At 41.8% G+C, this 144179-nt stretch overlaps 6 protein-coding genes across 17 annotated transcripts; 2 read left to right on the top strand and 4 right to left on the bottom strand.

The window, feature by feature from the left end:
* Window positions 1-4630: 4630 nt before the first annotated feature.
* rnf212 (ring finger protein 212) lies at window positions 4631-10052 on the bottom strand. 6 transcript variants are annotated; one of them, XM_020502148.2, is made up of 13 exons: window positions 9774-10049; window positions 8236-9454; window positions 7906-8023; window positions 7436-7497; window positions 7263-7337; window positions 7082-7138; window positions 6893-6951; window positions 6759-6818; window positions 6436-6570; window positions 5837-5879; window positions 5525-5588; window positions 5199-5268; window positions 4631-5093 (listed from the first exon to the last, which is right to left on the bottom strand). In XM_020502148.2, the coding sequence occupies exons 3-13, from the start codon at window positions 8012-8014 to the stop codon at window positions 4940-4942; spliced, it is 888 nt and encodes a 295-aa protein (XP_020357737.1). In that variant the 5' UTR covers window positions 8015-8023; window positions 8236-9454; window positions 9774-10049; the 3' UTR covers window positions 4631-4939. The 6 variants fall into 6 exon arrangements, with proteins under 6 accessions (XP_020357737.1, XP_020357736.1, XP_020357738.1 ...); XM_020502147.2 differs by having other exon boundaries at window positions 8310-9454; window positions 9774-10048; XM_020502149.2 differs by lacking the exon at window positions 6436-6570 and having other exon boundaries at window positions 8310-9454; window positions 9774-10052.
* Window positions 10053-11013: 961 nt separating this feature from the next.
* On the bottom strand, window positions 11014-19943 carry spon2b (spondin 2b, extracellular matrix protein). The gene is made up of 6 exons (XM_020503621.2): window positions 19765-19943; window positions 18875-19119; window positions 18114-18337; window positions 14224-14415; window positions 13907-14096; window positions 11014-12659 (listed from the first exon to the last, which is right to left on the bottom strand). The coding sequence occupies exons 2-6, from the start codon at window positions 19104-19106 to the stop codon at window positions 12478-12480; spliced, it is 1020 nt and encodes a 339-aa protein (XP_020359210.1). The 5' UTR covers window positions 19107-19119; window positions 19765-19943; the 3' UTR covers window positions 11014-12477.
* Window positions 19944-39046: 19103 nt separating this feature from the next.
* On the bottom strand, window positions 39047-56932 carry ctbp1 (C-terminal binding protein 1). 5 transcript variants are annotated; one of them, XM_031789826.1, is made up of 11 exons: window positions 56791-56892; window positions 53121-53212; window positions 52634-52827; window positions 46983-47137; window positions 44772-44916; window positions 42950-43156; window positions 41169-41383; window positions 40857-40987; window positions 40624-40751; window positions 40368-40482; window positions 39047-40231 (listed from the first exon to the last, which is right to left on the bottom strand). In XM_031789826.1, the coding sequence occupies exons 3-11, from the start codon at window positions 52638-52640 to the stop codon at window positions 40045-40047; spliced, it is 1290 nt and encodes a 429-aa protein (XP_031645686.1). In that variant the 5' UTR covers window positions 52641-52827; window positions 53121-53212; window positions 56791-56892; the 3' UTR covers window positions 39047-40044. The 5 variants fall into 5 exon arrangements, with proteins under 5 accessions (XP_031645686.1, XP_031645687.1, XP_031645688.1 ...); XM_031789827.1 differs by having other exon boundaries at window positions 53121-53152; window positions 56791-56871; XM_031789828.1 differs by lacking the exon at window positions 52634-52827 and having other exon boundaries at window positions 53121-53152; window positions 56791-56932.
* Window positions 55443-63957, top strand: LOC109905022 (macrophage erythroblast attacher, E3 ubiquitin ligase). The gene is made up of 9 exons (XM_020502145.2): window positions 55443-55571; window positions 60091-60273; window positions 60576-60779; window positions 60967-61089; window positions 61182-61258; window positions 61370-61478; window positions 61590-61723; window positions 61998-62193; window positions 62282-63957. The coding sequence occupies exons 1-9, from the start codon at window positions 55497-55499 to the stop codon at window positions 62375-62377; spliced, it is 1197 nt and encodes a 398-aa protein (XP_020357734.1). The 5' UTR covers window positions 55443-55496; the 3' UTR covers window positions 62378-63957.
* Window positions 63958-64326: 369 nt separating this feature from the next.
* uvssa (UV-stimulated scaffold protein A) lies at window positions 64327-114230 on the top strand. 3 transcript variants are annotated; one of them, XM_020502144.2, is made up of 14 exons: window positions 64327-64344; window positions 67455-67580; window positions 67683-68013; window positions 68118-68238; window positions 68383-68766; window positions 69286-69395; window positions 94094-94222; window positions 104114-104219; window positions 108291-108489; window positions 108642-108773; window positions 109090-109273; window positions 109456-109567; window positions 112807-112996; window positions 113352-114230. In XM_020502144.2, the coding sequence occupies exons 2-14, from the start codon at window positions 67471-67473 to the stop codon at window positions 113443-113445; spliced, it is 2202 nt and encodes a 733-aa protein (XP_020357733.1). In that variant the 5' UTR covers window positions 64327-64344; window positions 67455-67470; the 3' UTR covers window positions 113446-114230. The 3 variants fall into 3 exon arrangements, with proteins under 3 accessions (XP_020357733.1, XP_020357732.1, XP_020357731.1); XM_020502143.2 differs by lacking the exon at window positions 64327-64344 and adding an exon at window positions 67059-67243 and having other exon boundaries at window positions 94106-94222; XM_020502142.2 differs by lacking the exon at window positions 64327-64344 and adding an exon at window positions 67060-67243.
* A 1994-nt stretch (window positions 114231-116224) lies between these two features.
* Window positions 116225-121478, bottom strand: nkx1.2lb (NK1 transcription factor related 2-like,b). Its single transcript, XM_020503580.2, has 2 exons — window positions 120699-121478; window positions 116225-117712 (listed from the first exon to the last, which is right to left on the bottom strand). Exons 1-2 carry the CDS (start codon window positions 121138-121140, stop codon window positions 116991-116993), a joined length of 1164 nt encoding a protein of 387 aa, XP_020359169.1. The 5' UTR covers window positions 121141-121478; the 3' UTR covers window positions 116225-116990.
* Window positions 121479-144179: the final 22701 nt, after the last annotated feature.

Below are 144179 nucleotides of genomic sequence, written 5' to 3'. Positions count from 1 at the left end.
GACCTAAGACAACAACATAGCAAGGCAGCAACACATGACAACACAGCATGGTAGCAACACAACATGCCAACAACATGGTAGCAAAACAACATGGAACAACATGGTAGCAGCACAAAACATGGTACAAACATTATTGGGCACAGACAACAGCACAAAGGGCAAGAAGGTAGAGACAACAATACATCACGCAAAACAGCCACAACTGTCAGTAAGTGTAAGTGTCCATAATTGAGTCTTTGAATGAAGAGATTGAGATAAAACTGTCAAGTTTGAGTGCCTAATTGGTTTATTAATAACTTTTCAAGTTCATAACTGTGCACTCTCCTCAAACAATAGCATAGTACTGTTTCACTGTAATAGCTACTGTAAATTGGACAGTGCAGTTAGATTAACAAAAATTTAAGCTTTCTGCTAATATCAGACATGTCTATGCCCTGGGAAATGTTCTTGTTACTTACAACCTCATGCTAATCGTATTAGCCTACGTTAGCTCAACCGTCCCGTGGGGGACCCACCGATCCTGAAGAAGATTTAAATAAAAGTTGTGTTGAAATCAGAGGCTGTCCATGGGAGTCTAGTGGATTATAGTGCGAGCCACTGACCACTGGTTCACATCACAGGTAGCTGGTGTCAGGAAGACAACTGAGCCTAAAGCGTATTTACCTGACGACTCGTCCTGAATTAAGATTTACTGCTCTACTTATTTCTCTGTACATCATTGAGAAGAAACAGTGGGCTAGAGCAGTGTGGATGTGTAGCCAGGCAAGAACCATATCACTCATCCACAGAACTTGAGACAACGTATTCTGAACAGCAAGTGTGGGCAAGGAGAATCATTTATTTGTGAGATAAGTCTTTCTGTAATTATACCTGTCAACCACCTAAATTGTGGTTGACAAGAACAACATGCCTTGTGAGAATATCCGATTTAAGACTGGAGCATATTAAATGTAATTTCAATTTATCAAGCAGATGAATGCCTCTATGAGAGGACACACTGTGAGTGTTAAATAATTGTGCCCACCATTAGAAATGGTTTTCTTTTCCTTGGTGAAGTGGCACGACTCATTTGTAAGCCCTGCAGCCATCCAGGAGAGAGAAAGCACTGATTTACATTTCTCTCTCTGCCTCTCTTTGACACAATGACAGCTTGCCCCAGGGCTGAATTTCACTCTCACTGGACCCCAAACAGGAAATTATACCAAATCCCAGCACAGGAGTTCATGCACATTTCTTATATACAATAGCATCTGTTCACACCTGATTCCTTTTCAATTGTGGTCATTCACAACCATGAAAAGCTACCGAAACGGCACGTGTTGCTGTGGGCAACAGAGGAAACACAGATTATACAAAGATACCTGTCTGGACAGGCACATCACGACAAGATACGCAACTGGGTTCTCCTTTTTCTCTCAGTAATGATCACATGCTTACAGCTCTAATATTTATCTTTGTTATTTAACAGATTGGTCAAGTAAAATCTTGCAACTGTAGCCAGTGCTGTGGAAAAGAGGCAAGTTGGCAGTGTCATGAAGTGCTATGGGCTTATTGTGAGGTTTATGGAATGGCCTGAAAACTGTGACCAAATTAGACAGGTCCAGATGATGACTCTTGACAGTATTCATCTTGGAGTCAGAAATGCCACTACACAGGGTAATCCAACTCTGTGGTCTGACTTACACTCTTCGACACACTCGTTTTCAACTCCTCTTTGTTGCATGTCTCGTAATGAAGTGAATAATGTACTCTGTGCATCTGTACAACACAATTAAGGCATTGTTCAATCTCAGCTGAATATAAATGAAACACGTGTCCATGGGGGGGATTCAGTGATGGGCTCGTCAAGCTGTAGTAAGCCATGTGTAGGCCCTATGCCTACAGCCTTTACATTGACGGTTTTGCAATGAAACGCTCCGCCGTGCCTGCTGTGTGGGAGCACGTACATTCTGTTTCTGCCCTCGCTTGGCACAATGGAAAACTCTTTGACTAATTTAGATTTAAAGCCATATTAGGAGTTTACCCATGGTTTAAATCCACACAAATTTAGCCCAGAAGCAAGAGGGGATAGGGTTCTGCCTAACCCAACATGATAGCCTGTTTTCTACCTCTGAGTGAGCTAACGAGCACCAGGTGTGTGTGTGTGTGTGTGTGTGTGTGTGTGTGTGTGTGTGTGTGTGTGTGTGTGTGTGTGTGTGTGTGTGTGTGTGTGTGTGTGTGTGTGTGTGTGTGTGTGTGTGTGTGTGTATGCATGTGGTAGTGTGTGTAGGTGAAAGTATATCTGCCTGTGAGAATGCACATGTGTTGGGGAGGTCATATGTCCATGCAACACATGCATGTAATTATATGTGTTTATACAGTGCCTTCGGAAAGTATTCAGACCCCTTGACTTTTTCCAAATTTTGTTACGTTACAGCCTTAACCTAAAATATCCTCAGCAATCTGCACACAATACCCCATAATGACAAAGCAAAAACAGGGTTTTAGAAATTTTACCAAATTAAACAAAATGAGAAAACAGAAATTGAGCTCAGGTCCATCCTGTTTCCACTGATCATCCTTGAGATGTTTATGCAACTGGATTGGAGTCCACCTGTGGTAAATTCAATTGGACATGATGTGGAAAGGCACTCAACTGTCTATATAAGGTCCCACAGTTGACAGAGCATGTCACAGCAAAAACAAAGCCATGAGGTCGAAGGAATTGTCCATAGAGTTCCGAGACAGGATTGTGTTGAGGCACAAATCTGGGGAAGGGTACCAAAGAAATTCTGGAGCATTTAAGGTCACCAAGAACACCGTACCCTCCATCATTCTTAAATGGAGCAAGTTTGGAATCACAAAGACTCTTCCTAGAGCTGTACGCCCAGCCAAACTGAACAATCGGGGGAGAAGGGCCTTAGTCAGGAATTGGTGATGGTTCACCTTCCAACAGGACAACAACCCTAGGCACAGAGCCAAGACAACGCAGGAGTGGCTTCGGGACAAGATTTGAACCCGATCGAACATCTCTGGTGAGACCTGAAAATAGCTGTGCAGCAATGCTCCCCATCCAGCCTGACAGAGCTTGAGAGGATCTGCAGAGAAGAATGGGAGAAACTCCGTAAATACAGGTGAGCCAAGCTTGTAGCATCATACCCAAGAAGACTCCAGGCTGTAGTCACTGCCAAAGGTGCTTCAACAGAGTACTGAGTAAAGGGTCTGAATACTTACGTAAATGTGATATAAAAATAAAACATATGTACATGTGCTATTACATTTTTTTAAATGATAGATTAGCACAAATAAAATATAAAAAACTATTTTTGCTTTATTGTTATGGGGTATTATGTATAGATTGAGTATTTAATCAATTTTAGAATAAGGCTGTAATGTAACAAAATGTGGAAAAGGTCAAGGGGTCTGAATACTTTCTGAATGCACTGTATGTGTACGTGTCCAGTGCAGAACATCGCTTGTGGCTCCACTGCACTCATCACAGGGTGCACAACACACTGATTTAGCATGACTCATTTTGAGTGGAAAGTCAGCTGCAAATCAATGTGAATGGAATTTCCATTCCTTGAAATGTTATCAGAGTAGAATTACTTTTTGGGGGATTCCCTAATCATATTTCTCTATGTCCAAACTGAGAATAGGTGGTACTTTAAAATGTTCTGCCAAGGGACCTGTACATTAAAGTAATGTGCATTGGCAAATTCTAATAAGACAAACAAGGAGGGTCATTTTGGTTCATCGGCCCGCAGGAGACTTTGTTCTGCCAGGTCAGACCCATGTTCCCGCCATACTTCCTGTGTTTCATCATGCTTCATTTGCGGGCCCACAGCTGCCTGAGTTGACGTAAAATGAATGAACGGTCCTCATCTCCCACCACAGCTGTCTTCAGGGTGTCATCATTCCATGTCATCATGTCTGTTAAAAGCTTTAAGGAAACATTGAAACCACAGGAAATAATCATAGTGTGCTTCCAAGATCTCCTCTATCTTTGTCCTGAAAGGTAGCAGGTCACTGGTGGCAGATGGCTGATTCAGACGGGATTGGGAAGTGTAGCCTTCTGAGTCTAACTGCCATCTTACTAAGGTGTTCCAACACTCACCCTGCAATCTACTTTTGCACGCAAACCACCGCTTTTGCCCTGTGCAAGTCTGTAAATCCTTAAAGTAGTTATGACAGCCAAAACCTGTGCTTGTAAGAAGTAGTTTCCTGCCCTTGGGGCTCGGAGCAATCAAAAGGCCATGGAGGTTGTTCTAATCATGTGTCATATCTGCCATGTTAGACAAGCTATTTGAAGAAATAACACAATTATGTTGCCCACACCTCTTCACACGGTGCCTTTGTGATTAGTTGACCTTGAAAATGCCTCGGAGGGACAGGCAGGCAGCAGCAGGCCCCCCAGAGACAACAGAGAAGAGAGTAGAGCTGGTCCTGTCCTGGGTGAGTCATGCTGGAGGCCAATGGAACGCTTGGCATTGTCTGGGACTCTGTGGGTGTTAACTAATTGTACTGCAAATCACAACCTCTAAACATGCCTATCAGATGAGTGGTTCGTTAATGATTAATGACACAGAGGTTACTGTACTGGTTTTGTGATTTCAGTGTCTTATTGGTCAATTGATTACTGAGAGATCAATTTGATTGGTTTGTTAAATTTTATTTGTTACTGTGACAAGTAATACTGTATGTAATCCATTACAATGACAATATACACGCTACACTGCACACACAACCAACAGACCACAGCTTCCAAACTCTTCTTAACCCTGCGTGAAGGGGGCTCAATTTCTGAACAACACTTCCTATTCCACAGCTAATCTCTCCATGGTGGAGAGTTCAACCATTGCCAGGTGATTTGATACTCTAGCTAAGTCACTCGTGGAGGGCATAGAAGTGGATCAGAGACGTCTCCTTGTGCCATTGTGATGGCTGGCTCTTGGCAGTGTTACGGGGGAGGGCAGGTGACCCCCAGAGAGGACATGACCAGAGAAGACATGGAGGAGTGTCTGTAGGCTGACGGGGGCTTGAACACGGGCGTCTCCCACCCCGTGTTCCTACGATACGGCAGGTTAGGGGTCATCTGCAACTCCGCCAGGCGGCTGGGAGGACAGAAGGCAAGGCATCAAAGTTAATTTATTGTGTCATGGCACATTGGTGTATAAATGATTAAGTTATGATAATGATGTGATTATAACAAGTTAGACCTGACAGTGGCCGAGCGAGCTGAGTGGTTGACTAGGGTGTTCTGATTGGTCGATCGATGGGGGACGGTACCTAAAGATGCAATATTTAGAATTCACACACCACAAGTTCAGCAACACCCTAAATATTGTATGCTAAAACTCAGATATAGTGCTTCCAGACTCAAAGCCGAGTCTACAAACACAAGCAAGAACGAAAAACCTTATTCAGATACAACAGACAGAAGTTGAAACCATTGAAGCATTGTGCTGTTACGTAAGCAGTGAACAGCTCCACAGGTATCTATCTGGCTGTCTGTGAGTAGAGCAGAGTAGAGTAGCAGACGTACCCATCCGGCCGTCCTGTGGAGGGCTGATCAAGGACAACCTCTGGACACTTCCAGAGAGCTCCGGCTGTTCAGGGAGAAAAAAACATTTCCATTTGCACAAACATACGTCTCCATCATTAAAACCAGTTTCAGTCTGCCATAGAACTCATCACTGGTATTAAACATCAAAGAATGATTTGGAGTCAGGGTATACACGGCTAAAACTAAATAAGTATACTATTAATATGAACCGGAGACATATTTAGATACCATTTTTTTGATTATTTGTCTCTGATTTGAACCATATTTGGTCAAATGAAAAGGTTCACATACTTTCCTAAACAGACCTCTGTTATCCACCTCCATGTTTTCTGCCCTGAGGGGAAATCACATAACATGGCATGTCACATTTCATTCTCATAGAACCCGGGAAGAAAGATTATGGAAATGCTCACTCAGACATAATGTTCACAAGCCTGCCCAGCTTATTCAGGTGAGACTGGTGTGGTACTGCAGGGCAAAGCCAAACAGCAGCTAGGGTGAATGAAGTCAGGATATACACAGTTTACATTGGAGGATCCCCTTTCTCCCCTGCAGCTCAGGGCTGTTGTGATAGAGGTCTGGAGCAAAGGGCCCCACAGAGAGCCCAGTAGACAGACACATGCTCTGTCTGTCAGCTAGACTAGTCTACAGCATGCTGACTATAAATCAAACCGGGTCAGGACGACCGCAGAACGCAGCATGTCATGTCATATTTTATGTCAAACCATCAGAAAACAGTTACACAATACATTAGCTTGTTCCTGGATATATACTATGTATTGGCATCTATGTTCATTTAGGCTAAATATTTGTAACCTTCAACTTAAGGGTTCACATTTTCTTTATATATGTGTAGGCCTAATGCAGATTTCCTAAGATGTAATACTTACAGACTTGTAGTAGACGAGTAGCGAGAGAGGGACATGGGTGAGTTGAATGGTATCTGCATTTGATCTGATTTTATTTGATGTGAACGAGCATTGTGAGAACTACGGTTCAGCTGTGAAGTAGAAGCTGCTTTTGCACTGTACAGAGAGAGAGAGAGAGAGAGGAATGTGATTCCTCTCCAACCATGGTCATTAAGAGTTGGTCTGAATAAAAAATATGTTGATAACAAATGAGTCCCCTCCATAGTCTCGTGTTTAAAAAACAATGATGACAATAGTGACACCTGGTGAGTAGAAAGCAGTAACACCCATAAAGATATTGATACCTTTGCTGCTGACGAGTGCTCTCCAGCTTGGCAATATAGGCATCCTGCTCTGTCATTTTCCTGGTAAATATAAGAATGTTAAAGTCACACTAAGCAGTTGTTAATATGTGATGTCTAATGATTTACATTCTTACTTGGACATTTGCTGCATTTCTTGCTTCATCTTGAGTAAAACTTCTTCTAACTTTTCATTCTAAATGGGTTGAGAAATAAGGAGCACAGATGTTTCAAATTATAACACCAGAAGAGAGAGGCTACCATTAAAAACTCTTTGGTATTATTAAATAGTAGTAGAGATACAACTAAATGTCCCCCAGCCTCACCCTCTGCTGGGAATGTGCCAACAACCTCTTTTGGTGCCTTGCCTGGAATAGTAACACCTAATAGAGTGGATACATATGTTGTTTTTATACATGCAGTACAACCTTGAGGTGTTTCAAATTATCACTATAAATAGTCTAATATCTTATGTGCCTATCCTATTATGAGCATCAAGAGAAATACCTTGCTTATCTCTGTTAAGTGTTTGGTTGCTACAGAATTTATGTCAGAGAAGAGGGCCTTTACTTCTGCACTACTCTGTGAAAGTAAAGATTGTAAAGTTTAGGTTATCAAATATATTTATTTGTGAGCCTCGCCAGATAATCACATCTATAAGATACTGTATCACTGCTTACTTTGTCTGAGAGAGGAGTAACTTGACATTTTGCGTTACATATCATGCAGTCCCCTTGATTGGCTGAAAGAAAATGTACAATGTGGTTATTGGAATAAGCACACTATTTTATACAATACAATAGCATGCCATTACGATATAACACGGACTAGAATTATGCTTTCAAACTGCATGACGGTTTTTTGTGCGGCCAAATTGTTTCTGTAACATCAGACAACGACCAGCAGAGGTCCCTGTGTTCAAGTTTAGCCTGTGTATTCTAAAAAAAGACAGAACTGCTGCAAACCGAGAAGTAGGCTGAGCTTCATGGAGGAACATATCTCATATAGCATCATACGTAAGGTAGTATGATATGTTGAACATATCTCATATAGCATCATACGTAAGGTAGTATGATATGTTGAACTTAATTAATTGAAGGATACATAACAGGGTACATTGGTACAATTAAAGACATACAGAACTTGCTACCTTTCTGAAAACACACGTTGCAGATGACATGACCACAGGTAGTAACAGCTAGTTTGCGGTCAGGACCAGGGAGGTTGAAGCAGGAGTTACAGCAGATCCAGTAAGACATTTTCTATAGCTAAGAGATTAACGTTAGCCAATGTTAGATAGTTTTATGTTGTTTTTTTTATTACTAAGACATAGTTATAAATTCAGACAGTCTATCTTCTTGCTTTTAAGTCGCAGAGATCAGCCAAAATAGATGAATGGCTACCAATTTGGACTATAAAGACGAACTAGCTAGCTAACGTTAGCTTGCGTGTCAACGCTAGCTACAGTAACTTTTCTTACTTAGCTGCCCCCGAACAGGTGTCTACTAAAACGTAAATTATATTTTACTGAAGAAAGGTCCACATCTGACTTACACGATGGCCCTTTGTTCTCTATGGAACTAGTTAGTAAACTGTCACAAACCCTTCCGTGTCTGGCTTTAGCAACTGTAGCAATCAACTAGCCTGGCTACCTTCTGATTTTCGGTTTGTTTGCATGTCAGATCGCTTTCTGATTGGCTGGCTACGTCATTATTTACATTTTGGTGTGTTCATTGGAGAAAACAAATTGGGATAGTTGTGTAAAATTAAACAAACACATTTGATTAATTCATACATTGTCTCTAGAAGGATGTACAGTAAAATAGATGCCTCCTCAGCACTGATCTTCAAGTCTAGTTTGGAATAGCATTTGACTCTAGTGGCCACTGCATTGTACTGCCAGACATAATTCCTGCTCTAAAGTTTTTATCAAATCAACTTCTTTGCAATCAGGAAGTCTTTCAGTCTTTTGATTTGCCAAAATCCAACTGATAGTTGAATGGAAGTCTACACAACAGCCCACCACAAAACTTTCCCATTGGTTTCTTCACTGATCTGGCTGGCAAAAAGTCTCATCTAGTTCCTGTGAATATGAATAAAAGGGCTGGTAAATAGTTCATTCTAGACCGTTAATAGGACAGGCCTAGTAGCGCAACACAATATTTGTTGTTTTCATGTATTGTACTATAGGCCTAGTTCTGATCAAAATAATAGTCTGCTTTTTTCTGAAACTAGAATTTTGGAAAATGACCCTTTTCATAACAAAGTGTGTTTGATTATTTCCTTGTGGTGATGTTTTGCATCTGGTCTCTTAGGGGTTTCAGGTTGTACTCCATAGTCTGGGCCTTGTCTTTGTGCCTCAGCACTGGGGTCAACATCAAAATGAATCCTCTGCATTGGAAATATCAGAACAATATTCAAATATGGTTGTGGAGTAACACAGTCCAGCAGACTCAGTGCATGGAGGAACACACAAGCCTGTCACCGGCGAAAATGGAAAACCTTAGATTCGAGTTGGACTGCATGCACAACAATGTGGGCCAGATGCGTGGGATGTGACTTAGAATTTTCCAAATCTGTCATGTTTTTTTAATTAATATCTAGAAGAAAAATGACATGGTGGTCTGGATCACAGTGATAGTGAGGCCAAGAGGAGGGGAGTTAGGGTTATTTTTCCCAATACTCCAGACGAAAAGGACCTGAGAAAAACACAACACAGACAGACGATATTTATTACATCTAATGTGCTTAAAATTGCTTTGGAGTAAGCCATTATTACAGAAAAAGTTGAGATGATTTTGCAAATTAAGCGTGCAAATACTAATAGAATACTACTGACTTGCCTAGTTAAATAAAGGTTAAATTAAACATGTAATAGAATATCAAACAAATGCCATATGCCTCCTGGTTGACTTTATCATGATCTCTGCTAACTCATGTAACTTTTTAAATGGTTGACTTCATCATGATCTCTGCTAATCCATTGAACTTTTTAAACCACCTGCCCATAGAACTCACCTGTCAACCATGCAGAACAATGTCCTCCTCTCCACCTGCCCATAAAACTGACCTGTGATCATCATGTTACCTTGAATCTCCTTGATGAGGCACTTTTGCTAATGTTCACCCAGATCAAAGTACATAACAGCCATCAGTGCCAGGTAACACAGAACCTACATCCCAATGCCCCTCACATTCATTTTGACACACAGTATGTGACAAAGTTAAATGAGTGTAATGAGCCTTATGGTTGCTAGTGTGCAGGCGACAACTCTGGTGTGAGAAACTGACACCTGCTGTTGCTGCGACTGACCGTCCAAACTGTGCGTCTGAGTGGGTATCCAAGGTCAGCAGAGAAACTGATAAGCCTGACCAGTAGTAGAAGCCCACATGTACTGATAAAGAAACATGAAATTGTTCACTTATTAACTAGTGTGCACTGTACCATCATGAAACCTACACTCTTAGAAAAAAGGGTTCCAAAAGGGTTCTTCAGCTGTCCCCATAGGAAAACCCTTTAGGGTTCCATATAGAATCCTCTGTGAAAAGTCTTCTACATAGAACCAAAAAGGGTTCTACCTGGAACCAAATGGGTTCTACCTGGAACCAAAAGGAGCTCTTCAAAGTATTTCCCTATGGGGACAGCTGAAGAACCCTTTTAGGTTCTAGATAGCACCTTTTTCCCCTAAGATTGTACTCGCATAGTATCTGCAAAGACTGTCCTCCATCAAAAGCCAAGAATCTGTCTATTTTTCCTGTTACTTTTCCCAGTAATTTTCCATCATTTGTCATTGGTTTGAAATAAGACCAACACTTGAGAAACAAGCAGAAATATATGAAGCGGAAGGCACCAATGGCCCAGATGTAGGCTATGATTGCTATTTCTTGGAATTTTCCAGAGTCAGTCTATTTCTCAGGTTTTCTGTAGCTTAGGTAGCTTAGGGGGTTTCTAGGGAAGAGCTCATTTGTACTACTTTGAAAGACAGTTTGTCATATCTTGTCCTGTGACATGGAATGATGAAGTACGTCAGGTATGACTAATGAAAGCTTTGGCATAGATAGCAAACAACATCAATGAGTAACAAAGATTTTCATGACAGGGACACTCCTTTGAGATCGTTGTGTTTCGTAGGCCTATTTTATGCTGTGGTGTATGCAACAATATTTCATACAATCAACAAAATACATCATGATGTATTTTGTTGATTGTATGAACTATTGTTGCTTTACATCAATTAGAAATAAAATTGTAACCAACTTACATGTATTTACAGTTTATTGGACTTACAAAGAACATACATACAGACAGACAAACATCAACAAAATTCGATGTACTGTTTTTTAGGAGGTACATTTTCTCAGAAAAGTACGCATTTTGCCATTTCTCTCTGATTTTGACAATATCTCAATAGCACGATCGAGTGTGAGATTTCTACTGCTTGATACTGTACAGTACAGGTCCAAACCCTGTAAATAAATATATTCTCTGTAGTAGAGATCATCATGGAAAAGAGTGCTTTATCTGTAAACACATCTGGTCTATTGTAAGTAATGGAGCCTTCGATGAGGTTTGGGGGTTGACTGCCATATCGTCAGTGGTGTAAAGTACTTAAGTAAAATTACTTTAAAGTACTGGAGAAATTGTTGTTGAAATTGCTGTAGTTTTTTTGGGGTGTTTGTACTTTACTTAACAATTTTTTTTTGTTGACAGCTTTCACTTCACTTCCTAAAGAAAATATTGTACTTTTTATTCCATACATTTTCCCTGACAACCCAAAGTACTCCTTACATTTTGAATGCTTAGCAGAACAGGAAAATTGTGAAATTTACACACTTATCATGAGAACACGTGGTCATCCCTACTGCCTATGTTCTGGCAGACTCACTAAACACATGCATATTTTGTAAATAATGTCTGAGTGTTGGAGTTTTCCCATGGCTAAAAACAAGAACATGGTGCCGACTTTTACTCAAGTAAAATTTTACTAGGTGACTTTCACTTTTACTTAAATAACTTTCTATACTTTTACTCAAGTATGATGATTGGGTACTTTTTCCAACACTGCTGATTGTCTGTAAACAGGGGTAGTCAAATCTTACCCTGCAAGGTCTGAAGTATTGCTGTTTTTCTGTTCTACCTGATAATTAGTTGGCCGCACCCGGTGTCCCAGGTCTAAATCAGTCCTGGATTAGAGGGGAACAATGAAGAAGAAGAACAAAACAGTGGAACTGGCTTCCAGGTCCAGATTTGAATTTAAGAATTATTTTTCAGACTCATGGCTAGCTTACCTCAGAAAACCCAATGACGTAGGGAAACAGAAATCACAAGAACTAAGGGCAGAGTTTCTAGACAACCTCTTCACTCCTCAGGCCTCACAATAATTGCATGTCTGTGACCCATTTATAAATCTTTCTCAGTCAGTGGTGGCTGGTGCCTCTTTAAATTGAAGGACGGGCTCATAGTAATGGCTGGAATGGAATGGTATTACACTTGTTTCTAATGGTTAGATACTGTTCCATCTATTCCATTCCAGCCATTACTTTGAACCGTCCTCTCCTCACCAGCCTCCACTGTTCCCAGTGAATAGGCTAGGAAGCCCAGCGAGAAAAGGGTCAATTTCTACAGCTTGGGCTTCTCCAGTGGAGATGACAGACGCATCTTTCGTACTCTTTGTCGTCTTGCATGACCTCTTCTTTTCTGTTTCGTACTCTTGCCGGCCAGTCATAAGCAGTTATCAGGGATACATTTGTTCTCCTCTTCCAGTGAGGGGCAGACTACCCCATTGTTTGCTGGTTGTAGGTGGATGTAGCGAGTTCTGTGGCGCACGCCCGAGTCTCCGCATTTGCCTTTGCACAGGCCCCAGGGTGACCATGCAGACACCTCACAGTCTAGAGGGGTGGAATCTAGTGGAAAGGACACCAGATATATTCTGTTAGCAATATGCATTAAGACATTATTTTAGCAATCCATAGAACACTTGAATTGCAAGAGGCCAGAGACCGGTAACACTTGATTGAGCGTGCCGCATTAGGGGTTGATATGATTTCAGTGACCCTTTCTCTAGCCAGGCTCTAGGGCCCCTCTGTGTGTGTGTGTGTGTGTGTGTGTGTGTGTGTGTGTGTGTGTGTGTGTGTGTGTGTGTGTGTGTGTGTGTGTGTGTGTGTGTGTGTGTGTGTGTGTGTGTGTGTGTGTGTGTGTGTGTGTGTGTGTGTGTGTGTGTGGTCTGCTGGAGTTATAACATGCCACACAAGGATAAGCCTTCAGGCATAGATTAAAATGACTGATTTAGCTAAGCCACCCAACACCATTTCATACAAAAGGGGAAGACTTGATTTATTAACTGATACTAAACTTTTAGTTAATTTGCTCAATCAGAAATTTTTTTTATAGAATATTTCCAAGTGCTATGTCAAATATAGCTGTAATACTGTAGGAAACACGACTTTTTTTGATTGTATAGAATATACAGGGATACCAAATGTATGCCAAAGTAAATCACAATGTAAGGAAACTCTTTAAAATATATGCTTTTATATATCCTAAGCTTGTAGCTGTACATTCCTGGCTACGGTTGCTAAACCTGGATGAACTTTAATTGAATAATTAAATGACAGAAACTTGACTTTGTATTTTTTTAAATCATGTGGTTTGCCAAGGCCCCCCCCCCCTCACATGTTATGAGCCAGTAAAATGTTGATATCTATCACAGATTGAGGTAATTTTTTGGGAGAATTAGAGAAGCAGGAGGATGTAACGTGGAAATAAAAGCAAGGCTGGACTACTTGACATCAGTGCTGAGAGGCAGGAAATGTCCAATGCCTTTGACCTCCTTTATCCTGTGTGTTGCCTGGTTGCCATGGGCACAGAGGAACAGCTCTTGCTGACTCCAACTCATTGCTGGCGCACAACGGATCCGATTACCGCAAGGCTTTACTTTACTCTTTATGTTTTGCCAGATGGCCAGTGCCAATTCTTTGCTCTCTTCTTTCATTTTAATGGGGTTAAATTGAATACATCTTGGTTCATAAGATGATGATTAAGTTAAAAACCTAATTGATCAAGTTATTTTCTATCAGAGAGGTAGGATTGCAGGATAGCAAGCGATAAATATTAATTCACTGTATTTGTTTCTTAAATGTTTCTTGCTTACTTATGAGAGAGTCCTCAATCTCATTGCCAATCTCATTGCCAGTCTGGTTGAACTGGGTGGGCTCCATGGGTATGCTGAAGATCTGGTTGTTCTTGGTCTTTGTGAGGGTGACCTTGCCCATGGGTGGCAGATTCTTCAGACGGGGATAATAGAAAGAGTTGGCAGGATGGCTTGGAGATGATGACGTTATCTGGAAAGGACAAAATCAAGTTGTGTTGTCAACAACACTTCTGGTATTGATTACCGAAGTTGATATAGCATCATCAGTTACCTACAGTATGGACATGATGATGAACCATGGTTTCTTTTAGATTTACCTGTGTGACTTTGTCCTGAGGAATGGTCTCAAAGTTGGGAGAGGAGAAGGTGAAGCCACTGTCAGTGCCTGCGTCATAGGGGAACAGCTCCAGTGTGACGCTCTCCTTCCACTGGTCTCCCTCACACAGGTCAAAGCTGTCCACTCCCAGGAACCAGTCTGGGCTGGGAACTATCCGCACTATGAAGGATAGCTGTAGAGAGAGGGGGGGAAGTAGGATGGGTTATGTGTGGATGTTTCTAGGTGTCCGTCTAACAGTAAACTCAAATTTAGTGCAGACACTCAAAGGATCAGCGGTCTTAATCTGCTCTTCATTATTCCGTACTCTCATCTTTCCAGAGCTTTCCTCAACTACAGTTCCAACAGTAAGAATTATTTTTTGCTGACATCTTTTATTGGATACCCCGAGGCCAATAATAAGAAACTGATCCCAAATGCAGACTCTGAATATTGTGTAAAAACATATATGTACAATGCCGTTCAAAAGTTTGGGGTCACTTAGAAATGGTCTTGTTTTTGGGGGGGGAAAAACACTTTTTTTGTCCATTAAAATAACAACAAATTTATTAGAAAAACAGTGTAGACATTGTTAATGTTGTAAATGACTATTGTAGCTGCAAACGGCAGATTTTTAAAAATGGAATATCTACATAGGTGTACAGAGGCCCATTATCAGCAACCATCACTCCTGTGTTCCAATGGCATGTTGTATTAGCTAATCCAAGTTTATCATTTTAAAAGGCTAATTGATCATTAGAAAACCCTTTTGCAATTAGCTGAAAACTATTGTGCTGATTAAAGAAGCAATAAAACTGGCCTTCTTTAGACTAGTTGAGTATCTGGAGCATCAGCATTTGTGGGTTCGATTACAGGCTCAAAATGGCCAGAAACAAAACACTTTTTTTCTGAAACTCGTCAGTCTATTCTTGTTCTTAGAAATGAAGGCTATTCCATGCGAGAAATTGCCAAGAAACTGAAGATCGCATACAACACTGTGTACTACTCCCTTCACAGAACAGCTCAAACTGTCTCTAACCAGAATAGAAAAATTAGTAGGAGGCCCTGGTGCACAACTGAGCAAGAGGACAAGATGCTGGCCTTCCTCTCTCCAGTGTCTGTGTTCTTTGGTCCATCTTAATCTTTTATTTTTATTGGCCAGTCTGAGATATGGCTTTTTCTTTGCAACTCTGCCTAGAATGCCAGAATCCCGGAGTCGCCTCTTCACTGTTGACTTTGAGACTGGTGTTTTGCGGGTTCTATTTAATGAAGCTGCCAGTTGAGGAGTTGTGAGGCGTCTGTTTCTCAAACTAGACTAATGTACTTGTCCTCTTGCTCAGTTGTTCACCCTGGCCTTCCACACCTCTTTCTATTCTGGTTAGAGACCGTTTGTGCTGTTCTGTGAAGGGAGTAGTACACAGAGTTATACGAGATCTTCAGTTTTTTGGCAATTTCTCGCCTTCATTTCTCAGAACAAGAATAGACTGACGAGTTTCAGAAGAAAGTTATTTGTTTTTGGCCATTTTGAGCCTGTAATCGAACCCACAAATGCTGATGCTCCAGATACTCAACTAGTCTAAAGAAGGCCAGTTTAATTGCTCCTTTAATTAGCACAACCGTTTTCAGCTGTGCTAACATAATTGCAATAGGGTTTTCTAATAATCAAGTAGCCTTTTAAAATGATAAACTTGGATTAGCTAACACAACTAGCCATTGGAACACAGGAGTGATGGTTGCTGATAATGGGCCTCTGTACACCTAGGTTTCCAGCTACAATAGTCATTTACAACATGAACAATGTCTACACTGTATTTCTGATCAGGTTGATGTTATTTTAATGGACAAAAATGTGATTTTCTTTCAAAAACAAGGAAATTGCTAAGTGACCCCAAACTTTTTAACGGTCTTGTGTGTATATATACAGCGGGGCAAAAAAGTATTTAGTCAGCCACCAATTGTGCAAGTTCTCCCACTTAAAAAGATGAGAGAGGCCTGTAATTTTCATCACAGGTACACTTCAACTATGACAGACAAAATTAGAAAAAAAATCCAGAAAATCACATTGTAGGATTTTTTATGAATTTATTTGCAAATTATGGTGGAAAATAAGTATTTGGTCACCTACAAACAAGCAAGATTTCTGGCTCTCACAGACCTGTAACTTCTTATTTAAGAGGCTCCTCTGTCCTCCACTCGTTACCTGTATTAATGGCACCTGTTTGAACTTGTTATCAGTATAAAAGACACCTGTCCACAACCTCAAACAGTCACACTCCAAACTCCACTATGGCCAAGACCAAAGAGCTGTCAAAGGACACCAGAAACAAAATTGTAGACCTGCACCAGGCTGGGGAGACTGAATCTGCAATAGGTAAGCAGCTTGGTTTGAAGAAATCAACTGTGGGAGCAATTATTAGGAAATGGAAGAAATACAAGACCACTGATAATCTTCCTCGATCTGGGGCTCCACGCAAGATCTCACCCTGTGGGGTCAAAATGATCACAAGAACGGTGAGCAAAAATCCTAGAACCACACGGGGGGACCTAGTGAATGACCTGCAGAGAGCTGGGACCAAAGTAACAAAGCCTACCATCAGTAACACACTACGTCGCCAGGGACTCAAATCCTGCAGTGCCAGACGTGTCCCCCTGCTTAAGCCAGTACATGTCCAGGCCTGTCTGAAGTTTGCTAGAGAGCATTTGGATGATCCAGAAGAAGATTGGGAGAATGTCATATGGTCAGATGAAACCAAAATATAACTTTTTGGTAAAAACTCAACTCGTCGTGTTTGGAGGACAAAGAATGCTGAGTTGCATCCAAAGAACACCATACCTACTGTGAAGCATGGGGGTGGAAACATCATGCTTTGGGGCTGTTTTTCTGCAAAGGGACCAGGACGACTGATCCGTGTAAAGGAAAGAATGATTGGTGCCATGTATCGTGAGATTTGAAAACCTCCTTCCATCAGCAAGGGCATTGAAGATGAAATGTGGCTGGGTCTTTCAGCATGACAATGATCCCAAAGACACCGCCCGGGCAACGAAGGAGTGGCTTCGTAAGAAGCATTCCAAGGTCCTGGAGTTGCCTAGCCAGTCTCCAGATCTCAACCCCATAGAAAATCTTTGGAGGGAGTTGAAAGTCCGTGTTGCCCAGCAACAGCCCCAAAACATCACTGCTCTAGAGGAGATCTGCATGGAGGAATGGGCCAAAATACCAACAACAGTGTGTGAAAACCTTGTGAAGACTTACAGAAAACGTTTGACCTCTGTCATTGCCAACAAAGGGTATATAACAAAGTATTGAGATAAACTTTTGTTATTGACCAAATACTTATTTTCCACCATAATTTGCAAATAAATTCATTAAAAATCCTACAATGTGATTTTCTGGATTTCTTTTCCTCATTTTGTCTGTCATAGTTGAAGTGTACCTATGATGAAAATTACAGGCCTCTCTCATCTTTTTAAGTGGGAGAACTTGCACAATTGATGGCTGACTAAATACTTTTTTGCCCCACTGTATATATATATTTTTTTTTAAATTTTATTTAACGGTTTTTAGCTTTGGGCCATATAAATGAGAGTTGGCAACTGAACAGCAAATATATTAATCTACTAATCTATACCTACTGGGATACTCAAAAACCTTTTATGTTAAAAGTTGGTACAAGGTTTAGAATATGTGGTGTAGGTTTTACATAGTTATCTCTCCATGACAATATACTTGATTTCTGGCGTAGTCTCAAAAAGACATACCTTTTAGAAAGGTTCTTCAAGTAAATAGGTGCACATTCATAAGATAGATGGACATTCAGAGAGGTTATAAGATATACATAAATTGAGATATGTATTTTAGATAGATATTGAATGCTCTGTGAAGATTGAGAAACTTACGAAAGAGTGCCTTGCAAAGACCTCGAACTCTGAGGTCATCTGACCCGTTCCCCCAACCAAGGCTGGAGCAGAGAACAGCCCGTAGACACTCTGGATGCGTTCCCCAGCCGCCTCTACCTCCTTCATCAGAGTCCAGGCCTCGCCCTTCTCAGAGAACTCCCTCACCCCGTTGCTTGCAAACTCATTCCGCTGCCAGATATGATAGTCTGAACTGTGGGTCACCCCTGGAATGGAAGAATTACATGGATTGTTTCCCCCAGTTTGTGTAGCTCTTAACTAGCAGCTCAGAATGTGTTTAAAATGTCTGCTTTTCAGGCACACTGTAAACTAATAGTAATGGATTGGATGCATATACCGCTTTTCCAGGTGCTCAAAGAGTTTTTAATTATAGGGAAAATGTGGAAATCTGCAATGCATGGCTACATATACATATACCAGATGTCTATAGTATTCACCTGATGTCTATGTTTTATTCATGAATATAGGAATCTACAGTATATGTTTACTATTACAGTATAAACAAAGGGAGTCAGATCACAGGCTAATAACAGTACATTTTATTTTATATTTTTTTGTCATTAAGCAGACGCTTTTATCCAAAGTGACTTAAAATATCAATTAGGGTTAAATGCTTTACTCAAGGGCACATCGACAGATTTCTCACCTAGTCAGCTCGAGGATTTGAACCAGCGACCTTTTGGTTACTAGCCCAACGCTCTTAACTGCTAGGTTGCCTTCCGCCCAAAAAGTATTTAACTTACCAATGAGAGGGGACCACTGGGCAGGGGGGCGGTAGATTGGGTACTGCTTAGGGAAGGAGGTTTGGCTCCACATCCCTGTAAATGTCAGGCTGTACTTGGCAGTGGTGTCTGCCGTGCACACCGGGTCTATGGTCACAGGCATGGGGTGGACACTCCCAAGCAGGGTTAGGGTCAGGCTGGCTAGCCAGTGCACCACACTGCTAGTGCTGCTCACGTTCATGTCTCTTTCCATGCTTGTTACTGAGCTGGAAAAGAGATAGGGGAATGAGGGGCATTTCAGGTTCTGCGCCACTTGACTGGGCAACCAACCACATTCCTTCTGTGTTGGTTTAAAGTACGTGGTCCATATGACTGAGGAGGAAAGAATTTTGTCCTTAAAAACATTTCCACAGTTTCAGACTCAAACAGTCGCTTAGCCTAAACACAGTGCAACAATGAGTGTGAAAGTGAAATGGGAAACAGAAGCAGGTCAGATGCAGGCTTAACATCAACGTAGATGTTTATATTAATATCTGCACTGATAGAATTCCAAGGTGTTTACAGTCTATACAGGATAATATGTCTTCATTCATTATTATTGCGTTTGAAATGTACCTGTAGGCATTAGGCTACATGAGTATGAACATTCACAGCTAACCTACTGACAATGAAAGCCTAGGAATGTAACAGCGGCGACATTAAGTCTGACAATTCACGTGTACACATTCATGAATATAAATAAGCTTATGCCATTAGGAACATCATTTAGATGAGTGACAAATAGCTTTTGCTTTACACACATAACACCTACAGTACTCATTGCACGCATGTTTGTCAGATCCGCTCTACACAAAGGTCCACTTGACATTCATTAAGGCAGGGCTTGAGATGACAGAGGAGTGGGTACTTACTGAGTTTGCAGATACAGATGTGGTTATCGTTGAAGTTGAGGAGTGAAACCTGTGCCTGGGCTGTCTTGAGGAGGGACTGCGAGACCTGAGCGCTTCCTTCAGCTATTTATGCCTTCCAGAGGTCTCCTCAGTTAAACAATATCAATAACCCCTGCCCTGACCCCTCCCAGCTTCACTGATGCATGCTCCACATTAACGCTCTCTCCTTCCCTCCTTTTTTCCTTCCTTCCTTCCCTCCCTCTCCCCCTCCCTCCTAGTCCTCCCAGGGTGAGTTAATAGATCATAGTTGGAAACAAGGGCTTATAGTTTTTTCATAAAAGGGTCTAGTCTACAGTGTGAGTGGAGCTGGAGGAGGGACCACGCCTGCCTGTGCAGGGCCTCTTGATTTTTAGGCCAGCAGAGTTGTGGGGAAGTGGCTTGGCCGGCGGACAACTTGGCGATGGGATAGGGATGGAGAGACAGCCTGAGCCGGCACCCCTTCTAGCCCACATTCAGGCTAACAGCTCCAGCCTGCTGCTGTAATTGCTTTCACATGCTCATGTTTCACCTCCACTGCTCCTTCTGCCGCTGCTGCTGCCGCTGCTGGCCTCCCACTCCTTGCTCTTTAACGCCGAGACTAGGGTTATTTGTGAGATTATGTTGATTAAGTTCCAGAAGTTCAATCAGAAGTGCACATGCAGTATACATTCTGTCGTAAAATCTTGCAAGCAAGCAATTTATTTCACATCAATGTGATCGAGGTAAGTTAATTGATTATCAATGATCTAATTTAACTGATTATCAATATTCAATGTGTTGATATTTGATTGTACCATATGCACACTGTATTTAATGATGGTAAGGGCTCAAGGTAATGTGCATTGTCTGCTAAAACTCTGTAAAACTGATGAAACATCTGTAACCTTATTATGTTAGGACGTAATAAATACCAGGAGCATGACTGCAGGTGTAGGTCAGGAGCATGACTGCAGGTGTAGGTCAGGAGCATGACTGCAGGTGTAGGTCAGGAGCATGACTGCAGGTGTAGGTCAGGAGCATGACTGCAGGTGTAGGTCAGGAGCATGACTGCAGGTGTAGATCAGGAGCATGACGGCAGGTGTAGGTCAGGAGCATGACTGCAGGTGTAGATCAGGAGCATGACTGCAGGTGTAGGTCAGGAGCATGACTGCAGGTGTAGGTCAGGAGCATGACTGCAGGTGTAGGTCAGGAGCATGACTGCAGGTGTAGGTCAGGAGCATGACTGCAGGTGTAGATCAGGAGCATGACTGCAGGTGTAGGTCAGGAGCATGACTGCAGGTGTAGGTCAGGAGCATGACTGCAGGTGTAGGTCAGGAGCATGACTGCAGGTGTAGGTCAGGAGCATGACTGCAGGTGTAGGTCAGGAGCATGACTGCAGGTGTAGATCAGGAGCATGACTGCAGGTGTAGATCAGGAGCATGACTGCAGGTATAGGTCAGGATCATGACTGCAGGTGGAGGTCAGGAGCATGACTGCAGGTGGAGGTCAGGAGCATGACTGCAGGTGTAGGTCAGGAGCTTTACTGCAGGTATAGGTCAGGATCATGACTGCAGGTGTAGGTCAGGAGCATGACTGCAGGTGTAGGTCAGGAGCATGACTGCAGGTGTAGGTCAGGAGTGGCCGAGGCACATGAAATGTCTACTGAAAGAAAGGAGAGGAAACAAACAAAGTGTTGTTGCAGTCATAAACACGGTGCCTGACTGTGAGAGTGGTGGAGAAACGTTTAGAGGGGTCTCCCCACAACCACACCTGGACAAAATATTGTCTGACTTCTCTGGCACTTTTCTCATTTTCTCTACGGCACCAAACATTGCCCTTAGCGCTTGTTAGGCAATAATCACCTCCAATTTCCGAGTGTAATTTCCTTGTTATGTCACTTCCATCAAAATATCAAACCATAGCTTGACGATAATGGAAGCTGCAGACAGGCAGCAGGTGGGATATATGCCAATGTGGGGATATGCTATACATGTTGGACCCTTTTATCGGAGACATCTGCCAAAGTTGTAAAATCTTATACAACTTGCTTAATGAGACTCTCGACGTCTGTGAAAGCTCTACTGTGCCTACACATATTCTTTTCGATCTATGTTTGAATAAGCATCTGTTCCAGTGTTGCTCTGTGTATTTAGAACAGCAGTTATAAGATCAAGTTTGTCATTAAGTTTCTTCAAGCTTTTTGCATTAATTGAGCCAATGTCAAAGATTTATTAGGGTTAGGGATATAAAAGGGTTAGGGGAAGGGTTAGGGATATAAAAGGGTTAGGGGAAGGGTTAGATAACATGCTAAGTAGTTGCAAAGTAGTAAGTAGTTGAAAATGTGCAAATTAGCTAATATACTAAAGTTGGTCCTGATGAGATTCGACCTATGGGTTGCTAGATGTTTGCTTTATACACCTACCCTTCTACCCCGACCAACCACCCTCCTTTCAATTTGCCTTAATTCAATTTGCCTTAAGTAAACCTTCTGTCTTATGTAACCATACCAAACCTAACATATCGTACTAATTTGAGTGTACTGGATTGATGTTAACTATGTTGCGTTTAGTCTACGAGACCAGGCTAGAGAGAGACATACATCATGGGAGGATGAGAGGGGATTCTCACAGACGTACAAGTGGGAGAAGAATTAGAGATACATAGAGACAGGTCTGATATTCTGATTTTCATTCACCAACACATTTTATTTAGGAATAGAAATTAAGGTTATAATAATGTAGGATACTGAATACAAAGCTAGATCAGTGCCAAAACTCAATTAACTATTTAACCCAACACCTAACCTTAATCCTAAACCCTAGCCTAGCTAAAGTTTTCCAGCTAGCTAATCTTAGCATTAGTCACCTAGCTAACGTTAGCCACAACAAATTGGAATTCGTAACATATCGTACGTTTTGCAAATTAGTCAAATATTGTACATTTTGAAAATCCGCACTGAATGGAGTGGAATTATGCAAAATGCTCTGAGACCAGGTTGCTCTCTCAGGCTCTGTTTCTCCCGTTGAACACAGGTTCTCCTCTATTGACCCACTAAGTGAGAGCCCGCTGGTATTTCAATCATCCACCTCTCCCACCGTGGGAGTCGTCTGACCTCGGGCCGGAGGTATAAAGAACATGATTTACAGGGCCTCTCCAAAATAAGAGAGATTTGTTTTCCAGCATGGGTAGCGCTTTTTACAGGGAACTTCACCCTCTCAAATGTTAGTTTGATATGTAGGCCTTTGGCACTGACACAATGCGGTTAAATTTCATTTTGTGAAAGTGCAAAATCCATTTCCTCAGCAGGATTTGAAAACAGTAAACCCTATTTGGCGTAGTCACCTGTGTTTTGTTTACAGGCCACTTCCCAGATGGACCTGGACAATCTACAGAACCAGATGGCATGATCACATGTGGGAACCACATGCACCAAGCATGAAGTATGACTCAATGTAAAGGTACTGTAGTATTATAGACAGTAGTGAGATAGAACGTGATGCAGGCTAACATAGTCCTGTGGTGCTCAGATAACTCAGCTGATTACATTAGAGCTGTGACCTGGATTCAGTTAATAGATGCCTATCAGCTAGGGGGCCATGCAGATAGAAGGTAACAGTGGTTCCTTGCCAGACACATCGCCATGTCTGTTATACATTCATGTTTTTAATAGAAATAAATCAATAAAAATGATCCGTTTCAATTTGAGTGAGAGTTGCACTTACAGTGCATTCGGAAAATATTCAGACCCCTTGACTTTTTCCAGAATTTGTTACGTTACAGCCTTATTCTAAAATTAATTAAATCATTTTGTTCCATCATCAATCTACACACAATACCCCACAATGACAAAGACAAAACAGATGTTTGCTAATTTATTTAAAAAAATATATAAACTGAAATATTACATTTACATAAGTATTCACACCCTTTACTCAGTACTTTGTTGAAGCACAGGCTCTGGCTGGGCCACTCAAGGAAATTCAGAGACTTCTCCTGAAGCAACTGCTGCATTGTCCTGTTGGAAGGTGAACCTTCGCCCCAGTCTGAGGTCCTGAGCACTCTGGAGCAGGTTTTCATCAAGGATCTCGCTGTACTTTGCTCCGTTTCTTTCCCTTGATCCTGACTAGTCTCCTAGTCCCTGTCGCTGAAAAACATCCCCACAGCATGATGCTGTCACCGCCATGCTTTACCGTAGGGATGGTGCCAGGTTTCCTCCAGATGTGACACTTGGCAGTCAGGCCAAAGAGTTCAATCTTTTTTCCCCCCTTTTTCGTGGTATCCAATTGGTATCCAATTGGTAGTAGTTTGTCTCATCGCTGCTCCTTACGGACAAGGGAGAGGCAAAGGTTGAGAGCCATGCGTCCCCCGAAACACAACCCAACTTCTTAACACAACGCACATCCAACCCGGAAGCCAGCCGCACGAATGTGTCGGAGGAAACACCGTACACCTAGCGACCTGGTCAGCGTGCCCGGCCCGCCACAGGAGTCGCTAGTGAACGATGAGACAAGGATATCCCTGCCAGCCTAATCCGGACGACGCTGGGCCAATTGTGCGCCGCCCCACGGGTCGCGGCCGGCTGCGACAGAGCCTGGGCTCGAACCCAGAATCTCTAGTGGCACAACTAGCACTGCGATGCAGTGCCTTAGACTACTGCGCCACCCGGGAGGCCTCTAAAGGTTTCAATCTTGGTTCCATCAGACCAGAGAATCTGGTTTCTCATGGTCTGAGAGACTTTAGGTGCCTTTTGGCAAACTCCAAGCGGACTGTCATGTGCCTTTTACTGAGGAGTGGATTCTGTCTGGCCAATCTACCATAAAGGCTTAATTGGTGGAGTGCTGCAGAGATGGTTGTCCTTCTGGAAGGTTCTCCTATCTCAACAGAGGAACTGTAGAGCTCTATCAGAGTGACCATCGGGTTCTTGGTCACCTCCCTGACCAAGGCCCTTCTCCCCTGACTGCTCAGTTTGGCCTGCGGGCAGCTCTAGGATAAATCTTGGTGGTTCTAAACTTCTTCCAGTTAAGAATGATGGAGGCCACTGTGTTCTTGGGGACATTCAATGCTGCAGAAATGCTTTGGTACCCTTCCCCAAATCTGTGCCTTGACATAATCCTGTCTCGGAGCTCTACGGACAATTCCTTTCGACCTCATGGCTTGGTTTTTGCTCTGACATGCACTGTCAACTGTGGGACCTTATATAGACAGGTGTGTGCCTTTCCAAATCATGTCCAATCAATTGAATTTACCACAGGTGGACTCCAATCAAGTTCTAGAAACATCTCAAGGATGATCAATGGAAACAGGATGCACCTGAGATCAATTTCGAGTCTCATAGCAAGGGGTCTTATGAAGGTATTTCTGTTTTAAATTTTTTATACGTTTGCAAAAATACATTGTAAAAACCTATTTTCGCTTTGTCATTATTTGGTATTGTGTGTAGATTGCTGAGTATTTTAAAAAAAATAGAATAAGGCTGTAGCGTAACAAAATGTGGAAAAAGTAATGGGGTCTGAATACTTTCCAAATGCACTGTATGTGTTCTGATAGGTACCTGTGATTTTTGGCTGGCCCTCTAAGCCTGTTAGTTAAATCTCTGTCGACCGGCCTCCATAATGAAATACTCACATTGATACAGATTAGTTCATAGCCGTATGGAGAATGAGAGGTGGAAATTAAATGATGTAACAATATTTGGATAGAAAGATCTTCACTTGCCGCCGCGTTTCAGTCACATCCCACTTGGCTTATAATGGGAACCACTAAATTACATAGCGCCTGGTTAATGTGGGATTTACTTTCTACTGACTCTCCTCCCTGATTGGGTATAGTAATGGATGAGCCAATTTGCCAGGATATTAGTGGTTTGTTGACTGTTGGTCCTCCAGCAACCTGCTGTTTCCCCGAATGTGTTTCTACCTGTCCTTGCCTCCAGGTGTACAGATGTACACTGTCCTTAAGTCCAAAACTATTAGATAACAGGATATGGAGTCTATGGGATCTGTCTGTGTCGTTGTGTTCAGCATGATGGTGCTGGAGTTTGGTGTTGGGGTATTTCAGGAAGAAGGCTCTGCCACATTTCTCATCACACACCTTTAGAAGAACTACAGAGATGTATCTTTGCCTCCCAAAAAATATATTTTCCAATCTATAAAATTAAAACGTTCCCGTACATTTCGGAAATTATATTGGCTTTAAGAGAAAGGTTGACCTGGTTCACAAGCATACAGTATACCATTCACTAGCTAAACAAATACATTATACCATTCACTAGCTAAACAAATACATTATACCATTCACTAGCTAAACAAATACATTATACCATTCACTAGCTAAACACATACAGTATACCATTCACTAGCTAAACACATACAGTATACCATTCACTAGCTAAACAAATACATTATACCATTCACTAGCTAAACACATACAGTATACCATTCACTAGCTAAACAAATACATTATACCATTAACTAGCTAAACACATACAGTATACCATTCACTAGCTAAACACATACAGTATACCATTCACTAGCTAAACACATACAGTATACCATTCACTAGCTAAACACATACAGTATACCATTCACTAGCTAAACACATACAGTATACCATTCACTAGCTAAACACATACAGTATACCATTCACTAGCTAAACACATACAGTATACCATTCACTAGCTAAACACATACAGTATACCATTCACTAGCTAAACACATACAGTATACCATTCACTAGGTAAACACATACAGTATACCATTCACTAGCTAAACACATACAGTATACCATTCACTAGCTAAACACATACAGTATACCATTCACTAGCTAAACACATACATTATACCATTCACTAGCTAAACACATACAGTATACCATTCACTAGGTAAACACATACATTATACCATTCACTAGGTAAACACATACAGTATACCATTCACTAGGTAAACACATACAGTATACCATTCACTAGCTAAACACATACAGTATACCATTCACTAGGTAAACACATACATTATACCATTCACTAGGTAAACACATACAGTATACCATTCACTAGGTAAACACATACATTATACCATTCACTAGGTAAACACAGACAGCTTTCAGTGTGGTGTACTCTGACATGCAATGCTGGCAAGAATATGGGTCTTTTGGTGTGGTTTTTCAATGTCAGGTCCTTAAAGTCATTGCCCAAAACCCAAAGCTAGCTCTCTTCAAGGATCTTTGAAGCACTCTGTTTTTAGAGGGTAACTCTAAACTCTTTAGTGGGTAACTCTAAAAGGGGTTCATTTTGTTTTGATAGGTGCTAGCGTTTTACAAAACACTCTCAATGGACTACAATGCCTTGTTTTCTCACAGGTTATTACAATAGAGACAATTTCTCATTTGTTGACAGTGGAAGGGGCTTAGATGGTTGAGAAAGATGACTCTTGGTGTTTTCCGTGCTGTCAGTGCAGTCGCTGGCATTCTCAGGTCTAAATATTTATGAGAGCAGATGGAAAGATTATCATAGAGACAGTTTCATTGCCTTCCCTCATCGAGGCCAATCAACTAACAGTCTACAAAAGACGTTGAAATAGATCCTTATATAGGATGTTATTAAAGTATTGCAAAGGATTTTAAACCTTAATTTGAAACTGTTTGCCCTGAGCTTTGTGTGTGTAAACAAATGCCAATGAAATTAACAAACAATTAAGTTTGAGTTATAGCAGAGACATATTTCATCCTCAGGTCACTCAGAAAATTATGTTTTGTTTATGTTTAAAAAGTCTATCTAATGTAATATACGCAATAATAAAGTTAAGCCTGGTGTTTCCAATAGCATTACTGCATTTCCATTGGAAATTTCCATTTGAAGTCAATTTGACTAAAGTGTAAGGTCAATGGACTGGGAAGGAACATGTTGGGAAGGAGAACAATCGACTGACCATTGGTTGATGCCAAAGATTTCCACTCCACTTTGGTCATTAATGTTCATTTGTAAATGATGAAAGCAGCCACGTTGGGAATGGACAGCGAAGGCCCTGGTGGACTCGGGGGAACCTAGCTGTCATATTGAATCAAGACCTCAGTTCGTTGGACATTCAGCAGGTCCAAGTATGGACGGGAAAACTTTACTTATGTCAGAGAGGCAATGCATTGCTTTAGCATGTCTTCTGAAAGGCAAGGAAGGATGTGATTAAGCATCACTTCCCTTAGAGAGCAAGCAGAATAATCTGAGGATGCCCAGATTGTGTTTTAAGAAATACACTTGATGTTGGGGTCAAGGTGAGCCCAATTGCAGGCCTCCAGAAATCTTCTTCTGGTCAGGGGACTCACTGCAAACACAACTTCCCTCCACTCTGGAAGTCATATGCAGTCATGGAAGTGATGAAAGTCCTGGCCAAAATCCCCTTGGACCAAATAGTCGGAAAAATATCTGACATTAATATGTTTATGATGGATTAAAGCAAGTACAATCTGAATTTATTATTTTGTTATTGCTTGAAACTACTTTGATTTTCTCAAACAACACTGCTCTCCAGATGTTTGAATAGGTTCTTGGAATCATGAGTCAATTTTAAGGGGAAATAATGGTGTTTTTGCTTTGGAAAAGCTTGGGAATTGCAACTAGCCTACATGGGAATCGAAACAGTTAATTTAATACAAAAAGGCATGATTCACATGTAGTCTAGGTGCAAGCCCATCGGTGCTGACAAGTCATCATTCAGATTATAGCAAAGAAAATCTCAATTGAGTATTGTGAGGGCTAGAACTAAAAGAAAGGATGTTAGCAGGCATTTAAACTCTTCCGTCAATAAAAGACCAGTGTCTTTCTGAGGGAGTGTCTCAAACCATTTCTGGTTCTGATAAGCTCGTAAAGGTACCACCGAGGTCCTATTAGCCAAAATGTTGATGGAAACCACATGGCACACAAAAGCTCCCATTCAAATCACAGGTGGACAACAGAAAGTGGGTCAATCTCCTCTCACAGTCTCGTTTCTCAAAACGTGGCCGTTAACGATGACAAAAAAACGGCCTAAATGTTTGAATAGCCAAACCGGACTGTTCTTAATCGACACATAAAAGTCCTTCCTCTGTTTTAGTAGTCTTTTTAAAATCACATTTTATTGGTCACATACACATATTTAGCAGATGTTATTGTGGGTGTAGCGAAATGCTTGTGTTCCTAGCTCTAACAGTACAGTAGTAACCAACCATTTTTAGGCCCCATTCCCCTCCTTTCCAATGTTCAAATTGAACACTCTTTGACCAATTGTCTGTTTACCTTACATTCCAACGGTTGCTCAGTATTATATGGGTTTACAAAAACAATTGCACATAAAGTAATGATTGATGTAAGTGTTATAGAGCGAATTACCCAGTTATAAGCTTGTCTTGGTTAAAAAAAAATCAAAGCATTCAACCTTTTTAAGTTTAATTTAGTTCAAATGTAGACAATTGACTTCTGTAGACATTTTTGCTATGTAGGTGTTGAAACTAGGACAGTACCCTTCTTTTCAACGTGGAGCACAGTGGTTTTATTGTGAGCTGAGAGGCGGCATTCAAGTTGCCAAGGGTGTCATGCACCCAAAATATCTGAGGGGGCACAAAATAGGTTGGGAGGGTCTGTAAGCAGTGGTGGGAAAAGTTCTAAGTATATTTAAAACCAGATCGTTTTAGACTTTTACTCAAGTAGAATTTTACCCGGTGACTGTTACTTAAGTCATTTTCAAAGTTATCTTTACTTTTTTAATGTTTTTATTTCACCTTTATTTAACCAGGTAGGCTAGTTGAGAACATCTTTATTTAACCAGGTAGGCTAGTTGAGAACATCTTTATTTAACCAGGTAGGCTAGTTGAGAACATCTTTATTTAACCAGGTAGGCTAGTTGAGAACATCTTTATTTAACCAGGTAGGCTAGTTGAGAACACCTTTATTTAACCAGGTAGGCTAGTTGAGAACACCTTTATTTAACCAGGTAGGCTAGTTGAGAACACCTTTATTTAACCAGGTAGGCTAGTTGAGAACACCTTTATTTAACCAGGTAGGCTAGTTGAGAACACCTTTATTTAACCAGGTAGGCTAGTTGAGAACATCTTTATTTAACCAGGTAGGCTAGTTGAGAACATCTTTATTTAACCAGGTAGGCTAGTTGAGAACACCTTTATTTAACCAGGTAGGCTAGTTGAGAACACCTTTATTTAACCAGGTAGGCTAGTTGAGAACACCTTTATTTAACCAGGTAGGCTAGTTGAGAACATCTTTATTTAACCAGGTAGGCTAGTTGAGAACACCTTTATTTAACCAGGTAGGCTAGTTGAGAACACCTTTATTTAACCAGGTAGGCTAGTTGAGAACACCTTTATTTAACCAGGTAGGCTAGTTGAGAACACCTTTATTTAACCAGGTAGGCTAGTTGAGAACACCTTTATTTAACCAGGTAGGCTAGTTGAGAACACCTTTATTTAACCAGGTAGGCTAGTTGAGAACATCTTTATTTAACCAGGTAGGCTAGTTGAGAACATCTTTATTTAACCAGGTAGGCTAGTTGAGAACACCTTTATTTAACCAGGTAGGCTAGTTGAGAACATCTTTATTTAACCAGGTAGGCTAGTTGAGAACATCTTTATTTAACCAGGTAGGCTAGTTGAGAACACCTTTATTTAACCAGGTAGGCTAGTTGAGAACACCTTTATTTAACCAGGTAGGCTAGTTGAGAACATCTTTATTTAACCAGGTAGGCTAGTTGAGAACATCTTTATTTAACCAGGTAGGCTAGTTGAGAACACCTTTATTTAACCAGGTAGGCTAGTTGAGAACACCTTTATTTAACCAGGTAGGCTAGTTGAGAACACCTTTATTTAACCAGGTAGGCTAGTTGAGAACACCTTTATTTAACCAGGTAGGCTAGTTGAGAACACCTTTATTTAACCAGGTAGGCTAGTTGAGAACACCTTTATTTAACCAGGTAGGCTAGTTGAGAACACCTTTATTTAACCAGGTAGGCTAGTTGAGAACACCTTTATTTAACCAGGTAGGCTAGTTGAGAACACCTTTATTTAACCAGGTAGGCTAGTTGAGAACACCTTTATTTAACCAGGTAGGCTAGTTGAGAACACCTTTATTTAACCAGGTAGGCTAGTTGAGAACACCTTTATTTAACCAGGTAGGCTAGTTGAGAACACCTTTATTTAACCAGGTAGGCTAGTTGAGAACACCTTTATTTAACCAGGTAGGCTAGTTGAGAACACCTTTATTTAACCAGGTAGGCTAGTTGAGAACACCTTTATTTAACCAGGTAGGCTAGTTGAGAACACCTTTATTTAACCAGGTAGGCTAGTTGAGAACACCTTTATTTAACCAGGTAGGCTAGTTGAGAACACCTTTATTTAACCAGGTAGGCTAGTTGAGAACATCTTTATTTAACCAGGTAGGCTAGTTGAGAACACCTTTATTTAACCAGGTAGGCTAGTTGAGAACATCTTTATTTAACCAGGTAGGCTAGTTGAGAACATCTTTATTTAACCAGGTAGGCTAGTTGAGAACATCTTTATTTAACCAGGTAGGCTAGTTGAGAACATCTTTATTTAACCAGGTAGGCTAGTTGAGAACATCTTTATTTAACCAGGTAGGCTAGTTGAGAACACCTTTATTTAACCAGGTAGGCTAGTTGAGAACATCTTTATTTAACCAGGTAGGCTAGTTGAGAACATCTTTATTTAACCAGGTAGGCTAGTTGAGAACAAGTTCTCATTTGCAACTGCGACCTGGCCAAGATAAAGCATAGCAGTGTGAACAGACAACACAGAGTTACACATGGAGTAAACAATTAACAAGTCAATAACACAGTAGGAAAAAAAGGGGAGTCTATATACATTGTGTGCAAAAAGGCATGAGGAGGTAGGCGAATAATTACAATTTTGCAGATTAACACTGAGGTGATAAATGATCAGATGGTCATGTACAGGTAGAGATATTGGTGTGCAAAAGAGCAGAAAAGTAAATAAATAAAAACAGTATGGGGATGAGGTAGGTGAAAATGGGTGGGCTATTTACCAATAGACTATGTACAGCTGCAGCGATCGGTTAGCTGCTCAGATAGCAGATGTTTGAAGTTGGTGAGGGAGATAAAAGTCTCCAACTTCAGCGATTTTTGCAATTCGTTCCAGTCACAGGCAGCAGAGTACTGGAACGAAAGGCGGCCAAATGAGGTGTTGGTTTTAGGGATGATCAGTGAGATACACCTGCTGGAGCGCGTGCTACAGATGGGTGTTGCCATCGTGACCAGTGAACTGAGATAAGGCGGAGCTTTACCTAGCATGGACTTGTAGATGACCTGGAGCCAGTGGGTCTGGCGACGAATATGTAGCGAGGGCCAGCCGACTAGAGCATACAAGTCGCAGTGGTGGGTGGTATAAGGTGCTTTAGTGACAAAGCGGATGGCACTGTGATAAACTGCATCCAGTTTGCTGAGTAGAGTGTTGGAAGCAATTTTGTAGATGACGTCGCCAAAGTCGAGGATCGGTAGGATAGTCAGTTTTACTAGGGTAAGTTTGGCGGCGTGAGTGAAGGAGGCTTTGTTGCGGAATAGAAAGCCAACTCTTGATTTGATTTTCGATTGGAGATGTTTGATATGAGTCTGGAAGGAGAGTTTACAGTCTAGCCAGACACCTAGGTACTTATAGATGTCCACATATTCAAGGTCGGAACCATCCAGGGTGGTGATGCTAGTCGGGCATGCGGGTGCAGGCAGCGATCGGTTGAAAAGCATGCATTTGGTTTTACTAGCGTTTAAGAACAGTTGGAGGCCACGGAAGGAGTGTTGTATGGCATTGAAGCTCGTTTGGAGGTTAGATAGCACGGTGTCCAAGGACGGGCCGGAAGTATATAGAATGGTGTCGTCTGCGTAGAGGTGGATCTACGAAAATATGACATTACTTTGCAGGCTCTCTCTGCAGTAGACTGCAACTCCTCCCCCTTTGGCAGTTCTATCTTGACGGAAGATGTTATAGTTGGGTTTGGAAATCTCCGAATTTTTGGTGGCCTTCCTGAGCCAGGATTCAGACACGGCAAGGACATCAGGGTTAGCAGGGACATCAGGGTTAGCAGAGTGTGCTAAAGCAGTGAGTAAAACAAACTTGCAGTGAGTAAAACAAACTTGTCCACATATGTCCACAAAACAAACTTAGGGAGGAGGCTTCTGATGTTGACATGCATGAAACCAAGGCTTTTACTGGTACAGTGGTAGAAAAAGTACTCAAATGTCATAATGTTATTTGAGTAAAAGTACAATTAAATTCTAAACATCAAATTCCTTATATTCCTTATATTACACGATGGCACGATTGGGAGACCGGGAGCAGGCGTGACAGTACCCACATAGCAACGGACATGGAACAGGTCAGGACAGCTTCTGGACATGAACACATAATGACATTAATGCTGACACAGGGAACAAATGGGAGCAGACAGTTATAGACATGGCAATCAACAAAGGGAAGGAATCCAGGTGAGTCCAACGAGTGCTGCTGCGCGTAATGATGGTGACAGGTGTGCGTAATGAAGGACAGGAAAAATGTAGGGATTAAAAAGTACATATTTTATTTAGGAATGTAGTAAAGTAAAATGTGTCAGTAAAATATAAATAGGAAAGTAAAGATACCCCAAAAAACTACTTAAATAGTAATTTAAAGTATTTTTTACTTTACACCACTGTCCATAAGTTGGATAATTTTTCATTTTTCAAACACCTGAAAGACCTTTTTCCTGCAATCTAAAAACATAGTCGTTATGCTTAATTCTATGTAAAAAATATGTTTATTTTTCTGCCTATCTAAGCATACCTCTAACTGATGTTTCTTCTTATTTTTTAAGAAACTAAATATGCTTCTCTGCAACTCTGTTAAAATCTGGGTCAAAATTGAAAGGAATGTGAGTCTTATTCAGTACATTTAGATATTGCTTGCTTTTCAAAGTCTACCAACCTTACCATTAGCCGTGCCAGCTAAGACAGTTAGACAAGCTAGCTACTCTAACTTGATTGATAGCCTGAAATGGCTTCTTGGTATATGTGTAAATATTTGTATGAACATAACAAGATTCAACAACTGAGACATAAACTGAACAAGTTCCACAGACATGTGACTAACAGAAATGGAATAATGTGTCCCTGAACAAAGGGGGAGTCAAAATCAAAAGTAGCAGTCAGTATCTGCTGTGGCCACCAAGTACTGCAGTGCATCTCCCCCTCATGGACTGCACCAGAATTGCCAGTTCATGCTGTGAGATGTTACCCCACTCTTGCACCTGCAAGTTCCCGGACATTACTGGGGGGGAATGACCCTTGCCCTCACCCTCCGATCCAATAGGTCCCAGACATGCTCAATGGGATTGAGATCCGGGCTCTTCGCTGGCCATGGCAGAACACTGACACGTACAGAACGAGCAATATGGCTGGTGGCATTGTCATGCTGGAGGGTCATGTCAGAATGAGCCTGCAAGAAGGGTACCACATGAGGGATGAGCATGTCTTCCCTGTAACGTACAGCGTTGAGATTGCCTGCAATGACAACAAGTTCAGTCCCGATGATGCTGTGACACACCGCCCCAGACCATGACTTGGGGCTGACTTGTTGCACCATCTACAACTACTGTGATTAATATTATTTGACCATGCTGGTCATTTATGAACATTTGAACATCTTGGCCATGTTCTGTTATAATGTCTACCTGGCACAGCCAGAAAAGGACTAGCCACCCCTCATAGCCTGGTTCCTCTCTAGGTTTCTTCCTAGGTTTTGGCCTTTCTAGGGAGTTTTTCCTAGCCACCGTGCTTCTACGCCTGTATTGCTTGCTGTTTGGGGTTTTAGGCTGGGTTTCTGTACAGCACTTTGATATATCAGCTGATGTAAGGCTATATAAATACATTTGATTTGATGACGGACCTCCACCTCCAAATTGATCCCGCTCCAGAGTACAGGCCTCGGTGTAACACTCATTCCTTTGACGATAAACGTGAATCCGACCATCACCCCTGGTGAGACAAAACCGCAACTCGTCAGTGAAGAGCACTTTTTGCCAGTCCTGTCTGGTCCAGAGACGATGGGTTAGTGCCCATAGGCGATGTTGTTGCCAGTGATGTCTGGTGAAGACCTGCCTTACAACAGGCCTACAAGCCCTCAGTCCAGCCTCTCTCAGCCTATTCCGGACAGTCTAAGCACTGATGGAGGGATTGTGCGTTCCTGGTGTAACTCGGGCAGTTGTTGTTGCCATCCTGTACCTGTCCCACAGGTGTGACGTTCGGATGTACCGACCCTGCGCAGGTATTGTTACACGTGGTCTGCCACTGTGATGACGATCAGCTGTCCGTCCTGTATCCCTGTAGCGTGTCTTAGGCGTCTCACAGTACGGACATTGCAATTTATTACCCTGGCCACATCTGCAGTCCTCATGCCTCCTTGCAGCATGCCAAAGGAACGTTCACACAGATGAGCAGGGACCCTGGGCATCTTTCTTTTGGTGTTTTTCAGAGTCAGTAGAAAGGCCTCTTTCGTGTCCTAAGTTTTCATAACTGTGACCTTAATTTCCTTCCGTCTGTAAGCTGTTAGTGTCTTAACGACCGTTCCACAGGTGCATGTTCATTAATTGTTTATGGTTCATTGAACAAGCATGAGAAACAGTGTTTAAACCCTTTACAATGAAGATCTGTTAAGTTATTTGGAGTTTTACGAATTATCTTTGAAAGACAGGATCCAGAAATAGGGACGTTTTCTTGAGTTTAGTTGTGAGATTGGGAACCTATCTGGGCTGCTAAGGCCAACTTCATAAATTTGATAAGTGGACAACAAAAAAAGCAAAGACATTTTTTGGGGAAAAATGTTTACTGGACCAGTCTGAGGCGGCACGTGCCTCTGTTCCCCCTATGGGCTTGACGCCTCTGCAAGTGAGCATATTCTCCTGCTCCTGTACAATGTGCCGGCTAAACTAAACCACTTCTCACAATACTTTTGGTTATACTTGTAATAATGCCACAACCCACTTTGGCATGCAAAAACCCAACACTGCATATGGATCTATAACCCAGTGTGGAGAGAACACTTTCCATTTAATGTCTTGTATATTTCTCTTTCTCTCTGCCCCAACTCAACCAACTGCAGCTCTGCCCCAACTCAACCAACTGCAGCTCTGTTCAGAGAGAGCTGGGAGGAAGTCTGGGAATCCTGTCAGTCACCGCTTGAACTCATCTGTGAAGGCTGGGCCTACCACGCAGGCAGCTTCTCAGTCACTGCTGAACTCATCTGTGAAGTCTGGGCCTACCACGCAGGCAGCGTCTCAGTCACTGCTGAACTCATCTGTGAAGGCTGGGCCTACCATGCAGGCAGCGTCTCAGTCACCTCTGAACTCATCTGTGAAGGCTGGGCCTACCACGCAGGCAGCTTCTCAGTCACTGCTAATCCATCTGTGAAGGCTGGGCCTACCACTCAGGCAGCTTCTCAGTCACTGCTGAACTCATCTGTGAAGTCTGGGCCTACCACGCAGGCAGCGTCTCAGTCACCTCTGAACTCATCTGTGAAGGCTGGGCCTACCACGCAGGCAGCGTCTCAGTCACCTCTGAACTCATCTGTGAAGGCTGGGCCTACCACGCAGGCAGCGTCTCAGTCACCTCTGAACTCATCTGTGAAGGCTGGGCCTACCACGCAGGCAGCGAACACATCCATATGTTACAAGCACCATATAAATAACAAATTGTGATTTAAGTGTTGAGAGGAGCCAAATGTTTGTTGGACGGCTTGACATTAAAGAGGAAGAACGTCAAGGTAGGAAACCAATCAAGCCTGGACTCCATCTGCTTTTAATGCTCTGAGAGAAACATCTTCCAGCTGCTCTTCAGCCTTTTCCAGAGATTGTAATTTAGAGTGAAAAAAACACACAGCTCTTTCCGTTGTCCATGCCAGCAGCCCAACCCAAGTCTGTTGGGGGAGGGGGGGAATAATATAACTGGCATAATATAACTGGCAACTGTTGCCATGTCTTACAGAATATACCATGATTGTTAGTAGTGTAAATTGATAGCCATAAGTGAGAAATTTGTCAGATTTCTTTGTAATTTATATTGACATTCACATATAATTTGTGTTGCCTCAAAGAAAATCTAACAACTGAGTTGATTGAGTATGCTACTCAACATGCCTCTTATACACTGAACAAAAATATAACAACATGTAAACTGTTGGTGCCATGTTTCATGAGCTGAAATTAAAGATCCCAGAATTTTTACACACAAAAATATTATTTCTCTAAAAGGTTGTGCGCAAATGTGTTTTCATCCCTGTTAGTGATCATTTCTCTTTTGCCAAGATGATCCATCCACATGACAGGTGTGGCATATCAAGAAGCTGAATAAACAGCATAATCATTACACATGTGCAACTTGTGCTGCGGAGCAATAAAAGGCCATTCTAAAATGTTCCGTTTTGGCAAAACACAATGCCACAGATGTCTTAAGTTTTGAGGGAGTGTGCAATTGGCATGCTGACTGCAGGAATGTCCACCAGAACTTAATTTAAATTTCTCTATCATAAACTGTCTTCGTCATTTTAGAAAAATGTGCAGTCTGTCTTAACCAGCCTCACAACCGCAGACCATGTATATGGCGTTGTGTGGGCGAGAAGTTTGCTAATGTCAACGTTGTGAGCAGAGTGCCCCATGGTGGGGGTGTGGTTATGGTATGGGCTGTCATAAGCTACGGACAACGAACTCAATTGCATTTTACTGATTGCATTTTGAATGAACAGAGATACCGTGACGAGATCCTGAGGCCCATTGTCGTGCCATTCACCCGCCGCCATCATGTTTCAGCATGATAATGCACAGTCCCAAGTCGCCAGTGGTGGAAAAAGTATGCAATTGTCATACTTCAGTAAAAATAAAAATACCTTCACATAAAATGACTCAAGGAGAAGTGAGTCCCCCAGTAAAATACTACTGTGGTAAAGGCCTAAAATAATTTAGTTTTAAATATACTTAAGTATCAAAAGTAAATGTAATTCCTAAAATATATTTAAGTATCAAAAGTAAAAAGTATAAATCATTTCAAATTCCTTATATTAAGCAAAGCAGACAGCACCATTTTCTTGTTTTTGTTAATTTGCGGATAGCCAGGGGCACTCCAACATTTAGACATAATTTACAAATTAAGCATTTATGTTTAGTGAGTCCGCTAGATCAGAGGCAGAAGGGATGACCAGGGATGCTCTCTTGATAAGTATGTGAATTGGACCCTTGTCCTGTCCTGCTAAGCATTCAAAATGTATCCAGTACTTTTGGGTGTCACGGAAAATGTATGAAGTAAAAATTACATTATTTTCTTTAGGAATGTGGTGAAGTAAAAGTAAAAGTTGTCAAAAATATTAATAGTAAAGTATAGATTACAAAAAAAAATACTTCAGTAAAAATACTTTAAAGTACTACTTAAGTACTTTACACCACTGTCGCAAGAATCTGTACACAATTCCTGGAAGCTGAAAATGTCTCAGTTCTTCCATGGCCTGCATACTGCATACCAGACATGTCACCCATTGAGCAAGTTTGGGATGCTCTGGATCAACTTGTACAACAGCTTGTTCCAGTACCGGTCAATATCCAGCAACTTCGCACAGCCATTGAAGAGTGGGACAGCATTCCACAGACCACAATCAACAGCCTGATTAACTCTATGCCAAGGAGCTGTGGCGTGCCGCATGAGGCAAATGGTCACACCCCTACTTTTTTTTATGGTGTCTGTGACCAACAGATGCATATCTGTATTCCCAGTCATGTGAAATCAATAGATTAGCGCCTAATGAATGTATTTAAATTGACTGATTTCCAGATATGAACTGTAACTCAGTAAAGTCTGAAATTGTTGCGTTTCTACTTTTGTTCAATATAATTCAGTGCATATCTTTCTACGATCCAACAGATACACATGGAATTAATCAAGATCAGAGGTGTTCATGCAACATGGCTTTTTAAACAAGATGAATATGATTTTATTTCTGTATCCTTGAGACCAAATAAGTTTTTTGAAAATCTTAAGAATAATCCAGTGGAAATTCAGACAGTTACAATGGCCTTGAACCTTGCATCTATTGTCCCATCTAGTGGAGGTATTTGGTAATGAATCCATTTTCCTCCTATTTGAAAAAGCCTGTCATATCTAATTTTAGTAATCTAATCACACTGTATAGGAGAGCCTAGAAGCCTGGCACACAAGACTGATCATATCAGAACTTGGACAGGATGCCAACGGACAAAGACATCAAATTTGACCTTTCAACAGGGACTTTTATTTATTTTTTTAAATAATTCATACAAATGCATACAGTCACAAACATCTCTTTTTGGATATTGATTAACCAAAAATAATGATATTTTGTAATATATAGTATGTATACTGTATATTGCTAACCTACTACTTCACCAGAAGAGAGGCAATGTATGTCTGCTACTAATTGTGCAGCTGGGAGCTGCTTCTCTTCTCAGACACGTTACAATCAAGTCACACTGACACAGGCAAGCAGTACGTCAGGTATGCACAAGACAGGGGGGGTCTTCTCTCCCAAAATGCACAGTTTTAACATTTATACAGAGGCTGAAGACTACAGAACAACATGCCCCTTAAACTGAAAGAACAAATGGAACTTAAAGTATTTTTGCTAATATAGACCAGAGGCAGGCGGGTAGAAAAACAAAGCACTATGTGGTGTAGAAGAAAAAGAACTAGGGAAACTCCATTTCCTGAGAACCTGTGCAAAAGCTGCCTCTTTTGGGGCTTGTTGGGAAACATATAAAACAAATATTCTATTGTCTTTTTAAAATCGGTTGGTTAGTTTTCACCCTTGTTTTTCTTTTAGACTGCACTACAAATAATTGTTTTCATATTTCTAAAAACTGTACACAAACAGTTACAATCATGTTATAATCAACTACTTTTGCTTTAACAAGAACCCATAGGACACAAACAGACATTCGCCCACGTTACTTGGACAAACTATAGTCTAAACAGTAGGATTGGCTTTAAAGGATATTTTTCTCTTTTCGAATCCACAATATTATTCAGGTTTTTTTTCTACACAAAAAAAAGTTTCAAAAAGACGACCGACTCCACTATGGTTGGACCAGATGAACTGTAATGGACCTCTGTGAGTCTGTCTGTTTCATGGCAGCTGTTTAGAACCCATGATGCTTCAGTTCCATTCCTCTTTGGGGTGATGAAGACCAGGAGAGTTCTATGGTTGGACAGAGAGCTCTGTGGGGCGGGGCTACAACTGGTCGTTGGGGTGCTGATCCCTGTCCAACTCTGATTTGCCTGGCTGGCCCGGCGAGGGGGCGCGAGGGGGGTGGGCGGCACTGGACAGGCTGTGTGTGATGGGCACGGCACTAGGAACGATCCCCTCTACAGGCGGAGGGAGCCCCCCAGAGGCCAAACTCACAACACCAGGAGGGTATCTGGGAGGAGAGGATGCCCAGAAAATGAGTCACCAGCATCAACAAATAACACCCAACATTTTATTTTGGCCTGTGCAAAATATGCATACAGTGCCTGTATCTACATGTTATTCTGTACCAACAGTGGATGTATTACCTGTATGCCCCATTGACCTCAGGGTGACTGACAGCAGGGGTCATACTGGCCCAGTGACTAGTCTGGCTTAGGAACTCTTTATTCACACAGTTCTTCAGGCTGTCTGGAATACGACCTGGAAGCAGGAAACAGTCACTGATGAAGCACAATGTGCTTATTGGGGAGTTGTTATTGTGGCTTTGCTGTTGTTTATTAGTGAGAGGGGAGCCTGACAAGAATCCACCGAGAATACCCATGCTTAGTGTAATGGTGTTACCTGAAATGGCTCGGCGGATCTCCCTGGCTGCCTCCTCTCTCATCTCAATAGAAGCCTGTTCACTGTACCAGGCAGCGTGGGGAGTACAAATGAGGTTTGGAGCATCTTTCAGAGGGCCCTGGTTGAAACTGAGACAGAAGGAACATGGGAATTTATTGTTAATATCACTTCAACACAGTATCATATAAATATCAGTAGAATGAAGACAGTAGAAGAATTTAAAGTTAGCTCACCCGAAGGGCTCTGTCTCGTGGACGTCCAGGGCCGCTCCTCGGATCCTCCCCTCTTTCAGGGCCTGTGCCAGGGCTTTCTCCTCCACCAGCCCCCCTCGGGCCGTGTTAACCAGGAACGCACCCTGGCGCATCTACAACACACCATATAAAATATGTAGACCGTGCAGAACACAACTGTAAAGGACATGCTACATTGGTCTTCTTAGTAGATTTAAATCCCCCAGTGCAGTGACATGGATCCAGTAGTCTTCCGTGCGTGAGTGTCTATATATTCCTGTCTGTGTACGTGCATGTGCGTGTCACGGCCCCGACCTGTTTGATGGTAAAGTCGTTGATGAGGTGGTGGTTGTGCTCGTTGAGGCTGCAGTGGAGGGTGACACAGTCGCTGTGGAAGAGCAGGTCCTGGAGGGTGTTGACGCGCTGCAGGCCCAGGGCTCGCTCCACCCCGTCAGACAGGTACGGATCGTAGAATATCACATTAAATCCAAAGGCTTTGGCTCTCAGTGCTACAGCCTGGCCAACACGACCTGAGGACAGACAACAACATGGACATTTGAGTAATACCCAGACAAGTAAATAGTTACAACAAAGAGATACAATAAAGATGAATTCCTTACACATTCACTATGCATGTTTTGTAACACATCACAGCTCAAAATGGCATACAGAAAGGCCATCGAACTCTACTAAACAAGCCCATATTTAAAGAACCAATTTCTTATTCATTATACCGACCATGTTATCTTCAGCTAACAGCCAGTTGGGCAGTGTAATACAATGTACAGGTGCAGGATCTTAATTTGAGCCAGTTTACTACAGCAGGAAAATAATCCTGCAGCAACAAGAAATGTGAATTATTATGTGGATTATACACTGCTCAAAAAAATAAAGGGAACACTTAAACAACACAATGTAACTCCAAGTCAGTCACACTTCTGTGAAATCAAACTGTCCACTTAGGAAGCAACACTGATTGACAATAAATGTCCCATGCTGTTGTGCAAATGGAATAGACAACAGGTGGAAATTATAGGCAATTAGCAAGACACCCCCAATAAAGCAGTGGTTCTGCAGGTGGTGACCACAGACCACTTCTCAGTTCCTATGCTTCCTGGCTGATGTTTTGGTCACTTTTGAATGCTGGCGGTGCTTTCACTCTAGTGGTAGCATGAGACGGAGTCTACAACCCACACAAGTGGCTCAGGTAGTGCAGCTCATCCAGGATGGAACATCAATGCGAGCTGTGGCAAGAAGGTTCGCTGTGTCTGTCAGCGTAGTGTCCAGAGCATGGAGGCGCTACCAGGAGCTAGGCCAGTACATCAGGAGACGTGGAGGAGGCCGTAGGAGGGCAACAATCCACCAGCAGGACCCCACCTTTGTGCAAGGAGGAGCACTGCCAGAGCCCTGCAAAATGACCTCCAGCAGGCCACAAATGTGCATGTGTCTGCTCAAACCGTCAGAAACAGACTCCATGAGGGTGGTATGAGGGCCCGACGTCCACAGGTGGGGGTTGTGCTTACAGCCCAACACCGTGCAGGACGTTTGGCATTTGCCAGAGAACACCAAGATTGGCAAATTCGCCACTGGCGCCCTGTGCTCTTCACAGATGAAAGCAGGTTCACACTGAGTACATGTCAGACATGTGCACATTTTTACTTGTTTTACAGACATTACATCAATGTTGGATCAGCCTGTAGTGTGGTTTTCCACTTTAATTTTGAGTGTGACTCCAAATCCAGACCCTCCATGGGTTGATAAATTTGATGATTTGTGTGATTTTGTTGTCAGCACATTCAACTATGTAAAGAAAAAAGTATTTAATAAGAATATTTCATTTATTCAGATCTACCATGTGTTATTTTAGTGTTCCCTTTATTTTTTTGAGCAGTGTAATTAATGGAAATGTTTGTAGGGGTTGATACATTTTTCGTAAGGGAAAATCAAGTCTGAAATGTCAACATGGAAAGCCTTTTTAAACCTCAAATACACTTCAAGTTTGTCCTGCATTGGAGGAAAATTATCCTGCAACGGGGTGATCATATGAAGATCCTACATCTATAATATAACATTGTACTGTAATATCTCACACTAACCGAGGCCAATGATGCCAAGTGTCTCCCCACGGATCCGCGCCGCCCCAGACGCCACCTCCCTGATCTGCTCTACACTCTGGACCCGGGTGCCCTCGCGCAGTGCCTGGTGGAGCCACGTGGTCCGTCTGTACAGGTTAAGGATGTGACACAGTGTAGAGTCTGCTGTCTCCTCCACCGATGCTGCTGGCATGTTACACACTGCTATCCCTATTGGAGGACAGGACGAATGTAAACAGCTACAGTACCAGTCAAAGGTTACAACACACCTACTCATTCAAGTGTTTTTCTTTATTTTTACTAGTTTCTACACAGTAGAATAATAGTGAAGACATCAAAACTATGTAATAGCTGTAGTAACCCAAAACGTTTTTAAACAAATCAAAATATATTTATTTTATAAAGGGATTATAAAGAGCCACCCTTTGCCTTGATGACAGCTTTGCACTCTTGGCATTCTCTCAACCAGCAACACCTGGAATGCTTTTCCAACAGTCTTAAAGGAGTTCCCGCATATGCTGAACACTTGTTGGCTGCTTTTCCTTCACTCTGCGGTCCAACTCCTCCCAAACCATCTCAATTGGGTTGAGATTGGGTGATTGGGGAAGCCAGGTCATCTGATGCAGCACTCCATCACGGTAAATAGCCCTTACACAGCCTGGAGGTGTGTTTTGGGTCTGATAGTGGGACTAAGAACAAACCAGACGGGATGGCGTATCGCTGCAGAATGCTGTTGTAGCCATGCTGGTTAAGTGTGTCTTGAATTAATTCTAAACAAATCAGACAGTGTCACCAGCAAAGCACCATCACACCTCCTCCTCCATGCTTCACGGTGGGAACCACACATGCAGAGATCATCCGTTCACCTACTCTGCGTCTCACAAAGACACGGGGGTTGGAACCAAAAATCTCAAATTTGGACTCAGACCAAAAGGACACATTTCCACCGGTTTAATGTCCATTGTTCTTGTTTCTTGGTCCAAGCAAGTCTTCTTCTTATTGATGTCCTTTAGTAGTTGTTTCTTTTCAGTAATTCAACCATGAAGGCCTGATTCACACAGTCTCCTCTGAGCAGTTAATGTTGAGATGTGTCTGTTACTTGAACTCTGTGAAGCATTTATTTTGGCTGCAATTTCTGAGGCTGGTAGCTAATGAACTTATCCTCTGCAGCAGAGGTAACTCTGGGTCTTCCTGTCTTGTGGCGGTCCTCATGAGAGCCAGTTTCATCATAGCGCTTGATGGTTTTTGCAACTGCACTTGAAGCAACTTTCAAAGTACTTGAAATATTCCGGATTTACTGATCTTCATGCTGTTTCTCATTGCTTATTTGAGCTGTTCTTGCCATAATCTTCTGTATACCACCACTACCTTGTCACAACACAACTGATTGGCTCAAATGCATTAAGAAGGATAGAAATTACACAAATGCACTTTTAAAAAGGCACACCTGTTTACTGAAATCCATTCCAGGTGACTACCTCATGAAGCTGGTTGAGAGAATGCCAAGCATTTGCAAAGCTGTCATCAAGGCAGCTTCAATATTTTTTGGTTACTACATGATTTCATGTGTTATTTCATAGTTTTGATGTCTTCACTATTATTCTACAATGTAGAAACTAATACAAATAAAGAAAAACCCTTGAATGAGTATGTGTCCAAACTTTTGACTGGTACTTTTTATTATGCAGATCTGAGCAATTGCACTTTATTTAAATAGAATATCATAACTTGCAGAAAATAATAGATTTCACCTAGTGATCAGTTCACAGCCTGTAAGTCTTTAGGTGGACATCCATAGTTGAGAGAGAGTACAGCAGGATCTCACCTAAATCTCCAGCCGACTTGATATCGATGTTGTCGAAGCCGCTGCCTATGCGGACAATGATCCGCAGTGCCTTGAATTTGTCAAGGTCCTCCCTCATTAGTGTGATGGTGTGGTACACCAGAGCCCCTACAGCCTCGTTCAGTACCTGCCAACACAACGCTCTCAGGTTTAGTACATCAGAGCTCCTACAGCCTCGTTCAGTACCTGCCAACACAACGCTATGAGGTTTAGTACATCAGAGCTCCTACAGCCTCGTTCAGTACCTGCCAACACAACGCTATGAGGTTTAGTACATCAGAGCTCCTACAGCCTCGTTCAGTCCCTGCCAACACAACGCTATGAGGTTTAGTACATCAGAGCTCCTACAGCCTCGTTCAGTACCTGCCAACACAACGCTATGAGGTTTAGTACATCAGAGCTCCTACAGCCTCGTTCAGTACCTGCCAACACAACGCTATGAGGTTTAGTACATCAGAGCTCCTACAGCTTCGTTCAGTACCTGCCAACACAACGCTATGAGGTTTAGTACATCAGAGCTCCTACAGCCTCATTCAGTACCTGCAAACTCAATGCTCTCAAGTTTAGTACATCAGAGCTCCTACAGCCTCATTCAGTACCTGCAAACTCAACGCTCTCAAGTTTAGTACATCAGAGGACAGTTATACAGCACTCTTCAATAAGAGAAATAGAACTAAAGTAATGTGTCATCCGAATGCATAGCAATTCATTAACCATAGCGGTGTTGTTGTTCCATAGGCCCTACTATTATTTGACCATGCTGGTCATTTATGAACATTTGAACAGCTTGGCCATGTTCTGTTATAATATCCACCCGGAACAGCCAGAAGAGCCCAAACTACCTCTTTCCCTACTGTTTTTTATTTATTTTGCTCCTTTGCACCCCATTATTTTCCCATTATTTTTATTTCTACTTTGCACATTCTTCCATTCCAGTGTTTTACTTATTGTATTTACTTTGCCACCATGGTCTTTTTTTGCCTTTACCTCCCTTATCTCACCTCATTTGCTCACATCGTATATAGACTTGTTTATACTGTATTATTGACTGTATGTTTGTTTTACTCCATGTGTAACGCTGTGTCGTTGTATGTGTCGAACTGCTTTGCTTTATCTTGGCCAGGTCGCAATTGTAAATGAGAACTTGTTCTCAACTTGCCTACCTGGTTAAATAAAGGTGAATTAAAATAAAAAGAGGACTGGCCACCCCTCATAGCCTGGTTCCTCTCTAGATTTCTTCCTAGATTTTGGCCTTTCTAGGGAGTTTTTCCAGGCCACCGTGCTTCTACACCTGCATTGCTTGCCGTTTGGGGTTTTAGGCTGGTTTTCTGTACATCACTTTGATATATCAGCGGATGTAAGAAGGGCTATATAAATAAATTTGACTTGATTTGACATGGGCTCTCCATTGGGCTCTTGTAGTGGTAGCCCATCTATTCTCACCACGTTTGATGTTCCATTTCATGATCAGCCCAACTGCAGCTAGCACCATACGCTCTGCCACTTCTCCCTTTATACGCTGTGTAAAGCCACCATGTAGCTCAATTAAACTGAAAGGGGATATTTTAATTAGGCAAGGAGCTGGGTGGTTATGGGCCTGTGAAAGGGAATGAGGAGAGAATGTGGGTGCCATCTGTTTCTGCAGGGCCAGGGAGAGCTCAAAGATTCAGCCTGCCATACATTCAGAACCAGAGCAGGAGAAAACACACACTGGGAATCAGTACTACAGGAAGTATAGATGGCCAGTTTTCCTCTGATGTTTCATTTTGCTTTGTTGCACTGTGGGAAAAACACTGGATATAATCAAGTCTTATTATATTACTATTATTTTTCACCTTTATTTATCTAGGCAAGTCAATTAAGAACAAATTCTTATTTACAAATGGCTGCCTACCAAAAGGCAACATAAATTAAAATAAAAAAGATAAAGTCGATTGTACTGTTCTGTTAATTAGGAAGATTCTATTTATTTTAACTGAAAAATGTATACCTGTCAGGCTCATTTCTGTCATTGTTTTTAGGACATTGTTGATTACGGTGTTTGAACAAACTTGTTTAACAGCACAGGGTCTTGCATATAATATGGTAAACAAATGTTTAGGCCAGGGTGTCTTTTTTAAGTCCAATTAACTTGAAACTGGTAGCATGTAAATGAGGCTGAGCAGACAGATAACATGTAGAGCATGGCAGGACCTTCTCATGGATCTCCTGGGTGGATTGGGCATCACAGAAGGCCACAGTGGCCACGTCTTTCAGGATGGGCATCTCTATGGTGCAGTCACGCCCATCCAGCAGGGCCACCAGGGGCCGGGGGTGCATGGGCCCATTCATAATTGGGGGCCGGATGCCTGTAGACAGAGAGGATGGGTAAACAAACTATATTTGACATCATAGTCTACTGTAAAGGACCGCTCACAGACAGTAAGTCTGGAAAGAGGTATGTCTACAGTATGGGTTGTGATATGACATGGCAGTGTGGGAAAATTGCAGCTGTGTTTATGATCTTGCTTACTATTTTCCACCTAAAACCACAACAAATCCAGTAGTCAGTTGGTATGTTAATGATTCACATGCGAGTAAACAAAAATCCCAAAAAGGGGTCTCATACTTTATTTGGGTTTCAGAATTATTTGCAGTTTTTAATAAGTCAATATTGCATCCATGACTGGAAAGCCATTTAAAATGTCATAGGTCATCTTCATGCATGTTTTTGAAAAGCAGCTAGGAGCAGACGATCGCCTTTCATAGAAAATTAGTCACTAAATGAGAAACACCCCCTGATGGTGCAATTCATCAAATTAGCCATTCAAACTATGGTGAGAGTGGTAACTAAACTTTACATGACATTTAACCAACTGCCATGCTCGTATCAACTATAAAATGACTAAACGACTTCAGTGTGAAACCAATATAAAAGAGCAACTGTGTGGGTCAATTGCACTACGGTTCACGCACAGAATAATGCAACAGGAAATCCTCTGTGCATCAAATTGTTAGAATGTCACATTTTCTACACTGATGCTACTCATTGTCCCAAATAATCTGTGTTTTAACTGTACAGCCACTTGTTTTGGAAGAGAACAGTAACAAGGGGACTTGTTACTCTCCTACACAATTCAGTCTTCTGGATTAACACGGGTGTTAGTCCCAATATGAGCACCAGTTCTACATGGTATTCCACCTGCTCTAATGAGGGATTCATGTGAACACATCAACGGGGAGAAATAGATCCCCATCATCACTTTACTGACACATTTACAGACCCCATTCTAACTGGAAGGAAATAGCTTTCATTCCACTGGAGGATATGACCTTGTGAGAATCAGGAGGAACGACCCTTGGGTCCAATATTCTAAACACTGTCTCTCGTGGACCTAAGGGTTATCCCTCCTTCGTCTGCTACAGTGAACTGTCATCTATGCTCATACAGTCAAAGCTACTTCCTGAAAATAAGGTCAGCACCTCAGAAAGCCCCAGTTGTGTTCTACAAGGATATCAGAGCTGTCCTCTAACATGCACATGTGAAATGTTTCAAACATAGAGCTATTTTATTTATTAGACTAGTTTTTTTAGTGAGCATGCCAGGAATCAACCCATTCCATTTCAATACAGCATAATAACATCTATATTTGCATTCATATTAAATGTAGCATTGTAACTGTAACCACCATAGGGAGAGGGGAAATGGTGCACCTGTGAGCAGCTCGAGCTGTGTGATTTATGATCAGAGCCAATCTGGCAAACATGGCGTGACAGTCTCTACCCACTGTTGTTCCCACAGGCGATCTCCCTCCCAGATGAGCCAGGGGAGTGTAGACACACCCCTCTCCTTCAGCTCACTCCCTCATCAGCTACCAGTACACACACACACACACACACACACACACACACACACCTGCTCATACACCGATGCGCACGTGTGCGTACACACACACAGGCAAACTCTATCACACAAGCACTCTCTCACGTACACAGATCACTAAGCCCCGACACATTTTTCAGTCATGTTCTTCAAAGATGACAAAAATGCCCCCCCCCCCCCCCCCCCCCCCCCCAAAAAAAGAACAAACAATGCATGTTTTATCACCACTATCATGACAATCCATGGCCATAATGATATGTGAGCTTTGTATTGTGGTAATTCGGCCAATTTGAGCACCCCAGGGGTGAATTGGTGTGTCAATTTTAATGAGATAAGACACGATCCTTTGATCACAGAATCAAAGACCCCTACGAGCTCAGACATGAATAATCATACAAAGATCAATCATGAAGATCAAACAATACCTCCAATATAGACAATATGCTGCTGTTGTGAATACAAGTAAACAAAATGTCCAAGTAACAGACACCAGTATGAAAACATTTACAATAGCAGCATCAGTACTAAGCACCTACAAAGCTGTTATGTACTTCCTGAACCTGAAGTATTCCCCTAGTAGACTGTTCTAGAATCAAAGTTTCCTTCTCCCCTGAAAAGGAGAATGAGGAAGCAAGTCAAGGCCGGAACTGGAAATACCGTTCCCCACTGCACAATGAACAGGAAATATGTGCTGTGTGTGTCCTTGCCTCACATTTTTAGGGGGAAATAGTACTGTCCTTCATCCCACAGGAGGCTAATCGTTCCCTGGATCAACACAGAAAGGCTCTAACCCCTCACACACATCTCCTCTGACCAGGTCCAAAACAGCTAAACAGAAACATATTCGGGAGTGGAAAGCAAGTTATTACAGCATTGTAAGTGGCTGAATGGGAGATGAAAGATAATGGAGAGAAAAAGAGAGAGAGGGGAGGGAAGGAAGAGGGGGAGGGGAAGGTAGAATACTGTACAGCACACTGAACACACAGATCTGTGTCCACCCCACACAACGCAATCACAGTTAACATTTGGTCCCATGCACAAAAGGAAAGGTAAATGTTTACCTAAAGGCAAGCCTTTGTTCAGCAAATGCGAGCTTCCCATCTTTTTCCCCAAAAAAGGACATTCACTTCAGCAAGACATCATAAATCCACAGCATATGGCGGATACTTGAATGTTCTTCTTCCTTTTCCCCCTCAGTGACAAACATACATATGCTCCCCCTTTTTTTAACTTCCCTTATGCTCCCTCACTCTCCCTTCCTTCCTCACTTTCTATTTCGACTATCGCTCTCTGTCACACGCGCGTGCACACAGAATGCAAGTGTCACTGCATTTATGGGAGTGGGAGATCGAGAGAGAGAGAAAGCAGCCGCGTGAGTGAGGTGGCTGAAAGAAAATGAGAAAAGAAATGGGGTGGAGCTAAGGCCACACGAAATGTATCTTTTGTTTTCCGAAAGAAGGCCAAATGTAAAGTGTTATGCAATAACAGAAGATAGGCTATAGGCAACAGAAGAAAAACAAACGCCCTAAAATAAAACGTGCAACTTAAAATGTGATACATGATAACTTTGCTGAGTTTCAGTTTACAGTGATTGGTGTACATTTGCTGCATATCAACACAAATATGTGTAATAACATAATAATAACATGATTGACTTGTTTGTCTTTAAGATTTAAAACAAGCATTATAAAACCTACACATCTTTAATTATCAATTGTGATTACATATTTGAAATAAGTTACCATATGGTTTCTTAGTAAGTATGATTAAAACCATATATATCTTGACTCACTGTTAATGACTCTACTGTGTGTACAGTACATGGTGTACACAAGGTTTATTTGATAGCACATTCTATTATCAAACAAATACTGTGTCCCAAGGCTCTCTATGCTGGTTCACACCCTGGCCAGTGATAGTTCTTATGTTGCCATTTTTAAAGAGCTATTCACCTGGCCACTGCAAAGCAAGTGTTTTTTTCTGCACAACTTCTTACAAGCGAATGCTGGAAGGTAAACAGATCTCCACTTGTGCTTGAGTGGAAAAGACTTAAGTGGGAGACTTTTGTTTTGTGACTTCATTCCAGCAGATCTAGCACAGCATGTACTCTAACATGTGTCCCATCCAGGCTACATCGCTGTATCATAGGGATAGATAACTCATATGAGCTGAATTCAAATATGCCAGAAATGTTTCATACGCACAAATAGCTTGTTTCTATCAAAAGGTTGTGCACAAATTTGTTTACATCCCTGTCAGTAAGCATTTCTCCTTTGCCAAGATAATCCATCCACCTGACAGGTGTGGCATATCAAGAAGCTGAATAAACAGGATGATCATTACACAGTTGCAACTTGTGCTGGGGACAATAAAAAGGCCACTCTAAAATGGGCAGTTGTGTCACACAACACAATGCCACAGATGTCTCAAGTTTAGAGGGACTGCAGGAATGTACACCAGAGCTGTTGCCAGTAATTGAATGTTAATTTCTCTACCATATGCCGCCTCCAACATTGTTTTAGAGAATTTGGCAGTAGGTACTATGGGCCTCACAAACGCAGAGCACACGTAACCATGCCAGCCCAGGACCTCCACCTCCGGCTTCTTCAGTTGCAGGATCGTCTGATAGCAGCTACCCTGATGAAACTGATGGGTTTGCTGATGAAACTATAGGTTTGCACAACCAGTCTCTGGGAAGCTCTTCTTCGTGCTCGCCGTATGGTATCTGGGACCAACAGATGCATATCTGTATTCCCAGTCATGTGAAAAATGTACTAATTTCCTCATATGAACTGTAACTCAGTAAAGTCTTTGTAATTGTTGTGTTTCTATTTTAGTTCAGTGTACGGGCATGTTGGCACATTGCATCTGCCAATTAAAAAGCCCCAGATACAAATATTCCTTTTTGGATCATTTAGCAAAGTAACATCTAAACACGAGCAGAGCTGGGAGAGAATGGAACAACAACTGACTATAAACACAGAGTGTGATACAATCTGGAACCGCCACTTAACACATGAAACAGTGACTCATTGAACACGGAACATAGAAAACACAAACACAAATATCTTGGATGACAATATGGCATCCACTGTTATATCACAGAACTGTACATGAAATAAGACATGCAGTAGAGGGGAGAGAAGAAGATGTGAAGGGTAAAGAGAGAAGGACAGAGGAAAGAGGGGAGAGGAAGATGCCCCAGAGAAAGATTACGCTGTCTGAGCCAATGGACTGAGCACAGACTGCAGCCATCTCCTCAGCACTCACTGCAGCGTAGCTAATGGTTCTGCTCCTTCACATCGGATTCCACCAACAACCAGAGAGATGCACAGGCCAAACAAAGCACTGGCCACATTTAGTGTGATGACTGACAGCAAGTCCAATGTCAGCTTTTAAGTTGCAACGGACGTATTTTAATGTTATACTGTAAATAGCAGATGCTGGTTATATTTGTGGAACTAGCCAAATGTATAATTGGATTGGTTATGCTTTTCTGAGAGAGAGAGAGTCAATAAAGCCCTTTGAATTGGGGGGGTGGGGTCCAACAGACCTTTCTTTTCGATTAGGAGAATTTAAAGGTGTGTGGAAAATCAGAAACCTGTGGTGAAGGACTCAGTGTTGATTGCTTCAAAATTATTTGCTCCTTGTTCTTGAAAAAGCACAGGCGTATCAGTGTAAAATGCACTATTGACTCCTAGTAATAACACCGAAAAATCTCCCACACACACACATTATCTCTCAGTAAAGAGGGCTGGGAATGGCATCACAATACAGTTCACAGTATTAGACCACTGATAAACACACAAAAACACCATACTACAGTATCTACAACTTCTCATCTCCATACTGCCCCTCCCCTCTCCGTGCCACTCAGCATACTCCCCCTCGCTGAGTGAACACAACGCTGCCCTGTATCCTGACCTAGTGACCTACACACGGATACAAAGGAACCACAACATGGGGGTGGACGATCACAAACCTTGCATCACCCTCTTCTGTGTCTCAAATCCAGACTGTGCTTGAGCTTGCTAAAACATGCGGCAGAGCATTGGCCAATCATAGGCGCTATGTGACAGCCAATCAAGGTTGACTGCCTCTGGATAGTAGCCAATCACAATATGGCTCATTACTCAACTAGACAGGCTTGGGGAGGGCTCCTACAGGAAAATAAATCTGAGCATGCAGTGGAGAGAGGGGGAGGGGGAAAGAGAAAAGGGAGAGGGTGTATGGGGAACAAGAGTCAGTAATGGCTGAGTGAAATATTTTTCAAATGGCACGTTGGATCAGACAATAGAACCTTTTGCAGAAAGGAATTCTTCATGTTTTATGCATATTCAAAATAGAGATCATATACATAAAGAGGTGGTCTACTGTTAATTCTTATATCTTTAGACATTGACAGTGCACTGCTTAAAGTAATGTGTATCTTTGTAGATTTGCCATAAAAACCAATTACATATACTTACATGTTCAGGTAGATTTGGTCTTCTTTTTAGCTCTGGAAAATAAATCATTTCTGATCATCAGCATCTGTTGCCATTGTCATGTGATTGTATCACTGTGAAAGAATGGCATAGTAAAAACAAACTGAGTCTGAGTGGATTGTGATCATCATTGATAATAGGTTCTGAGAAGGACAGCTTGGAAAAATTGTCAAAAACTTCAGCCACCCAAGCCATAGACTGTTCCCTTTGCTCCCGCATGGCAAGCGGTACCAGTGCACCAAGTCTGCAACCAACAGGACCCTATATAGTTTCTACCCCCAAGCCATAAGACTAAATAGCTAATCAAATGGCCACTCTGGACTACCTGCATTGACGCTTTTTTAGACTAACTTTCATGCACATACACTACATTGGACTCTACCCAGACATACTTACAGTGCATTCAGAAAGTATTCAGACCGCTTGACTTTTTCCACATTTTGTTATGTTACAGCCTTATTCTAAAATTGGTTGTTTCTTCCCCCTTCATCAATCTACACACAAGACCCCATAATGACAAAGAAAAAATAGTTTTACATTTTTGAGGGGGCAAATGTATTTAAAGAAAAAAGAAAAAAAAAGAACTGAAATATTGCATTTACATACATTTTCAGACCCTTTACTCAGTACTTTGTTGAAGCACCTTCGGCAGCGATTACAGCCTCGAGTCTTCTTGGGTGTGACGCTTAAAGCTTGGCACACCTGTATTTGGGGAGTTTCTTCCATTCTTCTCTGCAGATCCTCTCAAACTCTTGTCAGGTTGGATAGGGAGCGGCGCTGCACAGCTATTTTCAGGTCTCTCCAGATATGTTCGATCGGGTTCAAGTCCGGGCTCTGTCTGGGCCACTCAAGGACATTCAGACACTTCTCCCCAAAGCCACTTCTGCGTTGTCTTGGCTGTGTGCTTAAGGTCGTTGTCCTGTTGGAAGGTGAACCTTCACCCCAGTCTGAGGTCCTGAGTGCACTGGAGCCGGTTTTCATCAAGGATCTTGCTCTACTTTGCTCCATTCATCTTTCCCTCAAACCTGACTAGTCTCTCAGTTCCTGCCACTGAAAAACATTCCCACAGCATGATGCTGCCACCACCATGCTTCACCATAGGGATGGTGCCAGGTTTCCTCCAGACATGACACTTGGCATTCAGGCCAAAGAGTTCAGTATTGATTTCATCAAACCAGAGAATCTTGCTTCTCATGGTCTGAAAGTCCTCTAGGTGCCTTTTGGCAAACTCCAAGCAGGCTGTCATGTGCCTTTTACTGGGGAGTGGCTTTCATCTGGCCACTCTCCCATAAAGGCCTGATTGGTGGTGCTGCAGAGATGGTTGTCCTTCTGGAATGTTCTCCCATCTCCACAGAGGAACTCTGGAGCTCTGTCAGGGTGACCATTGGGTTCTTGGTCACCTCCCTGACCAAGGCCTTTCTCCCCCGATTGCTCGGTTTGGCTGTGCGGCCAGCTCTAGGAAGAGTCTTGGTGGTTCCAAACTTAATCTGTTTTGTACCCTTCCCCTGATCTGTGGCTCCACACAATCCTGTCTCGGCGCTCTACGGACAATTTATTAAACCTCATGGCTTGTTTTTTTCTCTGACATGCACTGTCAACTGTGGGACCTTATATAGACTGGTGTGAGACTTTCCAAATAATTTCCAATCAATTGAATTTACCACAGATGGACTTACAATCAAGTTGTAGAAACATCTCAAGGATGATCAACGGAAACAGGATGCACCTGAGCTCAATTTCGAGTCTCATAGCAAAGAGTCTGAATACTTATGTAAATAAGGTGTTTCTGTTTTTTATTTTTAACTCTGCATTGTTGGAAAAGGACCTGTAAGTAAGCATTTCACTGTTAGTCTACACCTGTTGTTTACAAAGAATTTAAACTTTAGACAAATAACATTTGAGCTTCAGGTCATGACTTACAGGTCATGTAAAGTCCATTATTCAATAAAAAGATGACTTCACTTACTTAATACATCTTGAGCAACTTTAAAGGCATTTTTAAATGACCATTTAACATCAAGATATCTTACAGATTGTACCTACTAGGCTTGTGTTTTGTCAACAGTGTCATTCCTGTACGCCACGAACAGCTAGCTCTCTCACCTCTCGCTGACCTCTGTTGTTCGTAAAACCCCTGCCGCATGTACAACCACGTATTCGAAAATAAGTTTTAAAAATAAGCTTGCTTTGGCCCAATTTCATTAAACAGACTTTTTGGGATAGTATCACCCTCTATCAGACATTTTTCTACACACTATCCCCCTCAAAAATATTATTACTGACGACACCAGCACACTAGATGGCTGTAGTGAGCGTACGTATTTTTTGCACTGCAAGTAAAATCCTAGAAATTCACAAATGAAGATGGCGGTGCAAGAGACAGCTGCCCAACTATCCATGGCGCTGAAGGTTCAAGAGTATCCCACTTTGAAGGTTTGAAATGGTTTATTTGAATGAAAATCGAGACTAACCGATCGTGATGGAGGCATGAGTTTAAGATTTGACAAAATAGGCGCTAATTCCTATCATTTGGCTGGCCATTAGCTATAAAGCTAACTAACGTTAACGACGTCAGGCAGGGGCAAGTTGGTTCAAAACAACGGGGCAAATGTTAGATTGAGGTTATGAAAAGACTTGGTCAGATACAACATCCCAATCCACTAGTTGATTGTCAATTATCGAGAAGATTGGTGGTTATTCGCAAACGTGGTTAGGTAAAAATATACACATTTGCCACGTATCTTATGCTAGCTAGCCAGCTGATACTTGTCGTCTCGGCTAGCTAGCTTTAGCTGGTTCTCTGTCCATATTCCGTGGCGTGTGAAGTCAGCAATTCATCACACTGCACGTGATAACGTTAACATTACTTGGAATTGGATGGCCAGCTCGTGTGTAAATACGTTTCCTCTGTCACTGACGCAGATTTGAAAGCTAACACATTTCTAGCTTAGATCAATTTAACTAGTTATTCACGTTTGTTTCCAAATTCACCATAGCTAGCTGTTAGCTAGTATTGTGTCCCTATGAAATCAACATGCCATGACAAGGATGGTTCCTCACCAGCTGTGTGAAGTACAGCGCCACAAAAATATTCAAGTTAGTCGCAAATCCAAAGCGGCATGAATGCTAGTCAGTTGATCGTTTAGAAAACTGTATAACTGTGGTATTTACGGTCAGTTGACTAGTTCGTAGCTATTGCTAATGTTTTGTTTTTTTAACGCTAGCTTACAAGCGCAGTGTCCTCAAATTACTACCTCGACAATATGGCTGAGAAGATTCGAGTTTGCGGCAATATCACACTGCGACACTTATTGTTATGTGGCTGCTGCTAGACGGCTGTATGTTTGCTTTCTTAGTCGCCATTTTATCTGAATAGTCGTTTAATTACATTTGGATTGTAAGAGTACTTGTACACCATTTGAGTGGTTGTTACGTTAATTCGCATAATAGGACTGTGATGATTGATATTATCAGAGCTTAGTAGCTTTGGGACACACTGTCGGGAGTCTGTGTACTGGTTGGATTCCCTGAGTTGTGAATCATTCTGGTGGGTGGAAACGGAAAATAACCCTACCACAATATAACCGGTTTAGCCAAATAAACATTTCCTTTCAACAAAAGCATTTGTATAATCTCTTGGAACTCTACTTACCAGGTGAAATTTGACCCTTGCTATGAAATAAACGTCTGAATCCAACTTTTGTCCGACCCACGCCAGATTTAGCTGTAGGAAGTCTCGCGTGAAGTGCGTGGTCTAATGGCAGCCTTCTAACTCAACGGGAATATGGTGCTGTAAGGACAAAAGTTGGATTCAGACTTTTATTTAATAGCGAGGGACATATTTCACTTTACATCTGGCAAATAGAGGTCCTAGAGATTATACAAATGCTTTTGTTGAAAGGAAATGCTTCTTTGGTGAATCCGGCTATATTGTGGTAGGGTTATTTTCCATTGCCAGCCACCAGAACAATGCACAACTCAGGGAGTCAGTCCAACCAATATAGACTCCAGATGTCCCAAAACTAAGGCCTTAGGTGGTTGGTTGGAATCTGTTATGCAATATTAGGAAGGTGTTCTTAATGTATATCAGAACACCCTCAATTCGTCGGCGCATGGACTCTACAAGGTGTCAAGTGTTCCACATGGATGCTGGTCCATGTTGCCTTGGCTGGATGTCCTTTGGTTGGTGAACCATTCTTGATAAACACAGGAAACAGTTGAGTGGATTTAACAAGTGACATCAATAAGGGATCATACACTACATTACAAGAAGTATGTGGACACCTGCTTGTCGAACATCATTCTAAAACCACCATGGGCATTAATATGGAATTGGTCCCCCCTTTTCGGCTATAACAGCCTCCACTCTTCTGGGAAGGCTTTCCACTAGATGTTGGAACATTGCTGCGGGGACTTGCTTCCATTCAGCCACAAAGTATTAGTGAGATCGGGCACTGATGTTGGGCGATTAGGCCTGGCTCGCTGTCGGCGTACCAAGTCATCCCAAAGGTATTCGATGGGTATTCGACCGATCTTGACAAACCATTTCTGTATGGACCTCGCTTTGTGCACAGGGGCATTATCATGCTGAAAAAGGAAAGGGCCTTCCCCAAACTGTTGCCACAAAGTTGGAATCACAGAATTGTCTAAAATGTAATTGTATGCTGTAGCATTAAGATTTCCCTTCACTGAAACTAAGGGGCCTGACTCAAACCATGAAAAACAGCCCCAGACCTTTACAGTTGGCACTATTAGGGCTGTGGAGGTCACACAACTTCATCAGCCGGTGATTGTCAAGCAAATAACTGTCGGTCTCATGGTTATTGACCGTTAATTAACATAAACACATTTAGCATCTCCTGGCTTCCACACACGTCCTACAAGCCATTTTTTTAAGTCTGATAAATCCATGTAATATAGCCTACACCTTCATAATAAATCCATTATTTATTTTAGACAGGTCTAAAGACACATGATATGAAGAAAATTTTGTCTATTTCAGAAGAAACAGATAGCATACTCTGCGGGCCGGATTGCTGCGTTGTGCCCTTCTCCCTGAGTGTGCTGTGCAATCCGAAGCGTCTCTCACTCGCATGGCTTTCAGTCATGTGATCAGGTCTTTATCACAGGCTACAAGTGAAGACAGAAACATCAGGGCGCAACTGCGTGTGTCCTTATCCAATTCAGAGGTGCACATTGAAGATATTGGAAGAACTATCCACATTTACTTTATCAGCCAACAAGATGAGTAGGCCTAACAAACAGCAAAAGCACTAGCCTATGTCAATCTACTATCCCACATAATACTAAAGTCGACCTATTCTGTACAATAAATAAATATTCCGAACATAGGCTATTTCTTCACATGGTAGTAAGCGTGAATATTCCATAAGCTGAAAACACCATTATCAAAAGTGACCGCAAATACATTTATGCATGTAATGATTTTATTATAAAGGTGCATTTTTAATGGTGAAAATTATATTTCCCAAATTTGAAACTCACGCGCTGCTTATATATGCCAGTTAGGCAGTACACCCCTTGTAAAGCAGGTTAATGTGCTTAATTTTAAGTTATTTGGCCACTTTAGTTGTGATACAAACCTTATTAAAACATGAGGTGTGCGATTATGATTCGAACAAGTTGCAAAAAAAAGGCATTGTTCCTTATGCTGGGCATCATTCACAAGTGATAGGCTAATATTGTCACCCATTAGACTATTATTGATTTAATCTTGTCTTTACATATATAAATAATATATGTGACATTTGTTATGATTTAGAATGAACCCTTATTATTCACCTGTATCGAAACGGGCAGCGGGGAACAAAATACATGTCATCTATGCACTTAAATAGAGACTGGAGGATGCTTTTCCCCGTGGTTAATTTTCATGCCAGTGAGGTAGGCTATACTCCTGTTGTAAATATAAGCAATGTTCTTAATATTAGGAAAGTTGAGAAATAATATTAGCGGCCATCACTCTGTTTTCTCCCGCAATTGCATAGCTTATAGAAATGTTGCGCAAAAACGTTTTGATTCGATTTTCGAATACATTTGCATTGATGACGGGGAATTTAGAGGGGGAATTTAGAGGGACAATAGAGTGCTGAGTACCAGGCCGTTAGCAAGTTTGGTAGGCTACTAATGACCAGCAGCATCAGAGCTTGGAGAAGCCTAATTACCGTGACTAAATGGTCATGTGGAATTTGACTGCCTTTATGACTCGTGACCGCCAGTGTGGCTTTAATACGGTCAACGCAACAGACCTAGGCACTATGCATTTGGGCAGGTAGCTTTCTCCTGGCATCCGCCAAACTCAGATTTGTCTGTCGTACTGCCAGATGGTGAAGCTTGATTCATCACTCCAGAGAACACGTTTCCACTGCTCCAGAGTCCAATGGCGGCAAGCTTTACACCACTCCAGCTGATTCTTTGGCATTGCGCATGGTGATCTTAGGCTTGTGTGCGGCTGCTCGGCCATGGAAACACATTTATAACAGTACTTACAGTTGACCGGGGCAGCTCTAGCAGGGCAGGAATTTGATGAACTGACTTGTTTGAAAAGTGGTATCGTATGACTGCCACGTTGAATGTATGTCTGAAGATTGCATGGCTGTGTGCTCGACATTATACACCAGTCAGCAACGGGTGTGGCTGAGATAGCCGAATCCACTAATTCGAAGGGATGTACACATACTTCTGTATATATATATATATATATATATATATATATATATATATATATATATATATATAGTGTAGTTCTCATCTGGTCAATCTGTCAAGGAAAAAGCAGATGTTCAAAATGTTTTGTACACTCAACTAGAGGTTATGATCTCAGCAAGTTATGGATCAAATATTTGGAAACTTCAGCCAAATAATGAACCCTAAATGGTCAGAATGTTACTGAAACCACCTCATGTAGCTTTTGCATTGATCATATGTACAGGTACCATATGAAACTCTGAACAAGCGCTTCAGAGCTGCACAGAAGAACATTGACCGGGAGACGAGTCACGTAACCATGGTGGTGGCAGAGCTGGAGAAGACCCTCAGCAGTTTCCCAGTGGTGGATTCTGTGGTGTCCCTTCTGGATGGGGTGGTGGAGAAGCTCAGTGCCCTGAAGAGGAAGGTAGGTTCAAACAGTTGCCCTCTGAACAGTTAGCATTGAAATGTTGCTATGCAGAGATAAAAAAAAAAAAAATGTATTTACAGTATTCCTCGATCAACCCCAGATAGCTTAGCTACCAATATTTCAGCCAGCGTCACGTTTGCAAATTTCTTAAGCACTTGTTAAATCTTGTACATGTTTATTGAGCGATTTCAAAAACAATGATTTCTCAACATAAGTTAATCAAAGCAGTAAAATGAAGAGGATCCAGCAGAGCTCAAGTACTACATGCAGTAAGTATAGAACATGTGAATATTGGATAGGCTGCTGAATCCATCCAGGCGGAGGATGAGAGTGCTAAGCTGTGTAAGCGGAGGATTGAACACCTGAAGGAACACAGCAGTGACCAGCCAGTGGGTGTCAATGTCTGGAAGAAGAAACGAATGGACCGCATGATGGTAGAACACTTGCTGCGGTGTGGCTATTACAACACAGCGGTCAAACTGGCACGGCAAAGTGGCATTGAGGTGCGTCCCACTTCTCTTCGTCAATATGCATACAAGATTACGTGGCTACTACTTATAGTTTCTTATCCTTTACAGTAAAAGACTTTGGTAGTATCTCCAAGGGCTGCTAGTATTGTAATTGTTTAGAGAACTACATTTTCTGTGCTGTCTCTATTTCACATGACCCCTCTTTCTCCCTGTCCTTCAGGACCTGGTCAACATTGAGATGTTCCTCACAGCCAAAGAGGTGGAGGAGTCGCTAGAGCGACAGGAAACCGCCACCTGTTTGGCCTGGTGTCATGACAACAAATCACGCCTCCGCAAGATGAAGGTAAGGCAGGAGATTATGCCATGTCTGTTAGTAGATCATGATGTCTCGTACATTATATGTACATATTAACTCATTGATGCTTCTCCTTCCAGAGCTGTTTGGAGTTTAGTCTGCGAATCCAGGAATTTATCGAGCTCATCCGACAGAACAAGCGCATGGACGCCGTCAGGTAGGAAACCGTTTCTGCTGATATTGCATATCCTGTAATAAAATATTTAGGTTAACATTGAGACATATTTAAAGTTCAAATGGGAACAATCATGATACATGTTTTTCACAGACATGCGCGGAAGCACTTCAGCCAAGCAGAGGGGGGTCAGCTGGACGAGGTGCGGCAGGTGATGGGTATGCTGGCGTTCCCCTCAGACACCCATATCTCCCCTTATAAGGTAATACCATAGTAATGCCCTAGCCTGTAGTGTGCATATTCCTGTGTGTATGTCAAATAGTGTAGGCCTGTCATCAGGTCTGATCGTCTCTTTGTCTGTCAACCCTCGCAGGATCTCCTGGACCCTGCCCGCTGGAAAATGCTGATCCAACAGTTCAGATATGACAACTACAGATTACATCAGCTGGGCAACAACTCTGTGTTTACCATCACACTCCAGGCTGGCCTGTCTGCTATCAAAACTCCGTATCTTTTCTGGTCACCGCTCTGTGCTCCTTAGTTTAGCTGTTTCAACCAGTAACATGTGGTGCTCTGTCATCTGCTTGTTTTGGTGATGCACATTGTCTCCTTTTGGTTTTGATGGCCAGGTCTCTCTATAATTACTTATTTAAAACTGCACATCAAATTCAAGGTCTTCAAAATATTTGGCTCAATGTGTTCTGCCAAAGACCTCCAGCTGTTAAGTACTGGAATGTGGAGTGAAAGATCAAGTTTAAGCCCTTAACCTTTCTGCTTCCAGTCAGTGTTATAAGGAGGATGGCACCTCTAAAAACCCTGACTGCCCCGTGTGCAGCAAGTCCCTGAACAAACTGGCCCAGCCCCTGCCCATGGCACACTGTGCCAACTCCCGTCTGGTGTGCAAAATCTCTGGGGAGGTGATGAATGAGAACAACCCACCCATGATGCTGCCCAACGGCTATGTTTACGGATACAATGTGAGTCTCTACATCCCACACATTTCATCTTTACAATGGCAATGGAGTAATTGTTATTATTCATGTTAATCATTTCTCCTTCCTCTAGTCTCTTCTATCCATTCGTCAAGATGACAAGGTGATCTGCCCCAGAACCAAAGAAGTCTTCAGCTTCTCCCAAGCTGAGAAGGTGTACATCATGTGATGTGATGGATACACCTTGACTATGACCAGCGGGTCCAGTCTGAGTGCAGTGGATCCCCCAGCAGAACCTCTAGCCCCTGCCCCAATGGCAATGCTCCACCATGTGACTGAGCCGAAATCACCCCACAGCCCACCTACCGACCTCTCGACCTGCCCAAACTGCCTCTCACTATGGAGAACAGTCCCAAATCACCATGGGCAGATTTGTGAAATTAGACTAATTAACAAACTTTTGTTTTTAAAGTGTTGATGTTTTGACTTTTATTTTAACCTAGAGTCCAACCGGTAGTGTGGCACGTTAAAACTCTGTATTGCTCCAATATCATAACAGGAGCATCTGCCCTTTACCTTAGTTAAACCAGACTTACTTCAGATTTACAGGCTGACCACATTGGTGTTTGCGTCATAATGGCACTAATTTCATGATGCGCACAAGTTACATCATTTCTATGTAGCCATGTTGGGGGGGGGGAATAAATAGAAATACTTTGAAATTGGTCATCTTGTGTTTGTCCCCCTGTGAAATCTGTGATTGCAGATCTGGGACGATACACTCCATCTTGTAAATACTAGAGAATTGATCATTTGTGTATAGATTCAGGTCTCTCAAAATGTTAATGAGAAACATTTTAAGAACTCCATAGACCTTCCACTGATCAGGTGTGAACAAGCACACTGTTGTTGCTTCAGGTACTTCATGGCAACCTTGTACACTGACCTAAAGTATACTCTGTACACTTTTGAGGAGCATAGTGGATTTGTGTCTTGCAAGGGAACATGCCAGGTCTTCTCACCACCTGAAGAAGACTTGACAAGTGGTCCAACATAGAGCTTACAAAATACTTATCTTTTCCAGTGTTTTGTAATAACCAGTGGTCTTCCCAGTTTGTGTGTGTGAAGATTGGAGATGCATAATCATTTCCGCACCCACAAATGGATGGGTTAATTCATCACTTTTTATATTGATTTAGTTATACAACTGATATAGCCAATCAAAAATACTCAATTATTCTATCTTTAGTTTCATATTTTTCAATGATGAACATTGTGCATTGTAATTAAAGAGGATAATTATAATTTTTTTTGCTCTTCATTTTTTCTGATCTAGTGCTGATTTTTAAGACATTTTGTATGACTAACGCAAATTGCTGCAGATTTCACAAGGGGCTACAGTTGGTCCAAATTGTTCCTTGAGATTACAGAGGGTAATCTTACCATATGTTTCAGTACCTACCATCTATCCCACCTTTTTTTCATCTTGGCTGGTTGCTTCTGAACTGTTTAGTATTGTTATTGTGGAGAGACCGTTTAGAAACTGAGCATGCATGTTTATATTGGTAGGATAGATTGATTGATTGATTGTTCAAAAACGATTGCTGATAAAATAACTCGAATTGGTTCCGGTCTTTCTTTCCACCCAACACATCTCCATAAACATTGGTGTGCAACTTTATCAGACTGAATATGATGGTGATGAGTACGTTGTTTGATCCATGGAATGTATGTAGTCTGAGAATGGAACACGGACATTGATTGTCCTTATAGTATTAATATTCCTACTATTAAAGAATGGTCATTTATGACAATTGGGTTGACAGTTTGTTTAACGAACCACATGGAAACGTAATGTCAACGGGTTGAACCATTGAAAGTAAGACTGGAATGAACACATTAAGTTGCCAAAACGTTCTTGAACGTTGCAGATAGTAATGCCATAATTAGAGCCTACATGATTTCGTGTATAGAGGCATGTTTGCTATACATAATACATTTCCATCTGAACGTTCCAAAACGTGTTAGAGCTTCTAAACCCAGAGGCGCAACATCGCGAGACATCCGTGAACGCTTGCTAAACACACCCAAGCCAGAGTTTGGGGTTTGAGAAGTCAATGAGAGAAAGTGGAACATTCTTCCTTATTTGTCAATTTTCTCTCAATCTGAAGCAAAACCTAGATTCGAGCCAAAGTCGTAAGTAGTTGAACATTGTATTACTCCAACCACGTGAAAGTGACAAACTGACACGTTTTCATTTTCGTCAAATCAAGAATATCGAAGGAAGCTAACGTCGCCATCACATCGCATACAAGTGTGATCGGGGATATCTATTGGAAAAACAGTTTCTGCCTATCTTCATACCAAATAATTTGTATAACTAAACCAATGGGAACAAATTAGTCATAGAACAGAACAAGCAAGGTTGCCAGAGCCAAGCACGAGCTAGCGAGATCCTATTGGCGCGTTTTAGCCTATATCTGAATATTTCCGTTAGGGAACGCCTCCTTTGTCAAGGGCGCGTGTGCAATTCGCCTTTGTACTCCTAAACTTTTGCAAAGGGTAGAGTCAACAAAACTTACTACCACATGTGGTAGTGAGTGTAAACGCGAAGCCGATGCTTCACATTTATACTTCCGGTCAAATATCTGTCTCATTGTTCAATCTGTGTTCATACGTACTGTATTTGGGTGTGTCCTTCTTTTCTTCAATGATATTTTGTGGCGGATGGCATCCAATATGTTGCATTTTACCGCCACCAACTGGACTGGTGTATAAATCCATTATACTTTGTGACACAAAATGAGGAAGAAATGTACCCTACCCTTATTAAAAATCACCACCCTATTCCACTAATATTAACCCGTTATGGTCCTACACCAGGCAAACGGACACCACCACTCAACACACCCTGTAACTTCTGAAGTCAGAACTCCAGTCATTCCAATAAAAGTTATAAGATGATCTTCAAGAATAGGATTTGAGAATATGGAAGTATAGATTAGCCAAATTGTTTTACCTGAGCATGACCCCAAAACTACGGACTTATTAGCCAGCCCTACTCTGTTGTTTATGATTTTGTTGTCATAGACGACTGATTGGGCTCATTGATTCAAGTTGAAAAATCTATGCTGCGCTCATGGAATGGCATGTTTTGAGCACTACTGAAAAGTGCTATTTACATGTGTAAAATGAATGCCATATGCTACATTTGCTAGAGGCCTATTGTTTACCTAGAAGGACTGACCATCCATGATATCAGCATGATCATTTTAACCATGTTGTGAGGCTATACAGTGTTTATTACACTGTATAGTGTACATGCTTATATTTTGGGTTCTGGGAGTGTGACAGTTGAACTCAACTCATGAGGCATTTATAAGTTACATTCTTCAAGAATCAATGGATATATATATATATATATAATGTATACGTCCAAATATGGATGTAGCAACTACAGATTGTCCCTTTAAGTAAATCAAAAGTGTGCAAGTTTGAGCATGTGTCCATTAGGCCAATGGATTTTTTTTTTTTTTATCAGCATCAATTCAATAGGCTTGGGTCCACATTATTCAGCTGATGAAGAGGGCTTTTTAAAAAACAAAACAATGATTGATAGGCAGCTTAAACTTCTTGAAATGAACCATTGTTGGGTTCAAATACACATTTAGATTTGTGAACAGCCATCCACAACAACCACAATCTGTAAGGCGCTAATTGCTAAATGAGAGAGCAGCAGTGTGATTCGTATAAATTCGCTAAGTAGATATCAATAATAAGCAGTGGTGTAATGTACTTAAAAATACTTTAAAGTACTACTTAAGTAGTTTAGGAGGATATCTGTACTTTACTATTTATATTTTTGGAAACTTTTACTTCACTACATTCCTAAATAAAACTATGTACTTTCCACTCCATACATTTCCCTGACACCCAAAAGTACTCGTTACATTTTGACAGGAAAATGGTCCAATTCACACACTTATCAAGAGAACATCCCTGCTCATCCCTACTGCCTCTGATCTGGCGAACTCACTAAACACAAATGCTTTGTTTGTAAATTATGTTGGAATGTGCCCCTGGCTATCCGTAAATAAAATAAAAACAAGAAAATTGTTCCATCTGGCTTGTTTATGATAAGGAAGTTTAAATGATTTATACTTTTACTTTTGATACTTAAGTACATTTAAAACCAAATACTTTTAGACTTTTACAAAATTAGTATTTTACTGGGTGCACTTTTACTTGAGTCATTTTCTATTAAGGTATCTTTACTTTTACTCAAGTATGACAATTGAGTACTTTTCCCACCACTAATAATTTGTGATATCCGTATCGCCGAAGACTACACCACTGCTGTCATCCTTACCTCCAAACGTTTATTCAAATTTGATCGTCTTTGGAAGCCGACAGAAGTCGCAACATTGGAAGACCTAGCTAGGACTGTAGCCTACAAAAGCCTTATTGCTGCTCTTTTCCCGCGATCCATCAAATACATTTGGTGTGTCTGACTTGTGGTCAGACTCGCTCAGGTGGAACAAACTTAAATTTGCGCCCTTTTTCAATGTTGATTTGAATGTAATTGAGAAAACAAAGAAGTTTCAAAGATTGTTTTTCGCAAACATCCTCTCTGAATTTAAAAGTAATCCTCGAAGTAATGATCTAGTTTTTCAAAAGCATCTAATCTGATAACAATGTTTTTGCTCCACGTTCCATTACGTTCCATTCATGCAGTACAGTTGATAACCATTGTTATGAACGCTAAAACAACCTGAAGCATCTATCATAGGGATCCTCTCGGGATATTGTGTCCTACTGAAGGCGCAAAAAATTCCTGACCGGAAGTCACTGTGTTTTGTTTGAAGCAGCTGATTGGCTAGGGCTGGGCGACGCATGCTCAGCATGACAGGCATTCAGGAGGAACTAGCTAGCTGTCTTTGCTACAGACCTTGCTACAGTAGCTCGGAGACCAGATACTTTAGCAGCCAGCAATGTCTTTCATAAGCTCACAATTATGAATTATGATTAAATACGACTGTCGTGAATTCGTCATAAAATATTTTGAAAGGAAATCTATGTGGACGTACTGGAGTTAGTATGTGTCTCGCTCGTGAAGTAGTCTTTGTCTACGTATTTGCCAGCTAGCATATAGCTAGTTTGTTTTATCTAGTCTCTTTAAATGCCATTAGCTACCACTTTAATTCAAGTATATCCAGGGGTGTCACCGTTGGCTTTGTTAGCTACATTGCTTTTTACATTTGTGCTAATTTGCATACAACCGTTACTATTCGTGGTTTATTTCCCAGCACTAAAGGTAAAAGGATGGACCACGCACAACGAGATAAGTTGTCAGAGCTCGTGGAAGAGTTGACCACATCTGGGGAACCACAACTAAATCCAAATAAACTGAAGGAAGTGAAAAAGATATGCAAGTAGGACGTTCTTTCCTATAGCTAATTTACTTATTCTGCTTCAGCTTTACATAAAAATGAGTACAATTTTAATTCTGTCAAACACAACTGCTCCTCTAACAGAGTTTCCAACGACTACATTGAGCACTTCTACCACCTGACCATGACGCAGCTGGCCCAGGATCATGCCGAGATCCGCCTGTCAGCCTTCCAGATGGTCAGTGAACTCTTCACCCGCTCACACCACTTCAGGGTCCTGCTGGTGGACAACTTCCAGGAGTTTCTGGACCTGACAGTGGAGACGGACTCAGATGAGCCTCTGCCACCACCCAAAGAGGTGGCCCGAAAGCTGAAGACCATTGCCATCAAAACTGTGCAAGAATGGCAGGCCACTTATGGAGAAGCCTATAAGAAACTGGCCTTGGGGTACCACTTTCTCAAGCAGGTTAAAAAGGTAAGAAGGATGATTACCCGTATAATATCATTTTAAAGGTCACAGTAAAACAAGTAAATTAAGTGCTGTTTTGCAATAATCTTGTTTGTTTGTGTTCCTTTCAGGTGGACTTTCATGATGTTCAGGCCAGAACACTAGCTGAGAGGAAACGAGAGGAGGAGAGACAGAAAAGACTGGAGAGGATTTATAAAGACAAAGTTGAAAAGGCCACCAAGGAAATGGAAGGTGCACACCGTACATATTATTACTATTGTTTTTATTATCATTATAATAATTATATTGTATCACTTCCTTTATACACCAGGTTCAGGGTTTTCATGCACTAGTTAATGTATAACTTTTCTATGTGTTGTTGTTGCTTCTTCTCAGATGCCTCAGAAGAGATTGAAGAGTGTCTTACAGAGATAAACAACTGCATAAAGTTGCTTCTGCCTGCAGAGTTTGACCTCAGTGACCTAGATACCTTAACTCCAGCCAATAATTCAACCGTTTCTGTCTCTTCTGTGCCTAATGAGAAGGCTAGCACCTCCAGTGACCTAGACGAACAGCCCTGTTGTAGTAAAGACCTGGAGCTCCAGAGGGAACCCAAGAATCCAGAGACAAGTACAGCAACGAAAACCAATGAGGAGAAGGAGGAAGAGGATCCTAGTGATGAAGACAGCGATATAGAGGATGTTCTGGTAGAAGATGCATTCATACGCAACACAGGACTCATATCTCACAAATACAGCCTGGACCTGAACCTCTCCACAGGTGAGTAGTCACTCACACAGGACAGTTACATCTATAGGAACCCACGTAACCTTTAACCTCTCCACAGGTGAGTAGTCACTCACACAGGACAGTTACATCTATAGGAACCCACGTAACCTTTAACCTCTCCACAGGTGAGTAGTCACTCACACAGGACAGTTACATCTATAGGAACCCACGTAACCTTTAACCTCTCCACAGGTGAGTAGTCACTCACACAGGACAGTTACATCTATAGGAACCCACGTAACCTTTAACCTCTCCACAGGTGAGTAGTCACTCACACAGGACAGTTACATCTATAGGAACCCACGTAACCTTTAACCTCTCCACAGGTGAGTAGTCACTCACACAGGACAGTTAGACCTATAGGAACCCACGTAACCTTTAACATAATTCTCGAAAGAGTTATAATCAACACTTCCAAAAGACCACGCTGAATAAGAAGTGCTGTTTTTTTTAAATGTGCCAGACAGGGAAGGAATGTAACCTTTCAGTAGTTTTCCTCAATCCCCACAGATTTAAAGCTAAAGGAGACAGAGGAAAATGAAGCAGTGGTGAACACCATGAAGGACCTGCACAAACTGCTCAGCACTAAACACCTGCCTGTCGTCCAGTACTGGGTTCAGGTAGGGCTTCAAATTCAACTGATTTTCAAAAACAGTTGCCTGTGCCCATCATTCAAATCAAATTGTATTTGTCACATGCTTAGTAAACAACAGGTGTAGACTAACAGTGAAATGCTTACTTAAGAATCCGGGTTCGATCCCAGGCAGTTTCTCAGCCGGCCGCAACTGGGAGACCCATGAGGTGGCGCACAATTGGCCCAGCGTCGTCCAGGTTAGGGGAGGGTTTGGCTACTCTGGGATATACTTGTCCTATCGCGGTCTAGCGGCTCCTTGTGGCGGGCCGGGCGCATGCACGCTGACACAGTCGCCAGGTGTACAGTGTTTCCTCCGACACATTGGTGCGGCTGGCTTCCGGGTTAAGTGAGCAGTGTGTCAAGAAACATTGCGTATTGGCAGGGTCGTGTTTCGGGGGATGCATGGTTCTCGACCTTCGTCTCTCCTGAGTACGTACGGGAGTTGCAGCGATGGGACAAGACTATAACTACCAATTGGATATCACGGAATTGGGTAAAAAAAGGGCAATAAAAATAATCATAGTCACACGAGGAATAAATACCCAGTGAATAACAATACAGAGTAAAACTAACATGGCTATATACAAGGAGTACCAGGTAGTAACATGGCTATATACAAGGAGTACTAGGTAGTAACATGGCTATATACAAGGAGTACCAGGTAGTAACATGGCTATATACAAGGAGTAGTAGGTAGTAACATGGCTATATACAAGGAGTACCAGGTAGTAACATGGCTATATACAAGGAGTACCAGGTAGTAACATGGCTATATACAAGGAGTACTCGGTAGTAACATGGCAATATACAAGGAATACTAGGTAGTAACATGGCTATATACAACGAGTACTAGGTAGTAACATGGCTATACACAACGAGTACTAGGTAGTAACATGGCTATATAAAAGGAGTACCAGTTAGTAACATGGCTATATACAGGAAGAACTAGGTAGTAACTTTGCTATATACAATGAGTACCAGGTAGTAACATGGCTATACACAACGAGTACCAGGTAGTAACATGGCTATATACAAGGAGTACCAGGTAGTAACATGGCTATATACAAGGAGTACCAGGTAGTAACATGGCTATATACAAGGAGTACTCGGTAGTAACATGGCAATATACAAGGAATACTAGGTAGTAACATGGCTATATACAACGAGTACTAGGTAGTAACATGGCTATACACAACGAGTACTAGGTAGTAACATGGCTATATAAAAGGAGTACCAGGTAGTAACATGGCTATATACAGGAAGAACTAGGTAGTAACTTTGCTATATACAATGAGTACCAGGTAGTAACATGGCTATACACAACGAGTACCAGGTAGTAACATGGCTATATACAAGGAGTACCAGGTAGTAACATGGCTATATACAAGGAGTACCAGGTAGTAACATGGCTATATACAAGGAGTACTCGGTAGTAACATGGCAATATACAAGGAATACTAGGTAGTAACATGGCTATATACAACGAGTACTAGGTAGTAACATGGCTATACACAACGAGTACTAGGTAGTAACATGGCTATATAAAAGGAGTACCAGGTAGTAACATGGCTATATACCGGAAGAACTAGGTAGTAACTTTGCTATATACAATGAGTACCAGGTAGTAACATGGCTATACACAACGAGTACTAGGTAGTAACATGGCTATATAAAAGGAGTACCAGGTAGTAACATGGCTATATACAGGAAGAACTAGGTAGTAACATGGCTATATACAATGAGTACCAGGTAGTAATATGGCTATATACAGGGAGTACCAGGTATTAACATGGTTATATACAAGGATTACCAGGTAGGAACATGGCTATATACAAGGAGTTCTAGGTAGTAACATGGCTATATACAAGGAGTACCAGGTAGTAACATGGCTATATACAAGGAGTACTAGGTAGTAACATGGCTATATACAAGGAGTACCAGGTAGTAACATGGCTATATACAAGGAGTACCAGGTAGTAACATGGCTATATACAGGGAGTACTAGGTAGTAACATGGCTATATACAAGGAGTACCAGGTAGTAACATGGCTATATACAAGGAGTACCGGGTAGTAACATGGCTATATACAAGGAGTACCAGGTAGTAACATGGCTATATACAAGGAGTACCAGGTAGTAACATGGCTATAAACAAGGAGTACTAGGTAGTAACATGGCTATATACAGGGAGTACTAGGTAGTAACATGGCTATATACAAGGAGTACTAGGTAGTAACATGGCAATATACAAGGAATACTAGGTAGTAACATGGCTATATACAACGAGTACTAGGTAGTAACATGGCTATACACAACGAGTACTAGGTAGTAACATGGCTATATACAAGGAGTACTAGGTAGTAACATGGCTATATACAAGGAGTACCAGGTAGTAACATGGCTATATACAGGGAGTACTAGGTAGTAACATGGCTATATACAAGGAGTACCAGGTAGTAACATGGCTATATACAAGGAGTACCAGGTAGTAACATGGCTATATACAAGGAGTACCAGGTAGTAACATGGCTATATACAAGGAGTACTAGGTAGTAACATGGCTATATACAGGGAGTACCAGGTAGTAACATGGCTATATACAGGGAGTTCAAGGAAGTAACATGGATATATACAAGGAGTACTAGGTAGTAGCATGGCTATATACAAGGAGTACTAGGTAGTAACATGGCTATATACAAGGAGTACTAAGTAGTAACATGGCTATATACAAGGAGTACCAGGTAGTAACATGGCTATATACAGGAAGTACTAGGTAGTAACATGGCTATATACAAGGCGTACCAGGTAGTAACATGGCTATATACAGGGAGTTCAAGGGAGTAACACGGCTATATAAAGGGAGTACCGGGTAATAACTTGGCTATATACAGGGAGTACTAGGTAGTAACATGGCTATATACAAGGAGTACTAGGTAGTAACATGGCTATATACAAGGAGTACTAGGTAGTAACATGGCTATATACAAGGAGTACTAAGTAGTAACATGGCTATATACAAGGAGTACCAGGTAGTAACATGGCTATATACAGGAAGTACTAGGTAGTAACATGGCTATATACAAGGCGTACCAGGTAGTAACATGGCTATATACAGGGAGTACCAGGTAGTAACATGGCTATATACTGGGAGTACCAGGTAGTAACATGGCTATATACAAGGAGTACCAGGTAGGAACATGGCTATATACAAGGAGTACCGGGTAGTAACATGGCTATATACAAGGAGTACCGGGTAGTAACATGGCTATATACAGGGAGAACCGGGTAGTAACATGGCTATATACAAGGAGTACCGGGTAGTAACATGGCTATATACAAGGAGTACCGGGTAGTGACATGGCTATATACAAGGAGTACCGGGTAGTAACATGGCTATATACAAGGAGTACCGGGTAGTAACATTGCTATAAACAAGGAGTACCAGGTAGTAACATGGCTATATACAAGGAGTACCAGGTAGGAACATGGCTATATACAAGGAGTACCAGGTAGTAACATGGCTATATACAAGGAATACTAGGTAGTAACATGGCTATATACAACGAGTACTAGGTAGTAACATGGCTATACACAACGAGTACTAGGTAGTAACATGGCTATATAAAAGGAGTACCAGGTAGTAACATGGCTATATACAGGAAGAACTAGGTAGTAACTTTGCTATATACAATGAGTACCAGGTAGTAACATGGCTATACACAACGAGTACCAGGTAGTAACATGGCTATATACAAGGAGTACCAGGTAGTAACATGGCTATATACAAGGAGTACCAGGTAGTAACATGGCTATATACAAGGAGTACTCGGTACTAACATGGCAATATACAAGGAATACTAGGTAGTAACATGGCTATATACAACGAGTACTAGGTAGTAACATGGCTATACACAACGAGTACTAGGTAGTAACATGGCTATATAAAAGGAGTACCAGGTAGTAACATGGCTATATACAGGAAGAACTAGGTAGTAACTTTGCTATATACAATGAGTACCAGGTAGTAACATGGCTATACACAACGAGTACCAGGTAGTAACATGGCTATATACAAGGAGTACCAGGTAGTAACATGGCTATATACAAGGAGTACCAGGTAGTAACATGGCTATATACAAGGAGTACTCGGTAGTAACATGGCAATATACAAGGAATACTAGGTAGTAACATGGCTATATACCGGAAGAACTAGGTAGTAACTTTGCTATATACAATGAGTACCAGGTAGTAACATGGCTATACACAACGAGTACTAGGTAGTAACATGGCTATATAAAAGGAGTACCAGGTAGTAACATGGCTATATACAGGAAGAACTAGGTAGTAACATGGCTATATACAATGAGTACCAGGTAGTAATATGGCTATATACAGGGAGTACCAGGTATTAACATGGTTATATACAAGGATTACCAGGTAGGAACATGGCTATATACAAGGAGTTCTAGGTAGTAACATGGCTATATACAAGGAGTACCAGGTAGTAACATGGCTATATACAAGGAGTACTAGGTAGTAACATGGCTATATACAAGGAGTACTAGGTAGTAACATGGCTATATACAAGGAGTACCAGGTAGTAACATGGCTATATACAGGGAGTACTAGGTAGTAACATGGCTATATACAAGGAGTACCAGGTAGTAACATGGCTATATACAAGGAGTACCGGGTAGTAACATGGCTATATACAAGGAGTACCAGGTAGTAACATGGCTATAAACAAGGAGTACTAGGTAGTAACATGGCTATATACAGGGAGTACTAGGTAGTAACATGGCTATATACAGGGAGTACTAGGTAGTAACATGGCTATATACAAGGAGTACTAGGTAGTAACATGGCAATATACAAGGAATACTAGGTAGTAACATGGCTATACACAACGAGTACTAGGTAGTAACATGGCTATATACAAGGAGTACTAGGTAGTAACATGGCTATATACAAGGAGTACCAGGTAGTAACATGGCTATATACAGGGAGTACTAGGTAGTAACATGGCTATATACAAGGAGTACCAGGTAGTAACATGGCTATATACAAGGAGTACCAGGTAGTAACATGGCTATATACAAGGAGTACCAGGTAGTAACATGGCTATATACAAGGAGTACTAGGTAGTAACATGGCTATATACAGGGAGTACCAGGTAGTAACATGGCTATATACAGGGAGTTCAAGGAAGTAACACGGCTATATACAAGGAGTACCGGGTAATAACTTGGCTATATACAGGGAGTACTAGGTAGTAACATGGATATATACAAGGAGTACTAGGTAGTAGCATGGCTATATACAAGGAGTACTAGGTAGTAACATGGCTATATACAAGGAGTACTAAGTAGTAACATGGCTATATACAAGGAGTACCAGGTAGTAACATGGCTATATACAGGAAGTACTAGGTAGTAACATGGCTATATACAAGGCGTACCAGGTAGTAACATGGCTATATACAGGGAGTTCAAGGGAGTAACACGGCTATATACAAGGAGTACCGGGTAATAACTTGGCTATATACAGGGAGTACTAGGTAGTAACATGGCTATATACAAGGAGTACTAGGTAGTAACATGGCTATATACAAGGAGTACTAGGTAGTAACATGGCTATATACAAGGAGTACTAAGTAGTAACATGGCTATATACAAGGAGTACCAGGTAGTAACATGGCTATATACAGGAAGTACTAGGTAGTAACATGGCTATATACAAGGCGTACCAGGTAGTAACATGGCTATATACAGGGAGTACCAGGTAGGAACATGGCTATATACAAGGAGTACCAGGTAGTAACATGGCTATATACAAGGAATACTAGGTAGTAACATGGCTATATACAACGAGTACTAGGTAGTAACATGGCTATACACAACGAGTACTAGGTAGTAACATGGCTATATAAAAGGAGTACCAGGTAGTAACATGGCTATATACAGGAAGAACTAGGTAGTAACTTTGCTATATACAATGAGTACCAGGTAGTAACATGGCTATACACAACGAGTACCAGGTAGTAACATGGCTATATACAAGGAGTACCAGGTAGTAACATGGCTATATACAAGGAGTACCAGGTAGTAACATGGCTATATACAAGGAGTACTCGGTAGTAACATGGCAATATACAAGGAATACTAGGTAGTAACATGGCTATATACAACGAGTACTAGGTAGTAACATGGCTATACACAACGAGTACTAGGTAGTAACATGGCTATATAAAAGGAGTACCAGGTAGTAACATGGCTATATACAGGAAGAACTAGGTAGTAACTTTGCTATATACAATGAGTACCAGGTAGTAACATGGCTATACACAACGAGTACCAGGTAGTAACATGGCTATATACAAGGAGTACCAGGTAGTAACATGGCTATATACAAGGAGTACCAGGTAGTAACATGGCTATATACAAGGAGTACTCGGTAGTAACATGGCAATATACAAGGAATACTAGGTAGTAACATGGCTATATACCGGAAGAACTAGGTAGTAACTTTGCTATATACAATGAGTACCAGGTAGTAACATGGCTATACACAACGAGTACTAGGTAGTAACATGGCTATATAAAAGGAGTACCAGGTAGTAACATGGCTATATACAGGAAGAACTAGGTAGTAACATGGCTATATACAATGAGTACCATGTAGTAATATGGCTATATACAGGGAGTACCAGGTATTAACATGGTTATATACAAGGATTACCAGGTAGGAACATGGCTATATACAAGGAGTTCTAGGCAGTAACATGGCTATATACAAGGAGTACCAGGTAGTAACATGGCTATATACAAGGAGTACTAGGTAGTAACATGGCTATATACAAGGAGTACCAGGTAGTAACATGGCTATATACAGGGAGTACTAGGTAGTAACATGGCTATATACAAGGAGTACCAGGTAGTAACATGGCTATATACAAGGAGTACCGGGTAGTAACATGGCTATATACAAGGAGTACCAGGTAGTAACATGGCTATAAACAAGGAGTACTAGGTAGTAACATGGCTATATACAGGGAGTACTAGGTAGTAACATGGCTATATACAAGGAGTACTAGGTAGTAACATGGCAATATACAAGGAATACTAGGTAGTAACATGGCTATATACAACGAGTACTAGGTAGTAACATGGCTATACACAACGAGTACTAGGTAGTAACATGGCTATATACAAGGAGTACTAGGTAGTAACATGGCTATATACAAGGAGTACCAGGTAGTAACATGGCTATATACAGGGAGTACTAGGTAGTAACATGGCTATATACAAGGAGTACCAGGTAGTAACATGGCTATATACAAGGAGTACCAGGTAGTAACATGGCTATATACAAGGAGTACCAGGTAGTAACATGGCTATATACAAGGAGTACTAGGTAGTAACATGGCTATATACAGGGAGTACCAGGTAGTAACATGGCTATATACAGGGAGTTCAAGGAAGTAACACGGCTATATACAAGGAGTACCGGGTAATAACTTGGCTATATACAGGGAGTACTAGGTAGTAACATGGATATATACAAGGAGTACTAGGTAGTAGCATGGCTATATACAAGGAGTACTAGGTAGTAACATGGCTATATACAAGGAGTACTAAGTAGTAACATGGCTATATACAAGGAGTACCAGGTAGTAACATGGCTATATACAGGAAGTACTAGGTAGTAACATGTCTATATACAAGGCGTACCAGGTAGTAACATGGCTATATACAGGGAGTTCAAGGGAGTAACACGGCTATATACAAGGAGTACCGGGTAATAACTTGGCTATATACAGGGAGTACTAGGTAGTAACATGGCTATATACAAGGAGTACTAGGTAGTAACATGGCTATATACAAGGAGTACTAGGTAGTAACATGGCTATATACAAGGAGTACTAAGTAGTAACATGGCTATATACAAGGAGTACCAGGTAGTAACATGGCTATATACAGGAAGTACTAGGTAGTAACATGGCTATATACAAGGCGTACCAGGTAGTAACATGGCTATATACAGGGAGTACCAGGTAGTAACATGGCTATATACTGGGAGTACCAGGTAGTAACATGGCTATATACAAGGAGTACCAGGTAGGAACATGGCTATATACAAGGAGTACCGGGTAGTAACATGGCTATATACAAGGAGTACCGGGTAGTAACATGGCTATATACAGGGAGAACCGGGTAGTAACATGGCTATATACAAGGAGTACCGGGTAGTAACATGGCTATATACAAGGAGTACCGGGTAGTAACATGGCTATATACAAGGAGTACCGGGTAGTAACATTGCTATAAACAAGGAGTACCAGGTAGTAACATGGCTATATACAAGGAGTACCAGGTAGGAACATGGCTATATACAAGGAGTACCGGGTAGTAACATGGCTATATACAAGGAATACTAGGTAGTAACATGGCTATATACAACGAGTACTAGGTAGTAACATGGCTATACACAACGAGTACTAGGTAGTAACATGGCTATATAAAAGGAGTACCAGGTAGTAACATGGCTATATACAGGAAGAACTAGGTAGTAACTTTGCTATATACAATGAGTACCAGGTAGTAACATGGCTATACACAACGAGTACCAGGTAGTAACATGGCTATATACAAGGAGTACCAGGTAGTAACATGGCTATATACAAGGAGTACCAGGTAGTAACATGGCTATATACAAGGAGTACTCGGTAGTAACATGGCAATATACAAGGAATACTAGGTAGTAACATGGCTATATACAACGAGTACTAGGTAGTAACATGGCTATACACAACGAGTACTAGGTAGTAACATGGCTATATAAAAGGAGTACCAGGTAGTAACATGGCTATATACCGGAAGAACTAGGTAGTAACTTTGCTATATACAATGAGTACCAGGTAGTAACATGGCTATATACAGGGAGTACCAGGTATTAACATGGTTATATACAAGGCGTACCAGGTAGTAACATGGCTATATACAGGGAGTTCAAGGGAGTAACACGGCTATATACAAGGAGTACCGGGTAGTAACATGGCTATATACAGGAAGTACTAGGTAGTAACATGTCTATATACAAGGCGTACCAGGTAGTAACATGGCTATATACAGGGAGTTCAAGGGAGTAACACGGCTATATACAAGGAGTACCGGGTAATAACTTGGCTATATACAGGGAGTACTAGGTAGTAACATGGCTATATACAAGGAGTACTAGGTAGTAACATGGCTATATACAAGGAGTACTAGGTAGTAACATGGCTATATACAAGGAGTACTAAGTAGTAACATGGCTATATACAAGGAGTACCAGGTAGTAACATGGCTATATACAGGAAGTACTAGGTAGTAACATGGCTATATACAAGGCGTACCAGGTAGTAACATGGCTATATACAGGGAGTACCAGGTAGTAACATGGCTATATACTGGGAGTACCAGGTAGTAACATGGCTATATACAAGGAGTACCAGGTAGGAACATGGCTATATACAAGGAGTACCGGGTAGTAACATGGCTATATACAAGGAGTACCGGGTAGTAACATGGCTATATACAGGGAGAACCGGGTAGTAACATGGCTATATACAAGGAGTACCGGGTAGTAACATGGCTATATACAAGGAGTACCGGGTAGTAACATGGCTATATACAAGGAGTACCGGGTAGTAACATTGCTATAAACAAGGAGTACCAGGTAGTAACATGGCTATATACAAGGAGTACCAGGTAGGAACATGGCTATATACAAGGAGTACCGGGTAGTAACATGGCTATATACAAGGAATACTAGGTAGTAACATGGCTATATACAACGAGTACTAGGTAGTAACATGGCTATACACAACGAGTACTAGGTAGTAACATGGCTATATAAAAGGAGTACCAGGTAGTAACATGGCTATATACAGGAAGAACTAGGTAGTAACTTTGCTATATACAATGAGTACCAGGTAGTAACATGGCTATACACAACGAGTACCAGGTAGTAACATGGCTATATACAAGGAGTACCAGGTAGTAACATGGCTATATACAAGGAGTACCAGGTAGTAACATGGCTATATACAAGGAGTACTCGGTAGTAACATGGCAATATACAAGGAATACTAGGTAGTAACATGGCTATATACAACGAGTACTAGGTAGTAACATGGCTATACACAACGAGTACTAGGTAGTAACATGGCTATATAAAGGAGTACCAGGTAGTAACATGGCTATATACCGGAAGAACTAGGTAGTAACTTTGCTATATACAATGAGTACCAGGTAGTAACATGGCTATATACAGGGAGTACCAGGTATTAACATGGTTATATACAAGGATTACCAGGTAGGAACATGGCTATATACAAGGAGTTCTAGGTAGTAACATGGCTATATCCAAGGAGTACCAGGTAGTAACATGGCTATATACAAGGAGTACTAGGTAGTAACATGGCTATATACAAGGAGTACCAGGTAGTAACATGGCTATATACAGGGAGTACTAGGTAGTAACATGGCTATATCCAAGGAGTACCAGGTAGTAACATGGCTATATACAACGAGTACTAGGTAGTAACATGGCTATACACAACGAGTACTAGGTAGTAACATGGCTATATAAAAGGAGTACCAGGTAGTAACATGGCTATATACCGGAAGAACTAGGTAGTAACTTTGCTATATACAATGAGTACCAGGTAGTAACATGGCTATACACAACGAGTACTAGGTAGTAACATGGCTATATAAAAGGAGTACCAGGTAGTAACATGGCTATATACAGGAAGAACTAGGTAGTAACATGGCTATATACAATGAGTACCAGGTAGTAATATGGCTATATACAGGGAGTACCAGGTATTAACATGGTTATATACAAGGATTACCAGGTAGGAACATGGCTATATACAAGGAGTTCTAGGTAGTAACATGGCTATATCCAAGGAGTACCAGGTAGTAACATGGCTATATACAGGGAGTACTAGGTAGTAACATGGCTATATACAAGGAGTACCAGGTAGTAACATGGCTATATACAAGGAGTACCGGGTAGTAACATGGCTATATACAAGGAGTACCAGGTAGTAACATGGCTATAAACAAGGAGTACTAGGTAGTAACATGGCTATATACAGGGAGTACTAGGTAGTAACATGGCTATATACAAGGAGTACTAGGTAGTAACATGGCAATATACAAGGAATACTAGGTGGTAACATGGCTATATACAACGAGTACTAGGTAGTAACATGGCTATACACAACGAGTACCAGGTAGTAACATGGCTATATACAAGGAGTACTAGGTAGTAACATGGCTATATACAGGGAGTACCAGGTAGTAACATGGCTATATACAGGGAGTTCAAGGAAGTAACACGGCTATATACAAGGAGTACCGGGTAATAACTTGGCTATATACAGGGAGTACTAGGTAGTAACATGGATATATACAAGGAGTACTAGGTAGTAGCATGGCTATATACAAGGAGTACTAGGTAGTAACATGGCTATATACAAGGAGTACTAAGTAGTAACATGGCTATATACAAGGAGTACCAGGTAGTAACATGGCTATATACAGGAAGTACTAGGTAGTAACATGTCTATATACAAGGCGTACCAGGTAGTAACATGGCTATATACAGGGAGTTCAAGGGAGTAACACGGCTATATACAAGGAGTACCGGGTAATAACTTGGCTATATACAGGGAGTACTAGGTAGTAACATGGCTATATACAAGGAGTACTAGGTAGTAACATGGCTATATACAAGGAGTACTAGGTAGTAACATGGCTATATACAAGGAGTACTAAGTAGTAACATGGCTATATACAAGGAGTACCAGGTAGTAACATGGCTATATACAGGAAGTACTAGGTAGTAACATGGCTATATACAAGTTGTACCAGGTAGTAACATGGCTATATACAGGGAGTACCAGGTAGTAACATGGCTATATACTGGGAGTACCAGGTAGTAACATGGCTATATACAAGGAGTACCAGGTAGGAACATGGCTATATACAAGGAGTACCGGGTAGTAACATGGCTATATACAAGGAGTACCGGGTAGTAACATGGCTATATACAGGGAGAACCGGGTAGTAACATGGCTATATACAAGGAGTACCGGGTAGTAACATGGCTATATACAAGGAGTACCGGGTAGTAACATGGCTATATACAAGGAGTACCGGGTAGTAACATTGCTATAAACAAGGAGTACCAGGTAGTAACATGGCTATATACAAGGAGTACCAGGTAGGAACATGGCTATATACAAGGAGTACCGGGTAGTAACATGGCTATATACAAGGAATACTAGGTAGTAACATGGCTATATACAACGAGTACTAGGTAGTAACATGGCTATACACAACGAGTACTAGGTAGTAACATGGCTATATAAAGGAGTACCAGGTAGTAACATGGCTATATACAGGAAGAACTAGGTAGTAACTTTGCTATATACAATGAGTACCAGGTAGTAACATGGCTATACACAACGAGTACCAGGTAGTAACATGGCTATATACAAGGAGTACCAGGTAGTAACATGGCTATATACAAGGAGTACCAGGTAGTAACATGGCTATATACAAGGAGTACTCGGTAGTAACATGGCAATATACAAGGAATACTAGGTAGTAACATGGCTATATACACGAGTACTAGGTAGTAACATGGCTATACACAACGAGTACTAGGTAGTAACATGGCTATATAAAAGGAGTACCAGGTAGTAACATGGCTATATACCGGAAGAACTAGGTAGTAACTTTGCTATATACAAGGAGTACCAGGTAGTAACATGGCTATATACAACGAGTACCAGGTAGTAACATGGCTATATACAAGGAGTACCAGGTAGTAACATGGCTATATACAAGGAGTACCTAGGTAGTAACATGGCTATATACAAGGAGTACCAGGTAGTAACATGGCTATATACAAGGAGTACTAGGTAGTAACATGGCTATATACAAGGAGTACCAGGTAGTAACATGGCTATATACAGGGAGTACTAGGTAGTAACATGGCTATATACAAGGAGTACCAGGTAGTAACATGGCTATATACAAGGAGTACTGGTAGTAACATGGCTATATACAAGGAGTACCAGGTAGTAACATGGCTATATACAAGGAGTACTAGGTAGTAACATGGCTATATACTGGGAGTACCAGGTAGTAACATGGCTATATACAAGGAGTACCAGGTAGGAACATGGCTATATACAAGGAGTACTAGGTAGTAACATGGCTATATACAAGGAGTACCAGGTAGTAACATGGCTATATACAGGGAGTACCAGGTAGTAACATGGCTATATACAAGGCGTACCAGGTAGTAACATGGCTATATACAAGGAGTACCGGGTAGTAACATGGCTATATACAAGGAGTACCGGGTAGTAACATGGCTATAACAGGAGTACCAGGTAGTAACATGGCTATATACAAGGAGTACCAGGTAGTAACATGGCTATATACAAGGAGTACAAGGGTAGTAACATGGCTATATACAAGGAATACTAGGTAGTAACATGGCTATATACAACGAGTACTAGGTAGTAACATGGCTATACACAACGAGTACTAGGTAGTAACATGGCTATATAAAAGGAGTACCAGGTAGTAACATGGCTATATACAGGAAGAACTAGGTAGTAACTTTGCTATATACAAGGAGTACCAGGTAGTAACATGGCTATATACAGGAGTACCAGGTAGTAGTAACATGGCTATATACAAGGAGTACTAGGTAGTAACATGGCTATATACAAGGAGTACTAGGTAGTAACATGGCTATATACAAGGAGTACTAAGTAGTAACATGGCTATATAACACGGAGTAGTACCAGGTAGTAACATGGCTATATACAGGAAGTACTAGGTAGTAACATGGCTATATACAAGGCGTACCAGGTAGTAACATGGCTATATACAGGGAGTACCAGGTAGTAACATGGCTATATACTGGGAGTACCAGGTAGTAACATGGCTATATACAAGGAGTACCAGGTAGGAACATGGCTATATACAAGGAGTACCGGGTAGTAACATGGCTATATACAAGGAGTACCGGGTAGTAACATGGCTATATACAGGGAGAACCGGGTAGTAACATGGCTATATACAAGGAGTACCGGGTAGTAACATGGCTATATACAAGGAGTACCGGGTAGTAACATGGCTATATACAAGGAGTACCGGGTAGTAACATTGCTATAAACAAGGAGTACCAGGTAGTAACATGGCTATATACAAGGAGTACCAGGTAGGAACATGGCTATATACAAGGAGTACCGGGTAGTAACATGGCTATATACAAGGAATACTAGGTAGTAACATGGCTATATACAACGAGTACTAGGTAGTAACATGGCTATACACAACGAGTACTAGGTAGTAACATGGCTATATAAAAGGAGTACCAGGTAGTAACATGGCTATATACAGGAAGAACTAGGTAGTAACTTTGCTATATACAATGAGTACCAGGTAGTAACATGGCTATACACAACGAGTACCAGGTAGTAACATGGCTATATACAAGGAGTACCAGGTAGTAACATGGCTATATACAAGGAGTACCAGGTAGTAACATGGCTATATACAAGGAGTACTCGGTAGTAACATGGCAATATACAAGGAATACTAGGTAGTAACATGGCTATATACAACGAGTACTAGGTAGTAACATGGCTATACACAACGAGTACTAGGTAGTAACATGGCTATATAAAAGGAGTACCAGGTAGTAACATGGCTATATACCGGAAGAACTAGGTAGTAACTTTGCTATATACAATGAGTACCAGGTAGTAACATGGCTATATACAGGGAGTACCAGGTATTAACATGGTTATATACAAGGATTACCAGGTAGGAACATGGCTATATACAAGGAGTTCTAGGTAGTAACATGGCTATATCCAAGGAGTACCAGGTAGTAACATGGCTATATACAAGGAGTACTAGGTAGTAACATGGCTATATACAAGGAGTACCAGGTAGTAACATGGCTATATACAGGGAGTACTAGGTAGTAACATGGCTATATCCAAGGAGTACCAGGTAGTAACATGGCTATATACAACGAGTACTAGGTAGTAACATGGCTATACACAACGAGTACTAGGTAGTAACATGGCTATATAAAAGGAGTACCAGGTAGTAACATGGCTATATACCGGAAGAACTAGGTAGTAACTTTGCTATATACAATGAGTACCAGGTAGTAACATGGCTATACACAACGAGTACTAGGTAGTAACATGGCTATATAAAAGGAGTACCAGGTAGTAACATGGCTATATACAGGAAGAACTAGGTAGTAACATGGCTATATACAATGAGTACCAGGTAGTAATATGGCTATATACAGGGAGTACCAGGTATTAACATGGTTATATACAAGGATTACCAGGTAGGAACATGGCTATATACAAGGAGTTCTAGGTAGTAACATGGCTATATCCAAGGAGTACCAGGTAGTAACATGGCTATATACAGGGAGTACTAGGTAGTAACATGGCTATATACAAGGAGTACCAGGTAGTAACATGGCTATATACAAGGAGTACCGGGTAGTAACATGGCTATATACAAGGAGTACCAGGTAGTAACATGGCTATAAACAAGGAGTACTAGGTAGTAACATGGCTATATACAGGGAGTACTAGGTAGTAACATGGCTATATACAAGGAGTACTAGGTAGTAACATGGCAATATACAAGGAATACTAGGTGGTAACATGGCTATATACAACGAGTACTAGGTAGTAACATGGCTATACACAACGAGTACCAGGTAGTAACATGGCTATATACAAGGAGTACTAGGTAGTAACATGGCTATATACAGGGAGTACCAGGTAGTAACATGGCTATATACAGGGAGTTCAAGGAAGTAACACGGCTATATACAAGGAGTACCGGGTAATAACTTGGCTATATACAGGGAGTACTAGGTAGTAACATGGCTATATACAAGGAGTACTAGGTAGTAACATGGCTATATACAAGGAGTACTAGGTAGTAACATGGCTATATACAAGGAGTACTAAGTAGTAACATGGCTATATACAAGGAGTACCAGGTAGTAACATGGCTATATACAGGAAGTACTAGGTAGTAACATGGCTATATACAAGGCGTACCAGGTAGTAACATGGCTATATACAGGGAGTACCAGGTAGTAACATGGCTATATACTGGGAGTACCAGGTAGTAACATGGCTATATACAAGGAGTACCAGGTAGGAACATGGCTATATACAAGGAGTACCGGGTAGTAACATGGCTATATACAAGGAGTACCGGGTAGTAACATGGCTATATACAGGGAGAACGGGTAGTAACATGGCTATATACAAGGAGTACCGGGTAGTAACATGGCTATATACAAGGAGTACCGGGTAGTAACATGGCTATATACAAGGAGTACGGGTAGTAACATTGCTATAAACAAGGAGTACCAGGTAGTAACATGGCTATATACAAGGAGTACCAGGTAGGAACATGGCTATATACAAGGAGTACCGGGTAGTAACATGGCTATATACAAGGAATACTAGGTAGTAACATGGCTATATACAACGAGTACTAGGTAGTAACATGGCTATACACAACGAGTACTAGGTAGTAACATGGCTATATAAAAGGAGTACCAGGTAGTAACATGGCTATATACAGGAAGAACTAGGTAGTAACTTTGCTATATACAATGAGTACCAGGTAGTAACATGGCTATACACAACGAGTACCAGGTAGTAACATGGCTATATACAAGGAGTACCAGGTAGTAACATGGCTATATACAAGGAGTACCAGGTAGTAACATGGCTATATACAAGGAGTACTCGGTAGTAACATGGCAATATACAAGGAATACTAGGTAGTAACATGGCTATATACAACGAGTACTAGGTAGTAACATGGCTATACACAACGAGTACTAGGTAGTAACATGGCTATATAAAAGGAGTACCAGGTAGTAACATGGCTATATACCGGAAGAACTAGGTAGTAACTTTGCTATATACAATGAGTACCAGGTAGTAACATGGCTATATACAGGGAGTACCAGGTATTAACATGGTTATATACAAGGATTACCAGGTAGGAACATGGCTATATACAAGGAGTTCTAGGTAGTAACATGGCTATATCCAAGGAGTACCAGGTAGTAACATGGCTATATACAAGGAGTACTAGGTAGTAACATGGCTATATACAAGGAGTACCAGGTAGTAACATGGCTATATACAGGGAGTACTAGGTAGTAACATGGCTATATACAAGGAGTACCAGGTAGTAACATGGCTATATACAAGGAGTACCTGGTAGTAACATGGCTATATACAAGGAGTACCAGGTAGTAACATGGCTATAACAAGGAGTACTAGGTAGTAACATGGCTATATACTGGGAGTACCAGGTAGTAACATGGCTATATACAAGGAGTACCAGGTAGGAACATGGCTATATACAAGGAGTACCGGGTAGTAACATGGCTATATACAAGGAGTACCGGGTAGTAACATGGCTATATACAGGGAGAACCGGGTAGTAACATGGCTATATACAAGGAGTACCGGGTAGTAACATGGCTATATACAAGGAGTACCGGGTAGTAACATGGCTATATACAAGGAGTACCGGGTAGTAACATTGCTATAAACAAGGAGTACCAGGTAGTAACATGGCTATATACAAGGAGTACCAGGTAGGAACATGGCTATATACAAGGAGTACCGGGTAGTAACATGGCTATATACAAGGAATACTAGGTAGTAACATGGCTATATACAACGAGTACTAGGTAGTAACATGGCTATACACAACGAGTACTAGGTAGTAACATGGCTATATAAAAGGAGTACCAGGTAGTAACATGGCTATATACAGGAAGAACTAGGTAGTAACTTTGCTATATACAATGAGTACCAGGTAGTAACATGGCTATACACAACGAGTACCAGGTAGTAACATGGCTATATACAAGGAGTACCAGGTAGTAACATGGCTATATACAAGGAGTACCAGGTAGTAACATGGCTATATACAAGGAGTACTCGGTAGTAACATGGCAATATACAAGGAATACTAGGTAGTAACATGGCTATATACAACGAGTACTAGGTAGTAACATGGCTATACACAACGAGTACTAGGTAGTAACATGGCTATATAAAAGGAGTACCAGGTAGTAACATGGCTATATACAGGAAGAACTAGGTAGTAACTTTGCTATATACAATGAGTACCAGGTAGTAACATGGCTATATACAAGGAGTACCAGGTAGTAACATGGCTATATACAAGGAGTACTAGGTAGTAACATGGCTATATACAACGAGTACTAGGTAGTAACATGGCTATACACAACGAGTACTAGGTAGTAACATGGCTATATAAAAGGAGTACCAGGTAGTAACATGGCTATATACCGGAAGAACTAGGTAGTAACTTTGCTATATACAATGAGTACCAGGTAGTAACATGGCTATACACAACGAGTACTAGGTAGTAACATGGCTATATAAAAGGAGTACCAGGTAGTAACATGGCTATATACAGGAAGAACTAGGTAGTAACTTTGCTATATACAATGAGTACCAGGTAGTAACATGGCTATACACAACGAGTACTAGGTAGTAACATGGCTATATAAAAGGAGTACCAGGTAGTAACATGGCTATATACAGGAAGAACTAGGTAGTAACATGGCTATATACAACGAGTACTAGGTAGTAACATGGCTATACACAACGAGTACTAGGTAGTAACATGGCTATATAAAAGGAGTACCAGGTAGTAACATGGCTATATACCGGAAGAACTAGGTAGTAACTTTGCTATATACAATGAGTACCAGGTAGTAACATGGCTATACACAACGAGTACTAGGTAGTAACATGGCTATATAAAAGGAGTACCAGGTAGTAACATGGCTATATACAGGAAGAACTAGGTAGTAACATGGCTATATACAATGAGTACCAGGTAGTAATATGGCTATATACAGGGAGTACCAGGTATTAACATGGTTATATACAAGGATTACCAGGTAGGAACATGGCTATATACAAGGAGTTCTAGGTAGTAACATGGCTATATCCAAGGAGTACCAGGTAGTAACATGGCTATATACAGGGAGTACTAGGTAGTAACATGGCTATATACAAGGAGTACCAGGTAGTAACATGGCTATATACAGGGAGTACTAGGTAGTAACATGGCTATATACAAGGAGTACCAGGTAGTAACATGGCTATATACAAGGAGTACCAGGTAGTAACATGGCTATATACAAGGAGTACCAGGTAGTAACATGGCTATATACAAGGAGTACTAGGTAGTAACATGGCTATATACAGGGAGTACCAGGTAGTAACATGGCTATATACAGGGAGTTCAAGGAAGTAACACGGCTATATACAAGGAGTACCGGGTAATAACTTGGCTATATACAGGGAGTACTAGGTAGTAACATGGCTATATACAAGGAGTACTAGGTAGTAGCATGGCTATATACAAGGAGTACTAGGTAGTAACATGGCTATATACAAGGAGTACTAAGTAGTAACATGGCTATATACAAGGAGCACCAGGTAGTAACATGGCTATATACAGGAAGTACTAGGTAGTAACATGGCTATATACAAGGCGTACCAGGTAGTAACATGGCTATATACAGGGAGTTCAAGGGAGTAACACGGCTATATACAAGGAGTACCGGGTAATAACTTGGCTATATACAGGGAGTACTAGGTAGTAACATGGCTATATACAAGGAGTACTAGGTAGTAACATGGCTATATACAAGGAGTACTAGGTAGTAACATGGCTATATACAAGGAGTACTAAGTAGTAACATGGCTATATACAAGGAGTACCAGGTAGTAACATGGCTATATACAGGAAGTACTAGGTAGTAACATGGCTATATACAAGGCGTACCAGGTAGTAACATGGCTATATACAGGGAGTACCAGGTAGTAACATGGCTATATACTGGGAGTACCAGGTAGTAACATGGCTATATACAAGGAGTACCAGGTAGGAACATGGCTATACACAACGAGTACTAGGTAGTAACATGGCTATATAAAAGGAGTACCAGGTAGTAACATGGCTATATACCGGAAGAACTAGGTAGTAACTTTGCTATATACAATGAGTACCAGGTAGTAACATGGCTATACACAACGAGTACTAGGTAGTAACATGGCTATATAAAAGGAGTACCAGGTAGTAACATGGCTATATACAGGAAGAACTAGGTAGTAACATGGCTATATACAATGAGTACCAGGTAGTAATATGGCTATATACAGGGAGTACCAGGTATTAACATGGTTATATACAAGGATTACCAGGTAGGAACATGGCTATATACAAGGAGTTCTAGGTAGTAACATGGCTATATCCAAGGAGTACCAGGTAGTAACATGGCTATATACAAGGAGTACTAGGTAGTAACATGGCTATATACAAGGAGTACCAGGTAGTAACATGGCTATATACAGGGAGTACTAGGTAGTAACATGGCTATATACAAGGAGTACCAGGTAGTAACATGGCTATATACAAGGAGTACCGGGTAGTAACATGGCTATATACAAGGAGTACTAGGTAGTAACATGGCTATATACAGGGAGTACTAGGTAGTAACATGGCTATATACAAGGAGTACTAGGTAGTAACATGGCAATATACAAGGAATACTAGGTAGTAACATGGCTATATACAACGAGTACTAGGTAGTAACATGGCTATACACAACGAGTACTAGGTAGTAACATGGCTATATACAAGGAGTACTAGGTAGTAACATGGCTATATACAAGGAGTACCAGGTAGTAACATGGCTATATACAGGGAGTACTAGGTAGTAACATGGCTATATACAAGGAGTACCAGGTAGTAACATGGCTATATACAAGGAGTACCAGGTAGTAACATGGCTATATACAAGGAGTACCAGGTAGTAACATGGCTATATACAAGGAGTACTAGGTAGTAACATGGCTATATACAGGGAGTACCAGGTAGTAACATGGCTATATACAGGGAGTTCAAGGAAGTAACACGGCTATATACAAGGAGTACCGGGTAATAACTTGGCTATATACAGGGAGTACTAGGTAGTAACATGGCTATATACAAGGAGTACTAGGTAGTAGCATGGCTATATACAAGGAGTACTAGGTAGTAACATGGCTATATACAAGGAGTACTAAGTAGTAACATGGCTATATACAAGGAGTACCAGGTAGTAACATGGCTATATACAGGAAGTACTAGGTAGTAACATGGCTATATACAAGGCGTACCAGGTAGTAACATGGCTATATACAGGGAGTTCAAGGGAGTAACACGGCTATATACAAGGAGTACCGGGTAATAACTTGGCTATATACAGGGAGTACTAGGTAGTAACATGGCTATATACAAGGAGTACTAGGTAGTAACATGGCTATATACAAGGAGTACTAGGTAGTAACATGGCTATATACAAGGAGTACTAGGTAGTAACATGGCTATATACAAGGAGTACTAAGTAGTAACATGGCTATATACAAGGCGTACCAGGTAGTAACATGGCTATATACAGGGAGTACCAGGTAGTAACATGGCTATATACTGGGAGTACCAGGTAGTAACATGGCTATATACAAGGAGTACCAGGTAGGAACATGGCTATATACAAGGAGTACCGGGTAGTAACATGGCTATATACAAGGAGTACCGGGTAGTAACATGGCTATATACAGGGAGAACCGGGTAGTAACATGGCTATATACAAGGAGTACCGGGTAGTAACATGGCTATATACAAGGAGTACCGGGTAGTAACATGGCTATATACAAGGAGTACCGGGTAGTAACATTGCTATAAACAAGGAGTACCAGGTAGTAACATGGCTATACACAGGGAGTACCAGGTAGTAACATGGCTATATACAAGGAGTACCAGGTAGGAACATGGCTATATACAAGGAGTACCGGGTAGTAACATGGCTATATACAAGGAGTACCGGGTAGTAACATTGCTATAAACAAGGAGTACTGGGTAGTAACATGGCTATACACAGGGAGTACCAGGTAGTAACATGGCTATATACAAGGAGTACCAGGTAGGAACATGGCTATATACAAGGAGTACCGGGTAGTAACATGGCTATATACAAGGAGTACCGGGTAGTAACATGGCTATATACAAGGAGTACCGGGTAGTAACATTGCTATATACAGGGAGAACCGGGTAGTAACATGGCTATATACAAGGAGTACCGGGTAGTAGCATGGCTATATACAGGGAGAACCGGGTAGTAACATGGCTATATACAAGGAGTACCGGGTAGTAACATGGCTATATACAAGGAGTACCGGGTAGTAACATGGCTATATACAAGGAGTACCGGGTAGTAACATGGCTATAAACAAGGAGTACTAGGTAGTAACATGGCTATATACAGGGAGTACCAGGTAGTAACATGGCTATATACAGGAAGTACTAGGTAGTAACATGGCTATATACAGAGAGACCCGGGTAGTAACATGGCTATATACAAGGTGAAACGGGTAGTAACATGGCTATATACAGGGAGAACCGGGTAGTAACATGGCTATATACAAGGTGAAACGGGTAGTAACATGGCTATATACAAGGAGTACTGGGTAGTAACATGGCTATATACAGGGAGTACTAGGTAGTAACATGGCTATATACAAGGAGTACCAGGTAGTAACATGGCTATATACAAGGAGTACCAGGTAGTAACATGGCTATATACAGGGAGTACTAGGTAGTATCATGGCTATATACAGGGAGTACTAGGTAGTAACATGGCTATATACAGGGAGTACTAGGTAGTAACATGGCTATATACAGGGAGTACCAGGTAGTAACATGGCTATATACAGGGATTACCATGTAGTAACATGGCTATATACAAGGAGTACTAGGTAGTAACATGGCTATATACAAGGAGTACTAGGTAGTAACATGGCTATATACAGAGAGTACTAGGTAGTAACATGGCTATATACAAGGAGTACCGGGTAGTAACATGGCTATATACAGGGAGTACCAGGTAGTAACATGGCTATATACAGGGAGTACCAGGTAGTAACATGGCTATATACAAGGAGTACCGGGTAGTAACATGGCTATATACAGGGAGAACCGGGTAGTAACATGGCTATATACAGGGAGAACCGGGTAGTAACATGGCTATATACAAGGAGTACCGGGTAGTAACATGGCTATATACAGGGAGAACCGGGTAGTAACATGGCTATATACAAGGAGTACCGGGTAGTAACATGGCTATATACAGAGAGTACTAGGTAGTAACATGGCTATATACAAGGAGTAGCAGGTAGTAACATGGCTATAAACAAAGAGTACCAGGTAGTAACATGGCTATATACAGGGAGCACTAGGTAGTAACATGGCTATATACAAGGAGTTCTAAGGTAGTAACATGGCTATATACAAGGAGTACTAAGTAGTAACATGGCTATATACAAGGAGTACTAGGTAGTAACATGGCTATATTCAAGGAGTACCAGGTAGTAACATGGCTATATACAGGAAGTACTAGGTAGTAACATGGCTATATACAATGAGTACCAGGTAGTAACATGGCTATATACAAGGAGTTCCAGGTAGTAACATGGCTATATACAGGGAGAACCAGGTAGTAACATGGTTATATACAGGGAGAACCAGGTAGTAACATGGCTATATACAGGGAGTACCAGGTAGTAACATGGCTATATACAGGGAGAACCAGGTAGTAACATGGCTATATACAGGGAGTATCAGTATCTAGTCGATGTGCAGGGGTACGAGGTAATTGAGGTAGATATGTACATATAGGTAGGGGTAAAATGACTAGGCAACAGGAAAAATAAATGACAGAAGCATTAGCCTATGTATGTAAGTGTGTGTGTTTGTGGCATCAGTATGCATGTGTGCACATGTGTGTGTGTGTGTGTGTTGGGGTATCAGTGTGAGTGTGTGGTTCTAGACTTGCTTACTTGCTGTGCGGTAGCAGAGTGAACAGTCTATGACTTGGGTTGTTGGAGTCTTTGACAACTTTTTGACCCTTTCTCTGACACCACCTGGTATAGAGGTCCTGGATGGCAGGGAGCTCTGCCTCTGTGATGTACTGGGCCGAACTCACCACCCTCTGTAGCGCCTTGCATTAGCCTTGAAGTTGCCGTACCAAGCAGTGATGCAGCCAGCCAAGATGCTCTCAATCATCAAACATAGATAAACATGGATAGACCTGTGTACATGTTCCAGGACAGATTGATAGTAATGTTGATACTATTTAGGACCTGTGTACATGTTCCAGGACAGGCTCCAGGTCTGCTTGATAGTAATGTTGATACTATTTAGGACCTGTGTACATGTTCCAGGACAGGCTCCAGGTCTGCTTGATAGTAATGTTGATACTATTTAGGACTTGTGTACATGTTGCAGGACAGGCTCCAGGTCTGCTTGATAGTGATGTTGATACTATTTAGGACTTGTGTACATGTTGCAGGACAGGCTCCAGGTCTGCTTGATAGTAATGTTGATACTATTTAGGACCTGTATACATGTTCCAGGACAGGCAAAAAGTTGATTACTATCTCCCAAGGTTTTCACCAAGGCGGGTGTGCCAGAACCGCTCCTCAGACGTGCCATAGACTTGAAGTCGTCGCTGGAGAGAGCTCTGCAGAAACATGAAGACCTGCACATTGACTACAAGGCCAGGCATCGCAGAGTGGTGAGTACAATGAAAACATTATTTAGCAAGAGGGAAGGTGTCGAGAAATATAATAATTTGCAAGAAATCCAGATCATATTTTTCTTTGCATGCATTCCTCCTTTTTATTGTCCAGTTCATGTGACTTCTCAGCCTGGTTGCAAGTATATATTTTTACCAGCAGAGGGCACTATTTCACAACATATTACCCATGGAGAGGAAGACTTGCCATACTTTTATTTTATTTAACTAGGCAAGTCAGTAAAGAACAAATTCCTATTTTCAATGACAGCCTAGGAACAGTGAGTTAACTACCTTGTTCAGGGGCAGAATGACAAAAAAAATTACCCTGTCAGCTCGGGGATTCGATCTTGCAACGCTCTAACCACTAGACTACCTGCCGCCCCATATGAGTAGGGAAAGGGGGATACCTAGTCAGTTGTACAACTGAATGCCTTCAACTGAAATGTGTCTTCTGCATTTAACCCAACCCTTCTGAATCAGAGAGGTGGCTTAATCGCCACCCACGTCTCGGCTCCCGGGGAACAGTGGGTTAACGGCCTGGCTCGAGGGGTTGACAACTATCAGTACGATAGTGAGGATCATTTAACAAACGTCAGTGTGCAGATATCTGTGTGTGGTCTGTATTATCCATAGGTAAAATCATTTTTTAAATACAAGTAAATAGATTGCACTAATGCAGTATGCATCAATTGCTGTGTTTTTAATAGAGACATATTTATCCTCTTCACTTTTACATATTTATGTTCAGATCTTCTCTGAAAACTGTGAAATCCCACATGTTATTGTTATTGATTTTCTCATTGCAAAAAGTGAGCGGCATCATTGACATGTTGTCCATGGCCTCAATACCATTAATACCTGAAGGCAAAAGTCCCTCAAATCTAATTCCATGTTCAGCACTTCTGTAATGTCTTTTATTTTAAATTGTTTCAGGGCCTGGAAATGGAAGAACCACAGTAGTTGTATTTAAAAAATGAATAGTTGGACATTTGTGCGAGGTATGATAGCGGTGTTGAAATGGAACGCATCAGGCTGAGATTAGCACAGCGAGAGAGAATGGAGAGGCAGGGCTTCAGGTATTAATAGACAGAACCATTTCTCCCCCTCTCTGGAATACTACGCATACCTAGCAGTTATGAGACTCATCATTATGACACCTGATGTCCCTTTTTAACTGGGCAGGGAGAGCAAGAGAGCGTTGCGTTTGAGGGAACGCGGGGAAGTGACAGTGACAGAGCGCCATACTGCTACCTGTAAAGGTTTATCACTGTCAGACAACATTTCCAATGCCGTGTGATAAAGCAACAACTTAAAGTCCTTTATCATAATTAGTTTTTCCTTTTTACCCTTAAAAGCATTTCATTACTGTATTCGCTTTATCGGGGCTCTGACAAGGATGTGATTGCTTTTTCGACTCAATAAACCCGTGCTGATTGGGAGTAAAATTGAGAAATCCAAAAAGGTAAAGATGGTAGTTTAGCTGCTTCTCACTCCACTGACATAAAAACATAGATGTGAAGTCAAGGAACAAAGTAATTACCAAAACAACTCAACCCTTAATAGCCTTGAAGTTAGTATATTTCTATGCCTTCGGCCTGCAGGACTACACTACATTGTACCTCCTCACAGTTGCATAACATGCACAGAAACATTTGAGATCCAATCATGGATTTGGATAATTTATGTTACGTTTTAATTCTATGTTGCGTTAATTCTCTATCGGGCTTCAGTGAGTACAACAGAAAGCAAAGTATGCTTGCTTTAAACGTATCCATGAAAACTGTTTTAATTCAAATGTACTCTTGACATCAATTTGATATTTGATTGAGCAATCCATACTCCATGTAGGACCCACTTCTCCGTCCTAGTCCTATTGTAAATAAAAGGGCCAAACCTTAACCCACATCCAGACTGAGTGCCTGCTGTACTGCAGTTTACCTCTTCCTCCAGCAGTATCCCTCTTTCTCTAGCAGTCAGTACACCTCCTCTCTCTCTCTCTGTCTGCTGAAAGTGGCACCCATTTGATAAATGGAAGAGGTGGATGTGTCTGACACCAGCACTCTGCAGCTGGCTGGATCTCATTTAAGCACCTTTAATTATTGGTCACTGAGGTTTATGGTAAAGAAGGGAGTATTTGTAAAGCAGGCACCTTTTCAACCCCCTCCCCACACATTGAACATGCAGCATGGGATGAATATTGCGTTGTTTACCCAGATAAGGCATCTTATCAGGACCAGGAGGAAGAGCAGTAATTGATGTCTCTCTGTTTTTCACATTGGGAAACTGGAGATAAACAGAGAGAGTCTTTCCCCCTGCCTGTTCTGTGCTTCATCCTCACCTGATCAGGCCGCGTGTACAATATCTACAGACTGACTGGTATTAATGTTAGCACCACTCCACACTCTGTCTGGGAGCTAACGTAGAGGCTTGGCAGGCCTAGTCTGTCTTCACCCTCTGCACTCCTGATCCACACTGACCACTGATCTGTACAGGGTTCAGTCAAGCACATGATCACTCATTTGAGATCAGTAAGCAGGATAACTGTTGTTATATCCCCGAATGTCATTATCTTTATGATGTTCAGAGACTGGGCCTATTTAATGTGAACCACTTTCAGCATGCATTTATCTAGACATAGTTCAAATATATTCATCAGATGGGCTAAGTAATAGTCTCATCATCCTATGATTGCGCCCGTGTCACGTCGCTGGTTGGCCCACACTGCCTGTTCCAGACGTTCAGGATAAAGACATTGGGGAAGCTGACAGTGTCGTTTGGAGGATGTAGACATATATAACTTCATCTGTCAGGTGACCTGGCGGTCCCCTCCAGGATGAGGTCCCAGGGGAGGCCCCTAAGGGGCCCTCATTAGTGTATCCCCCAGACACCCAGTCCGGTAGTAGGTCTGGAATATGGACCATTACTATTGGCTGGTACCTATCTCCACCTCCCAAAGCATCCCTCAGTCCCCCTTCTGTTTGTCTTCATGTCAGATCCTCTCCCTCCCATTGAATCTTATTTACCCAATAGGCCTTTTCTCACTTCATTACTTTATGACAGAAACTCTTTTTATCAAATGCTGCTACAAAGTACCACACAGTATTTGGACATGGCTCTTGACCACAGAACCAATCGAATAGTAGCTAGACTATATATGCATGGTGGAAATACTCATTAACATCAATCACTATGTGACTGGAAATGCTTTCCAAGACCAAAGCACATTTTGCGTTAGGCTACATTTTCTTATGTAAAGAAAGTAAATGCATTTAAATGATTCTTGCATTAAAGCCTTTACAATCTTCACAGAACACATTCTCCCTCCACAGTAATGCATAATGTAATATACTCCTTTATGCTGAGGAGATGGTGTCTGTCTGTGGACAGCCTGGCAGTGAGGGGCATTACATTGTCTGCAGAGACAATGGAGGACAACTTAAAGAGTTTTTCACCTCCAGCAGTCTTGAGTGTGTCCTCCGACCGACCGACTCGCAGCGCTTAATTCCATTCCCCTGGCCGGGCATTCCCCTGGCCCAGCCGCCTTGCTCCAGCAGCCCATACACCTGAGTTATTGGTTTGCTGTAATAATTACCTTCCAGTGAGAGTGGATATTAGCATATAAATAGCAGATGAACGAAGGACCATCACAGCTGAGTACATAACATTTTTGGTTTATAAGATTGAATGGGTTTTTAAATGCATAGCCATCAAACTTGCCAAAAGACAAATGAAGTTGAGTTGAGTTGTCTGACGTTGCCTCCTAAGATATTTTTTTTAAAGGATAACAGACTTAAGGAGTACACTGGAGCGGGCGCTTCCCAGGGCACAAAGTCATTGAGATTGCTTACACAATTAATTAGACCATAGAAAATATATTGGAGGGCACAGGGAGCACTTTAGCCCCCTGAAGGGTGTTTTTCCCAGTAAGTGGTGGATATATAACCAGAACCTCACCTACACCTTTCACTGGGGGAAGGGACAGAGGTTTGGACATGGCCAATCCATAGTTCACCCTGGATGTTTCAAAGCCAAGTAGCACTGGAAGGAATGACACGGCAAATAGCACTTTTTTTTATTTTATTTTAAATTTTAACTTTATTTAACCAGGCACGTCAGTTAAGAACAAATTCTTATTTCCAATGACGGCCTAGGAACAGTGGGTTAACTGCCTGTTCAGGGGCAGAACGACAGATTTGTTGGTTGTCAGCTCGGGGATTCGAACTTGCAACCTTTCGGTTACTAGTCCAACGCTCTAACCACTAGGCACGCCAAGTAGCACTGGGAAGGAATGACACGCCAAGTAGTACTGGGAAGGAATGGCACCCCAAGTAGCACTGGGAAGGAATGACAAGCCAAGTAGCACTGGGAAGGAATGGCACGCTAAGTAGAATTGGGAAGGAATGGCACCCCAAGTAGCACTGGGAAGGAATGGCACCCCAAGTAGAATTGGGAAGGAATGGCACCCCAAGTAGAATTGGGAAGGAATGGCACCCCAAGTAGATTGGGAAGGAATGGCACGCTAAGTCGCACTGGGAAGGAATGACACAGCAAATAGCACTGGGAAGGAATGACACGCCAAGTAGCACTGGAAAGGAATGGCACGCCAAGTAGCACTGGGAAGGAATGGATCATATTCTTATTTAATGCGCCTGCTTCTGTATCTAAAATGTATCATGGACACCTTTGCAGAATTTTAATTAGCCTAATTAGGGAAATGTGTATAATTAGATTTTTTTTAATGAAAAAAGAACACATTTTCCTGATTGAATGACATACAATTATTGTCTCTGAAATACAAAGGAATAAATAAGTAACAAATAACACGAGTTGTAGCCTAAAGCTGCTGTATTTGCTATGTAGACCATTCATGGGGAAGATATCCGTACAGTTAACTTAAAATAAAATATCTTGGAACTGTCCTGGAGTATTTTGTAAGAGAGAGAAAATGTGATTTTCTTTATATGTTGTACAGGATAGGAAAAATGTCTGTTTTTAAATGCTACGGTGGGGATAAGGGATAGAGCCCATGTTTTAGATAGGCTTGTGTCAGCAAAATGTTTCGCCTCCCCATGCACACCCCTTTATAAGAGTTACAACGCTGTCATCTCAAGATTGCACTCCTGATTTTATCACTGCAGAATTAAAACTAAAAGAATGTCTGTCGACCAGGAATTTCTAGTGGGCTGGTAATATTATTCCATGGGGTTTTAATCTATCAACGGAGAAATAACTGCTTTGGATTAAAGAAGACAACTGGTATAAACAAAATAGCAATCTCCTTTTCCACAATTGCTAGCTACTGGGAATGAAAGACTGTACCTGGGCCTGGAGTAATGTAGAACTTTTGTGTTGCGTTGTGGATTGCACTTTGTCTCCTTTTCCCTGAGTTTGAGGGGGGAATCTGCTAAATTAGAATAGAGTTGTTGAAGCGACCATTTCTATGGTAAACATTAAGTTGGGGGATTTGGTTATCTCGTACCTTACCATTGTGTTAACACTTGACACATTATAACACGGTCGTAAACATGTCATAACAGCTGACATAACTTGTCATAACCTGTAATAATATGGTATTACCACGGTCATGACCCATATATTTACACCTTTTGTGACATATATTGCATATTATGGCTGGTTATGACACCTACATAAGTGTCAAACCCACATTTATTCAAATGACTTTTTTTCCTGTCAAGAAGTTTCCTTTTGTTTGAAAGTGTGTTTCTTAAATCTTTTGTTGTCATATTTAAATAACTTGTAGATAATACACTTCATGACACTGTCATGGTTTTTACACTCTTTTACACTCACTCTGGTTTTTACACTCCTCCGTAGGTGTCATAACCAGCCATAAAATAACGCAATATATGTCAACAGGTTTCAATATGTGTCATGAACATATTTTGACAAGTTGTTAGCTGTTATGGCATATTATGACATATAACGTGTCATGACACTGATTGTCAAGTGTTACCACAATGGTAAGGTATGAGATAGCCAAATCCCCCAACCTACTGTTTACCATAGAAATTATCGCTTTAACAACTCTATTCTAACTTAGCGGATTCTGCCCCCCAAACAGGGAAAGGGAGAGAGAGTGCAATCCACAACGCAACACAAACTAAAGTGTTACCAAAACCATTATTATATTAGAAACCATTATCACATTCTATGAAATAGAGAAAAATATCCTTCATTTCTTCAAGTATCATACTGCTCTTTTGCTTTCTTTCTCTCTCTCTCGGATATCAGTAATTATGAGTTAATTACTATTTAATCTGATATTGTTGTAATATTGTGGGACAATTAAATTGGTCTTCGTGTCTCATAAGCGCAGGTGTCTGTTGTATTAAGTGCAGGGCGAAGGATGAGACACTTATTCACCACCATCTAGCTGGCCTCTCTAAGCAGCATGTACATTACTGTGGCTCCTCTCTGAGCAGCAGGTACATTACTGTGGCTCCTCTCTGAGCAGCAGGTACATTACTGTGGCTCCTCTCTGAGCAGCAGGTACATTACTGTGGCTCCTCTCTGAGCAGCAGGTACATTACTCTGGCTCCTCTCTGAGCAGCAGGTACATTACTGTGGCTCCTCTGAGCAGCAGGTACATTACTCTGGCTCCTCTCTGAGCAGCAGGTACATTACTGTGGCTCCTCTCTGAGCAGCAGGTACATTACTGTGGCTCCTCTGAGCAGCAGGTACATTACTGTGGCTCCTCTGAGCAGCATGTACATTACTGTGGCTCCTCTCTGAGCAGCAGGTACATTACTGTGGCTCCTCTCTGAGCAGCAGGTACATTACTGTGGCTCCTCTCTGAGCAGCAGGTACATCACTGTGGCTCCTCTCTGAGCAGCATGTACATTACTCTGGCTCCTCTCTGAGCAGCAGGTACATTACTGTGGCTCCTCTCTGAGCAGCAGGTACATTACTGTGGCTCCTCTGAGCAGCATGTACATTACTGTGGCTCCTTTCTGAGCAGCATGTACATTACTGTGGCTCCTCTCTGAGCAGCAGGTACATTACTGTGGCTCCTCTCTGAGCAGCAGGTACATCACTGTGGCTCCTCTCTGAGCAGCATGTACATTACTCTGGCTCCTCTCTGAGCAGCAGGTACATTACTGTGGCTCCTCTCTGAGCAGCAGGTACATTACTGTGGCTCCTCTCTGAGCAGCAGGTACATTACTGTGGCTCCTCTCTGAGCAGCATGTACATTACTGTGGCTCCTCTCTGAGCAGCAGGTACATTACTGTGGCTCCTCTCTGAGCAGCAGGTACATTACTGTGGCTCCTCTCTTAGCAGCAGGTACATTACTGTGGCTCCTCTCTGAGCAGCAGGTACATTACTGTGGCTCCTCTCTTAGCAGCAGGTACATTACTGTGGCTGCTCTATGAGCAACATGTACATTACTGTGCCACTGTGGCTCGTCTCCCTGTTGAAAGCGATAACAGGGAGTAATTTAGACCTCATCCAAAGACAGTTTAGACCCTAATCTGCCATATTCAACACCGCTCACATGCGGTAATGAAAAATAAAATGAGGGGCAATAAGAGAAATAAAAAGCAAGCTTTGATCTACCTGTACTACTTGACATAAAGGTAATCATGAAAGCAATTAAGCTGAATAAATGGAAAGGTGTGCATGAAACAGTGGCTCATTCGTGGCGTGCCCTAGACAAACCAAGGACATGAGAATTATGGGTAATATTTTATGAAAATGACCCCTATATTTAAATGGCATTCTGTTATGCGTTGTAGCGCAGGGAATGGTTAACTACCTTTTTGAGTAAATTAAAAGGCATAAATTCTGTTTAGCGGCGATGCTGGCTTCGCTTCATCCCCCAGGCAGAGCAGAACAGAACAGCCTCCCTTAGAGAGGGGAGGAGGAGGAGAGAAAAAAGCCTTGGGTTGCTTTTCACTTTTCATAAATTCCCCTGCTCGGATTCTATACCCCAAAAATAATTTGCGGCCAAGGCAGCTCATTGTTATTCCGCCATGATTGATGGTGGTCATTTACTCTCCTGGGGAGTTAAGTGCCCCTGTCATTCCTGAAGAGCGTAATTGGGAGGTTCCACAGGTCAGCGCCGGTGACAGTTTTCTCTTTTGATTAGTGTTAGAGTGATAGCAAAACGTACAGGCTGGGTGATAGATGAGCATGTGCAGGTAGAGGCTCCAGGCAGAGGAGAGGAGGAGACCATCACCTCCCCTCCTGTCCTGAACCATGCACACCACCTTCTTTGTTCTCAGCAGCATCTTCTAACAGACAGACAGGTAGACAGGGTCCATGGACACGGTGGCCAGCATCAGTTTAGTTTTATCCAACTCATGCTCTGTTGTCTGAGAAGTGGGATGTAATAAATAGTCAAGTGCACAGCCTGAGTAATCAGACTTGGGGGGTTTATTTGGTAGTGATTATGGCTGGAAGCCTAATACCTAGGCCGGTGGTTACCACCTAGTCCTCTCAGCTCTTGTTGAGTAGATCTCCCGAAAGCGATTGTGTTGAGGAAATACAGCTGGCTGGCTCAGAGGTGAGAGCCCTCCATATCGCTTGGTGACCCGGACTCTCTCTGACTAGCCTGTCTCGGGTTCCTTATCAGCTCCGCACACAGACACCTCTCCCAAACCTGTGAATCAGGGCCACAGTACACTTATCGCTCCATCTGTTGGACAGCCTATTGCTTCCAACAGTTGTATTTCCTCCTCTTTCAGGAATAAAGGATAGGCTAAGATTTGGGTATTAGGTGAGTGGATTGGCCAGAACAGAGAGGTGCTTATGTGCAAACTGGGGAAGGGGGGGTAGTTGAGCAAATGTATCTAAAGGTTAACAACAGCCTTTAGATACCTTTACAACTAATACATGTTGTCTTTTCAGATCATTTGTAAACTTTTAAGTTGTCTGTTTGAAAATCACTACCTTAGTCAATCATATTGTATCAATTACAGTTACTGGTGAAAAATAACTAAGTTTCCTCCTGGAGAAACTATTATGTAAATCTCCCTCTCTGTCTCCCTTAACCTCAATGACAAAATTAACTAAACAAGTGCTGTTATATGCACTGACAATTAGATGGCACAGTGGTCAAATAAACCACTACGTCAAAAGGAAGCGGAAAAAAATTGGATGTGGTCAAGTGGAAATTCCATTAAGGCTTTGAATTAAAATGTGAAGACGTCCCACGTTACTGCCGAGTTAGCCGTTCGGGGCGCTGTAAATCTTGTGAACACCCTGAGGGCCGTGGGGGATACCATTTGAGTGATAATCAGCAACCGGGGAACTGCTGATGAGGTCCTAATTCCTCTGTAACCTGTCTGCAAACAAACACAGAGACAGCAGGGAGGAGAGGGGGTAGGGGACTTGAGGAAGACGGGGGACTTGAGGAAGACTGGGAGAGAAGAGTGTCTCCGTTTATTTCTAGTGATGCAGGGGCATGGAGAATACGGACGGTGCTGTTTGATTATTGTGGTCCTAGGAAGAGGCCTAGTTTTATGTTAGGCAAGTAAGGATAGTCTTTCATGTATTGTTAGCTTATAATAAAATGTCTAACTAGCTACATTGCTAATGCATTACCATTTAGTAGTTTAGTTTATTTTTAACCTTTATTTAACTAGGTAAGTCAGTTAAGAACAAATTCTTATTTACAATGACGGCCTACACCGGCCAAACCTGGGCGATGCTGGGCCAATTGTATGCCGCCCTATGGGACTCCCAATCACGGCCGGTTATGGTACAGCCTGGATTCGAACCAGGGTATCTGTAGTGACGCACTAGATGCAGTGCCTTAGACCTCTGCGCCACTCGGGAGCCCAAATGGTGAAGTGGTCCTTTCCATAGTCAGTCAACCATGTTGAGCTGACCCTGTACTTACAAAGATACCCTCTTCCCATCCACTAGATGAAAGCGCCGGAGGGCAGCGATGACGACGATGATGACTTTGAGGAGGTTCCGGAGAAGGAGGGTTTTGAACCCCACATTCCAGACCATCTACGGGAGGAGTACGGTGAGTTTGCTCAGCTGCAGAGGACCAGGGGCAGGTGCATACACAACAGGGTCACAGCCATACAAACAGCATCTGAGAAGAGCATAATGAAGAGTAATCCCAGTAAGCTCTCGCCCTCGCCTCAGGATATCACCACACACACACATCACATACTATTGATTGGATTGGTTCAGATAAACATGAGGAAGGTGCCAAAGAATGCCTCTAAAAGCTGGTTTGTTTGTAGAGTGATTGTTTAAAGCCCAACGTGTGCAGTGTTGGTAAAGGTCGTAGGTTAGGCCTCAGGCACGTTCCTGGCCGGTTTTAACTTCAGATATTCAAAAGTACGTCAGCATTGTACTCAATTATCCAAACTGCTCACCAATGGTAAGTAACATAATTGCTAATTTACCTGTGCTAAATCCCCTTATATGATTTATGACCAATGTTCTATAAAAGGTCTTCCATCAATGACAGAAAACCAGTTTGTTCCAGTTCTATAGCCAGAAGTTCATTTTCCCAGTCTATGTAATTGCTAATGGCCTCAATATGGATATATGGTTGCAAGGCTGTAACAAAACGTGCCATGCACAGAGATCAGAGGTTGTCTGTAATGCAAGTGGATTATAACAGCCTTGTGTCCAACTGACACTGTCATAATAGTTGACAAAGGGGTAATCAGCAGTTACTACATCAATTTTTTTACTTTCAAATTAGCGATATACACCAATTGATTCTTGAAGAATATAACTTAAAAATGCCTCAGGCTTAGTTCAATTGTCATACTCCATCAGAACCCAAAATATAAACTTGTCGTCTTTTTTTGTAAGCAATGCAAACACTGTATAGCCTCAAAACATGGTTAAAACTGTCATTTTGTTCTATGGGATGGTCAGTCCTCGCATCCGAAGCTCTGTCTATGAATTTGAGTGGTTACGTTTTTCCAGCTCCATCCCTCAGCTGTTTACCAAAACAGAGGCGGGGCTGACCGCTTTGTTGTTGTTTGAACTGAAGATTTCTCCTTTTATACCTGCTGGCTAAAGAAGTTCAAATTGAATCCTTTCTGGACATGTGATCAAAGACATCTTGTTTCAATATACATTGTGTGCTCAGATTCAGCCTTAAGGGAGCCTAGTGGTTGGAGCTTTCGGCCAGTAACCGAAAGTTTGCTAGATCGAATCCCCGAGCTGACAAGGTAAGAATCTGTCATTCTGCCCTGAACAAGGCAGTTAACCCACTGTTCCTAGGTCGCCATTGTAAATAAGAAACTGATAATAACTGACTTGCCTAGTTAAATAAAAATAAAATCATGTTTTAGGTTCACATTACATTTTCCACCTAATTCCTCGTCATCACATTTTCAAATGAAACTGACCATGTCACTTAAATTAGATTTGTTATCTGATTAGCCCTAAAACCGTCCTCCTTGTGTGTTGTCCAGTGGCTTGATTGGTTTATTTAATGTTCTTAAAGTGAATAGGAACCAGCCTACAAAGTCTGTAGCATGGCCGGGCAGGCTACTTTGATGAGTGATCTATGAAGTGATCTGTGGAAGCCATGGAAAATTAACAATGCAATGCTGTTAATGAGCTCCTATTAGCCCAGTGCTGTAATTTACAACATCCATCTAGCCTCAGTCTCTCTGTAGGGGGGGTAGACCACAGGGAGTGGGAAGGGAGAGAGAATGCTCCCTAGTCTCTGTAGGGAGGTTAGACCACAGGGAGTGGGGAGGGAGAGAGAGCATGCTCCCTAGTATCTATAGGGGGGTTAGACCACAGGGAGTGGGAAGGGAGAGAGAATGCTCCCTAGTATCTATAGGGGGGTTAGACCACAGGGAGTGGGAAGGGAGAGAGAATGCTCCCTAGTATCTATAGGGGGGTTAGACCACAGGGAGTGGGGAGGGAGAGAGAATGCTCCCTAGTATCTATAGGGGGGTTAGACCACAGGGAGTGGGGAGGGAGAGAGAATGCTCCCTAGTATCTATAGGGGGGTTAGACCACAGGGAGTGGGGAGGGAGAGAGAATGCTCCCTAGTATCTATAGGGGGGTTAGACCACAGGGAGTGGGGAGGGAGAGAGAATGCTCCCTAGTATCTAATGGGGGGTTAGACCACAGGGAGTGGGGAGGGAGAGAGAATGCTCCCTAGTATCTAATGGGGGGTTAGACCACAGGGAGTGGGGAGGGAGAGAGAATGCTCCCTAGTATCTATAGGGGGGTTAGACCACAGGGAGTGGGGAGGGAGAGAGAATGCTCCCTAGTATCTATAGGGGGGTTAGACCACAGGGAGTGGGGAGGGAAAGAGAATGCTCCCTAGTATCTAATGGGGGGTTAGACCACAGGGAGTGGGGAGGGAGAGAGCATGCTTCCTACCACAGCCAGGCTGAGGTGAACTCTCTCACACACACACACACACACAAGATTCTTTGTGACTTACATAAGGGATATTTCCTCATTCAATTGGAAGCAGTCCTCCTGGGGGTAAATAATTATGATTTGGTCCCAGAATGAATCTGGCAAAGTAGTGTTTTTAGTGGTACTAAATGTGATGTATTTAGTACCCGTGTTTTGACTGGATCTCTATTGATTTTGGCTTGAGGACTTTAACGGCACGTTGTAGATGTTTCTCCTGGCTGCTTTAGATGTTTTCTCAGATACCTCAGGGATTTGGTACACATGAAGCCAATCCAATGGAACAAGTCAAAATACAAGATTCAGTTTTAGGACACAATAAAAATGGTAGCCTACTCTTTTAGAAAAAATATTTTAAGAAAGTAAAATACAGAGAAAAAATTTGTGAATATGCACTGTTTTTTTATTTTAACTTATCAAACCAATCTATCAAATGCGTCAACCCGTTTCTCAGAAAACAACTCTTATTTTCCTCTAGAAACCAAGCTTTGATCCAAAGAGAGAGGGATGAGCTTGGCCTTTCCCTTTCTTTCTCTCTCCATTCTCTCCACTACGCTTTTATCTATCCCTTTATCCCAGCAGTCCTGTCAGGACGTTATCTCTTTCTCAAATTTACATTTTAATTACAAGGCCTGCTGAACTCAGGAAAATCAATATACCCACCATTGGCAGCCCAGCGCCGTGTCTCCCTGCTGCTAGACCTCTCTATGTACTATTATTGATTTATCTCTTTAACACCTGCAACTTTATTGCTTCAGACAAATAGCTACCATTTTGGTCAATTTGAACAGAAAAAGAAAGGATTTGGTAGTATTTCACAATTCCTCAGATGGGGTCTTTGCACAGAACGATGCCGTAAGTCAGAGCGATGGAGGACTCTTGGATTAACCCAGGGATAGGCCTACGTCATGCAGGGAATGGGCTCTGATGAGGAAGAAGACTTGTGCCTCTGACCAACATTACATTCTCTTTTATTGTCCTTTTCCCCCTTTTTCTTGTTGGGGGGAATTGTTTATGTGTATTATTTTCACAAATACATTTGTGTCAGTAATAATGTTTATTAATTTCCAAAGGATTTTCTAATGTATCTGGTCTGTTACTAGGAGAGGAGATGAAGATGTAGATGCTTACATGCGTAGCTGTAAGGTAACTCCCCCTTTGTCCTCTGTGAGGTAACAACTGCTCTTTAAACATGTTTTATTTCTTTGTTTTAATAAGTTTAAGTTGTCCTGGTATGGGGCTGGGGCAGGTGTGGCTTAGAGCAGAGCTGTGATCTCTCTTCCAGCTTTAAGCTCAGTCTGACCCTCATAGAGCCCCTCTCTGCCCACCCAGGAGGTAACGCACAGAGGCAGAGCATCTCCTCCACCTCTCCCTGCCCTGGCCTTCACTTCATAACTGGGTTAACATTACCTACAGCAGGGTGGGCAACATCTCCAGGCTTCAGGGCCAGATGGAGATTTAGACATTCAGCGGAGGGCCAGTGTGTTTAAGAGGAGAGTCGTATGTTTTCCAAGAGGCTAGGAAAATAAATAGCTGTCCCACAACAATCTATCTGAGCTGAGCAGTGAGCACACAGCACTAAAGCAGTAGAATGTGCTTGATAAATCCGTACATATAAAAAGTATTTGGAAGTTCTTGATGTAATATGTAACGTATGGACACACTACTCTGCTGGTCATTCCAGGTTTAGAGCCGTCCCCCTCTACCTCTGTGGCCTGTAAGAAGCCGGTGCAGCCTCCAGTGAAGTGTCCTGCAACAGGAGCCTCTCACACCCTCTCCAGACCCAGGAAGAGAGCCACTGACGAGGAGCAGGACCCCACCTGTGCAGCCGCCACACTCCGCCTCTTCAAGCAGCGCCTCCTACCCCAGCCACCTAGCACCAGGTGACCCCTCCCTGCTTCACTTCATAGCTCTGAAAGTTTATTCCACATGAATTGGGATTTGGGATGGCTGCTTTGGAAATATGTCTGTCTAGACCAAAGAGAAGAACCACAGCCTCAACGACTTGTGACTACTGTTTTCCATCTCTCTCTAGCTCTGCAGCAGGAGGTCATGTGGACCCCACATACCAGGCTAGTGAGGACAGGGACAAAGCTCCAGTCATCCCCTTCGGTTTGGACCTCTACTACTGGGGAGAGGAGCAACCCACTGCAGGCAAAATCATCAAGTACATACAGATTCCCAACTTCCTCCATGACTAGCATGTTTTATTGAGTATACATTGAAATGGAACTACTGCACAGAGCTGAACTTTTCACTAAGTTTTCATTGGTTTTGATATGGCCACTAGAGAGCACTATTGTATGTTCAGAGTCACTGTAAAGCTGTTATTAGAGATAAACAGTGTTATGAGTTCTGAAAAGAGACTCTCCCATAATACTTCTGACTAAATTCTCAGCTAATAGCTATACCATTGCTACAGATTGATATTAGTAAAGAGCATGGACAGTTCTTCACACCCCTCCCTCTATCCTGGTATCCAGGAATAGCTCCCAGCACCAGTTCTGGGTTCCCAACGAGGTAGAGGAAGAGGTGGAGAATAAGGAGCTGGCTGCCCAGATGAAGTCCAGGTACATCACGTTCGCTGGCCGCTTCCAGCCCGTCAAGCACAGGTGCAAAACCCCCATGTCCAACGGAGGTCTCTGTGAACGCCAGGACCGAGTCAAGGTGAGCGTTTAAGTTTTTGGTGAAAGTATTACAACTGTCATTGTAATTTCTATTTTTTATATATTCTACTGGTAATAAGTTTAGATACCAGTAAGTGAGGCTTTGCAGTTAGGCAGAATTAGAGTGAAAGTGACATGTAGAGGATCGTTGTTGATGAGGCCAGGAATGTCTGATTCCCATAGTGTCCTTTCCATGGGCCGATCATCCCACGAGACGAGCTGGGAAAACCCACCAACCCTGAGGACGCTGTGCGGCTGGAGAAAGAGGAATGGAAACGTAGAGAGGACCAGCCTGGTGAGGGACATAAGAGGGCTCCTATTAGACACTTCAATTCTAAAAAACTACAACTGAAAAAAAACTTTGTATAATTATCTAGCTCACAGCAGACACAGCAATGGAAGTAATATTCTGAAGGAAATCTGATGGCGTTGATAGGTTCCCTTTCATAAAGGTCTTACCAATATCTGCCCTGTGCAGTGGCAGCTCTCTCTGGTCTAGTCTGTGGTAAAGAAGGAGAGATAATGGAAACACTTCCTGCTTCTGACTCCTCCCCCAGAACTCTCCATCACTCCCAGTCCCAGGCTCCCTCAAAACTGTCCATCACTCTCAGGCTCCCTCAAAACTGTCCATCACTCCCAGGCTCCCTCAGAAATGTCCATCAGTCCCAGCCTCCCTCAGAAATGTCCATCAGTCCCAGTCTCTCTCAGAACTATCCATCACTCCCAGCCTTCCTCAGAACTGTTTATCACTCCCATCCCATCACACAAAGGGCAGGAGCAAGACGGCACCAGAGTCAGGGAGCCAGGGGTTCTTCCACAGCACGGGGATGAGGGCCTTTTTAGTTCAGGAAAAGATGAACTGATGGAATCACAGTCATCATCAATACCCCTGATAATGGACTGCTGTTTCTGGCTCTGGGCTCTCTCTTTCTCTATCCTGAAGGCCGCACTAAAAGCCAATTAAGGGTGTGTTGGCTGCTGCCAGCGGGGCGTCGGATGTGCTTTCTCTGCCTGCAGTCACTTGTTAACAAACAGGTATCGGGGCCAGCTGACTCGGGCGGCCGCTGGCCACTGGCTTGTGAAATAGCATCTTTTGTAACTAACTACACTATTGATCCCCCACTCCATCAGCGCTGTAGACTCATCCAGACGCTGCCACACAGTGTGTCTCTGGCTCTATGGCCACAGTGGCTCAGCACAGCAGCATGCCGGCCCACCAGGCCACCCGCCAGGCCACCCACACCAGCCCTATAAGGACCTGCAGAGATCCATCAATCCTCTCTGCCTGCCTGGTCACTCCACTCACTCTCATAGGGCACTATTGATTTTTACTCTTAACGCCCTCAAATAGTTTCTTAGTGTGGCCCCACACACTCATATGTTGTATTTTAGATTCTATATGAACTAACCGATGTCAGGGTCTCTGACTGTTGTCAGGCAGAAAGAGAGATAGATCCTGGCTTGTAGACATTGCAGCACTTTTATCTTTCGATGCCAATTCTATCCTAAATATTAACTCCATTGTCAAACCATTCCATACTCTCAAAATAGGTTTGGTCAGGCTGTGATAGATGATCAAGTTAACGCTGTTAAAAATTGCATGTCTTCAATGTCTGAGAGAAACAGTTACGGTTCATGATCAGTCTTTGGCACATTAAGGTATAAGTAGGTTTTAATTAGAGTTCCCAATTATAGTCATGACAATTTGTTAATTTGCTATTTGGCTCACGATGGCTAAAACTTAATTTAGTAATGAAGTTAGACAGAATATTTGATTAATGATACTCCAGGCTTGTATTGAGGAGTTATTTCAACACAGTTATTATAGCAGCTATTTTCCACACTCCAAAACCCCTAGGTTATTCCCCTGAAATTACATTTACATCAGAGAAATTGTTAAAAAATCAGTCTCAACAAGTGTATGTTTATTTTTGGATAACAGCAGAGTCCGTAGGCACAGGCCAGGACTGCTCCCGAGGCTCTGTCTGTGTGGAGTGTCAGTCCAGGCTCCCAGCTGTCTCTGTGGAGTGTCAGTCCAGGATCCCGAGGCTCTGTCTGTGTGGAGTGTCAGTCCAGGCTCCCGAGGCTCTGTCTGTGGAGTGTCAGTCCAGGCTCCCGAGGCTCTGTCTGTGTGGAGTGTCAATCCAGGCTCCCGAGGCTCTGTCTGTGTGGAGTGTCAGTCCAGGCTCCCAGCTGTCTGTGTGGAGCGTCAGTCCAGGCTTCCGAGGCTCTGTCTGTGGAGTGTCAGTCCAGGCTTCCAGCTGTCTGTGTGGAGTGTCAGTCCAGGATCCCGAGGCTCTGTCTGTGTGGAGTGTCAGTCCAGGCTTCCGAGGCTCTGTCTGTGGAGTGTCAGTCCAGGCTTCCGAGGCTCTGTCTGTGTGGAGTGTCAGTCCAAGCTCCCAGCTGCCTGTGTGGTGTGTGTATGGAGTGTCTGTGGTGGGTGGACGGACACAGCTGGAGTGGACGCGAGGCTGTTGACAGAGAAAAGGCCCCTGCTGCAGGGGCTTCAGACAGCTTAACTTAATAAGGGCTCTCTCTCTCCTTCTCTCATCCTGGGGATAGGAATGAAAGCACACAAAAGGCAGGACTTAACCACAGAGGGATCACAGGGCTCATGTAATAGGGGGCTTTCACCATCCCCACCCGACCCTGCCTGCCACCCCAGGGGAGACGAACACCCCCCACTCCAAATTAATTTGTAACTAAAATTGGTGCCCCTTTTTTACAGGCTCTCACATGTCGCTCTCAGGGGTGATTGAGGAGAGCCCTAACGCTGGACCCAAAATACCAAACATTTTTTCAATTATTTTCTCGTTTGTTGTCGTTATGAGGCTGAGTTGATGGTGCAGTTAACCTATTCCATCAAGGTCAGGCATAGCTTTGGAGCGGGCCATCACAGCCATGATTAATCCTCCATACCATCAACATCATCCTGTAGGACCTTGGAACACATACTGTTTGTCTGGGCCCTGGGCTGGCAGTATGTCTCTGACTCGGTCTCTTACAGCCTCATCAGGTCTTCAACACTGTGTTGTCTGTAAGAGTCATTTTAACTTTGTCCTTTATTTAAAACCATAATCCAGTGTTTGGTTGTCTTTTCAATTTGTCCTGTGTTTGAATGTTTGGACATGCTCGTCTTCTGGTCCATCCAAGTGTTGGGAGTAAATGGATGTTCATGTTTAGGTCTACCGTGTGTGATTGGATGTCTGCTGATACACACCATGTTTAGGTCGGAGTGTCTACCGTGTGTGATTGGGGAAAGGGGGATACCTAGTCAGTTGTACAACTGAATGTATTCAACTGAAATGTGTCTTCTGCATTTAATCCAACCCCTCTGAATCTGAGTGTCTACCGTGTGTGATTGGGAAAAGGGGGATACCTAGTCAGTTGTACAACTGAATGTATTCAACTGAAATGTGTCTTCTGCATTTAATCCAACCCCTCTGAATCTGAGTGTCTACCGTGTGTGATTGGATGTCTACAGACTACACGCCATATTTAGGTCTGGTAATCTAAGTTTATTTGATTGTTTAGACTGGCGGGACCCTGAGCTGATGAGGGACATAGAGCTTGCCACTGGGGAGGACCTGGGGTCCTCCAAAACCTTTGGGAAGGGCAAGAAAGGCAAGGGGAAGGGCAAGAAGAAGAAGTACCCCAACCTCAGTGATCTGAAGAAGGGTGTTAACACTTCACGCTCCAGACTAGAGAAGAAGGTTTTCAACCCGTAAGTACTGCAACAAGTGGCTGTCTCTTGTGTTTAACTTAAAGGAAGTATTACCCCAACACAATGGATACATGACCTTGCACTCACTAGACGTTGGGTGTTTAATAGATGTATTATTTAAATATATATACTGTATATATACTGTAACCTTGTTGCACTTGGCTTAAACGTCCCATGTGTAACTATTTACTTGTCCGTGTACTGTATAGTTTCAAATTCCCAATGTGTATTTGAGAGGATTAATGATTATTCATACCTCACCTTAACACTTACTGTAGGATAACTGGTGTTCGTGATAGGATGTAACCATTTTTAAACACCGGTAATTCTAAACCTTTCCTACTTTCTTTTTTAGGAGCTCCATGAGGCGAGTGACAGACGTCATGAATAAAATGGACAAATTGAAACACGCAAAGTTTGCAAACCAATTTAATTATGCACTGAATTAACAGGAAGTTGAGGAGGCCAGTGGATTTATAATCCTCATGTACTGTACTGGTAGAAATTACTTCTAAATGGAGACTTCTACTACATTCACATCTCATGTCCATGTAACAACATGTTGAATTGCGTCACATTTATGCTTTCTATTATGTTTAAAAAAAAAAATAATTAAAATGTTTTTAGGACATAATTTGTTAAGTAATGTTATTTATTGATTTATGTGTAACACAATGGAAAATGTAGTGCCAATCTTTGTCACCAGTTAGCTATTTACACTTAATGTAGTCCCCCCCTTGGGATTTTCAATGGCAGAACTCTTTTTACAATTATCACAACCATTGAATGCTTAATGTATCAATGCTATTATGTGGAAGTGGTAACCTAACTGTTGTGACAGGCAGCTTTTAACAAGTGTTGCTCTTGACTCCCATACAGTTCTGTGTCTGAGTTTGAAAGCACTGTAAGGGCTTATAGGTTGCCAATAACTGCCCTGCATCAGACCTCTCTGGACTGTTAGGGAAAGACAGCCTGTGAATCAAGATGAATAATTTAATATTCACCTGACAAAAATATCTTTCCTTTTTTTTGTATATATGTTTTCTCTGTTGTGTAGTAGTAGTATGATGATAGTGAATGTGCTTGTGTTGGATTAGTAAATGTTGATTGCAAGGAGGGATATCTTCAGGCCCGGTTGTTGGCTGTTTTGGTTTGGGCAGGTCTGGTTGGAGGCATTAAAACTGTACTGTCTACTAGTCATTGGGAGCACATTAAACTAATTGTTTGCACATGAGCTGTAGTTCTTTAATACTGAAATGTATTTAACATTCCTGGGATAAAAGTTTACCTCATTCAGTCCACTGTGCCAGCTGCTCAAATATTATTTGATGAGCCCCAATTTGCGCCTTTGTTTCTATTTGGGCATGTCCGCCAAATTTGCTTGCATTATTGTTTACATAACATCTGAAAATCTACTTTATAAAAATGTTTAAAAATAAGAATCACCTTCTAGCTCCCTATATCACTGGAAAGTTGCCCAGGGATTCAACATGCGTTTGGAATGTCATATTTTTAATGACCAAGCAAGTGTCTGCTTGAGTCATGCATTTAAAAACAAGAATTTCCTGGTAAAAAAATCATAATAATAACCTACAAATTCATAGATATTGTTTTACTCTTTTAGATGTTTTGTTTAGCTTATGTCTACGTTCACTAATATATCTATGCTAATTGTCATATTATTAAATTAAATAACTGATATCTATCCTCTCGTTAATATTATTTTGATGATAATTACACTTGCCTATGAAACAATTCAAACGAAAGTAAGATGATTTTTTCTGCACAAATGTCGCGCAGTCCACTGCAATGGGAAATACAAATGAATTGAATGATTTGACTGCAAAACGTGTCGAATATAATATTTACATAATTAACCTTTTAAAAATGACATTTTGTCCAACATAATGCTTCAAGACTCGGACTTAATGAAAACAGCTAGCAGATAACAAGAAATACCCTTCTACCCTGCTACTTTCTGCAGCGGTCGGGTATGTGCGTCCCAATTTCAATGCACCCCATGCACTAAATAATTCCGCAATCTGTACATTTGTTTAGACTTTCTACAAAGGCTATATTAGGCTAAGTCGTTTCATGCTTTTGCGTTTGGCCATACCTGCATGTGAAATTCTAGAACGATTCCAGGATCGCGTTCCATCATGGCTGACATGTGCCATTTCATCACCATTTTGGAGAGCTGGTTAGGGACAGAGGACAGACTATTCCTATTTGAAGCGAAGTAGTCATCCAGTCTAAAATAATATAAATAAATGCTGTATCCATGTCACTTTCGTCCTCACAAATTCGACAAAACTATACTTTCAAAAATTGTAGAATAGACCTAACTTGCATCGATAGCGCAAAAGTTGCGCCATTGCGGCTGGAATGTTATATTTTTTATGACGGAGCGAGTGTCTGCTTGAGTCATGCATTTCAAAACAAGGGCTTGTAAGTAAGCATTTCACCGTAAGGTCTACTGCACCTGTTGTATTCGGCGGATGTGACAAATACAATTTGATTGACTGGATAGTTTTTGCACTTTTAAAGTAGCCCTAGGCCTATTCAAATGCACCTCCTTATCCCAGACGGCAAAAACATTTGAAAAAGTTGCTGAAATACATTGTATTTTGTTAGGCATCTAATAATTAATTCGTTCAAATATTCCATTAGCCTAAATTGTGTTTTACGCGCAAGCACATTAGGTTTTCGGGAATTTGGCATGATGTTCTTACACAATGTTTTAAAGTCAAAACCCTTCTTAGAAAGCGTATGTCCGAGAAGACAGTCTAGCCTATAATGTTGTGAAACAAGTTTGCGTTTAAATTACCAGTGATTGTTTTTCCTCATCAATGATCGAGTCAGGGAGCCGTTGTCAAATTTCTTATAAATAAATCAATAAATCGAAGTAGAGACATGCTGAAAAAAATTGTAGACCTAAACACCATAGGCATATGCAACGGGTACAATAGCCAATAACCCACCATTTATAGGTAATTTAATTCAATGAATAAAAGTTATGCTACAGATATTAGCCATGGCTGATTTATCAATAGGCCTATGGGCTATGTATTTTTCAAAAGCTCATATTTTTTCCGCGCAAGAGTGTTATAAAGTTGTAGCTTTTTTTTCCGACGAAAATGCAACTTAGGTCCTAATAACGTCGGTTGTCCCAAAAAAATATAAGTGGAGTTAACCATTTAATTTTAAAAAAAGTGAAAAGATACTGTCTTCAGTTCCAAAATGTCCTTTAATTTGGTGGAAAGGGGAGAGAGAAAAAAATCGACTAAGAAAGATTTAATCTATTTAATATTCGTATTAAAGTAGCTTATTCGTTAGTAAATGATAGCCTATTGTTTTATTTTACTTTGTCTTATACTATAAAAGACGAGTCCAGATGAAATGAGCATTCATTGGAGCCAAATATTCTCAGGTAGATTAACTATAGGCCTATATAATAAATGAATAGGGAAAACTTATGAAAATAATCATATTAAACTTTCACAGTTTAGTTACACAGTAATTACAATATGTCAAGCCATTCCAGATGTAAATGAACGATATTTATATACATCATGTAGGCCTATTTTTTCAACTCTAATATGTATGAACTGCATTCGAAATTAAAAGCTAGACATATATTTGCCAACATCTGTATGTACATTTTGACCCCGAGTATTCGCATACTATCAAAATGAAATCAAAAGTCAAATACAACAAAATCTTCTTTCCTTGGTAAAGGTTGATTTTCTTCGAGCACTTGTCCTTGACGAAACAACAACATGAAATGTTCAGAGTTCTTCCCATCTACAGCATCAAGTGCATTTAAGAAGTCTTTAGTTAAGGGCATGTCTTTAGTTCTCTAAAACCATACGTTTAATATGGTTATTAAATTCTTATCTCATTGGAGTCAATTATTTTGATAATATCGGTGAATTTTAGACGCCTCCGAAAACATGATGTTTGGGCGCAAAACTCTATACGTATCTCCATATCTTTACAGGTGAGAAGTGTAAAACGCAGGCGCTCCGTAAGTCTGAGATCCTAACATGAAAGGTGACAGTACCGCATGACTTGGCAGAAAGGGTAATTGGGTGGTGCAGACTAGCCCGCCTGGTCCGTGACCTGGGTAGCCCGTGTGCATTGACAGATGGCTCATGGGAGGAGACGAGCTGAGTGGACTCAGGCTTCCTAGTCCATTGCTCTGGCCGTTCTGGCCACCGCCCGTCGGGGCGCTGGTATCTGCGCCAGGGTTTTGTTTCTTCCACTTGGTCCGTCGGTTCTGGAACCAGATTTTGACTTGAGTTTCAGTCAAACTGAGTGACAGTGCCAAATTGAGCCTCTCACACACAGAGAGGTATCGGGTGGACTTGAATTTGTTCTCCAGTGCAACAAGTTGTTCGTAAGTGAATGCTGTCCGGGCCCTTCGGGGCTTACCCGACTTTGAATCGGAGCCAGAGCGCTTTCTCTTCGGCTTTCCTTGATTACTTTGTCCATTCGACCCTGACTGTTGAGTTTGCTGTCCACCAGGACTTCTTGGGCTCTTGCTCGCCTGGTCGTCGTCATCATGGTGTCCCAGTTCCCCCTCCGCGTTTCCAGTTAGTGCGCTGCTGCTCTCCTCACTACACACGTCATCCTGCATCTCGCTGTCAGAGTGGGAGCCTCTTTTGAAATCATTCTCGCATTCTTCGGATCTGTAGGCACACATGAACCCCTCCTCTAGAAAGAAAAAAAGACACATGCCATTGAGTCATTTCAAAATAAGTCCAAGTTAATTAGACTGACAATATTCAATAACTTGACAGAGACTATATTGACTAGCCTAATTAACATAGGAATTGCTCAAGAAAATATGAAGTGATGAAAAACAATGCCAACTAATGGATAACCTTTATCCTTTCACCATCCTACAAAGTGATTGATGGAGGTGTAATGTTGTTTTTATGTCCATGTTGTGTATTTATGTAGCCGAGCCTAATACCGTGTCAATAGTGTAAGTATTTATTACAGTCAACCTAAATAATATGCTGGGTAAAAATGAAAAAGGACACAAACAACGTAATTCATGTTAACAATTGTATGTTAGGCTAACAATGAAATCGTGAAAACTGCGTTTGATATGGTCTACTTTCAGACACCTTTAAGAGAAATACTTGAGGAAGCTTAATTCTTTTGGAAAATATGTCATAATTTAGTAGGCCATATATGCTAAATATTCTAACATTAAATAGATATTCAAAATCCATTTATGTTATTGTGGAGTGGGTAACAGGTGCGCTATCTCGCTTTAATAGCTGGGTGCTGTGCCATATGTAAGCTATACAAATATAGAGAGTCGCACACTCATATATATATATATAAACTCCCAGTAATTTATTGGGTAAAAACATGAGACAATGACTTCCAATGAAATCCCAAGTTCAAGAACATTGGTAAAAGGTGGAATTACACTTTTTGGGGGGGGACACAATACGTCACCTCAGGCTAATGCGTGCAGTTATGCCTTGATCATAGCATCAAGAGACGTGCCAAAGCCATTGTTTTTATGCAAGTGCCTAGGGGATAATTAGCCTATAATTGCTCCACGCCTGTGTGAGGGTGGTTTGCATAGTGGTATTCAAAACATTAGTCAACAAACAATTGTTACAATATATAGGCCTTTACAAATACAAATATTCGAATGCACAGATCAGCAGAATTAATTCGACAAATAGCTTTTTAGGATCATGATGACATGTAGGAACAATTTGAGATATTTTGGCCTTACTTCCTACAGCACAATAAAGCCTGCAAAAATAGATGCTTTGGGGTCTAAAAAAATAGACATCTGGATAGAACGATTGTGATTGAATGTAGGAAAATATAGCCTACATACCAATGACAGCGCAGCCATATAGTCTACAAGTATGGCCTGAATGATAAATGATCGTTTAGACCTCGAGGATGCATGGTATTTAATCTATCGAGCCATTTAAATTAGGCCTAAATTGTTCAATAAGGATATTGTTTGTCAAACCTTCAAGGTTTGTTTGATTTTAAGAGATACAAGTTAAATAAACAAAGTCAATTATTTTCAGGAGTACCCCACAACATTCAAATGCAGGCCACTTTTACGCACAAGCACCATCTTATGACAAAACAGTGCAATACCAACATAAAATAAAACGAATATTTGCATCAGCCTACTTACTTTTGAATTATTTAATCAAAACTCACATTTTCCCATCAAGGTCTGCGCATCTTCAGCATTGTTTGTTGACACAATTTTGTACATTTGCTAAAGCCCGTTTGTGTGATCGTCTACGGTTGGCTTTTACGTTTAAGCCATAGCCCATGTCCCTGTTGGAAAGGGTTTTAATGTTTATATTGGCAAAATAAACAATATCTCACTAATCCACATCATGTCTTCATATTCAATAATTTTTATATAATATGAAGAACAATGTTTTTTTTGTCAGTTGGTTTGCTAAGTATGTCTGTTTTTTTTTAACCAGGTAGTTAGTACATAACAAATCACCCGGACAACATGATAACCGCATTGTCCTCTCCTCTGACTAGGTTAGGTTATATTTAAATGCATAGCCATTAATGTGGTTACGGAGATCAATGTAGACCTATCTAATTAATGAAATAAATGTTCCCTTTTTTTCGTTGAAAAATGACAGTGGGGGTGATGTGTTTATCTTATAGCAGCAGAGACAATCTTAATCGTGTGTCTTCTTTCTGGGATCAATATCTACCCTAATAAGTATAATAGGTTTTAATCGTGTAATTATCCGAATTTTGACCCTATAATTTAGTTGTTGAAGGAGTCAGGCAAGCTGCCTGAAAGAGATATACTCAATTCGATAATAGGATATCGACCTAGCCTCGTTCTGCATGCCACTCTGGGGCGATTTTCGCCATTATCCTGCTGCATCTTTAACCTCGCAAAGCACCTTAAATTAAACGTAATCGAAGGGTTTTAATTGTTTTTTCTTTAGTTATTACAAACCTTTTTTTATCTGGGGTAGCCTAAGGGACTAGGTGCATGGATGGAATATTACATATCCATTACATATAACCTTAACCTCAGATATGATCATATTTATTTCAGAGTTAAAATTTATGAGCGAAAAAAAGCGTTCCAGAATATAGAGTACAAAGTTAGATGTGAAAAATACAAACTGAGGAACTCCTGGATCTGAAACAACTTGCAGGTCCCTCTAGCTTCAAATACATAGGCTAACCCAGAGTTTCTCAAACTCTGTCCTCGGGACCCCAAGGGGTGCACGTTTTGTTTTTTTGCCCTTACATTACACAGCTGATTCGATTATCAAGGCTTGATGATTAGTTGATTATTTGAATCAGCTGTGTAGTGCTAGAGCAAAACAAAATACACTTTACTCCTTGGGGTCCCGAGGACAGAGTTTGGGAAACGCTGGGCTAGCCTATGAAGAAAACACTCATCATGTTCTCTGTCTCGTTATGATCGACACAAATAGGCTTGACGTGGTTTTACAAGAATGTCACATATGTCAGTAGGCCAATTGAGCAACTTTATAAGACATCTGTGTGGCCAACAAGAGCCAAATGTAGGCTACCTAAGATGTCTATTTCAAATCGGATTTTTCAGAGATATGCATAGGCCTACAGCATAACAACAACACTGTTAGAAAATACAATACAAATATACAAAAAACTAAAGCTACAAAAATAAACTTACTTAGTCCTGTAGATTTTTGACATGTGTCATAGTCATCTGCATAAGACTTCTGCTCTACATCATGATTCGAGTCATCACCTCCACGGTTCTCTGTCCCGAAGGCGAATTCGCTGCCTGTCCGGTTAGGATTTGGCTTTTTGCTCGTAAATTTATTTGGGTCCAAAATGTCCAAAACCGAAAATGAAGTGGTCCGGTGAAGCATTGGCATTGCTACCGGAGCCGGCTCTTGACGTGGAGAGTTGTTTCGACTGTCCGCTTGCAGTATGTCTCTACCCCCGGGGCAGGAAAACACCGACAGTGCGTTGGCAGAGAGCCGCTTCTCGCCGTGATTGTCCATGCTTTCCGGAGCGGCCACGACGATCACAGCTGTTTGGGCAGTCACACCGGACGCCGGCGGAGCAGCAACTGAGACGTCTCCCACCTGAACCTTTTCCCTGTTCATGACTTCCTTATCAGAGAATTAGCACCAAGACAATCAACTTAAGCTTCTCTTACAACCGAAGAAGACATACTAGCGCATGCAATTTGAGAAAAGTAGGCTATAATGTCTGGTGCAATATTCCTGCACAGCTTGCGTTGCCAAACCCCCCTCTTACAGCTGCACTACTCTGGTCTTTGTTACTCACGGCTGACAGCCAGGAGGTGATGGTTCACTGTTGGTCTCCCTTTTGCTCAACTCCTTTTTGGTGTTTGAACCATCCCCTCAGGACCCTCCAACGTTTATGTCATGCACGCACACCTCGCTCTCGCGCCACCTCCCACCCTCGTTCAGTCGTAGCCAAAACTTAGACACAAGCTACGCCTTATTTATGCATTCATATTCAACTGTGGGTTGTAATTGGCTACAAATGAATCCCATGGCTCTAATAGTCTATTATCTCCGTCTGCGCGCGTGAGGGGTAACAGTGGCGCACTGAGAGTGAGGGATGATATGGTTCCTGATATACTCAATTTCATCTGAACTCCTGAACTGCATGGAAAGGCTCTAAATAGGCTTGTTTTTATTTCCTCCCTCGCTTATACGGGCCACTTTGAGGTTGTGAGAATTATTGTTTTAATAAATATTTCCAAGATCATAATGCCATGATCTAACTTTTCCTCAGTATTGAGGGATCCAATCCAAGGTTTACAATGTCAAATCGGTAAAAAATCTACGTCTAGGGAAGGCTATTATTATTATTATTATTATTATTATTATTATTATTATTATTATTATTATTATTATTATTATTATTATTATTAGGCTTATTGTTATTAGGGGATTATTGTTAGATGAGAAAGTTCAGATGAGAAAGATTCGTTATCTTTAATGCAAATTAAAGGGCACTTTCCAAACTAAATTATGCATTGAATAAACTCAGTAATAGCCCTTTCAGTGAAATATTGATTTCTAATCTGAGATGTCATTATTATGCCAGAACAATAATGGGCCTAGACCAAAGAATTGGATTTTGATTTAAAACACTACGTGTTTATTCTAATCTTGAACTTAATATTCCATTTACTTTTATTTTATGCACTCCTTTAACAGTAGCCTATATTATGACAGACTTTATCGTAAAGAGAAAAAAGAAAAAGAAGTGTGCCAAGCCTAACAAAATTGGATTTCCTTCGTCTGGGGGCTGATGACACATACAAGGTCAGTTTCTTTGCAATTACCGCGGGCAATGATCCTTTGGAAAGTAGAAATTAAAAGTTGGGGAAAATAATGGGTAAAACAATCAGCTGTAATTTTGGTAGGGATGAACATGATTATCCTATCAAAAGGGCAAGCCCAGGGGAGTTGGCTGGGACCCAGCCCTGCCCTCTACTCCGGTGCTATAGGAGACTGGCTGCTGCTGCAGACTCCAGTGCAGGGTATTGCGGCCAAGCTGTAATTGAACAGCTGTTAGATATTCTTTCATCTGATCTATGCTGTGTCCTAACAGTGGTTTGACTAGTCTTTCTTTGACGTGTCTTTATGTTTTCGAAGTTTATATGGCAAAATATGCTCACAGTTTCCGTATATAGGACTTTATTGGATAAATATAGGACAAGTGATATCTTACAGTTATTGTATTTTTTTAAGTCTGATGATAGGCCTGTTTAACCTAAACACGTAGTATACAAAACAAAAACGTTTCTCCCTGATATCTCTTTGAACAGATTTTCTAATAATGAGGTTGATGATAACAGAATAACAAACGATAGCTTAATAATGATGAAGCAGAATCATCATCATCATATAGGCCTATTTGACAGCGCTTATTCACTGTTTCATCTTAACTGCTGCCCGCAATGCTGTCACCTCGAGTTAACCCAGATTATCTTCATCAGTGGCACGCCAGCCACCACTGATATCTAACAATTTATAAAACATTTGTTTTTACTTTAATATTTTGTCGTTTATTTTATCCTTTAACAGAAAACATAGGCTATTTTCATAGTCCCATGTAGGCCTGTGACACGCATTAATATTTCCCTGTGCTCCAACCTCTTGAACCTACACAATTAATTATATTGCAGCATCCGCGGGTCCTGTTGTCCCGTCAAACAGATTGAGGGGAGGTAGTGCCATAATTACAATTTCCACGTTGCCTCAGTGTCCATTCTCCAAATTTAGACGTATAACGCTCGATAATTTGCATGTAAATAGTGTCTTTCAAGAGCTCTCTTTTGCAACACCCCGCGAGTTTATATAGCCTACTCGGTTCAGCCACGGAACTTTCGAAGATGGAAGGGCCATGACGTCGCGTGAATTACAGACAGTTACCTGTCAATTATCCGCGCGTTAATCACCCAAATTCAATCTCACGAAAACAGACTCTTTCTTCAACAGCAAAATTAGTAATCTGTCAACATGAAAAACCAGTCTGACCCTTCCACAGACACCCCCAACCGCTGCAATGTTACAATAACAGCTGAATTAATAATAGGGTCACGCAACGCACCAGGCTCTGGCTGGGCTCTTCCATCTATGGAAGTCCCTGGCAAAATGTTCAGGTCCAGGTCAGGATCAGATTTTTGTGTAAGAAACATCAATTTACATTTGATTGACTGGCATGGTAGAGAGAAAGACTGGCATGATAGAGAGAGAGACTGGCATGGAAGAGAGCAAGACTGGCATAAAAGAGAGAGACTGGCATGATGGAGGGAGAGAGACTGGCAAGACAGAGAGAGAGAGACTGGCATGATAGAGAGAAAGAAGACTGGCATGATAGAGAGAAATACTGGCATAAAAGAGAGAGAGACTGGCATGATGGAGAGAGACTGGCATGATGGAGAGAGAGACTGGCATGGTGGAGAGAGAGACTGGCATGATAGAGAGAAATACTGGCATAAAAGAGAGAGAGACTGGCATGATGGAGAGAGACTGGCATGATAGAGAGAGAGAGACTGGCATGGACAAGAGAGAGACTGGCTTGGAAGAAAGAGAGGCTGTCACAGAGGAGAGAGAGGCTGGCATGATAGAGAGAGAGACTGGCATGATGGATTGAGCAAGACTGGCATAACAGAGAGAGACTGGCATGATAGAGAGAAAGACTGGCATGATAGAAAGCCTGTATCGGAGATAGCGAGACTGGAATTAAAGAGAGAGAGTCTGGCATGATAGAGAGAGAGACTGGCATGATAGAGAGAGACTGGCATGATACAGAGAGAGACTGACATGATAGAGAGATAGACTGGCATGGAAAAGAGCAAAACTGGCATAAAAGAGAGAGAGACTGGCATGATGGAGAGAGAGACTGGTATGATGGAGAGAGAGAGACTGGCATGATGGAGAGAGAGAGACTGGCATGATCAAAAGAGAGATTGTCATGGAAGAGAGCGAGACTGGCATAAAAGAGAGAGAGACTGGCATGATGGAGAGAGACTGGCATGGAAGAGAGAGAGGCTGGCATGGAAGAGGGAGAGACTGGCATTAACGAGAGAGCGTAGCATGATAGAGAGAGAGACTGGCATGGAAGAGAGAGAGACTGGCATGATAGAGAGATAGACTGGCATGATAGAGAGAGACTGGCATGATAGAGAGATAGACTGGCATGATAGAGAGATAGACTGGCATGATACAGAGAGACTGGCATGATAGAGAGAGACTGGCATGATCGAGAGAGAGACTTGCATGCAAGAGAGAGAGACTGGCATGATAGAGAGAGACTGGCATGATAGAGAGAGAGACTGGCATGATAGAGAGAGAGACTGGCATGACAGAGAGAGAGAGACTGGCATGATAGAGAGATAGACTGGCATGATAGAGAGATAGACTGGCATGATATAGAGAGAGACTGGCATGATAGAGAGAGAGACTGGCATGATAGAGAGAAAGACTGGCATGATAGAGAGAAATACTGGCATAAAAGAGAGAGAGACTGGCATGATGGAGAGAGACTGGCATGATGGAGAGAGAGACTGGCATGGTGGAGAGAGAGACTGGCATGATAGAGAGAAATACTGGCATAAAAGAGAGAGAGACTGGCATGATGGAGAGAGACTGGCATGATAGAGAGAGAGACTGGCATGGACAAGAGAGAGACTGGCTTGGAAGAAAGAGAGGCTGGCACGGAGGAGAGAGAGGCTGGCATGATAGAGAGAGAGACTGGCATGATGGATTGAGCAAGACTGGCATAAAAGAGAGAGACTGGCATGATAGAGAGAAAGACTGGCATGATAGAAAGCCTGTATCGGAGATAGCGAGACTGGAATTAAAGAGAGAGAGTCTGGCATGATAGAGAGAGAGACTGGCATGATAGAGAGAGACTGGCATGATACAGAGAGAGACTGACATGATAGAGAGATAGACTGGCATGGAAAAGAGCAAGACTGGCAAAAAAGAGAGAGAGACTGGCATGATGGAGAGAGAGACTGGTATGATGGAGAGAGAGAGACTGGCATGATGGAGAGAGAGAGACTGGCATGATCAAAAGAGAGATTGTCATGGAAGAGAGCGAGACTGGCATAAAAGAGAGAGAGACTGGCATGATGGAGAGAGACTGGCATGGAAGAGAGAGAGGCTGGCATGGAAGAGGGAGAGACTGGCATTAACGAGAGAGCGTAGCATGATAGAGAGAGAGACTGGCATGGAAGAGAGAAAGACTGGCATGATAGAGAGAGAGACTGGCATGGAAGAGAGCAAGACTGGCATAAAAGAGAGAGACTGGCATGATGGAGGGAGAGAGACTGGCAAGACAGAGAGAGAGAGACTGGCATGATAGAGAGAAAGAAGACTGGCATGATAGAGAGAAATACTGGCATAAAAGAGAGAGAGACTGGCATGATGGAGAGAGACTGGCATGATGGAGAGAGAGACTGGCATGGTGGAGAGAGAGACTGGCATGATAGAGAGAAATACTGGCATAAAAGAGAGAGAGACTGGCATGATGGAGAGAGACTGGCATGATAGAGAGAGAGAGACTGGCATGGACAAGAGAGAGACTGGCTTGGAAGAAAGAGAGGCTGTCACAGAGGAGAGAGAGGCTGGCATGATAGAGAGAGAGACTGGCATGATGGATTGAGCAAGACTGGCATAACAGAGAGAGACTGGCATGATAGAGAGAAAGACTGGCATGATAGAAAGCCTGTTTCGGAGATAGCGAGACTGGAATTAAAGAGAGAGAGTCTGGCATGATAGAGAGAGAGACTGGCATGATAGAGAGAGACTGGCATGATACAGAGAGAGACTGACATGATAGAGAGATAGACTGGCATGGAAAAGAGCAAAACTGGCATAAAAGAGAGAGAGACTGGCATGATGGAGAGAGAGACTGGTATGATGGAGAGAGAGAGACTGGCATGATGGAGAGAGAGAGACTGGCATGATCAAAAGAGAGATTGTCATGGAAGAGAGCGAGACTGGCATAAAAGAGAGAGAGACTGGCATGATGGAGAGAGACTGGCATGGAAGAGAGAGAGGCTGGCATGGAAGAGGGAGAGACTGGCATTAACGAGAGAGCGTAGCATGATAGAGAGAGAGACTGGCATGGAAGAGAGAGAGACTGGCATGATAGAGAGATAGACTGGCATGATAGAGAGAGACTGGCATGATAGAGAGATAGACTGGCATGATAGAGAGATAGACTGGCATGATATAGAGAGACTGGCATGATACAGAGAGACTGGCATGATAGAGAGAGACTGGCATGATCGAGAGAGAGACTTGCATGATAGAGAGAGAGACTGGCATGATAGAGAGAGACTGGCATGATAGAGAGAGACTGGCATGATAGAGAGAGAGACTGGCATGACAGAGAGAGAGAGACTGGCATGATAGAGAGAGAGAGACTGGCATGATAGAGAGAGAGACTGGCATGATAGAGAGATAGACTGGCATGATAGAGAGATAGACTGGCATGATATAGAGAGAGACTGGCATGATAGAGAGAGAGACTGGCATGATAGAGAGAAAGACTGGCATGATAGAGAGAAATACTGGCATAAAAGAGAGAGAGACTGGCATGATGGAGAGAGACTGGCATGATGGAGAGAGAGACTGGCATGGTGGAGAGAGAGACTGGCATGATAGAGAGAAATACTGGCATAAAAGAGAGAGAGACTGGCATGATGGAGAGAGACTGGCATGATAGAGAGAGAGACTGGCATGGACAAGAGAGAGACTGGCTTGGAAGAAAGAGAGGCTGGCACGGAGGAGAGAGAGGCTGGCATGATAGAGAGCGAGACTGGCATGATGGATTGAGCAAGACTGGCATAAAAGAGAGAGACTGGCATGATAGAGAGAAAGACTGGCATGATAGAAAGCCTGTATCGGAGATAGCGAGACTGGAATTAAAGAGAGAGAGTCTGGCATGATAGAGAGAGAGACTGGCATGATAGAGAGAGACTGGCATGATACAGAGAGAGACTGACATGATAGAGAGATAGACTGGCATGGAAAAGAGCAAGACTGGCAAAAAAGAGAGAGAGACTGGCTTGATGGAGAGAGAGACTGGTATGATGGAGAGAGAGAGACTGGCATGATGGAGAGAGAGAGACTGGCATGATCAAAAGAGAGATTGTCATGGAAGAGAGCGAGACTGGCATAAAAGAGAGAGAGACTGGCATGATGGAGAGAGACTGGCATGGAAGAGAGAGAGGCTGGCATGGAAGAGGGAGAGACTGGCATTAACGAGAGAGCGTAGCATGATAGAGAGAGAGACTGGCATGGAAGAGAGAGAGACTGGCATGATAGAGAGATAGACTGGCATGATAGAGAGAGACTGGCATGATAGAGAGAGACTGGCATGATACAGAGAGAGACTGACATGATAGAGAGATAGACTGGCATGGAAAAGAGCAAGACTGGCATAAAAGAGAGAGAGACTAGCATGATGGAGAGAGAGACTGGCATGATGGAGAGAGAGACTGGTATGATGGAGAGAGAGAGACTGGCATGATGGAGAGAGAGAGACTGGCATGATCAAAAGAGAGATTGTCATGGAAGAGAGCGAGACTGGCATAAAAGAGAGAGAGACTGGCATGGAAGAGAGAGAGGCTGGCATGGAAGAGGGAGAGACTGGCATTATCGAGAGAGCGTAGCATGATAGAGAGAGAGACTGGCATGGAAGAGAGAGAGACTGGCATGATAGAGAGATAGACTGGCATGATAGAGAGAGACTGGCATGATAGAGAGATAGACTGGCATGATAGAGAGATAGACTGGCATGATATAGAGAGACTGGCATGATACAGAGAGACTGGCATGATAGAGAGAGACTGGCATGATCGAGAGAGAGACTTGCATGATAGAGAGAGAGACTGGCATGATAGAGAGAGACTGGCATGATAGAGAGAGAGACTGGCATGATAGAGAGAGAGACTGGCATGACAGAGAGAGAGACTGGCATGATAGAGAGAGAGAGACTGGCATGATAGAGAGAGAGACTGGCATGATAGAGAGATAGACTGGCATGATATAGAGAGACTGGCATGATAAAGAGAGACTGGCATGATAGAGAGAGACTGGCATGATAGAGAGAGAGACTGGCATGATAGAGAGAGAGACTGGCATGATAGAGAGAAAGACTGGCATGATAGAGAGAAATACTGGCATAAAAGAGAGATAGACTGGCATGATGGAGAGAGACTGGCATGATGGATTGAGCAAGACTGGCATAAAAGAGAGAGACTGGCATGATAGAGAGAAAGACTGGCATGATAGAAAGCCTGTTTCGGAGATAGCGAGACTGGAATTAAAGAGAGAGAGTCTGGCATGATAGAGAGAGACTGGCATGATACAGAGAGAGACTGACATGATAGAGAGATAGACTGGCATGGAAAAGAGCAAAACTGGCATAAAAGAGAGAGAGACTGGCATGATGGAGAGAGAGACTGGTATGATGGAGAGAGAGAGACTGGCATGATGGAGAGAGAGAGACTGGCATGATCAAAAGAGAGATTGTCATGGAAGAGAGCGAGACTGGCATAAAAGAGAGAGAGACTGGCATGATGGAGAGAGACTGGCATGGAAGAGAGAGAGGCTGGCATGGAAGAGGGAGAGACTGGCATTAACGAGAGAGCGTAGCATGATAGAGAGAGAGACTGGCATGGAAGAGAGAGAGACTGGCATGATAGAGAGATAGACTGGCATGATAGAGAGAGACTGGCATGATAGAGAGATAGACTGGCATGATAGAGAGATAGACTGGCATGATATAGAGAGACTGGCATGATACAGAGAGACTGGCATGATAGAGAGAGACTGGCATGATCGAGAGAGAGACTTGCATGATAGAGAGAGAGACTGGCATGATTGGGAGAGACTGGCATGATAGAGAGAGACTGGCATGATAGAGAGAGAGACTGGCATGATAGAGAGAGAGACTGGCATGACAGAGAGAGAGAGACTGGCATGATAGAGAGAGAGAGACTGGCATGATAGAGAGAGAGACTGGCATGATAGAGAGATAGACTGGCATGATAGAGAGATAGACTGGCATGATATAGAGAGAGACTGGCATGATAGAGAGAGAGACTGGCATGATAGAGAGAAAGACTGGCATGATAGAGAGAAATACTGGCATAAAAGAGAGAGAGACTGGCATGATGGAGAGAGACTGGCATGATGGAGAGAGAGACTGGCATGGTGGAGAGAGAGACTGGCATGATAGAGAGAAATACTGGCATAAAAGAGAGAGAGACTGGCATGATGGAGAGAGACTGGCATGATAGAGAGAGAGACTGGCATGGACAAGAGAGAGACTGGCTTGGAAGAAAGAGAGGCTGGCACGGAGGAGAGAGAGGCTGGCATGATAGAGAGAGAGACTGGCATGATGGATTGAGCAAGACTGGCATAAAAGAGAGAGACTGGCATGATAGAGAGAAAGACTGGCATGATAGAAAGCCTGTATCGGAGATAGCGAGACTGGAATTAAAGAGAGAGAGTCTGGCATGATAGAGAGAGAGACTGGCATGATAGAGAGAGACTGGCATGATACAGAGAGAGACTGACATGATAGAGAGATAGACTGGCATGGAAAAGAGCAAGACTGGCAAAAAAGAGAGAGAGACTGGCATGATGGAGAGAGAGACTGGTATGATGGAGAGAGAGAGACTGGCATGATGGAGAGAGAGAGACTGGCATGATCAAAAGAGAGATTGTCATGGAAGAGAGCGAGACTGGCATAAAAGAGAGAGAGACTGGCATGATGGAGAGAGACTGGCATGGAAGAGAGAGAGGCTGGCATGGAAGAGGGAGAGACTGGCATTAACGAGAGAGCGTAGCATGATAGAGAGAGAGACTGGCATGGAAGAGAGAGAGACTGGCATGATAGAGAGATAGACTGGCATGATAGAGAGAGACTGGCATGATAGAGAGAGACTGGCATGATACAGAGAGAGACTGACATGATACAGAGATAGACTGGCATGGAAAAGAGCAAGACTGGCATAAAAGAGAGAGAGACTAGCATGATGGAGAGAGAGACTGGCATGATGGAGAGAGAGACTGGTATGATGGAGAGAGAGAGACTGGCATGATGGAGAGAGAGAGACTGGCATGATCAAAAGAGAGATTGTCATGGAAGAGAGCGAGACTGGCATAAAAGAGAGAGAGACTGGCATGATGGAGAGAGACTGGCATGGAAGAGAGAGAGGCTGGCATGGAAGAGGGAGAGACTGGCATTATCGAGAGAGCGTAGCATGATAGAGAGAGAGACTGGCATGGAAGAGAGAGAGACTGGCATGATAGAGAGATAGACTGGCATGATAGAGAGAGACTGGCATGATAGAGAGATAGACTGGCATGATAGAGAGATAGACTGGCATGATATAGAGAGACTGGCATGATACAGAGAGACTGGCATGATAGAGAGAGACTGGCATGATCGAGAGAGAGACTTGCATGATAGAGAGAGAGACTGGCATGATAGAGAGAGACTGGCATGATAGAGAGAGAGACTGGCATGATAGAGAGAGAGACTGGCATGACAGAGAGAGAGACTGGCATGATAGAGAGAGAGAGACTGGCATGATAGAGAGAGAGACTGGCATGATAGAGAGAGAGAGACTGGCATGATAGAGAGAGAGACTGGGATGATAGAGAGAGACTGGCATGATAAAGAGAGACTGGCATGATAGAGAGAGACTGGCATGATGGAGAGAGACTGGCATGATGGAGAGAGAGACTGGCATGGTGGAGAGAGAGACTGGCATGATAGAGAGAAATACTGGCATAAAAGAGAGAGAGACTGGCATGATGGAGAGAGACTGGCATGATAGAGAGAGAGACTGGCATGGACAAGAGAGAGACTGGCTTGGAAGAAAGAGAGGCTGGCACGGAGGAGAGAGAGGCTGGCATGATAGAGAGAGAGACTGGCATGATGGATTGAGCAAGACTGGCATAAAAGAGAGAGACTGGCATGATAGAGAGAAAGACTGGCATGATAGAAAGCCTGTATCGGAGATAGCGAGACTGGAATTAAAGAGAGAGAGTCTGGCATGATAGAGAGAGAGACTGGCATGATAGAGAGAGACTGGCATGATACAGAGAGAGACTGACATGATAGAGAGAGAGAGACTGGCATGATGGAGAGAGAGAGACTGGCATGATCAAAAGAGAGATTGTCATGGAAGAGAGCGAGACTGGCATAAAAGAGAGAGAGACTGGCATGATGGAGAGAGACTGGCATGGAAGAGAGAGAGGCTGGCATGGAAGAGGGAGAGACTGGCATTAACGAGAGAGCGTAGCATGATAGAGAGAGAGACTGGCATGGAAGAGAGAGAGACTGGCATGATAGAGAGAGAGACTGGCATGATAGAGAGATAGACTGGCATGATATAGAGAGACTGGCATGATAAAGAGAGACTGGCATGATAGAGAGAGACTGGCATGATGGCGAGAGAGACTGGCATGATAGAGAGAGAGACTGGCATGATAGAGAGAGAGACTGGCATGATAGAGAGAGACTGGCATGATAGAGATAGAGACTGGCATGATAGAGAGAGAGAGACTGGCATGACAGAGAGAGAGAGACTGGCATGATAGAGAGAGAGAGACTGGCATGATAGAGAGAGAAACTGGCATGATAAAGAGAGACTGGCATGATAGAGAGAGACTGGCATGATAGAGAGAGAGACTGGCATGATAGAGAGGTAGACTGGCATGATAGAGAGAGACTGGCATGATAAAGAGAGACTGGCATGATCGAGAGAGACTGGCATGATAGAGAGAGAGACTGGCATGATAGAGAGAGAGACTGGCATGATAGAGAGAGAGAGAGAGACTGGCATGATAGAGAGAGAGAGACGGCATGATAGAGAGAGAGATACTGGCATGATAGAGAGAGAGAGAGACTGGCATGATAGAGAGAGAGAGACTGGCATGATAGAGAGAGACTGGCATGATAGAGAGAGAGAGACTGGCATGATAGAGAGAGAGACTGGCATGATAGAGAGAGACTGGCATGATAGAGAGATAGCGCTGCGACAAAGATTTAAATCACCATGGAGGGGGAAAGAATCTCACTCAGTAATGATCTTAATTAAGGTTAATGAGCTCTGCTCTGCCTCTAGATTATTAAATTAATCTGATCATATGAATGAATCATAATTAGTACAATTATAAGCTTAATTTTTTTTTTACAGATGAAACAGTTTTTTGGTACATAGGAGCCAGAATAATTATAGCGGGTATATATACAGTTCCAGTCAAGTTTGGACACACCTACTCATCCAAGGGTTTTTATTTTATTAGGGCTGAAATCTGAGGTGCAGTTAACTCTATAATGAACTTTTCCTCTGCAGCAGAGGTAGCTCTGGGTCTTCCTTTCCTGTGGTGGTCCTCATGAGAGACAGTTTAATCATAGCGCTTGATAGTTTTTGAGGCTGTACTTGAAGAAACGGATTGACTGACTTTCAGGTCTTAAAGTAATGATGGACTGTCATTTATCTTTGCTTATTTGAGCGGTTCTTGCCATAATATGGACTTGGTCTTTTACCAAATAGGGCTATTTGCTGTGTACCACCCCTACCTTGTCACAACACAACTGATTGGCTCAAACGCATTAAGAAGGAAAGAAAGAAATTCCACAAATTAACTTTTAACGAGGCACACCTGTTAATTGAATTGCATTCCAGGTGACTACCTCATGAAGCTGGTTGAGAGTGTGCAAAGTTGTCATCAAGGCAAAGGGTGGCTACTTTGAAGGATCTTAAATATAAAATATATTTAGATTTGTTTAACACTTTTTTGGTTACTACATGATTCAATGTGTTATTTCATAGTTTTGATGTCTTCACTATTATTCTACAATGTAGACAATAGTAAAAAAATAAAGAGGGGGAGGGGTATTCAGAAGACAGCCCTATTTAGTAAAATACCATGTCCATACTTTGGCAAGAACAGCTCAAATAAGCAAAGAGAAACAACAATCCATCATTACTTTAAGACATGAAGGTCAGTCAATACAGAAGTTTCTTCCAGTGCAGTCGCAAAAACCTTCAAGCGCTATCATGAGGACCGCCACAGGAATGGAAGACCCTGAGTTACCACTGCTGCAGAGGATAAGTTAATTAGAATTACCTGTCTCAGAAATTGCAGCCCAAATAAATGTTTCACAGAGTTCAATGACATCAATAAGAAGAAGAAACTTGCTTGGGCCAAGAAACACGAGCAATGGACATTAGACCGGTGGAAATTTGATTTTTGGTTCCAACCCTGTGTCTTTGTGAGACGTGATGTTGGAGAACGGATGATCTTTGCATGTGTATTTCCCACCGTAAAGCATGGAGGAGGAGGTGTGATGGTGTGGGGGTGCTTTGCTGGTGACACTGTCAGTGATTTATTTAGAATTCAAAGCGCACTTAACCAGCATGGCTGCCACAGCATTCTGCAGCAATACGCCCTCCCATCTGTTTGGCAATTAGTGGGACTATCATTTGTTTTTCAACAGGACAATGACCCATCACACCTCCAGGCTGTGTAAGTCTATTTTACCAAGAAGGAGAGGGATGGAGTACTGCATCAGATGACCTGGCCTCCACAATCCCCCGACCTCAACCAAATTGAGATGGTTTGGGAGGAGTCGGACCGCAGAGTGAAGGAAAAGCAGCCAACAACTAGAATTACCTGTCTCAGAAATTGCAGCCCAAATAAAGGCATACAGTGCCTTGCGAAAGTATTCGGCCCCCTTGAACTTTGCGACCTTTTGCCACATTTCAGGCTTCAAACATAAAGATATAAAACTGTATTTTTTTGTGAAGAATCAACAACAAGTGGGACACAATCATGAAGTGGAACGACATTTATTGGATATTTCAAACTTTTTTAACAAATCAAAAACTGAAAAATTGGGAGTGCAAAATTATTCAGCCCCTTTACTTTCAGTGCAGCAAACTCTCTCCAGAAGTTCAGTGAGGATCTCTGAATGATCCAATGTTGACCTAAATGACTAATGATGATAAATACAATCCACCTGTGTGTAATCAAGTCTCCGTATAAATGCACCTGCACTGTGATAGTATAAATAAATAATCCACATTTTTTATTTAACATTGTTATCGGGAAATATTCCAAAAGTATGGAAATCAGCTCTTGTGCAGCCACTCCATAAGGCCGGGGATAGTAGTGATCTTCATCATTATCACCCCATTTCAAGGACTCCTTGTCTAGCTAAGATTCTTGAAACCTTGGTAAATGTACAACTTTGCTCTTTTTTATCTGAGGAATGTATTTTGAATGCAAATTAATCAGGGTTTAGGCCAGCAACCACTTCACTTGTTAATGATCTTTTCAATTGCTTTAAACACTCAAATGAAATGTGCTGCTTTGTTTGTGGACCTGTCAAAAGCTTTTGATACTGTTGATCATGCTATTTTATTGAATAAGTTGCCCTCGATAGGCCTGAGCTCTGACGCCTGTTCATGGTTTCATGATTATCGTAGTGATAGAATTCAGGCCATCGTAATTGATGGAGTTTCTTGAAGTACATCAAGGTGTACCACAGGGGTCAATTCTGGGACCTGTTCTCTTCACTATTATATTAACACCATTGGTCAATCTGTTAAAAATGTTCAACTTCATCTATATGCGGATTATATTATTATGTATGCAATTGCCCAGACTGTTGATCTGGCAGTGTCAAATCTACAGTCAGATTTTAAAGCTATGCAGGAATCCCTTGCTGATTTAAAATGTGTGCTTAATACCAATAAAACGAAATACATGTTGTTTTTAAACTTTTAGCAATTTTGTTTCAGATGAACATCATGTTCACTCATTAGATGGTTCTCCAATAGCATTCTGCAGCGATACGCCCTCCCATCTTATTTGCGCTTAGTGGGACTATCATTTATTTTTCAACAGGACAATGACCCATCACACCTCCAGGCTGTGTAAGTCTATTTTACCAAGAAGGAGAGGGATGGAGTACTGCATCAGATGACCTGGCCTCCACAATGGATTCTGTTCAAATAAAATACAAAAGTAGAAATGTTGGAAAAGTACTAGTGCACCACCTCACAACAGTCACAATATGTCACCAGGGTTGGTGCGTCTAGCAGCTAGCCTAAAAACTTTTGACATACAGTGACCATTTTGATTTGTTCAAGAACAATACGTTACAGTAGAAAGGTTCCGCCCACAAGTGCAAACAGTGCATGATGAACATTGTTTTTCCCTGGAGCCCTGGTTTCAGGGTTTGATTGAATAGGACTTTGGGTCCCTTATCGTGTAAAAACACTGCATAAGAAAGCAACTCAAAACACTGTCTGATTTCTGGTCAATTTCTGTAGAGACATGTAGTTCCAGGGATAGGGCTTGTGGGGAGGAGGCTTGGGGGGGGGAGGGTCAGCCATGACTGTGAACAGGACGGCAGCAGTTTAACGATTTCAAATGAGCTCTGAGTGGTAAAAACCTGACAATTCCCCATCGCGATGGCACATGACAGTTAAAATGACCAGAAATCAATATTCTGACCGGGTGTCTCTCAATGATAAGACCGACCAAGACAATGTTGACTATTAAACTTGACAGCTTGAGATATTACACTATTAGTTATGCTATTTTTAATAATATATAATATTTGGGCTATAATTAATTAATTATACGGGTCAGATAGTATCTGAGGCTGGGATGAGATCGGAGGGGTCTATTAAGGCTGGTAATGAGAAAGGAGAAATCTAATCTAAGGACGGGGAGCTGTGAAGGAACAAATATACAACCACCTCCCTCCTTCAGTTAGAGAGGAGAGAGGGAGAGGAGAGGGGGAGAGGAGGTAAGGGGAGAAAGGAGGGGGAGAGAGATGTATGGGCAGAAAGAGGGAGAGGAGAGGGAGAGGAGGTAAGGGGAGAAAGGAGGGGGAGAGAGATGTATGGGCAGAAAGAGGGAGAGGAGAGGGAGAGGAGGTAAGGGGAGAAAGGAGGGGGAGAGAGATGTATGGGCAGAAAGAGGGAGAGGAGAGGGAGAGGAGGTAAGGGGAGAAAGGAGGGGGAGAGAGATGTATGGGTAGAAAGTGGGAGAGGAGAGGGAGAGGAGGTAAGGGGAGAAAGGAGGGGGAGAGAGATGTATGGGCAGAAAGAGGGAGAGGAGAGGGAGAGGAGGTAAGGGGAGAAAGGAGGGGGAGAGAGATGTATGGGCAGAAAGAGGGAGAGGAGAGGGAGAGGAGGTAAGGGGAGAAAGGAGGGGGAGAGAGATGTATGGGTAGAAAGTGGGAGAGGAGAGGGAGAGGAGAGGGAGAGGGAGAGGAGGTAAGGGGAGAAAGGAGGGGGAGAGAGATGTATGGGTAGAAAGTGGGAGAGGAGAGGGAGAGGAGGTAATGGGAGAAAGGAGGGGGAGAGGAGGTAAGGGGAGAAAGGAGGGGGAGAGGAGGTAAGGGGAGAAAGGAGGGGGAGAGGAGGTAATGGGAGAAAGGAGGGGGAGAGAGATGTATGGGCAGAAAGAGGGAGAGGAGAGGGAGAGGAGAGGGAGAGGAGGTAAGGGGAGAAAGGAGGGGGAGAGAGATGTATGGGCAGAAAGAGGGAGAGGAGAGGGAGAGGAGGTAAGGGGAGAAAGGAGGGGGAGAGAGATGTATGGGCAGAAAGAGGGAGAGGAGAGGGAGAGGAGAGGGTGAGGAGGTAAGGGGAGAAAGGAGGGGGAGAGAGATGTATGGGCAGAATGTGGGAGAGGAGGTAAGGGGAGAAAGGAGGGGGAGAGAGATGTATGGGTAGAAAGTGGGAGAGGAGAGGGAGAGGAGAGGGAGAGGAGGTAAGGGGAGAAAGGAGGGGGAGAGAGATGTATGGGTAGAAAGTGGGAGAGGAGAGGGAGAGGAGGTAAGGGGAGAAAGGAGGGGGAGAGAGATGTATGGGTAGAAAGTGGGAGAGGAGAGGGAGAGGAGGTAAGGGGAGAAAGGAGGGGGAGAGAGATGTATGGGTAGAAAGTGGGAGAGGAGAGGGAGAGGAGGTAAGGGGAGAAAGGAGGGGGAGAGAGATGTATGAGCAGAAAGTGAGAGAGTAAACAATAAAGGGAAGTTACCAGTAAGACCAGTAAAATGAGGGAAAGAATGCACATGTACCTAATACACAACATGTTTCCATAAACTGGGCTAAAACCTCTTTAAGATATCAGGAGGAACAAAGAGAGCATCAGAAAACACTGCTTCATATTTTAATACTAAACCAATCAAGGTTAACAGACAGTAGATAATGCTATATGCTATTGAAACACTGATTCATATTTAATATACTACTAAACCAATCATGAATAACAGACAGTAGATAATGCTATATGCTATTGAAACACTGATTCATATTTAATATACTACTAAACCAATCATGGTTAACAGACAGTAGATAATGCTATATGCTATTGAAACACTGCTTCATATTTTAATACTAAACCAATCATGGTTAACAGACTGTAGATAATGCTATATGCTATTGAAACACTGCTTCATATTTTAATACTAAACTAATCATGGTTAACAGACAGTAGATAATGCTATATGCTATTGAAACACTGCTTCATATTTTAATACTAAACCAATCATGGTTAACAGACAGTAGATAATGCTATATGCTATAGAAACACTGCTTCATATTTTAATACTAAACTAATCATGGTTAACAGACAGTAGATAATGCTATATGCTATTGAAACACTGATTCATATTTAATATACTACTAAACCAATCATGAATAACAGACTGTAGATAATGCTATATGCTATTGAAACACTGATTCATATTTAATATACTACTAAACCAATCATGAATAACAGACAGTAGATAATGCTATATGCTATTGAAACACTGATTCATATTTAATATACTACTAAACCAATCATGGTTAACAGACAGTAGATAATGCTATATGCTATTGAAACACTGCTTCATATTTAATATACTGCTAAACCAATCATGAATAACAGACAGTAGATAATGCTATATGCTATTGAAACACTGATTCATATTTAATATACTACTAAACCAATCATGGTTAACAGACAGTAGATAATGCTATATGCTATTGAAAAACTGCTTCATATTTAATATACTGCTAAACCAATCATGAATAACAGACAGTAGATAATGCTATATGCTATTGAAACACTGATTCATATTTAATATACTACTAAACCAATCATGGTTAACAGACAGTAGATAATGCTATATGCTATTGAAACACTGCTTCATATTTAATATACTGCTAAACCAATCATGAATAACAGACAGTAGATAATGCTATATGCTATTGAAACACTGATTCATATTTAATATACCACTAAACCAATCATGAATAACAGACAGTAGATAATGCTATATGCTATTGAAACACTGATTCATATTTAATATACTACTAAACCAATCATGAATAACAGACAGTAGATAATGCTATATGCTATTGAAACACTGCTTCATATTTAATATACTGCTAAACCAATCATGAATAACAGACAGTAGATAATGCTATATGCTATTGAAACACTGCTTCATATTTAATATACTGCTAAACCAATCATGAATAACAGACAGTAGATAATGCTATATGCTATTGAAACACTGATTCATATTTAATATACTACTAAACCAATCATGGTTAACAGACTGTAGATAATGCTATATGCTATTGAAACACTGCTTCATATTTTAATACTAAACCAATCATGGTTAACAGACAGTAGATAATGCTATATGCTATTGAAACACTGCTTCATATTTTAATACTAAACTAATCATGGTTAACAGACAGTAGATAATGCTATATGCTATTGAAACACTGATTCATATTTAATATACTACTAAACCAATCATGAATAACAGACTGTAGATAATGCTATATGCTATTGAAACACTGCTTCATATTTAATATACTGCTAAACCAATCATGAATAACAGACAGTAGATAATGCTATATGCTATTGAAACACTGCTTCATATTTAATATACTGCTAAACCAATCATGAATAACAGACAGTAGATAATGCTATATGCTATTGAAACACTGCTTCATATTTAATATACTGCTAAACCAATCATGAATAACAGACAGTAGATAATGCTATATGCTATTGAAACACTGATTCATATTTAATATACTACTAAACCAATCATGGTTAACAGACTGTAGATAATGCTATATGCTATTGAAACACTGCTTCATATTTTAATACTAAACCAATCATGGTTAACAGACAGTAGATAATGCTATATGCTATTGAAACACTGCTTCATATTTTAATACTAAACTAATCATGGTTAACAGACAGTAGATAATGCTATATGCTATTGAAACACTGATTCATATTTAATATACTACTAAACCAATCATGAATAACAGACTGTAGATAATGCTATATGCTATTGAAACACTGCTTCATATTTAATATACTGCTAAACCAATCATGAATAACAGACAGTAGATAATGCTATATGCTATTGAAACACTCCTTCATATTTAATATACCACTAAACCAATCATGAATAACAGACAGTAGATAATGCTATATGCTATTGAAACACTGCTTCATATTTAATATACCACTAAACCAATCATGAATAACAGACAGTAGATAATGCTATATGCTATTGAAACACTCCTTCATATTTAATATACCACTAAACCAATACTGGATAACAGACAGTATAGATGCTATATTCTTTAGAAACACTGCTTTTCTCACAGACAGACAGTGAAAAGTTAAACGTTGAAGTCATCTTCTTAAATCCTTGCTCCCCAGCTAGACAGACAATACTAGCTTATGGTGCACCACCCCTGTTACTGGGAGAGCTCTCCACATATTGGCCGTGATGGATTGCAGTGTGTAGGTCAGTATTGTGATGTTCTGGGTGAAGGAGAGGGTGACTCCACGGTTCCCTGCAGGCTGATTGGGGGTTACTACGGCCGTCCCATGGCTGCCGCGAGGTGAGACACTCCACCAGGAGCCAGATCATGTCTGATTTGCAGGGGTTACACACCAGCAGTCAGACTGTTTGCTCTATTTCAGCAACAGTTTAGTCCTCCTTAATAACTGTAGCCACTACAAACACTTAAAAGTAATACTGTCAAGCCTACTGCTTAACTTTTCCAGTTTGAACAGTATAACTGACTGCTGAATAGATACTACTGATGAAGTGAACAACAGTAGGACTGACTGCTGAATAGCTACTACTGATGAAGTTTACAACAGTAGGACTGACTGCTGAATAGCTACTACTTATGAAGTTTACAACAGTAGGACTGACTGCTGAATAGCTACTACTGATGAAGTTTACAACAGTAGGACTGACTGCTGAATAGCTACTACTGATGAAGTTTACAACAGTAGGACTGACTGCTGAATAGCTACTACTGATGAAGTGAACAACAGTAGGACTGACTGCTGAATAGCTACTACTGATGAAGTTTACAACAGTAGGACTGACTGCTGAATAGCTACTACTGATGAAGTGAACAACAGTAGGACTGACTGCTGAATAGCTACTACTGATGAAGTTTACAACAGTAGGACTGACTGCTGAATAGCTACTACTGATGAAGTTTACAACAGCATACCTAACTGTTGAATAGCTACTACTGATGAAGTTTACAACAGTAGGACTGACTGCTGAATAGATACTACTGATGAAGTTTACAACAGCATACCTAACTGTTGAATAGCTACCACTGATGAAGTGAACAACAGTAGGAATGACTGCTGAATAGCTACTACTGATGAAGTTTACAACAGCATACCTAACTGTTGAATAGCTACCACTGATGAAGTGAACAACAGTAGGACTGACTGCTGAATAGCTACTACTGATGAAGTTTACAACAGCATACCTAACTGTTGAATAGCTACTACTGATGAAGTTTACAACAGTAGGACTGACTGCTGAATAGATACTACTGATGAAGTTTACAACAGCATACCTAACTGTTGAATAGCTACCACTGATGAAGTGAACAACAGTAGGACTGACTGCTGAATAGCTTCCACTGAAAATAACTTTCAATCATTTTCTTGATTCAAATGGAAAAACAAGAGCCAAAATACAAAGTTTAGAAAATACAGAGCCTTTACTTAATGCTTAAATAATCTAAATATGCACTTCCAGGAAGCAGTGAATCACCCCTAGACACACATTAGGGAAAGGAGACAGGTTGAGAGCCTACATGGACATGAACAATGTCCCTCTAGTACGTCTCAAATGGGGCTCTCCAGATCCTCCACCTGACTCGTCTGGTCAGAGAGGTTCTTTTTTTATGTTGCCCAGCAGCCCAATCAATATGCAATACATCTGTTTGGACAACAGATCAACATTACCCATCAGACAGTGGGGTTAAAGGGACCCCCCCACCTCTCTCTGGCTCCTGACAGGGAGAGTTTATTTTGTCTGTGGTGCAGGGTGGCCAGGGCCCCCATCCCTCCACCTCCACCCGTCTGGGACTAGATTGGCTGGATTTACTCACAGGGATATAGTATCTTCCGCTGCACTTGTGGATCAGGCTTTAAATTGTGGTAACGTGCCAGAGGCAGAGTAGTTTAAATGCATTGGAACCCAGGGCCCTATGAGCTTAATTAACAGATAGAGTGCTGGGTATAAATCCGCTTACACACTTTAATGGCGAAGAGGCGGACGGTGTGGAGCTCGGGGGTAAAATTCAGGCCGGATGAAGATCGACTAATCAATCAATACATTTTTATTTGCCTCACATACAAAGGAGCAATTATGGCAGTCCTGGAATATTCAAGTAGAGAAATGGTTTTCAGTGATTGTTGTTTTAGTAATATCCAATAATCATGAACTATTCAGAGCTTATTCAGCTGTAGTCTGGGGGTAGCAGACACACCAGTACAACTGAGACAAGGCCAGCAACGAGGCATGAGTCCATGTAACTTCAACTTGATGAGAGTTCACACTAAACGTAAGAGGGGGGAGAGGGGGATTATCATGTATCCCTTGCTCTCATCATACCTGTCTGAAAATTACAGTGCACCCTACACAGTGAGACTATAACTCTACACAGTGAGACTATAACCCTACACAGTGAGACTATAACTTTACACAGTGAGACTATAACCCTACACAGGGAGACTATAACCCTACACAGTGAGACTATAACCCTACACAGTGAGACTATAACCCTACACAGTGAGACTATAACCCTACACAGGGAGACTATAACCCTACACAGGGAGACTATAACCCTACACAGGGAGACTATAACCCTACACAGGGAGACTATAACCCTACATACTGAGACTATAACCCTACACAGGGAGACTATAACCCTACACAGGGAGACTATAACCCTACACAGGGAGACTATAACCCTACATAGGGAGACTATAACCCTACACAGTGAGACTATAACCCTACACAGTGAGACTATAACCCTACATAGGGGACTATAACCCTACACAGTGAGACTATAACTCTACACAGGGAGACTATAACCCTACACAGGGAGACTATAACCCTACACAGTGAGACTATAACCCTACACAGGGAGACTATAACCCTACACAGTGAGACTATAACTCTACACAGGGAGACTATAACCCTACACAGGGAGACTATACCGCTACACAGCCGTGACTATACCAGCATTGCAATATTTTTCCATGGCAGAAATGATGAAAACATGAAGTAGAGCTAATTATTTGATCCTTTTTAACCTGCTTTATGTAAAATATTGTGTGCTATAGCTGGGAAAATAAATGTGACTCTTGAAGACAACATAATTATGTTTGTTTCCAACATTTGTGCTTTTTTTCTAAAGAAGTTAAATCCGCTTCGTGTTTTATTTCCCTGCAACGATACTATGGTGATAGTGGTATCGTCCCTGCCCTGCTTAAAAGTTCCAAAAGTATATGGAAAAGTCAATGAGGGATACATTGCTTAGGGAAAACCTGTACCAAGTAGGCTTTTGTTGTTATAGTAGACTTTTGTTGTTATAGGTTTGTTCCCCTTTTTGTGCGCAAAAACCTACATAGTGTACATCTGATGACGTGTCATATTCAGTCCACAAAACAACCCAATACTGTCTATGACTACTAAGACATGCAGCCAGGGAGGTTAGGGTGGATGATTATTTTTGGAGTCAGATGCGAGCAGAAGCATCGACGCTGAGGAGTTGTCATCTCCCATGCAATGATCAGCCCTCTTGTTCATGCCAAATTTAATCAGGCAAGAGCAACATTACAAGTCCTTAAGCACAGATAATTAATACAAGATGTTCCACTCTGAAACAATTATACAACATTCTGACTCCGTTGGGTTCTGCATATCAGTGTCAGTCAAGGCAATGGTAGTTAGTCTGTCACGGATGTATTCTGTGTGACATTTTCAAAAGGTTATATTATCCATCTGTACTGGCTCATGTATTGAACGTTCAGTATTAAGAGTTGGTCTAGTGTATGAGCAATTAAATACACCTCAGCAAAAAAGCTATCAATACCTTCACTGTGATAGTCCGTGGTGTCCATGCAACCATCCATGCAATCCATTCAATGGGCAGAAGCCATGTAATACATCAGGGCTCCAAGCACATTCAGCGACCAACATATGGAGCAGAGGAAAAACACAGCAAATAGTGTTAGCAACCATTTAG

The sequence above is a fragment of the Oncorhynchus kisutch genome, linkage group LG15 (assembly GCF_002021735.2).
Source record: "Oncorhynchus kisutch isolate 150728-3 linkage group LG15, Okis_V2, whole genome shotgun sequence".
Taxonomy (NCBI): Eukaryota; Metazoa; Chordata; class Actinopteri; order Salmoniformes; family Salmonidae; genus Oncorhynchus; species Oncorhynchus kisutch.
The sequence above is the reverse complement of the archived record's forward strand: the minus strand, read 5'-3'. Positions and strand labels throughout refer to the sequence as shown.

What these genes read in the sequence shown, in the direction of transcription:
- rnf212 (XM_031789830.1), bottom strand. Translation starts at nt 8,014, where the DNA reads ATGTCTTACTGGATCTGCTGTAACTCCTGCTTCAACCTCCCTGGTCCT. An exon ending in ACTTAACAGAGATAAGCAAG is followed by an intron (nt 7,139 to 7,262) that starts GTATTTCTCTTG and finishes CCACTCTATTAG; the next exon opens with GTGTTACTATTCCAGGCAAG. An exon ending in GCTCGCTCGGCCACTGTCAG is followed by an intron (nt 5,094 to 5,198) that starts GTCTAACTTGTT and finishes CTGTCCTCCCAG; the next exon opens with CCGCCTGGCGGAGTTGCAGA.
- spon2b (XM_020503621.2), bottom strand. Translation starts at nt 19,106, where the DNA reads ATGGAAAGAGACATGAACGTGAGCAGCACTAGCAGTGTGGTGCACTGG. An exon ending in CTCAGGACAAAGTCACACAG is followed by an intron (nt 14,097 to 14,223) that starts GTAAATCTAAAA and finishes TGTCCTTTCCAG; the next exon opens with ATAACGTCATCATCTCCAAG. An exon ending in GATTGAGGACTCTCTCATAA is followed by an intron (nt 12,660 to 13,906) that starts GTAAGCAAGAAA and finishes CCTTTCCACTAG; the next exon opens with ATTCCACCCCTCTAGACTGT.
- ctbp1 (XM_031789825.1), bottom strand. Translation starts at nt 49,752, where the DNA reads ATGGGAAGCTCGCATTTGCTGAACAAAGGCTTGCCTTTAG. An exon ending in CACGAGACAGAGCCCTTCGG is followed by an intron (nt 40,752 to 40,856) that starts GTGAGCTAACTT and finishes CTTCTGTCTCAG; the next exon opens with TTTCAACCAGGGCCCTCTGA. An exon ending in GAGGTCAATGGGGCATACAG is followed by an intron (nt 40,232 to 40,367) that starts GTAATACATCCA and finishes CTCTCCTCCCAG; the next exon opens with ATACCCTCCTGGTGTTGTGA.
- LOC109905022 (XM_020502145.2), top strand. Translation starts at nt 55,497, where the DNA reads ATGAAGATGGCGGTGCAAGAGACAGCTGCCCAACTATCCATGGCGCTG. An exon ending in AAGAGTATCCCACTTTGAAG is followed by an intron (nt 55,572 to 60,090) that starts GTTTGAAATGGT and finishes TCATATGTACAG; the next exon opens with GTACCATATGAAACTCTGAA. An exon ending in CACGGCAAAGTGGCATTGAG is followed by an intron (nt 60,780 to 60,966) that starts GTGCGTCCCACT and finishes CCTGTCCTTCAG; the next exon opens with GACCTGGTCAACATTGAGAT.
- uvssa (XM_020502142.2), top strand. Translation starts at nt 67,170, where the DNA reads ATGATTAAATACGACTGTCGTGAATTCGTCATAAAATATTTTGAAAGG. An exon ending in TTCTCAAGCAGGTTAAAAAG is followed by an intron (nt 68,014 to 68,117) that starts GTAAGAAGGATG and finishes TGTTCCTTTCAG; the next exon opens with GTGGACTTTCATGATGTTCA. An exon ending in GGCCACCAAGGAAATGGAAG is followed by an intron (nt 68,239 to 68,382) that starts GTGCACACCGTA and finishes GCTTCTTCTCAG; the next exon opens with ATGCCTCAGAAGAGATTGAA.
- nkx1.2lb (XM_020503580.2), bottom strand. Translation starts at nt 121,140, where the DNA reads ATGAACAGGGAAAAGGTTCAGGTGGGAGACGTCTCAGTTGCTGCTCCG. An exon ending in TCAAAAATCTACAGGACTAA is followed by an intron (nt 117,713 to 120,698) that starts GTAAGTTTATTT and finishes TTTTCTTTCTAG; the next exon opens with AGGAGGGGTTCATGTGTGCC.